At 47.9% G+C, this 113,288-nt stretch overlaps 1 protein-coding gene across 3 annotated transcripts; it reads left to right on the top strand.

Moving 5' to 3' along the window:
- Nucleotides 1-9,007: 9,007 nt before the first annotated feature.
- CRTC3 (CREB regulated transcription coactivator 3) lies at nt 9,008-100,416 on the top strand. Of its 3 annotated transcripts, none has more exons than XM_035024185.1 (14): nt 9,008-9,691; nt 59,483-59,602; nt 67,565-67,626; nt 69,595-69,657; nt 71,732-71,832; nt 78,115-78,150; nt 79,817-79,902; nt 81,557-81,606; nt 86,671-86,888; nt 89,858-90,156; nt 94,998-95,198; nt 95,286-95,366; nt 96,662-96,764; nt 97,064-100,416. In XM_035024185.1, the coding sequence occupies exons 1-14, from the start codon at nt 9,533-9,535 to the stop codon at nt 97,267-97,269; spliced, it is 1,785 nt and encodes a 594-aa protein (XP_034880076.1). In that variant the 5' UTR covers nt 9,008-9,532; the 3' UTR covers nt 97,270-100,416. The 3 variants fall into 3 exon arrangements, with proteins under 3 accessions (XP_034880076.1, XP_034880074.1, XP_034880077.1); XM_035024183.1 differs by having other exon boundaries at nt 97,061-100,416; XM_035024186.1 differs by lacking the exon at nt 94,998-95,198 and having other exon boundaries at nt 97,061-100,416.
- Nucleotides 100,417-113,288: the final 12,872 nt, after the last annotated feature.

Below are 113,288 nucleotides of genomic sequence, written 5' to 3'. Positions count from 1 at the left end.
GCCCGGCTCGCCGGCCTCCCGCGCAGCCCGCGGAGGCGGGAGGGTCGCGGGGCCCGGTGCGCGGGGAGCGGGAGGGGGCCGGGCGGGGCGCGGCGGGCGGCGGCGCGAGGGCGGCCTGAGGGGGAGGGCGAACGGAGCCCCGGGAGGAAATCACAAACAGCTCGGAGGCGGGCGGTGCGGCTTCTCGGGGCTCCGCACATCCTCCGCCGGCCGGCCCTCTGGACGGCGGGGCGAGGAGGGCCGCGGGGCCCGGGGTGGGGTGGGGGGAGTCCGGTGCACCGTGAGCCCGGGGCCCGCGCGGGCCGAGGGGGGCTGGGGGGGTGCCGGGAAGGCATTGCGTGCCGAGCGAGGCTTTCGTCTCTCCGCGGAGGTGCCTTCTCCGGCCGCTTTACTGTGCTCAGCCCGGAGATTTAACGAGCACTGGCAAGGTGCACAGCGTCGCTGGTGACGGAGGAGGGTCCAGGAGCAGTGAGTAAGGCGCGAGCCGGGACAAACACCCGGAGGTTGGGAAACTGTTGAGTGAGGCAGTGGAGGATGGAGAGCCAAGAGGAGTGTCCGCGCAGGGCTGCGGGGAGGAGAGTCAGCGGGAGCGGGCCAGGCCTTGAGGCTCCCTAATGCTGACCTTGAAGGACCGTCGCGGGCCCGGGGGAGGATGTGCAGATGCTGGGCAGGGGGCAGGCTTGGAAGGAAGGGGAGCTGAGAGCGGAGTTGCACGCTGCGGGTCCCCCTCACTTAGCTGCAGACACGGTATCTTTTTTGGCCAAGTACAGTGTTTGGGAGAACGTCTTGAATCTGTTGCCAGAACTTTTTAATTGGAAGATTTTCATATAAAACCTTTCCTCTCGCTCTCTTCCTTTCTTCTTTCCTTCCTCTCTCTGTCCCCCCTTTCCCTCTCCCTCTCTCTCTCCTCCCTTCTTCCCTCCCAGGTCTCTCCCCTCCTTTTCTTCTTTTCTTGTCTTTAGATATATATTTAAAATTGGGAGACCTGGTAGCAGTCATCCTGAATTCCCATATGACAGCTTTTGGCTGGAGCTGGGTGGTGGTCGCCCCCTCAGCTGGAGAGTGGATTCCCTAGTAGGCCACAGTTCACACCACACCCTGTCGTGAGCTCCCACACCAAAGCTAGGTGTCATTTGCCATTTATCATATTTTTGATGTCTTCTTTAAATGAAGTAAATGGGAAATGAAATCTTTCTTATACACTTATATTTTTATGCTAAGAAAAAATATAGAGAGATAAAGAAGGCTGAGGATTTCTTTTATTTATTTTTTTTAAGATTTTATTTATTTGAGAGAGAAAGAGGGAGAGCACAGAGGGAGAAGCAGACTCCCTGCTCAGCAGAGAGCCTGCATGGGGCTCAATCCCAGGACCCGGAGATCATGACCTGAGCCAAAGGCAGGTGCTTAACCCACTGAGCCATCCAGGCGCCCCAACGCTGAGGATTTCAATAAATTTTTTTCCTCATGCCCTGAATAGCTTCACTCATTTATTTATCTGCCTGATGTCCACAGGCATATACATGTGTGACCTTGCTTAGATTCAGGGATGAGCGTGATGAGCTCAAAGCATATTGAGAATGGTTGGGTGAAAGCTGAGAATTAATGCTGGGGCGTGGGTTGTTATATGTTGTTTAGATAAAGTGTATGTACAATACAGGCACTCTGTTTGTCCATATACCTAGAGTTAATCCAGTCTCACCCAATTCATAAACCGTCTTTAAAGCATCCCTGATAGATAAAGCCACGAGTAACGTATAGACTCTTTTAAGGCAAAATTTTTTCACAGATCCTTTGTGTTTATTTAAACGAGTTTGGTTATGTTACTTAAATATGCTCAAACATCCACTGTGCATGGAGTCCTTTGATCATAGCTGTGTTACAACCATAACTAAAAGACATGCACAAAATAAATTCACTCAACATTAAAAAATGCAATAAATTCAAATTCACATCATTAATTTGATGTGACATATGCTATTTTGCTGAACTCAGTTGAAACTCTCAGTATGGATATGATGCTAACCCCTCTAGTTCAGGTTTTCTCGAGTTTAGCAAGGCTGATCAGGTATGCCCCATGGGGTAACTCAATTCAGCCACCACTGTTCTGTGTTCTAATTACTACAAAATTATGACGTCACTTTGCCCTTCACCTGGTACAGGACATCATTTACGTGTTAATTCCTCCTGTGTTCTTTCTGTGCTACCAATTGCAGGTAAAGTAATACTACTTTGGTCCACTGTGTTTATATTTTTTAATGTATTTTTAATTTTGTTTTGAAAGTAATCTCTATGTCCACCTGGGTCTTGAACTCATGACCTCGAGATCAAGAGTTGCATGCTCTTCTGACTGAGCCGGCCGGGCGCCCCAGGGTCCAATGTATCTATAAACACAAAGGCAGATGAGAACACTGCATTTGCCGAGTTGTATTTGCTTACTTAAAAACTTTAAGGATTTGGGGCACCTGGGTGGCTCAGTCAGTTAAGCGGCTGCCTTCGGCTCAGGTCATGATCCCAGGTCCTGGGATTGAGCCCTGCATTGGGCTCCCCGCTCAGCGGGGAGCCTGCTTCTCCCTCTCCAACTCTCCCTACTTGTGTTCTCTCTCTCGCTGTCTCTCTGTCAAATAAATAAATAAAATCTTTTAAAAAAATTTTTTTAAGGATTATTTTCATAATGAAATTTACAAAACTGAACACTCCTCATAGAGAACTCTTAGATTCCCAGGCATATGTCTGTAAACCTCCAAGGGTCCAAAGATCCCAGATGGAGAAGGATCCGTCCAGCTCATTATATTTACTTATTTTATATTAATTAATTAATTATGAGAGCCAAGGGAGAGGGAGAGAGAGAATCCTAAAGAGGCTCTGTGCCCAGTGTGGAGTCAATCTCACAACCCTGAGATCATGACCTGAGTTGCAATCAAGAGTTGGATGCTTAACCACTGAGCCACCCAGGCACCTCCAACTAGTTCATTACTGGTCACTGGATGGCAGATATACTGACTTTCCATTATCAGCCCATGACAGACATCGATAATCAATCTAGATATTCTTTCTTCTCTGAGCCTGTGCTGGGCTCCAAGGCATTCTCTACATAATCAGAGCCAGTCCTTAGAGTTCGAGTTAAATCCTATTTGCCTAGTAGGTGGGATAGACCAGATTATGGGGAATTTTTCACTCTAGCTTCAGGGTTCAGCCTTATTAGGAAGCAGTGGGAATATTTTGAGAAGAGAATGCCAGCGGGGTTACTTAACCTGGGATGGTAAGAAGGGTTAAAAAGTAGAGGCAGGCGTGCCTGGAGAGAGGCTGTTCCTTTGTTCATTCATTAATTTGTCAGTACTGGAGTACCCACTGTGGTTAATGGGGTCTGGGGGGGGAGGGGGAGGTGAAGACGTGTCTTGCTTCAAAGGTCTTAGTAATTTGTTCATCAGATACTTACTGAGTCCCCAATGTGTGCCAGAGGTTTAGGATGGACATTGGGGATTATAACAGTGAGCAAGCAAAACACAGTCTCCTTGTAGATTTTAGGGTTTAATGGAGAAGATATTCTTTTGACAAGTAAGGACACATTTTAATGAATATTACAAAAGGGGAAGCAGATGTAGCTCTGGAAATGAATGGTAGGGAGTCCTCACCTCTTCTAGTGGCCTAAAGGATTAGTGGGGGTAGGGAAGTCATTTGAGGGTATGAGGTTCAGCAAAGGGATAAAGAGGGTGATTTGAGTTGAGGCGTTCACAGGGATCAGATTGTAGAGACAGGAGATTTGGGACTTGATCCTAAGGACAATGGAGAGTCATGAAGGGGTTGAAGTAGGGGAGATTTGCATTTTAAAAGGATGCCTGTAGGGGCGCCTGGGTGGCTCAGTCGTTGAGCGTCTGCCTTCGGCTCAGGTCATGATCCCAGGGTCCTCGGATCGAGCCCCGCATTGGGCTCCCTGCTCGGCGGGAAGCCTGCTTCTCCCTCTGCCACCCCCCTGCTTGTGTTCCCTCTCTCGCTGTGTCTCTCTCTTCAAATAAATAAATAAAATCTTTAAAAAAAAAAAAAAAAGGATGCCTGTAGCTCCAGAGTGGTGGATAGAGCTGAGGGGAAGGTGGCAGAGAAGCCGGAGGGAGGTCGAGATAGTGGTCCAGGAGATGTGATGATGGCCTTGACACTGGGGTGGTAGCAGATCAATACTTAGGAGCTAGAAATGACCAAACTTGGTGAATGCGTGATGCCCGGCTTTCAGACTTGAGCCATTTCAAGGTATCCTCCATTAAGAGGGGGAACACTGGTGGGAGCAGCGGGGGCAGCAGATGCCTCAGTGTCAGGAGACCGTGGGGCACTGAGGTAGAGATGGTCCAGCAGGCCATTGTTTATATGGCCCTGAAGCCATATACGGATCTCCAAATAAGGAGGCAAGTCTAGACTAGTGATAGAAATGTGGGAACCTTTGGTGTGTAGTTGCGCTGCCCAAGCAGAATTCCTAGAACACACCTTGCACATTGCTGACCTGGATTCTAATTTGGTCCTTGTGGGGGTGTAGGGGGTGTGTGTACCTGGATGCTTTTTTTTTTTTTAATTAGGACCAATGGTGAATATTGGGATTTTATATTAAAGTTTGGATTCTGGCTTCTTTTGAAAAATGAAATCATCTAACAACACTCACTACATTTCTGCATGACAGCAGTTGCCGGGAGCTCCCATAGTGGCTTCCCCATTGGAAAGTGCATGTATGTGTTCAGTTTGCCACAGTCCCCAGCGCTCCCTGTGGTGTTCCTCACAAGGATTCCAGCTACTTCACTTACTTCTCTTCCGCACTTGGCACCTGCAGACATTTGAGTTTGTGAGCCCTGCTATAGAGTGAAATGTGGAGAGGACCAAGAGAAGCCCAGGGAGCCCCACCATGTAAAGGGGAGGTAGAGGAAGGGAGCCAGCAAAAAAGACCAAAGAGCAACCAGAGAGGGAAAGGAGAGCATGTCAAGCAGCCAAGCCCAGTGCTGTTGACTCGGTCTGACATGATAAGGACGTGTCCTTTGGTTTAGTCAAGTGAGGCCATTGGTATTCTGGGTGAGAGCCCCTGTGTTCACAGTGAGGTGGTTGGGATGGAGGTTGTGAGGTATCCAGGACCAAATGGAAGGAAAGAGAGACTGGATTGGGAGCTTGTTCCAGAAGTTCAACCTTGAAGGACAACTTGTAGTTTTGAGAAACCACAGGGTAAACACGGCACATCAGCCTGGAGTGTTAATTTAGCTTGAATATTTGGGGAGAATCATTTTATATCATTTTATATTAAAACAAACAAATATTAGATGTGTTCTGTAGCAGTGAGGAGAGGAGAGAGGAGTGGGAGTGGGAGCGTCTGCCTTTGGCTCAGGTCATGATCTCGGGGTCCTGGGATCGAGTCCCACGTCGGGCTCCTTGTTCAGCTGGGAATCTGCTTCTCCCTCTGCGCCTCCCCCTGCTTGTGTGCTCTCTCTCTCTCTGACAAATAAATAAAGTCTTAAGAGAGAGAGAGGAGAAAAGACTAGACATACTGGATTTGGGCTAAATATTGAGTGCTATCTCTTTGCCAGATGCTGTGCTGACTCCTTTACATTCATTATCTCCTGTGGTTTTCACAGTGACCCTAGGGAATGTGTAGCTAGGTTATTCTTCATTTTGCAGATGAGCAAACTGACGCTTGAGAGGTATGGTTGCATGGCTGATGAGTAGCAGAGCTGGAGTGTGAATATGGCTGTACCACTGAATGTCTGTGTGCTCCACTGCCTTTATCCCCCTCCACCCCCCAAGGATATCTACTTATACCCGCAGCATCTGTTGAAAACACTTTCCTCATTGAATTGCTGTGGTACTTTTGTCAAAAATCAATTGGCCAGATATTGTGTGGGTCCGTTTTTGGACTCTCTCTTCTGTTCTATTGATCTGTACATCTCTCCGACAGTAGCACATGCTTGAATTACTGTAGCTTTATAGTAAGTCTGGAAACAAGGTAACAGCCTTCCAACTTTGCTCTTTTTATTTTATTTTATTTATTTATTTTTAAAGATTTTATTTATTTGACAGAGACACAGGGAACACAAGCAGGGGGAGTGGGAGAAGGAGAAGCAGGCTTCCCGCCGAGCAGGGAGCCCGATGCGGGGCTTGATCCCAAGACCCTGGGATCATGACCTGAGCCGAAGGCAGACACTTAACAACTGAGCCACCCAGACACCCCAACTTTGCTCTCTTTAAAAATTGCTTTGACTATTGTAGGTTAGTCTTTTGCAGAGCTGTAAATTTTAGGATTATGTTGTCAGTTTCTATAAAAAGGTCTGCTGAGATTTTTGTTTGGGATTGGCTGCTGTGAGACTTTTTAAAAAGGGAATTAGTGAGGCGTGGCTCTCATTTCACAGAGACGTTGAAGGACGGTCCCCTCAAGTGTGTGGCTGTAAGCTGGAGGTTGCTAACTTAAGTTTCAAGGTGGGGCATGTAGGGAAGAGGAGTGGATGAGCCAGGAATGAGTAAGTGGTAGCTGATCTCAGGCCATGGGGGAGGAGTAGTAGGGCGCAGTGAGGTCTTGGGCAAATGATGCCTCAAGCCCTGTGCAGGGGGACAGCTGCTTCTCCGTTCCACGCATTGTTGCCTTGCAAGAACGTACATTTGGTGTTGCTTGATCTTTCTGTCAAGAGAAGTTGGAAATCCAGGTTTTTATACAGTCTTCTGATTCAAAATGGAAGTGTAAAGCATTGAGTGGGTCAGTATCATGTGGGTCAAACAGAACTCTCTAAACATGGCCCCTGACCTGCCAACCTGTGACCTCTGCCTTTGGCTACTCATTCTTCGGTGCCCATTTTCATCCTCAGGAAGCATGACGGCGTTGAAGACAGTCTCTAAAGTTCTTTCTAGCTCATCGATTCTAGATTTCAAAAGAGGAATATATCAAAGTTACTCAGGGGTTTAGGAGGAAGCTGAGAATATCCACAATAATGATGATACTTTGAGAAGTTGTGCAGAGCTTTCCATTTTATACCCCACTGTCATATCTGTTCTCTCTTTTAATCCTTACGTTGTCTTTGTGAAGTAGACGGCAGAATAATTTCCCCAACCGCGTGGGAGCTTCAGGGCACACAGTCAGGTCTTCCGGTTCTGAATGCAGTCCTCTTTTCCCCATAACTCAGCAGCCTGTGAAGACTCTAGAACAGGCACTTTGGGAGGGAGAGCAGGTATGGGAGGTTGTGGGAGGGCGGGCCTTAGGCTCAGGTGAAGGCAGGTGTCTAGCTAGATTTAGAACTTAGCTTGGTTGAAGTGTCAAGGCTTTTGGGTACAAGTTGAAGCCTTTGTGGGAACTCTCTGAAGGCAGGAACCTTGGCATGTATTCATCTTAGCAAGACAGTGCCTGGCACAGTACCTAACGCACACAGTTAAAAGTTTCTGTATAAGTGAATAAATGGATGGATTGATGGAAGAAGGAATCAAAGGCTTGAGATCAAGGGGGCCAGGAATTTTGTCTAGAGAATTTCAAGGACGGAGAGTCAAATGCTTCTGGTAAATGCTTTGAGAATGTTAAGATCAAAAGCTGAGACTTTATTGTTATAATTCAGCTGATAGATGGAAAAGGCTAACTATGTCCTCCTCATATTTGACTCTTGGATCTGGGTTCTGATGAATAGATTATAGCTGCCTCCCAGTGCAGTGTGTTTGGGAAATCAAATACTGTGGGTACAAGGAAGTTAAGGCCGCCAGGGGGTTTTGTATGCCTTTAAAACTTCCAGCCAGATGTAGGCTCTTATCTTTTGGAGATGCATATTGAAATATGGAATGATACAATGTCTGGATTTCTTTCAGTGGGGTGCCATGGGTAGTCAGGGGGTAAAGCTGAGTCAAGACTGGACATAAGATCATCGTGGAAGCTGGAAGCTATTAGATGGGGTTTCATTGTATTCATCTTTATTTTGTATATATTTGAAATTTTTCATAATAAATATAAAGACTGAACAAAATCAGAGAGCTTCATAGGCCCAGCAATGCTTTTGATCAACCAAACTTCATTTTTCTCTGAGCTTGTAAATACTGTGATCATTGAGAGAGAAATGGGGGGGGGGTGCCTGGGTGGCTCATTCGGTTAAGCCTCTGCCTTTGGCTCAGGTCATGATCCTGGGGTCCTGGGATCGAGCCCCATGTTGGGCTCCCTGCTCATTGGGGGTCTGCTTCTCCCTCTCTCTCTGTCCCTCCTCCCTGCTTGTGTTCTTTCTCTCAAATAAATAAATAAATAAATCCTAAAAAAGAGAGAGAGAGAGAAATGGAGCAAAGAAAAGGACTACGGCAGATATAAGAATGTGTGTGTGTGTGTGTGTGTGTGTTTGTGTGTTTAAGAGAGGGAAGGGGTGGGGGGAGGGAGAGAGAGAGTCTTAAGCAGGCTCCATGCCCAGTGCGGAGATGATCTCACAACCCTGAGATTATAACCTGAGCCCAAATCAGGAGTCAAATACTTAACCAACTGAGGCCAGGTGCCCAAGAATGTGGGTTTTGAGGTGGCCATAGCTTGGCCTCCTCTAGCTGTGTGACCTCGGGCAAATGTTGAGCTTCCTTAAGTCTGGGTCTCTAGGTCTATAAAAGCAGGATGATATGGTGTCCCTTGGTGGTTGTGGAGAGGGTTAGAGATGAATTGGGTAAAGCACCTGAGGACAGCATCTCGCTCATCTTAGGGGCTTCTATCTGGTAGCTTTTTATTATTATTAGACAAAAGATCTAATAATGAAAGCCTTCAGGGTTCCCATTGCCTCTTTCTTCCCCACGTGAATTATAAGTGCCAAGGATTATGTAATCACAGAGGTAATTTATTGTTTTAGAAACAGAACTCTTAAAGACCAAATTGGACCACTTTGGGGTTTATAAGAACTGTAACCAGTTTACTGCGTTTTGAAAAATGAAGCAAGGAAGAACTTCCAGAAGAAAGGCATATGAAAGCAGTGGGATGCCATTTGATACCTGTTGAGTTGGCCTCCTCCTTTGCCCCAATTAAGGATGATATTCAGTGTTAGTGAGCTTTCTTGTGAAACTGTTTTCTCACACATACTTCATATACCCGCTGGGACGGCATTTTGACATTATGTGTTGAGAGCCGTCGAAAGACCCGGGCTCAGAGACTCAGGAATCACTCTTTGGAATGTGTTCTTAGCAAATATAACCATTAAAGATGATGAATATCCTAGGAAAGAGTTCAGATGTAAGCACGCGGGATCGTACCTGAGTTATGACTCCTGCCATGCTGGTATTACTGGACAGGAGAAGGGAGAACGGTTAATGTGTTAGAGGCCTGGAGAATGGCTTAGTTTTCCTTTAAGAGACTCTTTTTTTGCTGTTAGAAGTTGGGCCTGCCTACACACACACAAAGACCTTGCAAAGACCTCACTATCACTGCGCATGGGACATTTGGAACATGGGTAGATTCTTTCCAAAAATAGACTAGTCAAAAATCAAAAGGAACTGGAACCCTGAAGGTTTTAGGTAGAAAAGAAACCGAAACCAAGACTTTCACTCTTGAACCTTTCTGCTACAAAATACCCGTACTTCAATGCTTCCCTCAGATCTTTGCTGTCATCTCTCAACCGTCTTGAAATCTCTTTGTTTCCAGGTCCAATTTCAGAAGCTTCAGCAGCTGCGCCTCACTCAGTACCATGGCGGGTCCTTACCGAACGTGAGCCAGCTGCGGAGCAGCGCGGCGGAGTTCCAGGTACCTCCAGATACTTCCTTCCTCCAGTCTGAATCGGGTGTAAAAAGAAAGGCAGCGATTGTCCTTAGAAAGATTGGATCTTGAAGGATAAACTAGGCCGAGATACAGTTCAGTGTCTTCCGGGAAGCCCGTCATTCTTTTTCCTAGTTTCTGTAGCCTGCCGTAGCATTATCTCATGGGCTGGCTAAGGCAGCCCTGTCCAAGAGAAATATACCGTGAGCCACATACGTAATCCAGACTTCTCTAGTAGCCACGTCAAAGGCAAAGAAACAGGTGCAAATAATTTTATTATTATTTAAATAAATTATTATTTAACCCGGTAAATCCAAAATATTATCATTTCAACATATAATCAGTATAACAAACACAAATGAGATATTTCACATTCTTTTTAAAGTTTGGACTAAGTCTGAAATCTAGTGCATATTGAACGCATACAGCACGTCTCCGTTGAGACTAGCCATATTTTACTACCTTCATGTGGTTGGTTTCTACCATATTGGACAGTGCAGATCTAAGGCCCAGATAGGTGGTCTCTCGCATTTACATTAGTGCAGTGTCATACGGTGCCTCAATCATTCATATCATTGAAGAACTTTTTTTTTTTTAAGATTTTATTTATTTATTTGAGAGAGTGAGAGAGAGAGCCCAAGAGGAGGTAGGGTCAGAGGGAGAAGCAGACTCCCTGCTGAGCAGGGAGCCCGACGTGGGACTCGATCCCAGGACTCTGGGATCATGACCTGAGCCGAAGGCAGTCGCTTAGCCAACTGAGCCACCCAGGCGCCCCCATATCATTGAAGAACTTTGTTCAAAATAATGTGGAATCAGTATTTCAGACAATGATATAGGATACTGTTGTTAAGATCTGAAGTAGACATCCTAGTCTGAAAAATTAGGAGCCTGTCATAGTTCTAATTAAACAATTTAAGATTTGGTGTTGAAGTTGGGAACTTTAAGACAAGGTGTAAGTTAATTTATTTGGATGCCTGTCCATTTTAAAAGCACTGTCTTCTTTCTTTGCTGTAAAAGCTGGGTGTACTTGTTTGATGATGGTCCTATAAGGCAAAAGTAGTATTTAAAATAGAGACTTCCGTTTGAGAGTGCTAACAGGGGCTCTTAAATATAACGGTTATTAGAAAAAGCACAATGTGAACACACTTGTACCCTGTTATACTGGATGTTACATTTCCTACATTGACGTTGGAATCTCACTATGCTGCTGCCTGTATCAGAGGCCTGCCTCGGTAGACCAGATGATCTTCTGCGTTGGCCTCTTGGATCATTCGGTATCCAGATAAAGCAGGTCTCTGCTTTATGCTGGATTTCATGCTTCTGAAATCAGAGCACTGCCAAGGTGTGCTGTGTTTGAGATCCTGATTTTGTGGTACTTGATAGTCAACTTCAGAGGAATATAGATAGAACTTACTATCCTGCCCCTGTCCTGTTGCAGCAGGAGGTGGGATGAACTAACAGCCCTTGGCTTTCCCAGGATTCTTTCTTTGAGTATGTTTTTTTTTTTAATTTTTTTTAAAGATTTTATTTATTTATTTGAGAGAGAGAGAGCATCAACGGGAGGAGAGGAAGAGAGAGAGGGAGAAGCAGACTCCCCACTGAGCAGGGAGCTGGATGCAGAACTCAATCCCAGGACCCTGAGATCATGACCTGAGCCGAATGCAGATGCTTAACCGACTGAGCCACTCAGGCATCCCTGAATATTTTTTATTTTTATTTTTTTGCTTTGAAACAATCACAAACTTACAGAAAAGTTGGAAGTTCAGGATAAGTAACTTTTTTTTCTCCTTGAGAAAATAAGTTGCTAACCTAATGCTCTTTCAGCCCCAAACATTTCACTGTGTATTTTCCTACAAGCAAGGACATTGTCCCTTATAACCCAAACAGAGCCATCAAAATCATAAAATTAATAGTGGAATGTTATTACCATCTGATCCACGGGTCCCATTCATGTGTGGTTTCACCATGTGTCCCATTACTGTCCTCTGCAGCAAAAGGATCCAGTTCAGAATCACCTGTATTTATTGTCCTTAGTCTCCTTCAGTCTAGAACAGTTTTTCAGTCTTTTATTTTTATTTATTTATTTTTTTTTTTTTTAAGATTTTATTTATTTATTCATGAGAGACAGAGAGAGAGAGGCAGAGGGAGAAGCAGGCTCCCAAGGAGCAGGGAGCCCGATGCGGGACTCGATCCCAGGACCCTGAGATCATGACCCGAGCCGAAGGCAGACGCTTAACCATCTGAGCCACCCAGGCGCCCCAGTCTTTTATTTTTGACATTAAAGAAATTATTTCTGACTTTTATGACCTTAGCCACTTTTGTAGAGCACCAGTCGGGTATTTTGTAGAATATCCCTCAGTTGAGGTTTGTCTGATGCTTCTTCATGATTCGAGTCAGATTTGTGTCTTTGACAGGAATAGTAGAGAAATGATGCTGTTATTGTGTCCCCTTAAGTGGATGATTTTCTTTTGTCCTATTACTACTGGTGTTCACTTTTATCAGTTAAGGTGGTGTTTGTCAGGCCTCTTCATGTTAAAGTTTCTCTTCCCCTTTGTAGTTAACAAATATTTTGTGAGGAGATACTTCATCCTGATCCTCTTCAAACTTGCATACATCCGTTTATTTATTTCTGTATATCTGATTTTGTGGCTTCTTATTTTATTCAGTGGGTTATAATCCAGAACTATTATTTTGATTTTGATGCTCACATTATCTCTGATTAGGCCAGTGGGAGCCTTCTTCTTGGGATTCTTGACAAACTGAGAAAAAAAGGGAATCCCAGGAACATAGTTTTGTTTTTGTTTTTTTTTTAAGTAAACTTTTTTCAGGTGCAATTTACAATACAATCGACCTTTCTTTTTAAAGATTTACTTATTTATTTATTGAGAGGGGGAGAGAGACAGCGCGCGCGCGCATGTGCGAGCAGGGGGAGGGGTGGGGGGAGAGAGAATCTCCAGCAGAGACTCCCTGTGGAGCGTGGAGCCTGACACAGGGCTCGATCCCAGGACCCTGAGACCGTGACCTGAGCTGAAACCAAGAGTCGGATGCTTAACTGACTGAGCCACCCAGGTGCCCCTCAACTGACCTTCCTTAGGCGTATAATTCTGTGTTGTATACTCACCGCCATAGCCAAGATACAGAACAGTTCTGTCACCCCCCAGCCAGAAGTTCCTATAGGTCCCTTAGTGATCTGCCTCCACCCCCCACCTCCAGCCTCTGGAAACCACTGGTCTGCAGTTCTGCCTATTGCAGTGTGTCCTGTAAAGGGAATCAACGGTGTGTAGTCTTTGGAGTTCTTCTTTCACTTAGTATGTTGCATTAGAGATGCATCCGTGTTGGTGCACACGTTCGTTTCCTAGGGCTGCACTAACAAAGTACATAAGCTGGGTGCCCTCAAACAGCAGAAATTGAGCCTCTTGCAGTTCCAAGGCTGGAAGGCTGAGATCGAGGCGTCAGGAGGACCGTGCTGTCTGGAGGCTTTAGGGAAGAATACTTCCTTGCCAGGTGCCGGGTGGCTCAGTCGTTGAGCGTCTGCCTTCAGCTCAGGTCATGGTCCCAGGGTCCTGGAAATCAGGCCTCGCGTCGGGCTCCCTGCTCAGCGGGGAGTCTGCTTCTCCCTCTCCCACTCCCCCTGCTTGTGTTCCCTCTCTCGCTGTGTCTCTCACTGTCAAATAAATAAAATCTTTAAAAAAAAAAAAAAAAGAATCCTTCCTTGCCTCTTCCTAGCTTCTGTTGGTTGTTGCCAGTCCTTGGCGCCCCTGGGCTTATAGCTCCCTCCCTCCAGCCTCTGCCTCCATTCTGTAGGACCTTCTCCCCTGTGTGTGTGTGTGTGTTTGTGTGTCTAACACTCCTTCCCCCTTGTCTTTCAAAGCCACCACTCATTGGATCAAGGGCCCACTCTAATCCACTACGACCTCATCTTAAGTTAATTACCTCTGTCAAGATTCTGTTTCTTTATTTATTTGAGACAGAATGAGAGAGAGAGAGAGAGAGAGTACATGAGAGGGGGGAGGGTTAGAGGGAGAAGCAGGCTCCTCGCCGAGCAGGGAGCCCGATGCGGGACTCCAGGATCATGACCTGAGCCGAAGGCAGTCGCTTAACCAACTGAGCCACCCAGGCACCCAAGAATCTGTTTCTAAATAAGATCACATTCACAGGTACTGGGGGCTAGGATTTGAGCATATCTTTTCAGGGGAACATGATTCAACTCACTGCATTGCATTTGTCTGTAGTTCATTCTTTTTTATTGCTCAGTAATATTCCATTGTATGGGGGTACTGTAATTTCTCTGTCCATTCATCAGTTGATGGACTTTTGGATCATTTCCAGGCTTCGGCAATTGCGAATAAAGATACTCCCATATAGTTTTTTTTTTTTTTAAGATTTTATTTATTTATTTGAGAGACAGAGACACAGCGAGAGAGGGAACACAAGCAGGGGGAGTGGGAGAGGGAGAAGCAGGCTTCCCGAGGAGCAGGGAGCCTGATGTGGGGCTCGATCCCAGGACCCTGGGATCATGACCTGAGCTGAAGGCAGATGCTTTTTTTTTTTTTTTTTTTAAGATTTTATTTATTTACTTGAGATAGAGAAACAGAGAGCGAGAGAGGGAGGCAGAAGCAGGCTCCTCTCTGAGCAGGAAGTCCAACGCGGGGCTCGATCCCAGGACCCTGGGATCATGACCTGAGCCGAAGGCAGACGCTTAATGACTGAGTCTCCCAGGCGCCCACATACAGTTTTTATGTAAATACTGAGTAGAGAAATGGCTGGATCATATGGCAAGTGTATCTTCATAAGAAACTGCCAAGCTGTTTTACAATGTGTCTGTACTGTTTCACGTTCCCACCAGCAGTATAGAGAGTTGCAGTGATTCTACACTGCTCTCCAGTATTTCAGGGTGGTTTTTTCTTTTTTTTTTTTAATTTTGGCAAAAAACACAACATAATATTTACCATCTTAACCATTTTTTTTTTTAAGATTTATTTATTTGCGAGAGCGAGAATGAGAGAGAGTACATGAGAGGGGGGAGGGTCAGAGGGAGAAGCAGGCTCCCCACCGAGCAGGGAGCCCGATGTGGGACTCGATCCAGGGACTCCAGGATCATGACCTGCGCCGAAGGCAGTCGCTTAACCAACTGAGCCACCCAGGCGCCCCCATCTTAACCATTTTTAAGTGTATGGTTCAGTGCTGTTAAGTATATTCACATTGTGCAACTTTTTCATCTTACAAAACTGACACTCGGTACCCATTGGACAACAACCGATTCCCCCTTCCCCGTGGCCCCACGACCACAGTCGTACTTTCTGGCTCTATGGCTTTGACTGCTCTAGGCACTTCATGCAAGTGGAATCCTACAGGATTGTCTTCTTGTGACTGGCTCATTTCACTTAACATGGTGTCCTCAAGGCTCACCCATATTACGGAGTGTGGCAGGACTTCCTTTTTATTTAAGGCAGAGCGTATTCCATTATATATAGAGACCACATTTTGTTTGTCCTTTCACCTGTTATGGACACCCGGTCACTTCCACCTCCTGGCTATTGTGAATAATGCCGCTACGAACGTGGGTGTGAAGGTATCTCCTAGAGATCCAGCTCTCCGTTCTTTTGGGGTGTATGCTCAGAAGTGGCATTGCTGGGTCATACGGTAATTCTATTTTAAGTATTTCGAGTAACAGCCGTACTGTTTTCCGTTGCGTCTGCACCGATTTCCACCTCCCACCAGCCGGGCACGAGGACACCAGTGTGTCCACATCCTCTCCAGCACCTGTCACTTTCTGTGTGTCTCTGTTGGTTTGATAGTAGTCATCCTGACGGGTGTGAGGCGGTGCTATCTCAGTTTAAAAGATTTTTGTTATTCTAGTGCATGTGTAGTGCTATCTTATTATGTTTTAATTGGCATTTTCCTAGTGACTAATGATGTTGAACATCCTCTTGTGTGATTATTTGCCACCCTGATCTCTTCTTTGGTGAGATGTCTGTTCAGAGCTTTTGTCCAGTTTTTAAATGAGTTGTTCATTTTCCTGTTATGTTGTGAGAGTTCTTCATATTTTTTTGGATGCCATTTCTTTTTTCTTCTTCTTCTTCTTTTTTCTTAGAGAGTGAGCATGCATGTGCATGAGTGGCGCTGTGGTTGTGGGGGAGGGGCAGAGGGAGAAGGAGAGAGAATCTTCTGCAGGCTCCAGGACGGAGCCCGAGGCAGGGCTAGATCTCCTGACCCTGAGATCACGAAATCTGAGCTAAAATCAAGAGTCGGGCGCCCAGTGGACTGAGCCACCCAGGTGCCCCAGATGCCATTTCTTTATCAGATATGTATTTTGCAAGGTATTTTTTTTCCCTGTCTGTGGCTTATCTTCTCATTTTCTCAACAAAGTCTTGAAGAGCAGATGTTTTTACTTTCAATGAAGTTCATCAATTTTGTTGTTTTATGATTTGTGCCTTTCATGTCTTATTTAAGACTTATTTGCTTAACTCAAGGTCACAAAGATGTTTTTCCTGTGTGTTTTTTGGGAAGTTTTATAGTTTTAGGTTGTACACTTAGATAATTTCAAGTTACTTTTTTTTTTTTATGTAGTGCAACATATGGATTGAGGACCACTCTCTTTGCATATGGAAGTTGAATTGTGCCAGCACCATATGTCAGAAGACTTTACTTGCCTGTTGAATTGCCTTCTCACATTTGTTCAAAGTCATTTGACCATGTATGTGTGGGTCTGTTTCTGGATTCCATCTTCTGTTCCACTGATCTCCATGTGTCTCATTTTGTTAATACCACACTTTTTATCTATCTGCCTATTTATTTTTTACAGATTTTATTTTTGAGCAATCTCTGCACCCAACGCGGGGCTTGAACCCACAGCCCCGAGATCAAGAGTTGCATGCTCTTCTGACTGAGCCAGCCAGGTGCCCCTAATACCACACGTTTTTAAGAAGTATAATTGATGGGGCGCCTGGGTGGCTCAGTTGGTTGAGCGACTGCCTTCGGCTCAGGTCATGATCCTGGAGTCCCGGGATCGAGTCCCGCATCGGGCTCCCTGCTCGGCGGGGAGCCTGCTTCTCCCTCTGACCCTCCCCCCTCTCATGTGCTCTCTCTCTCTCTCTCATTCTCTCTCTCAAATAAATAAATAAAATCTTTAAAAAAAAAGTATAATTGACATATAACAGTATATTAGTTTCAGGCATGGAATATAATGATCCGATATTTGTATGTATTACAAAGTGATCACCACAATAAGACTAGTTAATGTCTGTCACCATACAGTTACCAAAAAATTTTTTTTCTTGTAATGAGAAATTTTTAAGATTTACTCTCTTAGCAACCTTCAAATAGGCAATACAGTGTATTAAGTATAGTCACCATGCTGTACATTATATTCTCATGACTTATTTATTTTATACCTAGAAATTTGTGCCTCTTAACCCCCAAACCCGTTTCATCTGCCCCCCCCTTTAAGATTCCATATGTAAGTGAGATCCTACTAATACCAAATTATCTTGAGTGTTGTACCTTTACAGGAAGGCTTGGAATCAGGTAGTGAGAGTCTTCCAGCTTTGTTCTTTTTTAAAGTTGTGTGGCTTACTTCAGTTGCTTTACTTATCCATACAATTGTAGAATCAGCTTGTTGATTTCTACGAAGAAAGCCTGCTGCGATTTTAGGTGGGGTTACGTGGAATCCGTAGATCAGGCTGGGGAGAATTGACATCTCGATGATAATGAGTCTCCCAATCCATAAACATGGTACAGAAGCACAGATTGTGATTCAAGTGAAGTTGCTTATGATTACTTATTTAAACACAGTCCTCTTCCTCTTATGTTTATAGATCACTTCGGAGTTTACCAAATGTTTTCACATCCTGTTATTTTACTGCTCTTTACTACAACATTAGTTTGGTAACCCCAGTACTGTTTGAATATTGGTTAAAGATCAATTTTCTGTCCTAATGGAGGATCTCAAAGCACATTCTTCTCCTCTCACCCATTGGGCACTTGTACAGAGAACAGAGACTTATCAGATGAGTAAGCCAAAGCAGGCTTTTCAGTCTGCCTTCTGCTAATCCTCAGTGAGGGGTGGGTCATCAGTCAGGGGTGGCTAGGGTTACAGCCCTCCAATCTCTAGGCAGGGCCCAGCATGTGTCCACTGAAGGCAGAGAGAGGAAATGGCATTATCTTCTTTGAAAGCTAGGGCTGTGTCTTGGGGGGTGGGGGGGACATGGGGGAGAGTTGACTGTTCTGCAGCGTGTCCCAGCCTGCCTGAGAGCTAAGGCACCTGTTTGTGGTGTGGCAGCTACAGAGAGAGGGACAGACGGCTTCTCTCTGTGAAGGGCTATTTGGGTGTAGTTAATAACCCTTCAGAGCCTCCATGCAACCTACCTTGTCCTTTTGAATTCTATCACTAAATCTAATCGCACTTTTTATATTTCTGATTACTGCATTTTAAAAAAATTGCATCATCTTGTTTATAACTGAGGGTTTATAAGTTCTAACTGATTTAGGGAACAGTCTGGTAGCTAAAGGGAGAAAGCTGTGTTGCACAGCAGTAAAAGTGGGGAGGGCCAGGTCCAGGCCAGTGATTTTCTTGAGGTCTGCTGCCAACGTGAGAGCGTATAATGAGGCCCAGAGTTTGCACAGTAAGTATGTGAGAAAACCAGAACTTAAAAATCAAGTCTGAAAAAAAAAAAAAATCAAGTCTGGCTCCTAGTTCAATTTTTATGGTTTTCTCTTCAAATTTTTATAAGATTCTTAAAAAAAAAAAAAGATTGGCAAAAGATATCTGAGTCAAATTCCAATAAATGGAAAACACTAGTAGTAATATTAATCTGAAAGTACTATGGATAATAGCTAGCATTTATTGAGCAGGTTTCACGATTTGTTTCTATGTCGCTTCAGCATATGAAACTTGAATCATGCCAGACAGTTGCCAAATCCACAGAAAACAGGTAACATCCCTGTTCACATTTTGGCTCTTTTCTTTCTCTTTTTTTTTTAAGAGTTTATCCATTTATTTGAGAGAGAGAGAGAGCACGAGCAGTGGGGAGGAGCAGAGGGAGAGGGAGAAGCAGACTCCCCACTGAGCAAGGAGCCCAGTCATGGGGCTGAGTCCCAGGACCCTGGAATCATGACCTGAGCCGAAGGCAGATGCGTAACCGACTGAGCCACCCAGGCTCCCTTTGGCTCTTTTCTTTCAATAGTTTTTGCTGGGACCATAAATATTTTTAACAAAATCAGCATCATATTTACTGCATGTATAATTTCATATCTTACTTTTTCACATCGTAAACATTTTTCCATATGTTTAAATGGTCTTCAAGAGCATAATTTCTGGTGACTTAACAATATTCTATCACACAGATGTCCCACAGTTTAACTGCCCCCTTATCATTGGACATTTGGGTTGTTTTCACTATTTATTCATAGGATGTATGTATGTGTGTATAAATTGATCGTGCACTAGGCCAAAGAAATTCTCAGTAAATTAAACAAGAGAAATTGATTTCAAACATAATCGAAAAAAATCGTAATCAATAATTAAAAAAAATCCAACCACTTGATCAAACATTTACATCTTTTAAAAAATTATTGCATATGTTGTCAATGGCAAGTTAGAATATATAGAGGGAAAAAAGATCACATTTGTAATAGCTTAACAATATATATGTATATGTGTATAAAACATTTGTTTTACTGAAAAAACTTGTTAAGAACTGTGTGAAAAAAATCTATAAAGCCTGAGAGAATATAAAGAGCTAAAAGTTTGTCTTCACTTTGAAAATCTGATGGAAGCTGTGAATCCTGCCTGAGAAAAATATATATACATGTACACATGCTCTCATTCACTTTCTTTTTTTTAAGATTTTATTTATTTTGTTTTTATTTATTTTTTTACAGATATATTTATTTATTTTTAGAGACAGAGAGTACAAGTGGGAGAGGGGCAAAGGGAGAGGGAAAGAGAATCTCAAGCAGACTCCCCACTGAGCATGGAGCCTTTCTCGGGGCTCCATCCCACAACCCTGAGATCATGACCTGAGCCGAAATCAGGTGTTGGCTGCTTAACCAACTGAGCCACCCAGGTGCCCCTCATTCGCTTTCTTAAACTTTTTATTAGGGAAAATTTCAAACATGTTAACACTCATATTTGCATGTATTTTGATCCCATGTGAAGAATTGTTGGCTTAAGATGATTACACTTATTTATAAGTTTGTATTAAATATTTAAAAAAATCACTTTCCTTATCTTCCTATGCCTGGTTTTCTGATTCTGTAAAATGCATCCAAAGAAAATTGTGGACAGTGTTTCAGTAACTTGGTACAAGGTTGGACGGGCAGAAAAAGGAGTTATTTAAAATCTTTGCTCCCTTAATCCTTAAGCGGCCTTTTAGCAGCTTTTGATCCTCCTCTGTCCTCAAGCAGAAAATCCAGTCCTGTACACATTTTTTTTTTAATTATTTATTTTAGAGAGAGAGAGAGAGAGAGAGAGAGAAAGAGTGTGCGGGGCAGGGGCGAGGGGGAGAAGGAGAGGGAGTGAGAATCTCAAGCAGACTCCCCATGAGCTTGAGCACGGAGCCTGATGTGGGGCTGGATCCTAGGAGATCCTGACCTGAGCCGAAAACAAGAGTCGGATGCTTAACCCACTGAGCCTCCCAGGCGCCCCCCTAGTCCTATACGTGTTATTTGAAAGCCAGATCTTGAGAGCTGCTTCTTTGAATTTCAAAGTAATATTGTAGGTAGTGTATAGGTATCAGCACGCATGATCTGAAACACCTTCACTTCCTGCAGCCAAAGCTCCCCTCTCAGAGCTCTGCCCAGCTCTTGTCCTCCGCATGGTAGGCTGTGAGCGCTTGAGAGGGGGCAGGGGAGCGATGGAGTGTTGAGATCTGCCCGCCCACCCCATGGTACAAGGAACACTCCCAACCTCAGGAGCTGAATTCCAAGTAGGTGAGAAGCTCTGCAATGAAACGAGAGAGAATGATTCTCAATGAATATCCTCACAGATTGCGGAGGGCGGAAGGACAGGATGAACAACACACCTGTTCACCTGGTAGTCCATTTTCCCGAAAGGAAGGGCTGAGGCTCCTCCCTGCTATCCGGACGGCTGTGGAGGGGCTGCAGACCACCCTTCCACTGAGTCCCCTTAGGCAAAGCACAGAATTCTCTGAACCTTATGATCATAATGAATCCTTGTTAAAAGGATTTAATGAATGCGGAATAAAAGCAGAAGGGCTTTGGAAACTGATGGCCAAAGCAACCATCGGTTATTAACACAAATACTGCTTAGAGACACTTTTGAAGTAGGAAGTTTGTATCTACTCATTTTTGTCTGTGCTCTTTTTTTTTTTAAGATTTTGTTTATTTATTTGTCAGAGAGAGAGCACAAGCAGGGGGAGCGGCAGGTGGAGGGAGAGAGAGAAGCAGACTCTGCTGAGCAGGGAGCCCGACGCGGGGCTTGATCCCAGGACCCTGGGATCATGACCTGAGCCGAAGGCAGATGCTTAACTGACTGAGCCACCCAGGCGCCCCATCTGCACTCTTTTTATTTCCTCTCCCTGCAACCCCATGACCTGTGCTCTCCAGGTATGGTAGTCACTAGCCATATGTGACTGTTTACATTTAAACGAATTAAGATGAAATGCAATTCAGAATTCAGTTTCCCTGTCACACAAGCCCCATTTCCTGTGCCCAGTAGCCACACATGGCTGGCAGCTACTGTCCTGGGCAGGGAGCATTCTCATGCCGAGCTCTGGGCCCCAGTCTCAGCCCCAACTTGCCCCCCAGGCTTCCCCTTCCCATCCTGGCTGGTGCTTGAAGACCATCTTCGCCTCCCTCCTTTTCTTCATCAGCCAGTCAGAGTCCTATGTCCTGGCTAAAGTGCTTATTTAGCTGATAAGAAGAGCATTCTGATTAAATTGCATACAAAAAATTTTTGCAGGGCGCCTGGGTGGCTCAGTCGGTTAAGTGTCTGCCTTCAGCTCAGGGCATGATCCCAGGGTCCTGGGATCGCGTCCCGCATCGGTCTCCTGCTCGGTGGGGAGTCTGCTACTCCCTCTGCCTCTGCCCCTCCCCCCTGCTCGTGCTCTGTCTCTCTGTCTCAAATAAATAAAATCTTAAAAAAGTTTTTTTGCCTCCTCTGTGGCACATGCGTTTTAAAAGAGGATGCTTGCAAAATCAGATCTCTAGTGGGCAGAATTTCTCACACTGAAAGGTGGCAGTTAACCTGAAAGTCTGTGTGGAAGGGCTCATCCTTAAACTATATTGCAAGTGCACACACACATACACACACACAAGTAGGTGTGCATGGAAATGAACAGACTGCCCGGGAGAGGGCTTTGTGTTCTCCTGCTCCCTCTTCTAAGAGAGGAGTTCACTACTCTTCTTTTTTACTTCTCATTAACTGGCCGATAGAGAAATCATAAATAAACTCAGTGCATATTTCTTAAGCACCTGCTCTCGTGGCAGAAATCTAACACTTCTGCATGAGGTGTGGGAAACAGAAGGCGATTAAGCCAGCCACTCCACAGAAGATGGCGGCCCAGTTCGTCCTCGTGAAATACCACCAGCTTTGTGTCCTGAGGTTTGGTGGCCTGCACCCAGCCACTGCCCCTCACCGAAGGAAGGCTGCCCTGCCTCAAGTCGTGAATGATCAAGGAGTCTTGGAGACTGTCCCCAAGTGGTTATGTCTTGAGTCACAGATGAGAGAGTCTCCACAGAGGCCTCAAAGCTGCCTCTCGTGCCTTCTGCTGTTCTTCAGACATTCTATCTCTACCTTCAGCCCCCAGCTCTTCCTATTTACTCACCGTCCCTCATCAGTTCTTTTGTCCCCTGGAGTTTTGGCTGCACTAGCCACAAGCCTCTGCTTCCACTGGGTGCTCCCCAGGGGGAGGCTCTGGTGTAAGGCGGGGTCTGGTGGGCGTCCAGAGGCCCGGGCGTGAGTCCTGGCTGCACCACTGTTTCGCTCTGTGAGCCTGGGCACCTCTTCAACCTCTTGCAGCCTGTTTGTTCATATGTAAAATAAGGGCAGTAATAATTACCCATAGGATAAGCGGAGGAAATGGGGGACATGGAGGCACTGACCAAGAGATGTGGGAGCCAGAGCAAGTTCAGGGAGCGAGGATGTAGAGATAACTGATTCCTTCCCAAGCCACTAACTAACCTCTGTTTATGTGTGCTCATTCGTCACAGCTCGTGGCTTCTGTGGTGTAGTCATCTGCTCAAAAGTTATAAGTGAGAGGGAATTTTGTTCCCAAGGTCATAAACCTTAGCCAGCCCTGCTCTTAGGTACAACATGCTCTCTGCCAGCCATGAAACCCTTTTATCCAAATACTAGTAGATATAATGAGACAGGGCAGTGACCTTCTGCATGAGATTTAGAAGACATTCACACGTTATCTTAGTGTGTTTTACGGAAAGATTTTCACTGATTACTAATAGCTATTTTATGTTATGTCTTAGTTTCTTTTTCAGAGAATGACATTTTTCTGACCTTGTCCCTAAATTCTGTTTAGGAGTCCGTACCTCCTAATCCACATGCACTTTGCAACTGAGATTTTTTTTTTCTTTCTTTTTTATTTTGTTTCTATCTCTGTGTTTGACTTGCTCACTAGTTTACCTTTGACTTTTGACTTCCAGCAGCATGTTCGCCTCTTCTGCTTGAGGAAATGGTGAGATGCATAGAAAGGGGCTTATTTAATAGATTTGGAATACGCATCTGTCCCAAAATAGGAACTGTGTGACCAAGAGTATGGCAGTTGTATTTTTTTTTTTTTTAAGTAGGCTCCACGCCCAGTGTGGAGCCCAACGCAGGGCCTGAACTCATGACCCTGAGATCGAGACCTGACCTGAGATCAAGAGTCCAGTGCTCAACTGACTGAGCCACTCAGGTGCCCCAGTAGTCGTATTTTTAATACAGATTTGGGTAGTACTTTTCCCCTTCCTTTTATCTAACGTGTTGAATAGAAGACTTAGGAAATAAAAGAGAAAAGTAGACAACTCATGAATCTCTAGCAGTCGGGAATAAAGGTCTTTGAAATCAAGGGGCAGGAAAACAGCGGCCCCACACACCGAATTAGGAACATCTGCATCCATGGGAACTCGAGCCTGGGGACTGGAATGATGCCACATTCATTCTGCCTTTCACGTGCTCCCAATTATTCATGCACTAGAGGGTCAGGGATAGCATGGGTACTCCAAATAGTGCTTTTGTAGCTGACTTGTATTCCGTTCATTTAAAGTTTCAATGCCAAGAAGGTTGTAAGAGATGGGAACTTCTGCGAAGTCCATCTTTTGGGTAAAACCAATGAAAAGAAGCACCGTGAGGACTAAAGCACCAACATAAGTTTTGTTTTAAAATTAAAGCTTTAGGGCAATACAGAGGCTGTGAGGTTCGCTGGCTGGAACGTCAGACTCTGAATTCAAGTCCAGCCTCTGCCACTTCCAGCTCTGTGACCTCTGGCCAATCACTTAACGTCTCCCATTGCCTCAGTTTGGGCATGGTAGTCCTGCTCAGATCAGAGTTTTGTTGTGAGGAGCAAACGAGTTAATGTATCTAACACTCTTAGAGCAGAGCCCGGCCCAGGGGGAGCTTGGTGGGGGAGTCTCCTCTCACTCTCAGGATTGTCGCCACCCCCACCCCCGCGGTAGTCCCCTCTGCAGCTGCTCCTGCGCCGCGGGCTTGAGGTCTGGCCCTGCCACTCACCAGCTGGGTGTCCTACTCAAGTCTGCAAGCCTCTAAGAAGGGGTGTGAATAAGGTAAAACAGATAGCACGTGGGAGGCGCCGAGCGGTGCCCCGAGCAGGCGGTGCCACCGTGTCCCTGTTGTGATTGCGGTGGCTCTCAGCAGGGGCGGCTCCCTCCTCTGCAAGTTGTGTCATAGGTTAATTTGTTCTTACTGACAGCTAAAACTTAACAGGTTGAATTTTAACAGGTAAAATGTATTTTTAAAAAGTCATGAGAGGGGGGCACCTGGGTGGCTCAGTTGGTTAAGTGACTGCCTTCAGCTCAGGTCATGATCCCGGGGTCCTGGGATCAAGTCCCGCATCGGGCTCCCTGCTCGGCGGGGAGTCTGCTTCGCCCTCTCCCATTCCTCCCTCTTGTGCTTTCTCTCTCAAATAAATAAATAAAATCTTTAAAAAAAAAAAAAGTCATGAGAGGGGCTTCTGAATGGCAGAGTCAGTTAAGCGTGGGACTCTTGGTTTTGGCTCAGGCGGTGATCTCAGGCAGGTGGATCCAGCTGGTAGTCGGCTTGCCTCAGAGGGCAGAACTTGGGATTCTCTCTCTCCCTCTCCTTCTCCTGTGGACCTATATGTGCATGCTCGCTCTCTCTCAAATAATTAAATTTATTTTTTTAAGATTTTATTTTGTTTATTTGACAGAGAGAGACACAGTGAAAGAGGGAACACAAAGCAGGGGGAGTGGGAGAGGGAGAAGCAGGCTTCCCGTGGAGCAGGGAGCCCGATGCGGGGCTCTATCCCAGGACCCTGAGATCATGACCCGAGCCGAAGGCAGACGCTTAACAACTGAGCCACCCAGGCACCCCATAATTAAATAAATCTTAAAAAAGAAAAAGCCAGAGCTAGGACAAGGTTATCCCCACCATGACATTATTGCTGTTCAGTCCTATTTTGGGAAGTGGAGAGCACCTGTAGAAAGCAGGCCTGCGCCCCCAGGGTTGGGCACACCCCGGGGACACCGGTTGGAACACGGGCCCAAAATTGGAATGTTCAGTGTCCCGTGTGGGGGCAGAAAACATGTTTGAGAATCTCTGGTGGTGGAGTGCTGTGCTTTCTCCCACAGAGGCCACGACGCACACTCCCACATCCATGCTCCTCCACGTGGCAAACCTTTGCCCCCCCACTGCTTGCCAGGTGGCAGCCCCCACACCGAGCCGTTCTTTCCTGCCACACAAGGAAGAGGCGTGTTTGACTGCTGAAGTCACTTTTCACCATAGTAAACAGCTACCGTAACTTGCCCTGACTTCTTATTCATTAACTAATATTGGTTGAGTGCCTGTTATGAATGAGATATTATTGGGCTTATGAGGATTATTGAGAAAATGTCCATTTAAGAAGCTTGTAACTAAGCTTGATGGACGACAGGTCATAGACACAAGAACTGCAGCTGAAAAACCTTTTGCTTCTTCAGCTTCCATTTTTAGACTTTCACATTCAGGAGAAGTAATTCATTGTATTTGTTTATAGCTTGTTCTGTAGTTCTTTGTTGTTCATTATAAAAGTAATACATGCTCATTGTATACAATTTGGAAAATATGTAAAAATTTAAAAGGAATAGAAAAAATTCTATTTCATCAACAAAAATTTCCACTTTAATGTGTTTTTTAAAATTTTCATGCATGGGGCGCCTGGGTGGCTCAGTCGTTAAGCGTCTGCCTTCGGCTCAGGTCATGATCCCAGGGTCCTGGGATCGAGCCCCGCATCGGGCTCCCTGCCCGGTGGGAAGCCTGCTTCTCCCTCTCCCACTCCCCCTGCTTGTGTTCCCTCTCTCGCTGTGTCTCTCTCTGTCAAATAAATAAAATCTTTTTAAAAAAAAACTGTTAAAAAAATAAATAAAATTTTCATGCAACTTGTATAAAGGTAATATCACTCTCCATATTTATGTTATGTCCTGTTGGTTTTGTTTTTCATTTCAGCCATTACATAATCATTATTTCCCTATGTTATTAAAATACTTTATAAGTAGAATTTCATTTTTTTAAAGTAAGTTTGTTTTTTTGAGAGAGAGAGGGAGAGAAATGGGGGAAAGGGGTGAGGGAGAGAGAGAATCTCAAGCAGACTCCACACTGAGCACAGAGCCCAATGTGGGGCTCGATCTCACAACCCTGAGATCATGACCCAAGCCGAGATCAAGAGTCGGACACTTAACAAACTGAGCCACCCAGGTGCCTCTGTAAGTATAATTTTAATAGCAAAATATTTCATATATGATTTATAACCACTCCCCCTTTATGTTGGACATTTTGGTTGATTCCAGTTTTTCTTCATTAAGAGCAATATAATAATAAACACCTTGGTGTATGAGTCATCTGTATTTCTGATCATAGATTTCTATAGGCAGAATTATCCAGCCAAAGAGTAGAAATATTTGTTGTTGTTTTCTAAGAGTAGAAATATTTGTAAGGTTATTAATACACGTGGCTTCATTGCTTTTCGGCACAGATACTTAACCTAACAGAATTGTTTTGTTTTGCTCTGAATATTTATTACCTGAAGTATAAGAGATCCAAAGCCTTTGCACATGTAGCATTCCAAGCGTTGACTATTCAAGAATGACTCCAAAGTTCATGACATAAAGTCGTTTGCATATTTACTGAAGCACAGAATTAATCACATGGGCCTCGCAGCTGCTGTGTGTACAGTCAGGTCCCCTGGTTGTGGGTGACGAGGGCTGCCGGGCCGCCTCTGGAGTGGCTCTCATACATGGCTGTCAAACTGTACTTATTTTTTTAATATGGAGAACTTCTATGAAAACTGAAATGGCTGTTAATGTATGGCGTACAAATATGCAGAGAATATCTGTGTCCGAGAAATGTGACCCCAGAGCAAACCAGGAGTTTGTACAGATGTTTACATATTAACAAGAGTGAAGATTTGCAAAAGTCTCCTGGTTTCTAATTGCTTGGTAGTCTGTGTGAACCTGTCATTTCTGGAAAATAAGTGCAATTTCATTTTTAGTGCCGACTGAAGAAATTCTTCTCTTTATAATAAATCATGAGATGGTTAATATGTATCCATATAAGAAAATAGGAAAATAAGTACACAGATGAAATCATCAGACAATGAGCTGCTAATAGATATTGTGCCCTTACTTGCTTTAATTTTAAAACAGAGTTCTCTGTATTTTGGTGGGAGTGTCTTGTCCTCCAGCTAGGAAAGAGAGTATTTCATCAGTGTCTAGGAGTCTGAGAATAAGCGTAGCAGAAGAGACCTCGCTTGGGCCAATCGCACGTTAATCTGCTTAACCTTGGGCTTCTGAGCAGAACAGCCATCCCACCCGCCCTCCACGCCACAGTCTTCGAGCAGCTCCCCCTCACCCCTTTGTCTGAGCTGTTGCTCCTTGAGGTTGCTTTCTGTCCTTTCAGTGACAGGGAAGTGGTGGTAGCTACAGATGCCTCCTGTCTGGCCCCCCGAAAACTAGCACCCCGACTCTTCTCCCCATGAGGATCTCGGACTCATGCAAAATGGGGCCTCCTCGTGGGGTGGGGTTTTTGCACACCTGGACCTCTCACAGAGTGACTGGCCTCGTGGCCTGCCCATGTTAAAGGCCTAGAATCAGTCTGTAATATACCAATGTCACCCGATGATGTGGCTGTGGGTGCGCGTGGAGTCCGTTCTGCCTGGTTTCTGGCTTCTGTGGTAGCCTTCTTTCCCAGACTCCGGGGCCACTTGGCCCCTGACTAGCCAGCCTATCACCCGTCTCTAGGACCCAGCTCTATCTGAGGCCGAGGGACTGAGGCCGCCTCAAACTCTGTAATTTGGCTTCAAGTCACTACGTTGGCCTTGTGCCTCAGCTCTGATAACTGGACTCTTGTCTGGCTCCTGGGTGCCAGAATCCCATGGTAACCTGCTCATATCCCAGTGCCTTGTTTTTTATCAGCTTCCCTCCCAGGAACTGAAGTCCTGCCCTGAAACACAGTGACCGATGCACTTTCCTGATTTTGCCTCTCTGACGGGATTCCAGAGTGCCCCAGATCTCTCATTGTTCTGCGGTGCCTGCAGTCAGGAAGCCTCTGTTCTGGACACTTATCTCAGCAAATGGCAACTCCATTCTTCAGTCAGTCAGGCCCAAACCGCGCCCCCCCCGCCGGCATACCCCGTCCCACATCTGAGCCTTCAGCACATTCTTGGTGCTACATTAAAAATCTATCCAGACTCTGAGTACCTCGGTCCAAGCCCCTGTCATCTCTGCCCCAGATTCTTGCAGAGAGCCTCCAGACCGCCCTCCTGGCTCCTGTCCTTGTCCCTTCCAGTTAGCCTCAACACTGCCATCTGAGTGACCTGTTTAAAATAGGAGCCAGACCATGTCACTTGTCTTTTCAGACTCTCCGATGGCTTCTTCTCTCACTTCTTGTAGAGCCAGAGTGCGAAGTGCAGTAATGCCCGGGAAGGGCCCGATTCCCTCTCCGCTCTTTCCCAGGACACATCTGTCTAGCTCCGGCCTCGCTTGCTCCACTCCAGCCACGCTCCCCGTTTTCTGTGCTCCTTGAGCCCTCCCTAGGATCTCTCTGCCAGGACAGCCTTTTCTGGCCATACTGTATGTTTCTTTTACTCTATCTTGTTTATATTCTGGGTCCTCATTACACTGCATTAGAACGCAAGCTCCCGGGCGCCTGGGTGGCTCAGTTGGTTAAGCGACTGCCTTCGGCTCAGGTCATGATCCTGGAGTCCTGGGATCGAGTCCCGCATCAAGCCTGCTTCTCCCTCTGACCCTCCCCCCTCTCATGTGCTCTCTCTCATTCTCTCTCTTTCAAATAAATAAATAAAATCTTTAAAAAAATAAAAATAAATAAATAAATAAAAGGACGGGCCTTGGGCACCTGGGTGGCTCAGTTGGTTAAGCGACTGCCTTCGGCTCAGGTCATGATCCTGGAGTCCCTGGATCGAGTCCCACATCGGGCTCCCTGCTCAGCAGGGAGTCTGCTTCTCCCTCTGACCCTCCCCCCTCTCATGCTCTCTCTATCTCATTCTCTCTCTCAAATAAATAAATAAAATCTTTAAAAAAAAAAAAAAAAGAACGCAAGCTCCCTGCGGGCAAAGGCACTTCGGTTCACTGCCTTGTTTTCCAAAGCCTGGAACGGCGCCTGGCCAGGGTCTGGGTTCATTGAATATCTGTTGGGTGCACGTGTCAGGTCATTGCAGATGTGCCACATGGCAGCCCTGTCCCCACGCGCTGTGTGCGCGTTATCTCATCCAACCCTCCCCATACCCTTGGGTGTTGGTCCTTCTGTGATTCCCATTTTGCCAGTGAGGAAACCAAGTCTTAGGTTAAGTGACTTGACTAACAGGATCCGAGTTGTGACACAAATATTCGGATAGGGCAGCATGTTGGAACAAACATAGACTTTGTTATTAGAGTTATTAGACTCTGTCAAGTATCATTTGAGTTAAAACCTCTTCAGGCTTAGGTTCGGTTATGAAATGTGGGCAGTGATTCTATCTCTTGGGTAGAAGGACTGTGTGAGATTGTGGCTATGTGATTTTCATATGTCTTTTCTTGATTGCGGGTCCAAGGTTGGTATTTTGTTCACGTATTTATTGGCCGTTCACATTTCTTCTTCTGGCAATTTCCTGACCATAAGCTTTGCCCACTTCTCTCTTCTCTCTCTCTCTCTCTCTTTTCTTTTCAATTTGCAGGAGTTCTTTGAATGTGTTAAACAGAGTTTCTCCCCCAGTAGCATTTGTCTTTTGAGAATGTTTTTGGAATCTTCCTTTATTCATATAGTTAGAAGTCCAGTGTTGGTGATTGGTCAAGTCAGTGAGAATACAGATTATTCATTCAACAAATATTTACTGAGTGCTAGAACTTTGTGGGATATTCTGTCAGTTGGGACAGCTCTAAATCCTGGCTTTTGGTCTACGTCACTGACGGCGGCTCTCTGCTCGGTTTTAGCAGATTCTTGAAAGAGAATGTGTTTTCTTAGAGTCAAGTAGACCCAAACATTTCCCAGACTTTGGCCACATAATCAGAAATTTCAAAAGAGTTCTGGAATTTATGGGCTTGGCTCCAAATGGTCAGGCATACGTTGTCTTCTCTGCGGGCAGTTTGCTTTCAGCTCACTCCACCCTCCCGGCAACTACCCAGCGTGAACAGGGCAGCTGATGAATACCTCAGACATCCCCTGTGGGGTGAACTGCACAGGCCGCCCCAGAAACCGGGTACACAACTCATGGTCAGAGCCCGAGAGGCTCTTCCACAGCACGTGACATAATGTCAGGCGCGGCCCTGCAGATCCTCACGGGACTGGGTGTCACAGCCGTGGGGAGCAGGCGCTGCAGCGCCCACAGGCTGCCCGCCCGCCACGCAGGTCCAGTTTGAGTCTGGAAGTCATGGAAGCACCTTGACATCACCTGTGTTTCGGTTTCAGTGTTAGTTTGTGGGGAAATCTCAGCCAAGAACTGTCCTGTCAGCCACTTGGGAGCTCAACCACACAGGTCCCTCACAGACCTTGGACACCACACCGGTCCTTGCTCTGAAAACACAGCTTCGGGAAATCTCTTCCATGAGTCTCTACGACCTGCCCCCCAGCGCGTCAAAGTAAACCCAGTTTTCATGCTGTGCTTCAGTGTTTCAGCATGGCGTCAGGAGTCACACCAGGGAACCTGTTTACCAGTCTCCGCACTAACCAGCATTGGGCCTTCGACACAATCCTTAACCTCTCCATGCCTCAGCCCACTCATCTGAGATGTGGTTGCTCCTTAGGACCTACTAGAAAGTTGGTGTGAGGCATAAATTAGTTAACGCATGTCTATCCTTAGAACCTCGCCCAGCACATAGTTATTGCTCAATAAATGCCGTAGAGCTCCTGCTACAGACTCTCCCCCTGTTGAGCAAAGTACTGGCAGCTGGACCTCCCGGCCTTCCAGCTTGACTCAACAGACGGCTGACACCACTGTCCTTTCTTTCTTTCTTTCTTTCCTTCTTCCCTTCTCTCTTTCTTTCTTTCTTTCTTTCTTTCTTTCTTTCTTTCTTTCTTTCTTTCTTTCTCTCTCTCTCTTTCTTTCCTTTTCTTTCTTACTTTTTTCCTTCTTTCTTTCTTTCTTTCTTTCTTTCTTTCTTTCTTTCTTTCTTTCTTTCCTTTTATTTATTTATTTGAGAGAGAGAGAGAGCATGCAGGGGGAGGGACAAAGGGAGAGGGAGAGAGAATCCCAAGCAGACTCCTTGCTAAGCACGGAGCCCAGTGTGGAGCTTGACCCCACAACCCCGAGATCACAACCCGAGTGGAAACTAAGAGTTGGCCACCCAACGGACTGTGCCCCCCAGGCGCCCCATCCTCTCTTTCATTGCAGTTACCCTCTCTAGGGCCAGAGACTGAAGCTTTAGCTATTTATATAAAAGCTTCTTCTATTCCAGATGGCTGGTTACATCCTACTCATTCTTCACTGACTAGATGAAAACACTTTGACTGAAAGTCTTCCTGAGCCTGTCCTGGGTCAGCCGGGCTGTGTGTCGATTGATGCCCTGATCCCGTGCAGCTTCTGGGAGACGCAGAGGGAAATGCCCAGAGGGAGGACAGGCCTGGGGGGCGGCAGAGCCAGCGCCAGGACCCAGCCCAGGTCCCCGGATTCCCTCGCCCTTTGATTTCCCGTGAAGTTCAAGTCATATTAATGTGAAGCTGAAGTTGAAGTCATATTAATGTGAAGCAGCCCTCCTCCCTCTCTTTCCCAGTCCATCCTTGGACTGCCAAGTCATAAAAGGGAGGGAGAAGCACTGTGTGGAGAGCTGTGGCCGTCTCTAACTGAACTTTCAAGTTCTCACATTTTTTTGGCCGTGGAACCCGCCAAAGTTTTGTCCCCATTCCCTGCAGTTTCACAATAGTTGGGAGTCAGAATCGGTCCCTCTGTTATGAAACAGCCAGTTTTCATACTTTAAACTTTAAAATGAAGCTTTTACTTGTTTATGATTACTTTGGACGTTTTCCAGGAGTCATGATAACATCTGTGGAAGATTCTACACAGGCCTTGATGCCAGATACCGAAGTGGTTTCCCTGTTCAAAGGCAACAGTCTGTGCCTCAAGGAACTCCCCGGGCATGGAAACTGGCTGCCTGGACAACAGCTCGCTAACGAACGCCTAGGCCCTTCTCCGTCTGTACCCCCAGCCTCTCGGGGATGTGACTGCAGAAAGCGCTATGCCCCCCGCCCTGGTTTCTCCTGCAGCCTCTTGGGGCGAGGAAGGGGGGGGTTGTCACTGTGGTAACCACCTGCTTTTACGCTGGTTTGCTGGGGTGCCGGGGAAAACCCCTCCCCATAGACAGTAATTAGGGAGAAGAGTACAGTCGGAGTCCCAGCCTCCTGTTGCCCTCACATCAGCCCTCCGACACAAGTATTGTTACCCCCCCCTTCACTGCTACTTTAACAGTCATGTGCCCGAGGTCACACAAAAGTTCAGTGACAGAGTCAGGATTCAAACCCAGGTTTATCTTTCCTAGGCTTTTGCTCGTATTTTGCCCATTAAACAAATAGACACACACAAAACCAACTCGTTGTCAGTTAGGAAGAGTGTCTTCTTCCTTTTTCTCAGCCTGGATAGATGCCTCTTTCTGGTCACCGGGGGCCCTCAGATGTGCAGTTCAGTGTGAACTTTGCTTGGCTCCTTTTAGATTATGCCATGCTCTGTTTGTTCACTCGCTCAGCCACCTGAGACGTCTTTTTGCTACTTTAATCCTACTTTCAGTCCATGCCTGACTATTGAGGAAATCTCTCCTTAGGTTAGTCTTACCCACCCCGCCCCCGAACTAGGATTTTCACCCTGGAACGTGGTCAGGAGAGGCCAGCCCTGTGACGCTAAAGCCAGGGTGGAGGAGGGGGATCGGTTAGCAAAGGAAGGAGCAGGCCAGTGGGGGTCCAAGAGGTTAGAGTCAGTGGGGGGCTGTCCACAAGAGCAGACATGGCCACACAGGCTGTGATTCGTCCTCCGCTCTTGAGACCGTGGTTGCCTGTGGCCTCAGGAGCTCGGGGACCTGACGTTGAATCAGAGATTGTGTTACGTCTGCTCGGTGTCTCTCGTCAGCCATCTTGTCATTGATGAAACTGCCCAAGAGATGCTTTCAACTAGTCTGTGCCTGTTCAGTCTCTAAGGAGTTTTGGGCGTTAATTTAGAATTAATTAAGTTAGGGCTATCGTTTAAAAGGTTTGAAGCAGCTTGTAAGTTAAAATGTAACTCAAAACAAAGCAGAGAGAATATTAAAGGGGAAACATTTATGGGAAGCAAAACAGCCTCGCTTGGGCTTCTGCCAATAATGGACAGCTCTAATTTGGAACAGAGCTCTTTCCAGGACTACTTGCCCTGGCAGATGAATCAGAATTCTTAGAACCAGAATAGACCCTGTAGCTCTTTTGATGTAATACTCTCACTTTATAGGTCAGAAAATTGAAAGCAAGAAAAATTAGGTAATTAGTTTAATGTTACTCAGCTAGCATAGTAAGTAGCTGGTGCTAGAATTAAAATCTGCTTACTTCGTGTGGAGATTTTCAACCGCTTCATACCATTTGACCAACACATTTGCACTTTGTTTCTGAATGCAGTGGAAAAGGAAATTTCCTCCCTCCCTCCCTCCCTCCCTCCCTTCCTTCCTTCCAGACAAGGTTACCACTCTTAGTATAAGTGCTACTGCTGCTTTTTCCACTCCCACTGTTGGTGGAAATGTCCTGAATCGGCACCAGGCACTATGGTTCAGTGCTTTGTACACATTATGTAATTTTCCTGGTGCTCCCAGAGGTAAGTAGTTACTGCCTCTATTTATGGGGGATACAATGGAGGCTAAGAAGGATTTAGCAACTTCCTTAGATCACACAACCAGGCTAGAACCAGATTTCAAGTCTGGGCTCTTTGATTCTGGAGTCCACGCTAGTAACTACTAGCTATCCTTCTGGCAGGTTTTTTTTTGGTTGTTTCTTTTGTTGAATTACTAAAACAGAACTATTTTCTCTGAATGCAGAAGTTGAAACCTGTTGAGGAAATTCAACCAGCGTATTTCTTGAAGAAAAAAGAAATCATTTCCTGATTTCTTCATTTGTTAGCCCCATGACATCATTAGGGCTGGTCCTAGCTGCTCTCACCCTTGAAGTGGGAATAGTTCTGTAGAAACTCCAGAAGCTGCTCACAGGATCAGGCGCCCGACCGTCCTCTTTGGTTCTGTCTGCTCTGCACCAGGCCTGTAAGCCTGGGGAGCTCACCATCCCAGCCACTGGGGAAAGACAGGCCGTGAAGTCCCCAAGACTTGTCTCTGCAGTTACTGTGGACGTTCTTCTCTTGATTCTGATCTGCTTTTACTATAAACCCTGTCTTGCTCATTGTCAGAACCCTGGCTCTGGAATGGCAGCTCTCAAGCTCTCTCTGAGCCTTTGGACTTGTTCGTATTTGCCATGGGTAGAAAAGTCAGGAACTGGGAAGTTCACCCAGCAATGAAATCTTTGGGAATCCGTTTGTTGTCGCTATAAGCCATGACACATGGACTACAACAATAATGAGACATCAGAGGCAAGAGTGGTTAGCTCTTGGTAGAGCTTGTAGCTCTTAGTGTTTGGGCACAGGATTTAGGCAGCTTGGATTCAAAGCCTCCTCCACCCTTCATGAGCTTCACACTCAGGAACATAAGATGAGGATAATAATGGTACCATTTCACAGGGCTGTTGCGACGCTTCCATGGGATGATGGGTATGAAGTGCCTGGTACTATACCTGGAACACTGTAGATGCCAACAAAGGTTAATTATTATCCAAGTGACAATTTAGCGTTTTGCTCATTAAATCAGGAAAAAATTTTTGAGTTAATACTCAGTGTTGGTGAAGGGGTGATGAAATTTGCTCTTGTATGCATTCTTTTTTTTTTTTTTTTTAAAGATTTTATTTATTTGACAGAGAGAGACACAGCGAGAGAGGGAACACAAGCAGGGGGAGTGGGAGAGGGAGAAGCAGGCTTCCCGCCGAGCAGGGAGCCCGATGCGGGCTCGATCCCAGGACCCTGGGATCATGACCTGAGCCGAAGGCAGATGCTTAACGACTGAGCCACCCAGGCGCCCTCTTGTATGCATTCTTACAGTTATTGTCAACTGGTGTACATCTTTCTGAAAGCAGTGTAGGGATGAAGAGTGAAGATATTTAGTGTGAAGAGTATTGAGATAGTTTTTTTTTTAAGATTTATTTGTTTATTTTAGAGCGAGCGTGCATGAATGGGCGGAGGGGCAGAGGGAGAGAGAGAATCCCAAGTAGGCTCCTCGCCCAGCATAGAGCCCGACTGGTTTGATCTTGTGACCCCGAGATCATGACCTGAGCTGAAATCAAGAGTGGGACGCTCAACCGACTGAGCCACCCAGGCACCCCTAAGGTATTCTTACTCTTTGATGAATTCTACTTATGGTACTGTATCCTGAGAAACTATTCCAGGGTATAAAAAGAAAACTTTAGGCCTGATAATGTTGCAGGATTATTTTTCATTGCAAATCATTGAAATATCATACATCTGCTTAGTACAGTGTAAAATTTTGAATGTAAAGGCTCTGCAGCTACCTGAGGAAGCGTTGAGCAAAAAACTTAAAAGGAGCTACAAATCTTATGCCCCGGCGATTACAGGAGCATATGAAGTTTCTACGTAGGTGCTAGAACGTAGCTGGTTTGTCTCCAGGGCCTTTCTGACAGGTGCCACTCTGTGACTACTTTTTCTTTCCGTGGAGCTTAAAAAAAAAAAAAGAAAAGAAAAAAGAGAAAGAAAACCTAACAATGAGCAAAACATAGAACCTAATCCCATGCCTGGGTCTCATCCGCCTTGCCAACCTCTAATCTTGGGCTGGGGGTAGTGAGGGATGAGGCAGGGCTCTGAGGATTCACTTTATCTTATGTGGCTTTCTCTTCCAACTCAACCTTCTCTGGGTAGACCCTCAGTAGGGAGGCAGGAAGGGATATGCGGGCATCAGTGTGATCTCTTACCCTCTCTCACCTCACCACTGTTAGGGGTGTCCTTAGTGAAATTCTTAACAATTTCTTCAGTAATACAAAGATTACATTAATGTTCTTTTTTTTTTTTTTTAAGATTTTATTTATTCATTTGAGACACAGAGATACGGAGAGAGAGCATGAGCAGGGGGGAGACAGAGGGAGAGGGAGAAGCAGGCTTCCCGCTGAGCAGGGAGCCCAATGCGGGGCTCGATCCCAGGACCCCGGGATCATGACCTGAGCCGAAGGCAGACGCCCAACCATCTGAGCCACCCAGGCGCCCCTACATTAATGTTCTGATACTTCTTTACAATGATAATTTTGGGGGTATAACAGTAAGTTTTAAAAATAAGCCACTAGGCTGTAAACTAATTACTAAGTACAAAGCGAAAGTCCTCAGGGGATGAGAGGTAGGTTAGTGGTGAGAAAGGGTCTGGGATGCCTGTGGTCTGCTGTACACATTACTTGATTATAAAAACAGTAATCTTTACTTCGGCTTATAAAAGCCTCATGTTTTGAAAGGGTGCAGCAAAATGTTCTCCAACCAAAATGACTGTGTCCCAAGGGCCTTGTCAAAATGTCTAGCTTGGGAATGCAGCTATGAGAAAACATGCCCAGGAACATAACTCTTGAGGGAACACTGTGGTTGTGTTTGGATGGAAGGATCCTAATTCCACCTTCCCCCTTCTGTGCTCCTCAGCTGTCTACGATGTGGTTTTATTTCTACAAGTCCAATCTGGCAAATAATTGCTGAATACCGTCTGTGTGTCAGACCCCGTCCTTGCTGCTGGGGATGGGACAGTGACCCATGACGGCATGGCCACTGTGTGGTTGAACTTCAGTGGGAGAGGCAGATGTGTTTACAAGCCACTGTGAGACCACGTGAAAGACGCAGGGTAGAGGAGTCCAGAGACTGGGTTGAATGCATCTTAGTGCTGCCTAACTGAGCCTGGGGGTGGCGGGGGCTTGGGGGGCGCACCAGGGAAGGCTTCCTGGAGGAAGAGACGTCTGAGCTGGGACCTGAGCAAAAGCAGCACTGTTTGGCAAAGTTGGGAGGCAAGAGAAAGTTTGTTCTGTTTGAGGAAGGGGAAGTTGGATGAGACTGGAACATAGCTGAGTGTGAGATGTGGTGGTGAGGGATGGGGCCGGAGGTTGAAGTAGGAACCACATCACGAAAGACCTTACTTTCTCATTTAGATTTTGTCCTAGGGGCAGTGTAAAGCTATTGGAAAATACTTATTTGCTTGCCCACTTGCTCACTTATTCTTCCAAATTAATTTCTTTTTTAAGATTTTTAAGTAATCTCAAAAAAAAAATATTTTTAAGTAGTCTCTACAGCCAGTGTGGCTCAAACCCACAATCCTGAGATCAAGATTCGCATTCTTGGGCGCCTGGGTGGCTCAGTCATTAAGCGTCTGCCTTTGGCTCAGGTCATGATCCCAGGGTCCTGGGATGAAGCCCCGCATCTGGCTCCTTGCTCAGCGGGAAGCCTGCTTCTCCCTCTCCCACTCCCCCTGCTTGTTCCTGCTCTCACTATGTCTCTCTCTGTCAAATAAATAAATAAAATCTTTAAAAAAGATTCGCATTCTCTTCCGATTGAGCCAGCCAGGCACCCCACCAAATTAATTTTTATATGAAAGTAATACACATTTGTTGCAAAAAACTCAAATAATATAGAAACATATAAAATTAAAAATATAAGTTTCCCTTTCCTTCACTTCCTCCCCCAATCCTAATCCCCAGAGGTACCTACTAAGTGTTTCTTTAGCACCCTTCCAGAAGTTTCCTGTGTAAATGCAAGCATATATCGTATACACATACTTACTCTTCACACAAGTGAAAGCATGCTGTACTAAATAATTTCTGCCTTAAAAGCAAAACTTAACATCTTGGACATTTTTTCCGATTAGCATATAAAGATATATATTCTTTTCAATGGCTGTATTGTATACCTTCATATTGCTCTCCCATTATTTACCTAACCAGTTTCTTATTGAGGGACATTTAGACTGTGTCTACCTTTTCACTGTTACGAAGCAACACCACAGTGAGCATTCTTGTTACATATATCTTTGAGTATTTCTAAAAGGGTATCTGTAGATATGTTCCTAGAAGTAGAACAACTGGGTAGGATTGTTTGCATATTTAAAATTAAGGTAGATATTGTAAAATTATTCACTATCGATAACATTTTTGGCTCCCACCAGTATCGTCAGAGTGTCTGTTCCTCACCCCAGAATATACCCATTTTAAAGATTTTATTTATTTATTTGCGAGAGAGAATGAGAGACAGCACGAGAGGGAGGAGAGTCAGAGGGAGAAGCAGACTCCCCGCCGAGCAGAGAGCCCGATGCGGGACTCGATCCCGGGACTCCAGGATCATGACCTGAGCCGAAGGCAGTCGCCTAACCGACTGAGCCACCCAGGCGCCCCAGAATATACCCATTTTAAACCTTGTAAGAAACATATAAAATTTATCATCTTCACCATTTTTCAATGTACAGTTCAGGAATGTTATGTACATTCACAGTGTTGTGCAGCCAACCTCCAGACATTTTCCTCTCGCAAAACAGAAACTCTGTACCCATTAAACAACAGCTCCCCATTTATCCTTCCTCACCCCCACAACCACCAGTCTATTTTTTTTTTTTTAAGATTTTATTTATTTATCTGACAGAGAGAGCAAGAGAGCACAAGCAGGGGGAACAGTAGAGGGAGAGGGAGAAGCAGGGTTCCTGCAGAGCAGGGAGCCCGATGCGGGGCTCGATCCCAGGACCCTGGGATCATGACCCGAGCCGAAGGCAGACGCTTAACGACTGAGCCACCCAGGTGTCCCCCACTAGTCTATTTTTTGTCTTTGAATTTGACTTCTCTATGTAACTCATATAAGTGGAATCATACAGTACTTGTCTTCTTGTGGCTGGCTCATTTCACCTAGCATGACGTCCTCCAGACTCATCCATGTTGAAGCATGTGACAGGATGTCCGTCCTTTTTAAAGCTGAATAGTATTCCATTGTATGTGTATGTCACATTTTGTTTATCTGTTCTTCCATCAGCGAACGTTTGAGTTGCTTTCATGTCTTGGTTATTATGAATAATGCTACTGTCGACATGGGCATGCACATATTTCTTTGAAATCCTGCTTTCAGCTCTTTTGGGCATATACCCAGAAGCAGGATTGCTGGATCATATGATAATTCTATTTTCCATTTTTTGAGGAGTGACCATACTGGTTTCCGTAGTAGCCGCACCACTTTATGTCCCTGCAAGCAGTGCAGAAGGGTTTTAATTTCTCCATATCCGCACCAATGCTCATTATTTGGTGGGGGCGGGTAGTAGCCATCCTAACGTGTGTAAGGTAATAAATACCTTGTTGTGGTTGATTTGCAGTACAGCATCACTGAGCGTCTTTCCATACGCTTACTGGCCATTTGTGTATCATCTTTAGAGAAATGTCTGTTGTCTGTTCAAGTTGACTATCCATCTTTTCCATCTCTGCCAGCCTAATGGGTAAAAAATTATACCTTGTTTTATTTGGCATTTCTTTAATTATGAGCGAAATGTATTCATTTATTCAGCAAATAATATCGAGTGGCCCCTGTGTGTCCGGCACTGCTCTAAGGACGTAACACAAAACCCAGATGGAACCTCTCTTTACGCTTCTCCGGCCATTTGTACTTCCTATTCTGTAGACTGTGTTCTTTTTTTTTTTTTTTTTTTTGGTAAAGATTTTATTTATTATTTATTTGACAGAGAGAGACACAGCGAGAGAGGGAACACAAGTAGGGGGAGCGGGAGAGGGAGAAGCAGGCTTCCCACTGAGCAGGGAGCCCAATGCGGGGCTCGATCCCAGGACCCTGGGATCATGACCTGAGCCGAAGGCAGACGCTTAACCGACTGAGCCACCCAGGTGCCCCTGTAGACTATGTTCTTAAGCCTTTTGCCTATTTATGTTTTATTTTATTTTATTTATTTATTTTTAAAGATTTTATTTATTTATTTGACAGAGAGAGAGAGCACAAGTAGGCAGAGTGGCAGGCAGAGGGAGAGGGAGAAGCAGGCTCTCCGCCGAGCAGGGAGCCGGACGTGGGGCTCGATCCCAGGACCCCAGGATCCTGACCTGAGCTGAAGGCAGCCGCTTAACCGACTGAGCCACCCAGGCGCCCCTTGCGTATTTTTTTTTTAAATCGTAGTGCTTTTTAAAAATTTTTTTTAAGATTTTTATTTATTGAGAGAGAGCACATACACACAGAGGGAGAGGAGAAGCAGACTCCCCATGGAGCAGGGAGCCTGATGCAGGACTTGATCCCAGGACCCTGGGATCATGACCTGAGCCGAAGGCAGATGCTTAACCGACTGAGCCACCCAGGCTCCCTTTTTGCCTCTTTTTCTATTGAGTACTTTATTTTTTATTGGCCTATAAGAAGTCTTTATTATATATTAGGGGAATTGTCTCTTTGTGTATTGGTTTCTATTGCTATGTAACAAATGACCACAAATAAAAATTACCTTTTATTATCTGACAGTTTCTGTAGGTCAGAAATCTGGCTATGGCTTATTTGGTCTGTCTACTTTAGGGTCCCCCCAGGCTGCAGTCCACATATTGACTGGGGCTGTGGTCTCCTCACAGACTGAGCTGGGAATATGCTTCTGAGCTCCTTCAGGTGGTTGGCAGAATTCATGTCCCTGTGGTTGCAGGACGAAAGCATCACTTTTTGCCAAAGACTCCCTTAGCTCCTATGGGCCCCCCAAACTTCCTTGCCACGTGGGCTTCTCCAACACGGCCTCTGACTTCATGGCAGCTGATTTCTTCCAGGCCAGTGAAGAAGAATCTCTTAGCACCACTGCTAACAAGACAGAGTCTTATAAATATCATAACATAATCATGGGAGCAATATTCCATCACTCTTGTGATATCCTGTTGATGAGAAGCAGGTGACACGTCCTACCCTCACTCACGGGCAGGGAATTACACCAGAATGTGAACACCAGGAGGTGGGGATCATCAGGTGACACCTTAGAATCTGTCCACCACAGTCTGCCATTTATATTCCAAATATTCTCTCCATTTAGTCATTTTTATTTGGGAGTTTTCTGCTCTAATTTTTATGAGACAAATGTATTGTTCTTTTTTGTGGCTTCTATGTTATAATTTGTAATATGTTTAGAATGGCCTTCATCACTCTAAGATTTCTTAAACTTCACTTTTTTCAACTCATATTTTGTTCTAATACGATTATTACTTTGGAATTTATGGGTTTTTTTAAAGATTTTATTTTTAAGTCATCTCTACACCCAACATGGGGCTCGAACTCACAATCCTGAGATCAAGAGTTGCATGCTCTACCAACGGAGACAGCCAGGCACCCCACTTTGGAATTTATTTTGATGTGAGATTTGAGACAGAGATCCCACTTCTTTTCCTCTATGACCAGTCCATTGTCTCAGTTCTTGAATAATTTAATTTTTATATGGTTCTTTCTGTTTTCTTGCTTTGTTCCATTGATTTGGCCATTTAGTCTCCTTTCCATTCCACATCAGTATAGTTACTGTGGCTTTATGCTATGTTTTTGATTTTAATGTTACTTGTTTTTTGAATGTATATATGTACATATACATTCAAATATATATATACACATATATATAAAAGTAGACATTCATCTATGATATTTGTTTTTTGGCTTTCTTTATGATGGATTCTTTTTCCATATATATATATGTTCATGCAGTTCAAGATTAAAGATAATCAGAAGAGTGTCCAGTGAAAAATACTCCTTCCATCTCTATTCTAGACACTCAGTTCACTCCCCAGAGGCAATCAGTATTGTCATGTCTGTTTATTCTTTCAGGGATATTTTGTGTAGATAATCAGCAAATGTGAATGTGTAATGCATTATGCTACCCTTTTACCCTGAAGATAGCTAACCATACACATTTCTGTACCTTGTTTTTTTCTACTTAATAGATCTTGGAGATCTTTCCATAACAGCTCACATATAACATCCTTATTCTTGGGTTTGTTTTTTTTTTTTTGAATACTCAGTAGTATTCTGTTTATGGATCTACCATAATTTATTCAACTAGTTCCTTAATTATGAACATTTATTTACATACTTCCAAAAAATACACACCTTATATACATATAATTTTATACACATGCAGATATATCTGCAAGAAGAAATTTCTAGAAGTGGAATCTCTGGGGCATTTATAGTTTTGGTAGATAGTGTCAGTTCTCCCTCCGTAGAAGTTATACCAATTTACATCCCTATCTGCCATGTATGAGAGTGCTGTTTGCCCACATCCTCCCCAGCTCAGGGCTTTATCAAACTTTTTGATCTTTGTCAGTCTTATAGATGAAAAGTCATGTTTCTGTGTAGTTTTAAATCGCATTTCTCTTATTATGAGTGAGATGCGTTTTTTCCATGTTTATGAATCATTTGCATTATCTCTACTGTAAGCAATCTGTATCTTTTGACCTTAATTTTTTTGGGTGGTTGATCTTTTTCCTATTGGTGTTTTTAGGAGCTCTCTATGTATTAGTAAAAGTAGACATTTATCTATGAAATTTGTCTTTTGGCTTTCTCTTTGATGGATTCTTTTTCCATGCAGACATCTACATCTTTTTATGCAGCAAAATTTAATGTTTTTAAATGGCTTCTAGGTTTTTTGTCATGCTGTATTCTCTGATTCTTGTAATACTTTATGCCTTCATTTTTAGATTTAAAAATCTTTGATCCATCAGGAGCTTATGCTAATGTAAGGCATGCAGTGCAGTTCTGACTTAATTTTTTTTCCAGTTCGCTTGCCAGTTGTCCCAACACTGTTTATGAATAATCATCTTTTCTCCACTAATTTAAAATGCCACTTTTATCATATACAAAATTCCCACGTATTTTGATTATATTTTGAGACTTCCTTTTCTCTTTTATTGATTTATGTGTCTATTCATACACCAGAATCTCATTGTTTTAACTGATTTTTGTAGCTTTATGTTATGTATTATAACTCTGGTAGGGTTAATTCACTCTCATGCTTTTTTTCAATGATTTTTCCAGGCTATTCTTGCTTGTTTATTTTTCCGGGTGAACTTTAAAATCGGCTTGCTAGGATCTTTTTTTAAAAATCCTGTTATTAATGGGTTTTATGCAGCTGAAAATGTGATCAGATTTGTATTTTAGGAAGATTACTCTGACTGCAGTGTGGAAACTGGGTTGGAGGAAACAAGATTAGAGACAAAAAAGACCAATTACAAGGTTGTTACTGTAATCCCGAGAAGAGTGGATAGACAGAGAATGGATGATAGTAGTGGGTTTGAGAGGTGTTTAGGAGGTCAGAGTGGCCAGACCCGGAGATGCCAGGGATGGAGAGATTTGGGGGAGGTAACACTCAAGGATGACCCCAAGTGTCCTGGGTTAGGCAACTGGGTGGTGCCATTCCCAGAGATTCAAAACAGATGGAATTGGGCTGGTTTTGGAGGAAGAGGACAAATTCACTTCCAAACATGTTGAGTTTGAAATGCCTGTGGGCTCTCCTAGAAGAGTGTCCATGGGGCTGTGGACTACACAGTTCTGAAGCATTGGAGAGAGATCTGGGCTGGAGAGACAGAGTTGAAGGACAGCCGTGAAGAGCCTCAGCATTCAGAGGATGGTCAAGAAGTCCAGGAGTATGCAGAGAAGACTGGAAAGAAACACCCAGGAGTCATAGGAAGCCCGAAGAACGTTTTTTAAAAAAAGTGAATTGTTACTAATTTCAGACGCCACTGAGAGGTCGAGTAACCTAAGCGCTGAAAAGTACTGTTGGATTTAGTAACAAGGAGAATCCACAGTTACCTTGGGAAGGGACATTTCAGCGGAGTAGAGAGGGGAGGAGGCCGCGGGAGGGACTGTGGGGGGGGGGGGGAAGGAAGTCCTGGCGGTAAGCCCTTCATCTTGAAGCTTGGCTGCAAAGAAGAGAGGGGACATGGATGGATGAGCCAATAGAGGGGCAGAGGGTTGGGATCCTCTTTGAGGACAAGGCAACACTGACATGTTATAAGGACTTAGAGAAATTGGCCAACGTGAATGGTCTAAAAGAGAGTGATCCCATTATGATGTTGGCGTATGTTCTCTGACAGTTTTGACTTTCAATTTTGTTGAGTTTTCTAAATTTTTGTTTGACTCTTCTTACATTTTTCAACTTCAGACAAAGAACCAAGAAATTGGAATCAGGTTTACAAACTTCATTGGCGATGAAGTTGAAAAGCAAAGTACAGAGAAGTCTACTAATATGCCACCATTTATGTAAAAAAAAGGAGGAGCAGAAGTAATAGATATTCTTATTTGCTGTGCATGCATAATCCATATTTGGAAGGACTTGCAAGAAACTAGCAATCAGGTTACCCATTGGGCATTGGGAACCGGACAGAAGGAAAACAACAGTGAGAGGTCGCCTCTTCACTGTCATCTTCATATCTTTTTATTTAAGAATGTAAACATATTACTTATTCAAATCATTTGATCTAAGCTGGTTGGTTATCTCTAAAAGCAATGGTTCTGGCAGAGCCTGAATTTTTTGTTAGTGATAGCCCTAATTGTCTGTGATTTATCTGTCCTCTGCATCCAAGAACCACTAAGAAGCACTCTTGCTTTATGCTCCAAGGTGTGGATCTTTGCCCTTTCTCTACTCTTCCCCACGGGACACCAGAACCCTTGGGGAAGTGGACAGTCCCGGATCTTGGGTCAGGGAGGAGGACTGTGGCCTGGCACTGCCTGGCCCTATTAGCCACAGCTTGACTGCGTGGGCGGTTAAGGGTTGCACACCCAATCCCACCATGGGCACCAGGGAGCAGTTCTCCTACAGTTCAGTCAGTTCTGATGCTATCTGGAGACAGGATCCGATCCTACAGATTAAGGGCTCCGTCCCACCTGACTGTTCCCCTCCTCCTCACATGCACACAACTTCAGGTCCCCAACTTACCTACAACTTCTGTCCAACTTGGCTACAAGTCAGAAGTTCTTATGACCTCCTTCCTCTTTGGATTCATTTAATTTGCTAGAGTGGCTCACAGAACTCAGGGAAATAGTACTTATGTTGACCAGTTTATTATAAAAGGATATGATAAAGGATGCAGATAAACATCCAGATGGAAGAGAGGCATAGGGCAAGGTATATCGGAAGGGGCACAGAGCTTATGCTTTCTCTACTCTCCCCAAAACTCCATGTGTTGAACCCCATCCTTTTGGGTTTGTACACAGGCTTCATTACTAGGTATGAGTGATTAAATCATTGGCCACTGGCGACTGAGTCAACCTCCAGTCCCTCTCCCCTCCGGGGAGATGTGAGGGGCCCTGAAAGTCCAGTCTCCAACCATGCGGTTGATTCTTCTGACAAGACATCTTTGTTGCTCTCATCACTTAGGAAATTACAAGGCTTTTAGGAGCTCTCTGCCAGAAACAGGGCTGAAAACCAAGTATTTGTTATAAATCACAGTATCAGTTATAAAGCTGGTTTATGGGGAAAGGAAAGGAGAAAGGAGATTAGTCCTTACCCTGATACAGGCAGAAGCTTCACCCTGGCTCTCCCCTTCCCAGCTGTGGCACATCCCAGTGACAGTCCTGTGACTTTCTGTCTCTCCATGATCATTATAAATTATTCCCAGGGAAATGAAAACAGGATTTTAACAAGATATCTGCACTCCCATGTTAATCGCAGCAGTATTCACAATAGCCAAGATATGGAAACAACCCAAATGCCCGTGAACAGATGGATGGATAAAAAAGATGTGGTCCATATGCACAATGGAATATTATTCAGGTACGAGAAAGGAGGATATCCTGCCATTTGCAACACCATAGATGGACCTTGAGCACATTATGCTAAGCGAGGTAGGCCAGGGAAAGACAAGTACTGTACAGTATCACTTATATGTGGAATCTAAAAAAATTAAACTTGTAAAAGAGTAAAACAGCAGTGACCAGGGCGTGAGGGGAGAAGAGTGATGGCGTTTAGGGGTACAAGCTTGTCACAAGTAGTAAATAAGCCATAGAGATGTAATGTACAGCATGATGAATGTAGACAGTATTCCACTGTAATTGTTAATGTGATAAATACCACCATATGTGCAATCATATTACAATATATAACGTATTAAAGTAACATGCTGTATACTTTAAACTTACACAATGTTAGGTATCAAATTTATTCAATAAAAAAAATAAGTGTAGAAATGGAAAAAATTATTGCCTGGAACTCCAAAAGTTTTAAGATCTCAAAATTTTTCCAAAGAACAAATAAGTAAAATACACTGAAAATGAAAGAAAAAACTATTAGCTTTGCTCAGTAGGTTTCATTGTGGTTTTAGAGCAAATATCTGAATTATTGCACTGGTTAAACATATTTTACTTTTAATCTCTAGTTTTATAGTCCACGCTGATCGCACACCCCACTGTGGAACATCAGATGAAATACAAAAAAAATCACCACAAAATGTTGAAATCCCACAGACGTAACCAAGTTCACTAGTGCTAGTTTTCCTTTTCCACTTTCTAGGGTACCAGGTACTGAGGGATGGGTGATGTTAGGGCTGTGTTCGTACCTAATCTGAGTCAGCTGAACTCTCACTCTTCTTGCAACTAAGGAAGCTGGTTGATGACCGTTTTCTTTTCTGGGCTGCAATGGTGAGGACCCAACACAGGATCAAATCATTAGCTTTATGAGCTTCATTCCTGGCCACTCAGTAGCTCCCCAGGCTCCACGGGGCTGGGCCCTGGGATGAAAATGGGACATCCGCACCGTCCCTTCCCTCCTCCCTCTTCCCAGAAATGAGGCCATCTGAGCCTGCATAGGCAGGGCCAACCTGGCTCATCCCTCTAGTTACAGGCCAGACCTGGAGAAAGGCCCATCTTGCTTGTAAGGGACAGACCCTGCCGATCCGTTGGGAACCAGATGCTGCCCCTGGTGTGGAGCTCAGTAGCCCATCCAAAGGAGGGAGAGCAGCTCACGTCCGTTTTCCCCCTGCCCTGTCTGTAGGCAGAGGTGGGCACTTGCAGATAAGAAAAAAAGGCTTCCTTTTATGAGTTCTGCCCATTTTTCTATTTGGTTGACAAAAGGAATGCCCAACCAACTGAACTCAGAGTCTCCAAACAAGCAACCGGACTCGCAGTTTTAACTCAAATTCAGTGAAGAACTCGGTCCCACCGACACATTCTTCCACTGATGTAGCTTGCTTGCTTCCTTCTGGAGAAGAACCCTCTGATGATGATGAATTTTTAGAAACCTCTCATCCGGGCAGATTCCCTCAAGAGATTTCTCCAGGGACGTGTCCCAGCCCCGTGTAAGGGAAAACATACCAGAAGCACGGCTGCATGAGAGAGGAGTGGCCGGCCTGGGAAAGTGGTGGGTCCCGTCTCTAGCACGGCTGCCGGGGGGCTGCACGGGCCTTCCCGACTTTCACGAGTGCGCGTGCGGCCAGCTGCACGCTGTGTGTGTCTCTCCGTGAGCGAGGACCCACACGAGGAGAAGTACCTGGGCTCTTGGAAATCGAAAACAGGATATATTTTTTTAACTCAGTATGCTCTATTTAGGATTGCTATTGTAGCTAACTAAATGTACCAGATTATTTTATTCCCCCCAAAAAACATTTTCTCATGATACTTTTCTAGCTCCTTTGGGAAATCATGCACTGATTTTGTCTTTTAAAAGTCATGTAAAAACAGTATTTTAGTCATAATTTTTGCTGGCTGTGTGGTAGAGAACCTCACCTTTTGCATGTCTTTGGAAGTTATTGGGGTAAAGCTTAAAAAGTGTTACAGTGCCACAATTTAATTTTTAAATAGTAAACTTTTGGGGGCGCCTGGGTGGCTCAGTGGGTTAAACGTCCAACTCTTGATTTCGGCTTAGGTCATGGTCTCGGGGTTGTGAGATAGAGCCCCCCGCCCCCCACGCACCACACATGCTCTCACCCACTCTCTCTCTCTCACATAAATAAATCTTTTAAAAAAATTAAACTTTCTTTTTTTAAGATTTTATTTATTTATTTGACAGAGAGAGACACAGCGAGAGAGGGAACACAAGGCGGAGTGGGAGAGGGAGAAGCAGGCTTCCCGTGGAGTACCGATGTGGGGCTTGATCCCAGGACCCAGGGATGACCTGAGCCGAAGGCAGACGCTTAACGCCTGAGCCACCCAGGCGCCCCCCAAAATTAAACTTTTTATTTGGAAATGTAAAATGTACCCAAAAGTAAGGAATAGAATAATGAATGCCCCCTTATACTCATCACCTATTTCAATATTTTTTCCAGTTTTATTGAGATACAGTTGACATGTAAATTGTATTAGTTCAAGGTGTACAACATAATGATTTGCTGTATGTATATGTTGTGAAGTGGTCCTCATAATAAGTTTAGTTAACATCCATTACTTAACAGTTACATTTTTTTTCTTGTGATGAGAACTTTTAAGATCTTCTCTCTCAGCAACTTTCCGATGTACAATATTGTTAACCACCACCATCGTGCTGTCCGTGACATTCCCAGAACTTACTTACCTTAACATGGAAGTTTGTACCTTTGGACCACCTTCACCACCACCTCCCATCCCCCAATATTTTTCAACATTTTGTCAGTTTCATTTATCCCCCCCTTGCTTTTTTTTTTTTAATTCCAAATTACAGATTTCTTCTAGACTCAGCAACATGTCTTAACACGTTTCATCACAGTGGTTTAGGCAGTGTGATTGGGAAGGCAGTGATTGTGATTGGGAAGGCAGTAATTGTGATTGGGAAGGCAGTGTGATTGGGAATGAGAGAGGGAAGGGAGCAGGGATAAAGGTGGTCAGCAGCGGTGGGGGGGGGTGTTCCTTAACTCCCGTCCCTACTGCAGGAGGAGGCCCGTGCTGGGATGCAGCTGGGCTCAGGCACCCTGACCCCCTTTCCTGCCTGATCTGAAGTACCCCCCCCCCCGATCTGTCTGGCTTCCGAGGACACCTATGGCCTCACTCTACTGGCCAGCTGCGGTCCTGTATAACCTTGTATAACCTGCCTCTGGACCGGCCTCCTTTGCCCTGTTACTGCTCAAGTTGTAGCTCGCGAAAACCAACTCTCTGCTTCCACAGCTCCTCATCATTGTCGTCATCGTAAGAGGCAAATCAGCTTCTTCTGGAGGAAATAACTGGGCAGGCCCAGTTTACCCAGAACTAATCTCTGGGGTCACGATCATAGCCGCAGAGTTAGAGGTCAGACTGCACTCAACAGAAGGCCTCCCTCTCTACCAAACACATCACGCCAGGCAGGAGAATGGGGCAGGAATGGGCAGCTTCAGACCTCTCCCTTTGTGGGGGCTCGTGTGGCATTTCTGGAAAGATAGTAAGATGCCTTGAGAGGCTTGGGGTCTGCTTTAGCCCTTACCGTGCCCACACTCATCCCGGAGGGGCTGAAGGGGAAACTCTTCATTTTATTATGGAAAACTTTAGCCATCCACAAAACAGAAAGAGAATAATAAACTCCCATATAGCTGTCACGAGTTTCAATAATTATCAGCATTTTGTCACTTAAACTTTCTGATCATGCACCCTCGCAGTAAAAAAGAGTTTTATATCCCCAATCTGGGTCTCTTTGTTTGTTTATAAATTATAGACACATACACTCTACTGTTACATCATGTACACAAAAAGTAGAAAACTGAGTGGAAACAGAGCTTCTGGTGTCTTCTTCACACCCCGTGCACATCTTGTACGCCCCCAGAGGGGCACACACTCTGCTTTGGAGCCCAGCTATTTGGAAACAGAACGAGAGAGCAAATGTGCATGGGAACCCACTGTGCTGAGAGGGAAGACTCTGGGGGCAGGATGACAGGTCTCACTACTTCCAGCCACTGCATCGCTGGGATGTCATCCCCACCTCTTCAGATAAGAAGGTGTGCAGCCCGGGGCGCCTGGGTGGCTCAGCTGGTTAAGCGACTGCCTTCGGCTCAGGTCATGATCCTGGAGTCCCGGGATCGAGTCCCAGGATCGAGTCCCGCATCGGGCTCCCTGCTCGGCAGGGAGTCTGCTTCTCCCTCTGACCCTCCCGACCCTCCCCCCTCTCATGCTCTCTCTCAAATAAATAAATAAAATCTTTAAAAAAATAAATAAATAAAAGGACGGGTCTTGGGCGCCTGGTGGCTCAGTTGGTTAAGCGACTGCCTTCGGCTCAGGTCATGATCCTGGAGTCCCGGGATCGAGTCCCACATCGGGCTCCCTGCTCAGAAGCAGGGAGTCTGCTTCTCCCTCTGACCCTTCTCCCTCTCATGCTGTCTCTCATTCTCTCTCGCAAATAAATAAAATCTTTAAAAAAAAAAAAAAAAAAAAAAAAGAAGGTGTGCAGCCCGGCCCAGGACGCTGACCCCTCTGCCCCTTCCTGAACAGGAGCCCCCAGTGAGCTCTGGGCCCCACACTCTGGGTGCGTTTTATGCTTTGCTGTTCTTTCTTTCTTTCTTTCTTTTAAGATTTTATTTATTTATTTGACACAGAGAGAGAGAGAGAGAGCACAAGCAGGGGGAGGGGCAGAGGGAGAAGCAGACTCCCCACTGAGCAGGGAACCTGACACAGGGCTTGATCCCCTGGATCATGACCTGAGTCATGATCTCATGACCTGCCTTATTTCCCACACGTGTTAAGTCTTCTAACCGACTGAGCCACCCAGGCACCCCGCTTTGCTGTTATTTCTTATTCTGACAGATTATTTCTCCTGGCCCTCTAAGGTCATTTTGATTGCTTTTGTGTGTGTGTGTGTGTGTGTGTTTGGACCTTTGCTGCCATAAGAAACAAACTTTTATCTCTGTCATTTTTTAGAGTAATCTTTTAGTTTATCTCATTAACTTTACTTCCCTTTTAGTTTTCATTTATAATAAGGAGGAGGAAGGGGCAACATAAGGGCCCCAGATGTGGTGATAGGGCAGGTCTCTAGCCTCAAGGTGGGGTGCCAGCACCCCTCCTCCGGCCTGCTCTGTTCTTTGTAACTTCTTTGCACCTTCATGGTAGGGCTCGTTTGGTCCTTTGGAGATCACACCCCAAATTCATTTGGTCAAAAAGGGTATAGTCTCCAGGTTAAAAAACACACAAACAAAAACCGAAACATCCCTGGGGTGATTCAGGGGCTCTAAGGACCAAATCACCCTGCCAGGCTGGAGTAAGACTGGCCCGCTGCTGAGAGAGAAGCCTCACCTCGTTCCCCGAAGTTAGGAGCTTTACAGTCTGGTGGACCCAAGACCTCACCCTCTGGCAGGCGCCAGCCCCGGCCTGGTCCTGACCCCACAGACAGCAGAGGAAGAGCCTGGGGCCTGCAGTGAGGGAGGAGGAGCAGGTCTGACTCTGGAGATTTGTAAAGGAGTTGGGTTTTTTTTGATTTTTTTGATTTTTTTGATGGTGGTCTAGAATAGAGTCTCTAATCCAGCCATGAAATCGTTTTTCTTCTGCACAGTTTATTAGGTAAAATTAAAATGGTCCGTGTAACCCCAAGGCAGTGAATTAATAGCCTCTTCTCTGTTGTGGGCAGGTCCTCACAACTCCCTCTCCTCATCATGAGAACCAAGGGAGATACAGGCTGTGGCTGGAATGATCCCCAGCTGGGTTCACAAGAGAGGCACAGTTGTCCCTTTGTTAGACTTGCCCTTTGACAAAGAGGGGGCCTGTAGCAGCTTCCATTAACTGGAGCCTGCATTAAAAAGCCCCTCAAGCTCAAGGAACCTGCCCTATTTCCCACACGTGTTAAATCTTCACTCTTCCCCACGAGAAGTTCCTTCAGTCCTAGAGGCCAATCTTTCGTAACTTCCCAAGAACTAAAGCAGTGAACTAAAGGACACCATCACGGGCGGGCCGGAAGTCCTGCAGAGCACAAGAGTGAGTGTAAGTGTGACCTTGAGGCCACGCGTGGGCTCGCCCTTTCCAGGTGAAACTTCCAGCCAGTCCGCTGTCCCACCCCGCCCTGCTGGGGAGGAGGGACAGCACAACAGAGGAATTTAGAATGATTGAAGAAGCATCTTAATTCTCTAGGAGGAAGCGTGGGATGGTCAGTAAATAGCCTTGGGACTTTCAGCTAACCTTTTATAAAATACGAGGTTCGACACCTGCAGTTGGCACTGCTGGGTCCAATAGCAAGTTGCAGGTGTGCCGTTCATGCTGCAGGACAGTCCGAGATCCCAGCAGGGCTGGTGTCCTTCCATCAAATCTTAGCTCTTCGGAAGATTTACGAGAATGTAATTTTATCTGGAAAATTTCCTACCTTTTTACTTTCTTTCCGTGGTGTGCCAGCAAAAATCCACTCACAGTCTCAGGAACAACTGATTTTATGTAGGCTCCTTAGCCACGGAGGCAAAACGGCGAGGTGAGCCCAACCCTGCAGGAGGCTCAGGGTCCTGAGTTCAAGCTTCTAGTTGTTACTAGCTGTGTCACCTTGAGAAAAGGCCCTCCTCATTCTGGATCCTGGTTTCTCATCTGGAGAAGGAAAGCATGGAGCTGGGGGGCTGGTGAGGTCAGCAGTCCCTTTGCTTTTACTTGTGAAGCTCACCCTAATGAGCCACCAGCCCCCGTTCCTTCCTCTTGCTCATCCCCATGAAAACGGGATGGCCCAGTTTGTTAGGCTCAGGTAAGACGTGATGGAAGACCTGAGGGGGCTCCCTTCTGAGTGCTCCCCTTGGGTGTTCTTTTTTTTTTCCTTTTTTTTTAAAAAGATTTTTATTTGAGAGAGAGAGAGAGAGCACAAGCAGGGGGAGCTGCGGAGGGAGAGAGAGAAGCAGACTCCCCACTGAGCAGGGAGCCCAATGCGGGGCTCAGTCCCGAGACTCCAGGACCATGACCTGAGCCAGAGGCAGACGCTCACCCGACTGAGCCACCCAGGCGCCCCACCCCTTGGGGGTTCTTAACTGATTCTGTTGCTTAGAGGCTTTCTTTGTTTCCTGGTTCGCTGCTGAGATGAGTGAGGTTGCTACCTAAGTCACCCCTAGTTTAGGCAAGTCCCCTGTCCTCACACCATAAGGTAACAGGGACGTCACACGGAGCACATCCTCTGTATTGTCGAAGCTGCCTGCCAGGATGTATTTCTAGTGTTGACAGTGGTATTCCAGGAGAACATATGCTTCTCTTACAGGAGTTTTATCTTTTTTTTCTTGATCTGTAGTCATCAGGCGTGCCAGTGGAGCTATTGAAAGTTGCCTTACGTAGAATTGTTTCTGTTTGAATGCCGTTTGGGCACCCCTTTGTAAAGACGCTGCAGTTAGGATATTCTGGATCAAGGCTTTTCAAAGAAACTGTTTGCATGCTTCATCCTGGTATTCTGCATGTTTTGTTTTTATTTTATTTCATTTTTATTTTTTTGAGAGAGAGCGCACACATGCATGTGAGCTGGGGTAGGGAGGGGCAGAGGGAGAGAGAGAATCTTAAGCAGATTCCACACTCAGGGCAGAGCCTGATGTGGGGCTTGATCTCACGACCCTGAGATCATGACCTGAGCCGAAATCAAGAGTGGGATGCTTAACCGACTGAGCCACCCAGGCATCCCATGTGCATGTTTTAAATACATTTTTATTTATCTTTTTAAATACATTTTTAAAAACTCACTAAAGCTTCTTACAATGTAAAAACATATTTAGTCATCCTATTAGCATTTAGAAATTCATTTTTCACGTGAGAAAATTTGCAAGTTATAGTTCTCCCTTTTTTTTTTTAAGATTTATTTATTTACTTATTCGACCGAGAGAGAGAGAGAGAAAGAGAGAGAGCACAAGCAGGGGGAGCTGCAGAGGGAGAGAGAGAAGCAGACTCCCCGCTGAGTGGGGAGCCCAACGCAGGGCTCTATCCCAGGACCCTGGGATCATGACCTGAGCCGAAGGCAGACACCCAACTGACTGAGCCACCCAGGCACTCCACTTCTCCCTCTTTTAATAACATCGTATAGAAATACCATCATAAGCTAGAATTGATCTTTGTAGCAAGAAAAAAGTGCTACTTGGTCCTTCACGGGCAAAGAATATACTGTAGCCAGCTGCTCAGTCGATTAAGCCTCTGCCTTCAGCTCAGGTCATAATCTCGGAGTCCTGGGATCAAGCTCTCACACTTGAGCTCATTTCATAACAAGGGCTTAGTAGGAATCTGCTTATGGCTTATTAGTCACGTGGAAAGGTCTGGGGTTTCTAATTAACCACAAACTTGATATGCCAACAATGTGGTACATCTGCTAAAAGGGTTAATGCAAATATAGGTCACGTTGATAGATCAGCAGTGCCTAATCAGAGGAAGTATTTTTCCCCCTAGGAAAGGTAAGGAAAGTCAGCTGCAACTTTTCAGCCATTCATGCCAGGCTGCAGCTCTCCGAGGTGATGTGAGGTGGGCAGCAGATGGGTGCCTACACACACAAAGATGCCTAAATGAGATCTTGGTCCCCTGGGGGAGTGCTCGGAGCGCTCGGTAGTCTATGCCATTGGCTCTGGACTTCTCCCCGGAAATGGACAACTCCGCTTCTTTGGAAGATTTAGACATCCTGTTTCATCTCAGAAAGAGTTCTCCATCAGTATTGGCCCTTTCACGCCACCCTCCCCCCAGCAGCCATCCTAATACCTGCACACCTGAGCCAGTTTGCCATCCACACGGAGATACTTGCAGAAACAATCATGAGCCCGAGACCAGGGCAGTGTGCACGTGGACATCCAGTTCTCAGCAGCGCCTTGAACTCGAGATATGCCTCCTTTCCCCCAAAGCCCAACCACAGAATTGGTGAGAATTGGCTGTAGCCAACTCAGGAGTCACTCTGCCCCCCTGCCCCCCACCCCGAACCCCGCTCATTGCTCTTCACTGTTGAGGTCTGTGGACCCTTGGTGTTCGGGCTGCGCTCCAACTGCAGTCTGCCTTCTCTCAGATTTGGTGACTGACGCCCAGAATCCACCTTTCCCCTGCCTCGGGTGACCACTCCGTCCTTTCTTCCCACACTCAGCCCCTGGCAGTTAGGTCACAATGTGAAGCAGAATTTGATAGCTTACCCCTTCGCTGCTAAGGTTCCTGGGTGAGCCTCCTGGTGCCAAACCTCATCGTCAGGCTGCCGACGCGGGCGACTCTGCATTATCTCGGCTGCCACTGAGAACATTGCCCCCCGGTTTGCCGCTCCCATCTGCTGTCTAGTGCCCAGGGGGCCGTGTGAAGACTTGTGTTGACTCAGGCCCTGCAGAGATTATTGGACCCCCCATCTGTGTATGTATTTCAGAATAAAAACCGTTAAACCATCCCAAGACAAAAAGGAAAGGAAATCCAGCTCAATTCTGATTTTTCCCACAATGATACTTTGAACGTTATTGGGCACCCTCTCAAGTAGATCCTTCCTCTTCTGCGTTGCCCTTGCCTTGCTGGTGTCCTAAGCATGTGCTTGGTCTGTCTGTGGGTGGTCCAGCACTGGCGCCCCGACATCAACGGGGAAGGAGCTCTTGGAGATGGAGGCACAGAAGCTTTCTTGTCTTCATTTGGTGTCTGGGTCCCGTGTTCCGAAACAGGATGGCGTTTGGCAGAGTCCGAGCCTGAGGCCATCCTCAAAACACGTAGGAACCAATTTGCAGGCTCTTTCGACTTGGCACCCCTCTTGGTGCTCTTCAAAAAATATAGGACTCTCTGTCTCACTGCGGCCTCTCTCTGCTGTCACTACGTATTAGTCAGCTTTGCTGTGGGAACAACCATTCCCCAAACTCTGGGACTTTGAGCACGCTTTTTTTTTTTTTTTTTAAACTCCTCCTCGCTGTTGTTGTGGCTCTCCTCCACGTCTCTTCTCCTTCAGAGGCCGAGGGAGCATCCCTATCTGGGCATGGAATTCTCATGGCAGCAGGAAAAGTGTACGAGAGGTTCTGTTTGGACAAACGCATATCAACGTCTGCTCATGAGCCATTGGCCGAAGCCAGTCACAGGGCCCTGCCAGTGTTCTTTCCAGCCATTCGTCCCAGGTGGCAGCTTTTAGAGGTGCCCTGGCATGGGCGGCAGATGGGTGCCTAACGAAGATCTAGGTCCCTTGGGGATACTTTGGGAGGCTCAGAATACTGAGTGAGCCCCTAACAGTGGTGCGGCTCTTGCAGTCCATAAAAGGACTCTGTAGGGTGGCCTCACCTTTAACAAGATGCTTCCCAGCATCCACCCACCTGGACATGCATCCTCTGCTCATGCCCAGTGGTCATAGTCGGCTTGGGCTGCCCTAACAGAATACCACAGACCTGATGGCTTAAACAACAGACATTTATTTTCTCACAATTCTGGAGGCTGGACGTCCAAAATCAAGGTGTCAGCAGAGTTGGTTTCTGGTGAGGCTTCTCTTCCTGTCCTCACACGGCCTTTTCTCTGTGTGTACGTGCTCCTGCTGTCTCTTCCTCTTCTTATAGGGATCCCAGTGCTATTAGATGAGAGCCTTATTACCTCATTTCACCTTCATTACCTTCCTGAAGGTTTTGGGTCCACAGACAGTCACACTGGGGGTTAGGGCTTCAGCCTGTCAATCAGGGTGGGGCTGGGAGGACACTTCAGCCGGTAGCGCCCAGTATCCCTGGGACAAGGCAGCTTTCACATGCATGATCTAATTTCGTTTTCTCAACAAGCCTGTGAGGAAGTTATCAGCAGCATCATTTCCACTTTACAGATAAGGTGAAGTGACTTGCTAGTTAGTAAGGGATTCTGGACTGGAATCGTTTGACTCCAAATCACATCTTCTTTGAACTGCAGCATGGAGGGTGGGCCTTAGAAGGTTAGAAGTGAAGTACTGAGCACCTCCTGAATTAGTAACTAGAAGGGCTACAGAGTATCCAGAAAACTGTTCACAAAATACTGTTGAGTACAGAATATAGACCATAAAAATAGATGTGCTTTGTGGGTACAAGCCTTGTAAAAGCTGAATAAAACTTGAAAAGGAACAGAAAGTATGATGTACTTGGCCTTCAGGGTGCCAGGGTTCTAGTTCTTTTTGTATTAAAGTTGACCTAAGAAATACATTTTTTTTTTTAAGATTGTATTTTATTTTAGAGAAAGAAAGAAAAAGAGTGAGCATGAGCAGGGGGAGAGGGAGAGGAAGAGTCCCAAGTAGACTCCGCACTGAGTACAGAGCCCGATGTAGGGCTCAGGCCCATGACCCTGAGATCATGACCTGAGCCGAAACCAAGAGTTGAAGGCTTAACCGACTGAGCCACCCAGGCGCCCCAGAGTACGTTTTTAAATAACAGAATCTTAGCTCTCAGCAAGGCTAACGCCATAGTGTTTCACGGGCTTCCTCACTCCAAGTCCACCTCAGCGCCCGGCTTCCCTGACTGAACACCAGCTTGAGCTCATTTCACAAACAAGGCAGGTCCCTGTGAGTCAAAAAGGCTCAGTAGTCCAGTGTCATTTGGAGGGAGATCAGCTACCACAGGGGCAGAGAGTTGTAGTCCACAGTGAGGAAGAGAAGGAAATTAAAATGTTAGCAGAGACCATCCCCCCTGCCCCCCAACTGAGTCCAAGTAGCAATACAGGATTCGGGTCCGTGGGGATGAATGCAGAAGAAGCGAGTGTAAATAGCACGTATGTGTATCATAGGAAGTCTGTAAGACGTTCCCAGAACTTTCTGCTTTTTCAGAACCCCTTCTAAAGACTCTCAGCCCCACCTCTGTAGGCTGGCCTCTGAGAGCCCAGTCTGGAGTATTTGTGCTCTGAGACTCCTCAGTGAAAACGTTGTGTTTTCAAGTACATTTAACATCGCTGTAGTGAATAGTGGTTGCATTACCAGAGAATCCTCCCTTTTATCCTGGAACAAAGCCATCTGTCCCTTCTGTCTACGTGTAAACAGGCTCTGAAAAAGTGTGGGTATGCATCCTCTTGATTTACAAAGGTATTTCGACTTGTCACTCCCTGGAAGAGTGTGCTGTATCGTCTGAGATCAACAGCCCGCTTACCCGTCATGATGGCTGTCTGTCTTCCAGGCCCTCAGAAGTTGTTGCTCCCCAAGATCTCTTTATTTTAGGAGTTAACAGATTCGGGTTGTAAAAATAGATTAGAACCGTTAGACTCAATTAGCCCAGACATTTTATCAGCCCGCTGAGGAGAAATAGGAGTCATCCCCAAATCCAGTGTGAGAAAATCCGTATGTTTAACAAAGAAAAATTAATGACCAATTCTTAGCTAAAAGAAGCTTCCCTGTAAAAACATATTCCATTATGTGATTCCCTTCAGAGTAAGCTAACTATTTACATATGATTCCATTTACATAAAAGAAAAGCTGTTTTCATATGTTTCACAAACACAGCCCTTAACACATCATATGTGTGATATGATGGTACAGCCTAGCGTTTGGTCTTCGACAACCAAAACCAACTTGCCTTCTATGGTGCCTGTCTCAAAAATGTTACAAATGTACCCCAAGCCTCCTTAACAAAGGACTTTGGCTTTATTGAGCATGGATTTACCCTGAATCTGTTTATATTTTCACTTGTGCCATGTGGGGGAATAATGAGTTGCACATTTTCAACTTGTGTTGAGGTAGTATTCTCTCTTTGCTTAATTCAGGGGCTACAAACTCAAATGTCTAACATAGTAAGTCAATCCAGGGGTCTGGTATAAGCATTCAAAGCCTGAGAATGGGTGTCCCACCCAGAGAAAGCAGCCACTCTCGATTTCTGCCCCTTCTGCTACATGGGAATGTGGGACTGGCGTGGCCAAGGGGTTCGGGTTTTTCACTGGAAGCCTCAAACCGGAATTTTTAAACATTGTCAATTCATAAAAAATTTAAAAAGACTCTCTGCAGAACAAATAGTCCATGATCTGTAGGTACCCAGCTTATCTCTATCTTAGATATGCTTCTTGTGCATTTCAGGTGTACTTCTGAGTGTCTGGGGTGTGATGTATGAACCCGTAGTCCCACCTCTGAATTACGACAGCTTTTAATATTATCATTTTTTCAGCTTTCACCTTAACACACAGAAGACTGTTTTAAATTGCTCTGTAACCCTATGGAAACAGCTCCACGTGCTACCTGATTTGATTTGCCTTGACTCGAGGCCCAGTCGTGAACACCTGTAGAAACCTGAAATCAGTCCTTTCATCTGCTGTTGTTACCTGTTGTTGTTCTTGAGGGTGAGTGGCAATTTCATGGTCACGGGCTGACTCCTGTCCCTTCTCTCTGCAGCCCTCCCTTCACCAGGCTGATAGCGTGCGGGGGACCCGCCACCACGGGCTGGTAGAGAGGCCATCCAGGACCCGCTTCCACCCTCTCCATCGAAGGTCCGGGGACAAGCCGGGACGACAAATATCCTTTCTCGTTGTCTGGGCGTGGAGTATGAGTTTTTGAAATGTTTGAAAGGTTTTCAGGACTTATCTTCCCCACGGTTCCCCTTTGGCCTCAAAGCCTTCATTTTATCTGATGAATGGAGGCAATAAAAATAAATGAGTTGGAAACTAGAAACATCTCTGCAGCTAAAAGTTGGAAAGATCATCGCGGGTATTTACTTGATGAAAACATTGATAGAGTTGAGTTAAGGGACATAACATAAACAGCCTGTAACTCAGCCCTGTTGCAAGGCCTCCTCAGCATTTTCTTCAGAAAGTAGCCAGGGTCAGAGCTAAACCTGACTTTGAACCAGGTTAGAGAGAGTTAGTCTGTCTAGCTAAAACAGACAGATAAGTGACTTATTTTTATTCCTGCTGACCTGGTGACCTGCCGTTAGAACTTACAGCAGAAATTTCATAGGATCTTCTATTTTTGGAGTTCCAAACTCAGCAAATGACACCTGAGATATAAAGCTGGTAGTTAGGAAAATTCTTACACTGTCCATCGGCCAAATCCTATGCTGTTAAGTAGGAATAAGGAGAAGGAGATTGCAAATTCCCCTGATAATTTCATTTATTGGGGGCCGGGGCTCGGGGGGTGGGGGGAGGTCACCGCTGGGCCACCAGCTCTGTGCTCAGGGCTTCAGGGACACAGAGCTGAGCTGGGTTTTGTGGAGGTTTTGTGGGAGCGGACAGAGAAGCAGTGTGCCAGGAGGGCGGGCGCTCTCCCTGCACGCTCCTCACGGGTGGAGGAGGGCACAGGAAGGCGGGGTGAGGGTTACTGCAGAGCCGAATTCCTGGCAGTGATGGTGGAGCTGGCTTCACGAGAAACCAGGAAGTGGGGGGAGGGCACGCATGTTTGCTGAGCACCTACCCATGCCAGGCACTGTGCTGGGCAATTGATGTGTCATGTAGTCCTCAAGACTCACTGAATAGTTCGTTTTTTTTAAACTCCCGTTTTCCAAGGAGGAAACTGAGCGTCAAAGTCACTTGTCCGAGATTCCACTGCTGAGGTTGGAAGGGCACAGATTCAGCCCCGGGGCAAGCTGAGCCCCTGCCTGGGCCTCTCCCCGCTCAGGGGACCACTCGGTGGGTCGGCCCGGGACCCCCCGTCAAGAGAGGCCCTGTGGGAGGAGCTGTGGGACCCACACAGGGAACCAGGACCTCTCCTGCCTCCCCCACCCCCATTTCTTGCTGTTTCCCATTTGGAGGCAGGGATAGTGACTGTGACCAAACTGTTTCCACGTTTGGTCCACGAGAGACGCTGACTTGTAGTCTTTGTGGATTTCGTGACCACTGTCAGGGATGGTGGGGATGACGGCTGAGTCCGCGGGTTTCCTTCTGGAATTGTCCTAACTTCCATAGAATCCAGCCGGTTCTTCCGCTAGTGCACATGTGTGGTTGGACTAAGTACATCAGACCGTTGTCTAGATGGCTGGGAGTTTTCAGGCAAAAGGCTTTGAGAGTTTCTTTGTTTGATTTAACAATATGTTTTTCTCCAATTTTCCATTCTTTTTTTCTCCTGTAGGTGTTCTCTCTAAATATGATAATATACACGTGCCATATTTATAAATACATATTTGTAGCTATCTCAGATCCTTTTTGCAGCAAGTGTGGTCTAGGTATATACATAATGTTCACTGCTTCTCTAACTGAAGGAATAACTTAGAAGACGAGGGGATCAAAGGAAAGTGTCAGAGGGGGATATTCATTCACTGAAAAATAATTTACGTATTCACAGTGTCAGGCCCCGTTTAGACACTGTAGGTGTAACGGCGAGCATGATATGCTCCCTGCCCTCACGGCGCTCACAGTGATCACAGCACAGTGTGGAGAGCTGTAGCTGAGACCACGCGGGCTGTGTGAGCTCGTAGGAGGGGTAGCCTGGACCAGTGTTGGGGGGCCAGAGAAGGCGTCCTGGAGGTAAATCTGAGGCTTGAGGAAGCAACAAGTAAGGGGATAATGCATTCATGTATTCAGCAAATAGCTACAGTGTCTCTTCTCCGTATAAGTACTGTTCTTTTTTTTTTAAGGTTTTATTTATTTATTTGAGAGAGAGCATGAGCAGGGGGAGAGGCAGAGGGAGAAGCAGGCTACGCGCTGAGCAGGGAGCCCGACACGGGGATTGATCCCAGGACCCTGGGATCACGACCTGAGCCGAAGGCAGACGCTTAACGACTGAGTCACCCAGGTGGCCCTGTACAAGTATTGTTCTAAGCACAGGAGACTCGGTGGTGAATAAGACATGTCCCTGCCTTCATGCGTGTACAGTCTGGGGGAGGGGACAGACAGCAAACAGTACAGCAATGATTAAGGCAAATGACCGCACATGGTGCTAAGTGGTACAGAGAGAGGAAGACAGCTGGAGAGGGAACATTCCAGGCAGAGGGAATGTCTTGTGCAGAGTCGTGGAAGGAGTGACTACACCGTATGTTCAGGGGACTCTGTCTCCTTCCAGTTACACCCTATTTATCATAGGGTGTAACTTGACCCCATGGACGAGTCACCTTGTGACAGCAACAGCAAAAAGCAGGTCACCTCCAAAGGGGAGGGGAAGCAAAAACTAAATATGCAGATAAATTAAAGTTCATCACACAGTACAGGTCTGAAACATCTCTCCATATGCTCTTCCTAAGCATCTGGCTGGGGCCCGGGGGCTGGACATCTGCTCGTTCAAAAAAGCTTAGGCCTGTCCCTAAATGGACAGGGGGTCTCTCCTGCAGAATCAAGGGACCATGAGTCCCATGAAATATAGGAGAGGGATGATTTTATGTCGAAGATGCTAATAGATTCAGGAGAACTTAGAGAAAGATTCCATCTTTCCTTTCATGGCCACATTCATTTGATTTAGAAATAATTTGCTTAAAATGGTGGCCTTTCACGTGTGTGTCTGTTACCTCCCTAACGCCTCTTACCCACTCTGTCCTTTGCAAGTGTTAACACTGGTTTGAACAGTTTGTTAGGACAAAGAGAAAAAATGTATTCAGACTTGTCTTCTTACAGCTGTTTCTTGGCTTGGAAGTTATTTTAGAAGGGGCAGACCAGCCTAGACAAGGGTTCAGTCCTATGATACATAAAATGAACATTGTTTCATAAATATTCTGGCTTCCGCCCAGAGCAGGCAGCTAGAGCAAAGCAGAGCTTGGGCTGGGGAGATTCCTTCTGCAGTGGGCGGCCATGGCGTCCGAGAAGGCGAGGGCCGTGGGCTTTGTTGCTGGCATGGGTGGCCGCCACAGGCAAAGATCAGGACGCTGTCCCTCTGGACTCTGGCCTGGGGCCACCCTCAGGGCACAGGAGAGGCCCTGCCTGGTCCCTGGCTGGGGCCTGAGCTTGAGAACTCAGAATACAGGCTCTTCTACCCTTTTGCAAGTGCTCATGCCTTCAGCAGCCCTCCTCACTCCTCGAGGGCATTAGACAAGGGTCCCAAACCCCATCTTGCTGAATTTCTGAACAATTAACATAAATATTATCCCCGTGGATAATAACAGTGAGAAAGAAGGGGACACACTGAAGAATAATAGAAAATGCCTTCCTCTAAATGTATTTTTAGAAAGCGAGAAAAAGAGTGAATGTCTGGGAAATTTCTGATTTATATTCCCAACAAGGTTCAAGAGTACATTGCATCTGAGAAACCAGCACGGACGGTCGTGAAGAGAGGCATTAAGACCGGCCAAAGTTAGGAATGGCTTCCCTCTTTGGAACAGGCTTTGCTTTGATTCTTTTCATACAATGAGATGAAAATTTTAGGGCGCTGGTTTATAGAACACTGTTTCTTTGACACGCAGGGTGTTGTTAGGTTTGAGGCAACGCTACTCTCCGTCCCCCCACCCTGAGCTTCACAGTTGAGGTTAGGGTTCCAAGAAGCCCTGCAGTTAAGAAACGGTCTCTTCACCCAGGACTGACAGAATTTATTGGATCACAACACCCAATTTTTACCTAATACCCATCAGTGATTTCCATTGTGAAGGACAAGGAAACGGCTGGGGTGTAGAGTTTTCAGGGGAACCGAGTCAGACTTCAGAATTCCCCATGCCACCTAGCTGTCACGCGTGTGCCTAGGGAAGCAGGAGGACGTTCTCATACACGCGAGGACTCCAGAGGGTCCCACTCCTACACGTCCCTCAACGTTTGATTTTAAGATGTATTCTAGCAGGACATAGTCGGAGGCAAAAAGGACAAGAGGAAGTAGCGTGATGGCAAAGACATGATTGAGAAATGAGGAAGGAACCCAACTGTGACCAGCTTTAGGTCTTCAATCTGACCCTGGAACTCGTCTTGGTGGGCGGGTTCTATTAAGCTGACTCGGAGTTCCCTCGCCCCGCCAGCTACACGGGAGGTCACAAGCCTGCCCCGCGAGCGCCGGCCCGGGAGGACCCAGAGTCCTCGAGGCTAGGAGACGATGTGGCCAGCGTCCAGGCTGCCTCCAGCAGGCCACTCCTGAGCCCTGCCCCAGGTGCACTTACTACAGGGGAACAGGAAGCCAAAAGAAGAAGCCTGGCTGTGCTCTCCAACCACGAGGCAGGGAGCGCAGAAAAGACACAGGGTGGAACTCTCTGGCGCTTCTGTGGCTCAGTGACTCCACCCATGGGTACGTGGGCCAACAGATGTCCTGTCTTATCAGCAGAAGAGCTACTCCCCTTCCTTTGGGGAAGAGTGAGTAAGAAGCTTCCCTCTGCAGCTGCCCATGGGGAGAAGGAGTTAGGGGCGCCCCTTTGTCACTGGGTTGAGGCAGGAACATGAGGAGGAGTTTCCTCTCCAGAGCTGTAGGCACTTGGGGAGCACCTCGGTCAGGGAAATACTGAAATACGGGCGGGCAGGCTAGAAAAGGGGCAGAGGCGCCAGGGAGGAGGAGGAGGAGGTTTTCAGGTGGAGTCTGAAGTACTTTTGTTGTGAAGCTGAAGGGGCAGCAGGAGACTCAGACTTGGGGTCCACACACTATTGGCAGCCGGGGGTCTGGGTTTGTGACTTGCTGCGCTCCCAGGGCCGCCTCGAGCCAGAGGCCGGGGTGGGGCTGACCCAGGCGAGCTTGGGGGGGGGGGGGCCGGCCCTGGGTCCTCGGCACACCGCCCCAAGTGTCTCCAGCCTCCAGGGCTGCCCCCGCTGCGGGGCACCCAGCAATTCTGCGGCCCTTCTCCCCGGCAGCTCCCTGGGGAGAGGCTGCGAGGCCCAGAACTCCGGGAGTGGCAGGATTGGAGGCAGAGGAGGAGGCCGCAAAGGAGCCGGGAAGGAGTGCATTGGGTGGGGCAGATACAGAGGTGCAGGTAGAAACCTCTTTATCGTAGGCTAACTGACTGGGGCGGGGGTGGGGGCGGGGGGGGTTGGCCGAGGAGCTGGTCTGGCTGGCTGAAAACCCTGTGTTTCTCTGGTTGCTGGCAGCTGGTAGGCATTCCAAAAATGTTTGTTGAATTAATGGTAAATTCAGGTTTACAAATAAGGCTATTTTCCCCATCCTAAGGTGGTTCTGTAGGACCTATCAGTGTGGTGGAGTAGTCAGAGCCACCTGAATGAACCTTTCGGAAATCTGCAGAAGAAGAAGTGAACCTTTTCTAGGTTTCCCTTTGGTTGACTTTTTTTTTTTTTAATATTTTATTTATTTATTTGATAGAGCGGGAGAGCACAAGCAGGGGGAGCAGCAGGGAGAGGGAGAGGGAGAAGCAGGCTCCTCCCCAAACGGGGAGCCCGATGTGGGACTCAGTCCCAGGACCCTGGGATCATGACCTGAGCTGAAGGCAGACGCTTCACGACGGAGCCACCCAGGCGCCCCACCCTTCGGTTGACTTTAACTGTCAGACGATAATAACATTAGTGGTTCTCTTGATGCCAACAGTTCTTGGTTTTTTTGTTTTTTTTTTTAAGATTTTATTTATTTATTTGAGAGAGAGAATGAGATAGAGAGAGAGCGCACATGAGAGGGGGGAGGGGCAGGGAGAAGCAGACTCCCTGCCAAGCAGGGAGCCCGATGCAGGACTCGATCCCGGGACTCCAGGATCATGACCTGAGCCGAAGGCAGTCGCCCAACCAACTGAGCCACCCAGGCGCCCCAGTTCTTGGGTTTTTTAATATTCAATAAATGAGACGTGACAGTGAGAATTAAGAATGCTCAGAGGTCACATCTTTTCACATTTGATGCCTCAGCCTGGTCGTATTAAAAATCCCAGCCAGGAATGGTGGCGCGCCCGGGCCCTGGCCCCTCGGGAGGCTGAGGGGGGCACAACTTGAGCTCGGGACTTTGGGGTGTAGTGCGCCATGCCGGTCAGGTGTCTGGGCTAAGTTCTGCACCAACACGGTGACCTGCAGGAGTGGGGGACCACCCGGTTACCTTAGGAGGGGCGAAGCTTCCCAGGGCAGGACAGAGCAGGTCAGCAGGGGGATGGCTCCTGTCAAGAGCTGCTGCGCTCCAGCCTGGGCAACATAGCCAGGCGCCCATAAAAAACAAATTTGAGGAAATCACTACATTTCATGTTGTTAATATACATCGGAAAGCTTAAAATGCAAACTGGAACCTTGACGTTGAAGTAATCGGTGTTTGACCATCATGTTCCTGTTCTATCCCTGCACACTGAGTTGTGTTAGCTTTTCTGGATGGAGATTCATCAAACTGCAGGAAAGGGAAAGATAGATAACCACAGGTAGTGGGAGTCAGCACCTCCTCGCTGATGGCTCTGTTGGCCAAGATGCTGGAGTGTTTCGTCTCAGGGGGAGGGGGAGCTGCTTATTTCATGACCACCTTCGCCTCTTCTGTCTCCTCCTGCACTATTCCAGTCTGCCCTTCGTCTACGTGAAGCCTAATAGTTAATGTTGAAGAAACGGTACTCTGTTGAAAATCCTCTCTTCTATTGTATTGACTTTGATTCAGATGAAGGAATAAGCTAACTGGATAGGACAAAATGAATACACAGAAAGTGAAACTTGGGATCATAACGCTTCTCCTCAGAGAGGACGCCGTTCACACCAAATCATTGGGAACCTATGAGCGACACCTCGTATGAGTGCCAGATTCTGGGACGCCCAGGCCAGACCTGCATGATAGGCCCCTCCCCTCCCTCCTGAGCCCAAGCAGATGACAGCTTCTATATAGAATCATTAAAGATTTTTTAGCAGGAGAATATTATGATTTAAAAAAAAATTTTTAAAGAAAGATTTATTTATAGAGAGAGAGAAAGAACGGGAAGGGGGGCAAAGGGAGAGGGAAACCCAAGCAGACTCCACACTGAGTGCGGAGCCTGACACGGGGCTCAGTCTCCCAACCCTGAGATCACAACCCTGAGCACACGACAAATCTAATGCAGCTCTCTTTTGGTTATAAGTAATGGGAATCCTCCGCTTGAGAAAAGGAAACTCACTGGCTTATGTCACTGGAAGCCCAAGGGCTAGATCCAGGGCTCATACAGTACCATCAAGACTGTATCTGTGAGCTGCCACGTCTGTGTTGACTTCCCGCAAGGACAGGCTTTCTCTTGCAGAGCTTTACAGGACTTCCAGGCTCACCACCCCAACCGAGGGCACTCCCTTGTCTCATCTGAGGCTCTCTTGGGCTTGTTTGTGTCATGAGCCCGTCCCTGAGCCAATCACTGTTTCCAGGGGTATAAGGTACCTTGACTGGAAATACTGAGCCTGGTACATCCCCCGGGACAGAGGGGCCCGCACCGAAGGACGTCCTCACCAGGTTTGGGGTGAAGGGTGAGGGCAGTTCTTGTAAACAAAAGATGCTATGCAGGCAAAAAAAAAAAAAAAAAAAAAGACCCCACATAAATCACAAAGAGGGCACTGGTGGGAAGAATAGGTTTTCCAGAGGAAGTTTATCAGAGAGAGCATGAAGAACTGTTGGTGTAGAGAGAGATAAGAACCAGAAACTTGGGTGTTTAACTCTCCACAGTTCTGGCTTCTTCATTCTGCTTCAACCTTCCATTAATTTTATTTTTCCTTTATTAAAAAATTTCACTTTGATGGTAGTACTTTCGGAGCCAGTTACTCCTCACAGCCCCTGGATGAGAGTTGGCCAAGGTAAGCAAGCTGTTTTAAAAGCTATGGTGGGCACGTGTTGTTTGTCGATTTCACTTTCTCTTATCTTTTTTTTTCTTTTTTTTATTCTTATGTTAATCCCCATACATTACATCATTAGTTTTAGATGAAGTGTTCCGTGATTCATTGTTTGTGCATAACACCCAGTGCTCCATGCAGAACGTGCCCTCCTTAATACCCACCACCAGGCTAACCCATCCTCCCACCCCCCTCCCCTCTAGAACCCTCAGTTTGTTTTTCAGAGTCCATCGTCTCTCATGGTTCGTCTACCCCTCCGATTTCCCCTGCTTCATTCTTCCCCTCCCGCTACCTTCTTCTTCTTCTTTTTTTTTTTTCTTAACATATATTGCATTATTTGTTTCAGAGGTACAGATCTGAGATTCAACAGTCTTGCACAATTCACAGCGCTTAGCAGAGCACACACCCTCCCCAGTGTCCATCACCCAGTCACCCCATCCCTCCCACCCCACCCCCCACTCCAACAACCCTCAGTTTGTTTCCTGCGATTAAGAATTCCTCATATCAGTGAGATCATATGATACATGTCTTTCTCTGTTTGACTTATTTCACTCAACATAATACCCTCCAGTTCCATCCACATCACTGCAAATGGCAAGATCTCATTCCTTTTGATGGCTGCATAATATTTGGAAATTTCTGATATAAATCATAGAATCTTATTTTCTCTTAGAAAACTTAGGTCTTTCAGGTAGACTCATAGGCTGATATGGAAGTCTAAGATGAAAAATCATTTTAAAAATCTAGATCTTCGTATTTAAAATCAAATGGAAAACACACTTGGACTACATCTACCCGTAGGATATCCTGATTTGGTATTCTTTTATTTGAGACATGGAAAAACAACTGTCTTTGCTCAGGGTGTCTTAGCCGTTGGAAGGAGTGAAAGATTTAATAAGCCTCTTAAAATGTAATTTGCACAGTGGATTTGATTTGGGTCTCTGAGTATTTTTGTATACAGAGGATATATGCCCCCCAAAATGGAGTATTTTTGAGTATAGAGGGTGACAGAACCTAAAACTAACTGCAAAGACTGGTGTATCCGTTGCTTGCGTGGTATCATTCTCAGATCACCAAGTCAGATTTAGGAGACATTGGAAGTGGACGTTTCACAAGAGAGACATTCAGCGTGCTCTCTGCGTTGAGGTTGACTCTCCTTCCGCTCTCTGGGCAAACCCTGACTGAGCACTTACGGTGAGCAATGTAGTCAGGACCTGGCAAGTCCATATGAGGATGAGTAACAGCAGGCTCCTGCCTCCACGCCGGTTTCAGCTGCCCTCAAGAATCCCGGGATCCAAGGTCGTGGGATAAATACGATAATCGTATTTTCGGTCATAAAAAGACATCTCCAGGCTGATATTTTGAAAATGTGTATCCAAGGAAAAAATGTCTGCAGCTGCCCAGAGCACCGGGAGTAGTGAGAGCAGTGTTTTCGTGAACTGGACCCCTGGGCCAGTTGCGTTCCTCCTCGTGGCTGTCTCCGGGAAGGCAGTTTTCACCTCCAGGATTGTCAGGGCTCCCCCTGCACGCACTCTTGGGGTGTGTGCCGAGCAGTGACTTTTTACACATCTGGACTGAGACCTCATATCCCCTAGAGAGGAGTCGGTCATGGATTTTGAACTATTGCAAAGATGCTTGTCGGCCCTTTTTAAGACAAAACAAAACCAAAGCCCCATATGTGCCCCGCTAGCTAATCCTGTTCTCATGGATTTGTGGTGGTTTTTAATCATGGTCAGGAATTATAGGAATCGGAGAGATCACTCAGTCTGACCTCATTTTAACAATGTTGAGCAAAATGAACGAGGCATGGAGTGTTTGAAGTGACTTTCCCCAGGTGAGTAGAAGAGCCAGTTCTCAAACTCAGGCCCGAGGCTCCCCTTTGCTCCTGTGAATTGAATGTCTTTACTTTTCCTGTCATTCTGGTTTTTAAAGGCAGCAACATCCTTGGAAAGAAGAAAAGCACCCTGGATTCAGGCTGACATCTGCTCTTAACAGGTACCCGGGTTGATTGCTAGTAGAAAGAAATTTAAAGAAGACCAATCGATTTGATTGTCCTGATGTTCTTTATATATTTTCCAGTTGCCAGAGGATATTCATGTCACATGTGTTTATAGGAAGTATTTTTTAGCCTAAGTCTCCCACCATTTATTGACTGTCTGCACAGATAGTACCGAATAGAGGGGGCCCCGGGGGGACTACAGGGTTGGCTCTTACTGTGTGACTTTGACTAAGTTATATAACTTCTCTGTGCCCCAGTTTACTCATCTGGAAAAGGTAGATAACCATACCTCTCTCAAGGGGTGGTTGTGAGGATCAGCTAAGATCTGTAAGAAACAGGGGGAAGCATTAGCACGCAGCCAACATTAGCTCGTGTCGTGATCGATCTGGGCTGGACTCCAGTGCTGAGTGTTCTGTGGAGGTCAGTCAGTCCTGACAGCATCCTTCAAGAATGAATATTATTTTCTGTTTTCAGAGATTAAATGACCTGTCCAAGGCAACATAGCTAACATGTGATGGAACTGGGTTTTTTTTTTTTAAACCGTTTATAGTGCAAAATATAAAACATACACAAAAGAGAAAAGCATTACCAGAAGGCCCCGTGCCCACGCTTCAGCTCTGGTCCTCATCCGAGTACTGCCATCTACCCCCACCCCTCTCCCACCCCCACCCCACCCCCGCTAGATAGACTATTGCACCTCTAAACGTCTCTAACAGGAGAGGTTGCTAAGAACTTCTTTTAAAGAAAACACAACCACAATGCCATTATCACACTTAACAAAACTAACAGCGATTCCTTAATATTAGCCAATACCCAGGCTGTATACAGATTTTCCCAGTTGTCTCTGTGCATTTGACTGATACTCTCTTGCGCCTCTTTGCATCTGTAAAGGAGCTGGAATCCAAACCCAGGGGTCTCTGATCCCCGGGCCCGTGCTCTTCCTGCTGCCTCACACGGCTTCCGAACCGTTCCCCCCTCCCTGTACCCTTGTCTGAACACAACACTGCCACGGTGCCCCGTCCGGCCACACGGCTTAATGGCCACCTGAGGCTGTCACCTGGAACAGACCACAGAGAAGCATGTTAGGCTAATTTGAAGTCTCTCACAAGTTCTTTTTATGGCAGATAGTTTGAGCCTTGGATGAGAAAAAGTAAGTAATCATCCCTTAGAGTTGAGGCTATGTAGAAATTGGAGCCATGTGGGGCAATTTCCACAATTTGCTATAGATCAGGGGTTCCCAGACTTTTTGCCTTAGGACTCCTCGACAGTCTTAAAAACCATTGAGGCCCTCAAAGAGTGTTTGCATACAAGGCTGTGGCTGATAGTTATCTATTGACATTGGAAATGAAATTGAGAGATTCATAAAGGATACTTGTTAATTTAAAAATTAAAAAATAGCAGTAATAAACTCTTTACACGTCAACATAAAAGGTACCTTTTTTTAGGAAGCGCAGTTATATTTTCTGAAACAAAGAAGAATTTATTGAGAAGAGTGGCATTGTTGTGCCTTTTACAAATGTCTTGAAGATAGCTGGCTTCTCTGTTTATGCGTTCTGTCCACGGTGACCTCACAACCTCACCGTTGGCAACTCTGCCGTGCTCGTAAGAGAATGAGAGCGGAAGGGCAAAGAACGTTTAGCATTATTTTCAAAGTTGTCTCGACCTTGCATGCTCCCTGAACCACTGCTGTCAGGGACCCTTCATACAGGAGGACTTACTCTCAGATGGAGAGAATCTGGTGCAGAGAACGCGCTGGTCCCAGCTGTCTTCTGGGTGGCAAGGGAGAATGGGAAGCTCCTTAGGGGAAGCTGTGAATCCACACTCTGCATTGTTGAAATAGATCATCATGCCCTTAGCTTCAAAGTGTGGCTATCCAGGTACAGATTAAAATCTTTTTGGGTGTGGGCGATCCTCAGAGGCTGTTATTGATGTGAGGGCCTTTCAGGTAGGTTCAGACTCCTCATCTTAACGGTGCTTGACTTCTCTCCTTTGGTAATTTTCAGCAAAGAATATTGCATTCTTACTAAGGAAAAATGGATTTTCAGTCAGACTCTCTCCTCCTCCCCTTAGGACCAATTCTGATTCCGCTCTTCACACGAGTGCTCTGAGCGCCAAGCCCCAGGACCCCTATGGAGGAGGGGGCCAGTCGGCCTGGCCTGCCCCATACATGGGTAAGACACACAGGCCCCCTGCTCACAGCGTCTGTGCTTTCTCATTCTGTTTGGAATGACTCGAGCTCCAGGATTTGGCCCTCAGTCACCTCTGTCGGCCCCGTGAACCACTCTTGATGTGTCTTCCTTTCCCTGTTTCTTCCTCTCTGATCTACCCCAGCCTACCTGACCAACACCCTTGGCTTTGTTGTCATTTCTGTGGGGCCATCCTTGACCTTCCTCCCTTTGCCAGCCCAGAACTACCCGTGTCCTTGTCACATGCCAGAGTTCCTCCGGGCTCAGGCCTATCTTGGCAGCTGTGCCACTCGACTGCCTTCTCTCCCCCTGCTCAGTGGGGATTTCTTGAAAAGTCAGCATCTTAATGGCCTTACCGCCAGCACGGTGCCCGGCACAGAGGAACCCTCAGTGATGGAGAAATTACCCAGTGGCTTGCAGGCACAGAGCCCCTGCTAGAACACGTGCTAGGTGCTGACATCTCACCTGCCAGGAACCGAACCTGGCTCGCTAAGACGCACTCCACGCCTGCCTTTCCTTCCGGGGTGATAATCTAGTAGGAACAATGGTCTTGAATTACCCGTTTCATAGGCAGATTGACTCTTGTCCACAACACTTAGGGCTAGGTGTTTGGTCTTAAACCGGGAATAAATAAATCTCGGTCAAGATAATCCAGCCTTTCTGGTTTTCTTTATTTTTCAGACCATTTGAACTTGAAATAGTCTCTGTCCAGAGAACGTTCAAGGTCTTATTCCTTGCACATAGTAGGGGTGGGATTTAGTAATAACTGTTGCTGTATCTGTTCCCTTGGGGCAATTCATAGATGATCGCCTTTGCCTAAAAATTCCCTTACGTTTCAAGTGTGAGATCTACACGAGAGTCGGTCTGGGCCATCTAGCCATGTTTCCCCCCATGGGAATGGGAGCGTCAAGCTGGCAGAATGTGGGAATGGGACAGGGAGCCTGCTGCTCACTGCTTAGAGGAGCGGGGTCTATGGGGAGAGGCTCTAGTTTAGCTCCAGGAGAGGCAGATACGGGAGCATATAAACAAAGGCCAGAAAGGCAGAGACTGTGATCACTGGGGGTGCCAGTAAGTACAGCGACATCCTGGTCTCCCTGGACTGGGAGGGAACCAGATGGACGGGTTTTGACCCTGGAGCCCCGGATACAGAGCTGCCTCTCTGCCTCTTCCATTCCTTCGTTTCTCTTGTCCTCTCTGCAAAGTTTATGCTTCTGCAGAAAGAGCCAGAAGCCTGGAGAGCAGAAGGCAACCATAGGTGATTTAGATAGCCTTTCGGGCCTGCACACAGAGAGAAAAAGCGCAGAAAGGGATTAACTGGGTGCAGTATTTATGCGAGGAGCCCTGTAGCCTTTGAGGGGAGAGGTGAGAGATGTCGGAAGGGGTGCGTGAGGAGGAATCAGGCAGAACTACGTTAGCGTTGCTCCTGGCAGACGGAGCGAGAAAGAAATCCGGGAGCCGAATTCCTGGGTTGACTTGAGCATCGAGGTGGTCCCTCCTTGTCAAGTCAGCGGCTGGAGGTCGTGGGTCCGCAGCATCTGACGCGCGTGGGGGGCGGGCGGGCCTCCTGCTCCAGCGTCCGAGCTGTGGGCCTGCTCATGCACACTTGCCATGCGAGTGCAGCACAACTCAGAAACACGGCCAAATATGGATGTGTTTACGTGGGAAAGCCAGCGTGTTTAAAATATTATTCAAGTCTCCAAGGATGGGGATTATTTCTGGAGAATTATATTTGTTGGTGGGAGCTATTTTAAATAGTTTCGTGTATTTTCCCCCTGTAATTCATTAAAAGTTTTTCATTTTCTTTCCTTTTGGATTTTAAAAATACCAGCTAACTTTGCAAAAAGGTATTTATTATAGAACCGACCAAATAAAGTAAAGATTTAAAAAGCAATGGGAAAATACAATTGAAGCCCAGGATTCGGGCTCTAGCAGAAGTAATAGTAATTGCTCTTTCCCTGGGAATCCTTCCTGAGCAGAATGATGCACCCTCTTTGTTCCCACTCTCTGTTTGTTTGTTTGCAAGCTGATGATAAGGGAGCATCTGCTCTTACTTAACCACATGAGTAATAAACTGGTACATCCATGAGCAGGAGTCTATGTCCCCAGAGAATAAAGCCATTAGTCTGTTCATGACAATTAGATGTCAGTGGTAAGTGGTCGATGTAAATGACAGGAATAAGCTTATACAACCAGACAAGATTTTTAGTTTCTTCTCATTTCATTATCCAGAATCTATGAAGAGAAGCGATGACCAGATTTCCCTGGCGACAGGTGTAGTTTGCCATTTCACACACACACTGCTGGGCAAGTGTAAGGGCTCCCTGTGGCCCTGGCTGTGTCCCATAGCCCAGAACTGTCCCCTAACTGCCCTCCGCTCCCACATGGTCATGGAGGTGGGGGCTGGGGTGGTCCCTGTCCTTTCTGGGAACAGTCTAGAGCTCAGGACTGAAGAGTGTGGGAGAATTGTCTTCTCTGCACCCACAGCTATAGATAGATAATGAGTTGTACCAGCTTTGGGAACCGTAGCCCCAAGCTCCTCCCCTGGGGAAGAGGCAGGTCTTGGACCTCCGTGACCTGTCAGCAGGCAAACGCTGTGACCTGCATGGTTAAGGAGAAGGTCTGAAATGCAAACAACCCCAAAGGAAGTGAGCCTGTTAATGACCCCTGATTGCACAGAGAGGACAGAGAGGGGGAGGGCACAAGCATCCCCGATCTAAAGAGGGGCAAAAAGCGTCACCCAGATGGCAAGAGTGACTGAATGGGGAGGCTGAAGCCCCAGACGCTTGTTGTGAGGGGACCCTGCTCTGCAAATCCAGCCAGTGCGAGGAGTTTAGAGCCATGAGGCATGGGAGTGGGCAGAGGGTACACGGTCTGTGTCGCGCTTGGGAGGTCAGCGATCAGCAGCTCTGAGGCCCCCAGGGTGCCCGGAACACAGATGCAGCCTTGGCCGCGGCCACCCCTTAGCCCTGTGGGACGGATGTGAGTGAGTTTCCTCTGTTTCCAGATGTCCAGTCACAAAGCGTTCCCTTTTTAGTTTTAATGCTTTATTTCTAGTTGTATCCTACAGTATTTTGTTATCCAGTAATAAAAATCCAGGCGTGGATATGTTGGTTCTGCGTTAGCTTGGCGTCCACATACCAGTTATTGCCACCACCATTGTTCTGCTTACCTGAACGCTAAACCTGGGAGCCAGTTGTCTGTAATCACCCTCATTCCCACAGCCCTCACACGGGTGAGCAGCCAAGTCCCGGCCCTCCTGTCCCTCAGTGAGTCTCCGAGCGGCCTCTTTCCTGTCCTCACGCCCGGCCTCCACTTCCTTCTTGCCTGGACCAGCCTCTCGGTTTCCCACATCGTCTCCCTGCCTTGGGGCCTTCTCCCCTCCATCCGTCTCGCACCCTGCCGCTAGAACACTCTCTGCAGAGCTCAGCTGTAATCCTGTCAGTCCTATTCCCTGCATCCTGCCAAGCTCCTGGCAGCCTGCTTCAGTCCAGCCCCATCCGCCATGCCTCCCGTCTCATGCTCCAGCCCGACACCGTTCTTGCTCCTGCCAGACACACTCGGCTTCCCCTTCCTCCCCTCCTCCTCCCGTCTCTGCACTGGGGCGTCCCCTTCTGCCTCACTGCCCAGTGTCCACATCCCTCCGGCCGTTGGACATTCTGGAGGCACACAGGCCAGAGCACGCACGGTGCGATCTTGGGGCTGCTGTGAGGACAACACAGACGGCCTCACAGTGCTGTGGAGCCTGACCCGTAGGACGGGAACCGTAATGCTGGCTCTTATCATTACCATCCTCGTCATTATCCTTCATGAAGGGCCTAATTCACGTACCACCTCCTCCATGAAGCCTTCCTTCTGTGCCCGTCTGAGGGAGAGCGGTGGCACTAACGGGAGAGCAGGTGGGGCTTCTGCTTGCCACTCAGTTTCGTCAGGTAGCCCTCAGCTGGGTCCTCGTGTTTCGGGGCCAGGTCGGCCTCACTGAGGGAGCCCAGGGTGGTTGGGGTCTTGATGATGAACAGATGTTGCAACATACCACACCAGCTTGCTGTTTATTATTTGTAATGGGATGGTCACTGTTTTGTGGTCAGAATGGTCAAGTTCCCAGCCCCTTCCCAAGATGAGGGCTCCAGGGAAGCCAAAAGATGAATCAGAAGTTTCTCTCTCCTCCTCCTGACCGTGCTGATTGTCGCGCTTCACCTTTTGTCTCTCTGCACCTCATTTTCTGATGTTCTGCTCACCTTGCTTTCTTTGTTTTTTGTTTTAAAATTTTATTTATTTATTTATTTATTTATGTTTAAAGACTTTATTTATTTGAGAGAGAATGAGAGAGAGCACATGAGAGGGGGGAGGGGCAGAGGGAGAAGCAGACTCCCTGCCGAGCAGGGAGCCCGATGCGGGACTCGATCCAGGGACCAGGATCATGACCTGAGCCGAAGGCAGTCGCTTAACCAACTGAGCCACCCAGGCGCCCAAGACCCATCCTTTTATTTATTTATTTTTTTAAAGATTTTATTTATTTATTTGAAAGAGAGAGAATGAGAGAGAGCACATGAGAGGGGGGAGGGTCAGAGGGAGAAGCAGACTCCCTGCCGAGCAGGGAGCCCGACGGCGGGACTCGATCCCGGGACTCCAGGATCATGACCTGAGCCGAAGGCAGTCGCTTAACCCACTGAGCCACCCAGGCGCCCTATTTTATTTATTTTTATTAAGTGGGCTCCACGCTGGGTGTGGAGCCCAACATGGGGCTTGAACTCATGACTCTGAGATCAAGACCTGAACTGAGATCAAGAGTGAAATGCTTAACCGACTGAGCCACCCAGGCGCCCCTTAAGATTTTAAAGTAATCTCTTTATCCAGTGTGGTGCTCAAACTCACAACCCCAAGATCAAAAGTTGTATGGTCTTCCCACTGAGCCAGCTGGGCAGCCCTCACCTTGCTTTCTTTGGATGTGTCAAATCGGGATTAAGCTCTAGCCTTGTCCAGGTCCCTCAGTAAGCAGGCCAAGGACGGTCTGCAGACAGTCCTCAGAGGTGATGGTTAAAAACAGATTCCAGGGCCCATTCTCACACCCTCTGAATCAGTCTTTGAGGCTTGGGCCCACGAAGCTGCATTTTAACAGGCTTACCCAAGTCTTTCCGTGCACTAAAATAAAGCCTTAAATTACTAACTTAGGTTCTGCTTCCATGGGCTGAGAGAAGTTCTGTCTTTATGAGTATGCTTAATTTATCAACCTCTTGGTGCTCCTGGGGATTTTCAGTGTTGCCCCTGCCCCTGGGCTCCACCAAAATCATCTGTCTTCTACCTGTTTTAGAGAATTTGCTTCTACGTTCCAACTTTTCGCCGACACTCTACCACCTGGGCATGCCTAGCACTCCCTCAGTGCAGGAACTTGATGAATGCATATTGAGTGAATGATCATTAGACATCGCGTGGAAGCTGTTAGGACTCATCAGGTTAAATGATAGACTGAGCGTCTCCAGAAACTTCACCTAAACTTTAAGCAAGCATTTGAGTATATTTAAAGGCTCAGAACTTAAAACTTTGGCCTGATTTTATACTGAAAACTCATTTAGTGTATTTGATTGTCTCCAAGGTGGATGGTCACACATCACATTCTTGGCATAATTCATGGGTTTTAGCTTAGAGCAATGGAAAATACTATGCTTTATCATCTGCAGTATGTTTTATGGATTAAAAATATTTGATTCAGTCAGAATTTATTCCAAGTCAAATGTTTAAAACTTTGTGAATAGCTATCATATACACTCTTTGAATTGACAGAGACTGCAGATAAACTTCTTTTAAAGATAATTTGATTATTTGCAAGCAATATATATAACATACAAATGGGACTTGCAGTCTGTCCCTCTAGACATGCATGGTCCATGTGAAACAGTCATGTAGACTTTTGGAGTTACCTGCCCTCCCCCCCCACCACAACTTGCAAGAGTTTCTATTTGTATTTCTTTATTTTGTGATTTGAATATAGAGGTTCTCAGACTTTGTATATTGTTCTTTCAGGACAGAGGCAGTTAAAAAAAATTAAGACCGAGATTTAAAGGAAAAGTAGAAAGGAGCCAACTTTAGACTCAGATAGGCCATACCTATTTTAATTTTATTAGAAACGCTAATGGACCTTGAATGAGCATCAGTGTACCAAAATCGCCTTGGAATTTTCACAATTCTATTTCAAATCAGAAAGAGTCACTAATTCTTGGATAAATAAAATTGAAAGCACCACATAAAAGTTTTTTTTTTCTTTCCCACCAGGTTTCTGTGATGGTGAGAACGATGTACATGGGGAAGGTATGAACTGCTTTCACCTCCCGGCACTGAGCGAGATGCTGACCGCAGTGTCTCTAGCCTCTCTTCACGCTCCTGAAACTCCTGTTTTCAGGACTTCCCCAAATGCCGATGGCAGCTGATTGGTTCACTTTTCTTGAGAGGCTGTATAAAATCCAGGCTGGCCACAATCAGGGGCACAAGAGAGGAACCATGTACTTAAGCTCCTTGTCATCCGAGTCCCCAGAGTCCCGTGGTCACAAGGTTGTGCAGGGAAGCTAAAGTTGTAACCACATGAAAATATGAATGAATCGGTCACTCAAACCATTAGTTATCCCAGGACCCTTTCCTTCTCAGCTGTCTGTCTCTTCCTACTTAGAAAGTTTTGCAAGTCAGTAATTGACAAACATAAGTAAACAATGCCAGAAAAAGGCAAATTGATTGCAAAACGGAATTGCAGAAATTGTAGGAGATACTGAGTTTCATAAAGCCAGTTGATGTTGGAGATCTACCGAGATGACACTGAAAGCCAGTGACAAATGAGTGACACAGTTCTTTTATTCATTCGGCACCAGGCACTGTTTTCTTTCTTTGAATCTTTATAACCTGAAATTTAACTTGGCCAAATAAGCTCTTCAGAAGAGAGTGGCTTGAATACCAGGATTAACAGAGACACCTGGGAACGCTGGGGCAGCCCAGAATATCCGAGCAGACATGACGGCCGTCTTTCTGGCGCTGAGTAAAGAGCATTGCATCTCAGAATCTGCTCTGCAACTTTGGTCTCTGTTTCAAGTGACTTCTTTCTGGGGTCTGTTATCCTTGGGTACGCAGACTGCCCCGTGTGGGGCTAAGACGGGGCAGCCGTGACCATCACCAAGACCTAACAGCATCTGTAGTTTTGAGCAGTCACCAGTGTCTCTCGTGATGCATCCTCTTCCTGACATCAGATGGCATGATCGCCGTTTCACCTGGCCAGACTGAGAACGATAATGCAGAAAACCCTGGAATGGTCCCTTGGTGCAGAGCTGGCCATCCTGCGGCTCTGCCTTTAAGCCCTCTGGGTTCTCTGTTCCTGTCCACCCCCCACTCCTAGCCCATCACCAAGCAGCCTCACGGCCGCCCTGTCTCCCCTATGATGTTCCTCTTCTCTTGACTCTCCTCATTTCTTCCCTCCTGGGCCGCTGTGGTCCCTCCCCATCCCATCGGCTTCCATACTCTCCTTGCCAAGCTTGTGGGGCCCGCCGATCTGGCCTTGACCTTCTAAACCTGATCTCCTGCCAGTCCTTTACTTAGGCCAAGCTCCACTGAGAAGAGCGGCTCGACTCCATAGTTGCCCTCTGTTTCCTCGCTTCTAGGCCTTTTTTTCTTATCTCTCCATTTCAGGAATGCCCTTTTCCTGTGCCGCCAAAGGCCTTCGCTCTGCCCAGCTGCAGAGGCCCGCACCGACTCTTCCCTGTCTACCCCACAGCAGCCCTGCACCCTTGGTTCTCACTGCTCCTTGCAGTCCTGGGCTGAATCCATGTCTTACTCCTCTATGGGGTCCCCACAGACATGCTCACAGCCCCTTCTCTAGTATGCGGTCAATGCATATGTATCATATCAGTCATTTTTTTGCCAAGATGATTTGGCCAGGGGTGGGATGGCTGCCTTCTAAATGCAGTGAATATGTGGTTTTTTTTCCCCCCTTTAGTGCTACCTTTCCCGGGCGCATTGAAAGAAGAGAATCTGTTAAACGTTCCCAAGCCACTGCCAAAACAACTGTGGGAGACCAAGGAGGTAGGGGAGCAGCCTGTGTTTGTTATTTGAATATTTACACTTGTGAGGTCATTGTAAAATCTTGCAGTAGGGGAAATAAGAAGAATTGAGAAAAAAGGAAGTGAGGATATCAGGGGACAGAGATGAACAATGTATTAGGGAATGATGGTTGAAATGAAACTGACCACAAGTTTGTTGATGAATTAGTACAGTGATCGCTTGACTTAAAATTTTCGTGTGAATTTTCTCATGCAGAAGAACCTATCCGTCCTTGACTCCTCATTCATGTTCCTAAAAGCTCTGAAGCCTGTGACCAGTCATAGGCAGATTTTTCTGTTTTAGAGCCAAACCTTCTCCCCGTCACCAGCTTCTGTGTGGAATTGCTGGTTTACCAGATACCCGTTTCTTCAATGAAGGGTATTTGACCTGAGTCCTCAGGGAGTCAGTAAGTCAGTCATCTGTTTTATGACTTCTCTGAGCCTCTGAGTATTTGCATGTACAGCTGTGCCAGCTGACCACCACCACAGCTCTCTGTGAACCTCACCCCCGGTGGAAGGAGTGTGGCCCCATGGTACTTGACTTGGCCTTTCTTCCCGTAGGAAAGCTGTGTTTCCTTTGAAAGAAAACAGGTCATCTGTTCCAGCCATTAGTGATGCTCTGTTGCAACTGTTTGTGCTGCCTTATGGTCGGATTCCAGTTTCTTCTGCCAGATCTATCAAAGTCATCATTAGCATTAAGGGTGGGCTTGAAAGGGCCTTTTTTTTTTTTGTAAAAGTAAGATGTATATGATGTTTCATCTTTTTGGGAGGGGAGGGGGAGATATAATTTTAAATGCACGTACTTCGGGGCGCCTGGCTGGCTCAGTCGGAAGAGCACTCGAGACTCTTGATCTCAGGGTCACGAGCTCAAGCCCCACGTCGGGTGTAGAGATGACTTAAATAAACTTAAAAAAAATTAACATACCAAACAGAGGAGAAACAGCCACACTGTCCTTGTGGCCGTGGGAGGCACAGGTGGTTTTGGAGGCTTTTATCGGAGAACGGCCCTATCTTCTCTGGCAGGAAGGGCGGCGGCACCCACTCTTCCCCAGGTGCCAGGGACTGCTCTCTGCGGAAGGAGGTGCTCACCCTACTTCTTAGGGATTTGCAGCACTCCATAAATCACTTCTGGGAGAAGAGTTGAGTCAGTGGTACATTCATTTTCCCCAGCATCTATTTATCGAGTCCCCGGCACCAGGTGCTCTAGCTGCAGGGATAGTACAGTGAACAACATCAAAAACCCTGCCCTGCTGAAGCTTATGTTCTAGTTGAAATATGTGTTTCCTTCTGACATTAATTTCCTTCTTCTTCACCCTGTTTTGTTTTTCTGTTTTCTTCTTTTCCTCTGAGGCCAATTGGAAAAGCAATGTTTATTTAGAAACTCTCTCTATAAAACATTGGCCTTTTTGAAGGAAATAATACTCATCTAGAAGATAAATTAACAAGGCAACAATTAAGAAAACTCATGAATGCCATGCCTCCCTTGTGCCAGGAGAAGTCTAGTCCGAACTGAAGTGGTTGTGTGTGCAGATGCTCTCACTTGCGCCGACTGGAGCCCCGAGACACAAAGACACTTGTAAAACAACTTGAATTTGACTTTGCAGTGAGTAAGGCCGGGTTTCTGTGTCTCTCCCCAGATTCAGTCCCTGTCGGGGCGCCCTCGATCCTGTGATGTTGGAGGCGGCAAGTAAGTAATGTTCTTCCTGTTCGAGGCTCAGAGACTGTCCCAAAGATTTTCCTGGAGGAAAGTCTTAGGACTTTGTCCCAAAACTCTGAGAAACTTCACTTGTTATATGTAACTTGGAAGTCAACCGGACGTTCACAAAAACAAGAGCTCCCTTTGGTACTCGTTTCTCATTCGTTTAAAGTAATTAAGTTATATAAGGGCCGTAAATACACTCGAGCATAGCACGGCCAGGCGTTGGTGAACACACAGCCGGGCCCTGGAAGCAGAGGCAGAAGCAGGGGCGCCCAGAGGAGCCACCAGCCTCGCGCCTGTGGCCGATTGACAGCGTGTCCGTGAACGTGCTTCATGCCACCGAACCGTACATGGACACGTGATAAACTTCCCATCAGGTGTATTTTACCGCAGTTCTTAAAAATCAGCAGAAGGTGAGTAAAGGAAAGGTTGCAAATATAGAAAGAGTGCTTACAAAGCCACTACTCAGCATATTTAGTAGCGTTCAGCTCTACTCCCTGGAAGATTGCAGACAGCTTGCAAAAGTAGGCATGGTACCCACATGAATGAAGAAGCATGTGAGGAGATTGGGACGAAGGACAGGTGGGCAGAGCTGAGGGCTAATGCAGCCCCCACGTCTGCCCTGGGGCATGGGTTTCGGGGTGCACAGCGGTGCTCGCCGGGGAGGAGCTGCTGCTCCTGGGCCATGGCTGCCTGGAAGAACTTTCTTTGGACAGGACGGACCCCTGGGGACCCGAGGGAACTGTGTGCCCAAGGCCGGTTACCACGGTGCGCTCAGGGCTCTGCCACCTCTTGAACTGAAACCAGCTCAGAAGCAGCAACTCCTTCAGGGGCCAGAATAATGTGGTTTGAAAATGGGACCCTTGCACGATCTCTCTGAGGACGAGCACACACTTCAGAAGTCTGTGGGTGCAATAAATCTCCTTCAGGCCATCCTTAAATGTTTCCCCAGCAAAGCATTCCATGAGTCTGACAGCAGTTCGTTCAGGGCATTCCCTACTTCTCTTTTTTTGGCTAAACATAAACTCCTGTGATGAAGAGTCCACTGAGCTGAGCTGAGGATTGACCTTCTCTTCAAAAAGTCCAAAGGCCTGCCAGGACGCTTACCTGGACAGAAGACCGCACACCTCGGGGTGCAGGGCGTCCCCGCAGAGAGGGCTAAGATTCTCCTCAAGAACCCTGACAATTGAGTGATTAGTGCTCTGAAGGCCTGCGTTCCAGAACGGGGCCACAATATTTGGCCACCCCTCTTCCCCAACCAGAGCTTTAAAGCAGGTGTTTCTCAGATACCGAGTGTTGTTTTCTTGCTCTTATGTTAGAGGGAGAGTTCCATTCAGTGACTCGTATTCATTCAGGTACTTATTGACCCCTAATTCCAGGTGCTGGGGTAGAGCCGTGAACAAAGCAGGTCAGATCCCTGCTTTCCAGGAGCTGATGCTCTATCGGAGAGAGATAGGCAGCAACAATTAGGCAAATATGTCATGTGTGGGTAAGCACAGTGAAGAGAAAGAAAGCACGGTAAGATAGGCAAGCCCTTTCTTGATAAGATGCTGTGTGACCAGAACGTGGGAGGAAGTGAAGGGGACAAGGGCTCCAGGCAGAGGGGACAGCAAGGGTAGAGACGCCGAGGTGGGGGTGCCTGGAGAGTAAGGAGGCTGTTGCCGCTTGCTCTGGATGTGAAGTAAGACGGACAGGTAGCACTACCTGTCTCCTGTCAGATTCAAGGGAGGACTCCGGCAGGTTGTAGGTATATTTGGAAAGTAACAATTTGTGTTTCTCTCATCTGGAGAGAAAACTGTTTTGAATGTCACCAATGACCTGGTTCCCACCGGCCCCGGGGACTTTCTCCATCCTTGCTCTGTATCAGTGGGCCCTGCCTTCCCTGCTTCCTCTCCCTGCCTTCATTCCCGTCTGCCACCCACCAGTCAGAGAGCCTGTCCGCTGTCAGGCTGAGCAGCTCTGGGTTCTCCAGGTCATTTTTCTAGTCTTTGACCTTTAACCCTATAACCGATCTCCTACGTGCAGCCAATCGGAAAGACAAGGTATCACATTCAGTTTTTGTACCACCAAAATCTTTCTTCCTCCTCCGTCAAATTGGACACCTTCCCTTCTTCCCCATGTTCCCCCAAGCCTGCACAGTTCTGCCAGGCCCCCTACCTGTACCAGGAAAAGGGAGGCAGGCTCAGCTTCTTCCTGCTCCGGATTCCCCTCGCCAATCTGTCTTCCTAGTCTCGAAGACACAGGTGTCCTCCTGGCCAAGGCTGACCGCCCGACTCACTCCCTGACCCTTGTCTGCACAGGCCTTTCTGAGGCCTCTCCCTCCTTCTGCCCCCCACCCCCACCCCGGGTGTTCGGCCTTGCCTGCCCTACTAGATTTTCTCTCTGCGTTTAAATGTACTTACTAAGGAGTCTGCACAGAAGAAGTCCTTCCTTAGCCCTGCATTCCCTTTTAGTTACTTCCTGCTCGTTTCCAGGATTTCTTAGCCACACTTTTGAAAGAGTATTTGCTCTGGAGTCTTCTTCCCTTACTGCTTGTCCACTCCGTGACCCACTGTGGCCTGGCCTCCACCCACACTGTTCCAAGGGGACTGTCCTCAAGAGACGTCCCTATTACGCGTCCTCTTGTCCTGTGGAAACTCAGTGTCTAAGGCAGAATTCGTTATCATCCCCATAGCACCCACCCGCATCCCCAGTCTGCTTATACACCTCAGTGTCCCTAGGCCAGGGTCCCCCTGCCGGAAGATCAGGAGTCCTTCTCCAGTACTGCCTTCAGTGTCTCTCGACTCCATCCCCATGCTCTCCTGTGTCTCCTTGGACTACTGAGCAGCAAAAGCCCCCACTCACCTCTGTGCCCCCAGGCTCTGCTCCTTGTGCCTGTCCTCCCTCCCCCATCTATTAGCCACATTGTCCTCAGGATTTTGTCTTCTCCTGCTTGCAACCTTCCACCGGCTCCTTGTCAGCCTGAGCCTCGTGTGCTCTCTACCTACCTGCCCAGGACCAGCCCCCTCACCACTGCTTCTCCTGAACTTGACCTTCCTGCCGTATTTCCTGCCGTGTCTAAATTCCTCGAGCGTGCTGTGTGGTTTCACACTTCTCTGCTTTGCCCATGCAGTGAACTCTGCCTGAAGTGGTTTTCCCACCTAGACCCTCTGGGTCTTCGAACTTAGCCCAGAGAGCCCCCCAGCCCGCTGGTTAGCCCCTCCACACCTCATGCCACCAGGCTCTGTCCCTGCATTACAGACTTGTACCATGTGGCTGCCTCCCTGCCTTGTCCGAGTCTCTTGAGGCCCTGATGCCCGCAGCTGGTCTCTGGGAGGTGCTTGTGGATGGCAGCGTCCTCGGCGGAATCCCCTCCCCTCACTGCTCCCTCCTGGGTCAGGCCTGGACCATCGCTGCCTCACTCTCTGCTCCGTTATGCCGTCCTCCACGCCGTGTCCACAGTGGCATTTCTGAAGTGTCATTCTCCAGCTTACACTGGGCTCCCTACCTCCCACAGTCCCTGATCTGGACTCTTCAGAACAACGCATCATCTTACCCTTGCTCACTTCACTCCCCTCCTACCTCATCTCCTGCTACCCACCCCTTCCTGGCTCTGCCCTGACACCCTGGCCATGCTAGGCTGCTACCCTGAAGCATGAGCACCCTGTCAGGTGCTTGGTAAAGTGTTACTTTCCCAGCCGAGCCTGACACTGACAACCCCTGCGTCTCTTGTCCCTAATGGTCATCCCACCCCCATCAGCCCTGGCCCTGCATGCTTCCTTCCACATTGCAAGTGCTTGCTTTACCACCGCTCTGTCTCTCCAGCTTGCCCATGAACTCCAAGAGCAGTGCCCTCAGACCTGGGCTAGGCGGCTCCTCCCAGAGCCCCACACTTTAGAGACCCCACTCCCGTGGAGTCTGGAGTCCAAGGGGCACCGGGGAACACACCGTCTGCCTGAGGGGCACCGGGCAGGGGGGATGTGGACTGTGGCCAGGGCTTGGCCTATAGGCTGGGATAGGGGGCCCTTGGGGGCCCTGTGGTGAGGAGCAGGCTGGGGTGGGAAGAGATGGAGGGCGGGCTGAGGACCACAGCCACCTCCCCTATGTCCCCGTGCAGAACTTCCAGGAGCCGGAGGATTCTTAATTTCAATCTGGCCTTCCAGGCTCTTATGGAGGTATAATTTGTCAGGACAGAAACATAGAACATAGTTCATTTAAGGGTTTGTTCACTTGATGCATAACTTTTAGAAGTTTAAACAGATGGTATGTGGGCCTCCATGCACGCTCTTCCTCCAGGCCTGCAGATGTCAGGGGTGGGCCTGACTGCGAACCCACATGCCCGGCTCCTTGGTCTTTGTACCACCAGCACTCAACCCAGTGCCTGGCACACAGCGGATAAGTGAATGCTAACATCTCTTTCTCACTTTAAAATTGATGAAAACTGTAACCAGATATATCTTGGAAGTATCTGCTTGATGCAGAGAGACTTTTTTTTTTTTTTTGGTGGGAAAGATACTTTTAAAATCTAGCAAAAAGGAGCATACAAATATAAAGCAGTGCCTCACATTTTATTTAGAGCTTTATAGTTTTCAAAGAACTTTTTTTTTTAAAGATTTTATTTATTTATTTGAGAGAGAGAGAGAATGAGAGAGAGCACATGAGAGAGGGGAGGGTCAGAGGGAGAAGCAGACTCCCCGCCGAGCAGGGAGCCCGATGCGGGACTCGATCCAGGGACTCCAGGATCATGACCTGAGCCGAAGGCAGTCGCTTAACCAACTGAGCCACCCAGGCGCCCCGGTTTTCAAAGAACTTTTACAACCATAGTCTGATCTGGTCTTGGAAGATATTTCTACAAAGTAGGCACAGCTGACATCCTTAGTCTGATTTGACAGGTAAGGCGGTTGCCCTTCAGAGAGGGTAAGCCAAGGATGCCGGGTCTCAGAACGAGGGAGAGTCCAAGCCTACGTAAGGACTTGCATGGTTGATACCCACTGCCTTTCTTTGACAAGTCTGTTCTATTCCCCAGCAGCCAAATGCACTTTAGAAAGTAACACTCCTCTTTCTTTTTTTCAGTGGTTTTCCACACAACGGTCAGAACATAGGCCTCTCACCCTTTCTGGGGACCCTGAACACCGGGGGGTCATTGCCAGATCTCACCAACCTCCACTACTCAACGCCCATGCCAGCCTCCCTGGACACCAGTGACCATGTCTTTGGTAGTATGAGTGTGGGGAATAGTGTGGGCAACCTGCCGGCTGCTATGACTCACCTGGGCATAAGAAGCTCTTCTGGTAAGTGTCCCCCACTCTGTGAGAACGTACCCACGTACGTACCCTGGTGGCTTAATCATAGGTGGTCCCCAGTGAATCGATGAATGAGAATGATTGCATCTGAGTTAGAGATAGCTACGTACCTATTCTTAGAGCTCTTGACCCTGCTGACATTTCACTTTGGTGGTCTGTTTCTGCTGGATTCCATGAGCTCTGGGACGCTCTGCTAGACCTCCTTCTTTATGGTCTTCACCAGCCCAGGTGCCCTGGGACTTGGAGAGTAAGATGCGAGAGTTAAGAAAAAAGCGTCCATTCCATTCTGTGTTCACTGAACAATGTTAGTGGCTCTTTTTTTTTTTTTTTTTAAGATTTTATTTATTTATTTGACAGAGAGACACAGTGAGAGAAGGAACATGAGCAGGGGGAGTGGGAGAGGGAGAAGCAGGCTTCCCGCGGAGCAGGGAGCCCGATGTGGGGCTCGATCCCAGGACCCTGGGATCATGACCTGAGCCAAAGGCAGACGCTTAACGACTGAGCCACCCAGGCGCCCCACAATGTTAGTGGCTCTTATCAACATGGGATGATGGTTTATCACTACAGCTCTCTCTCTAGATCCCTCTGCTTTCCCATTGGATTTCAGAAGAGAATATTTTGAATTTTAGAACATTTATACTGGATGTGATGAAAACATTTTATACTCCATAGATACGTATATTAAATAGAAATCTACCACAGTTTAAAATTACTGGTTCAAATTTCCAGAAGTGCTTAAAAGTCAGCATGTGGCTGTATGAACTTGCGGCCCATGATGTGACTTGGGCGTTACTGTACCAAGTTTGAGCGCCCGCAGCTCAGACCCCATGTTGAAACATGACTAAATTTGCTTGTGTCTTGACAGACGTTCTTGTCGATGTCTGAGGCAGGCATTGATCTCTTACTCCCAGTGCTGCGGTCCAGCCCTCAGCTGCCCCAGTCCAAAGAGCTGTGGTGTAGACCATTTCCTTGGGAAGGGGTCGCCAGTGATGGTCCATCGGTGGGGGACATGCCTGCTGGTTTCCACTCTGGGTCCAACAGGACTTGTCCACACAGATCAGAATCCACCACTCACAGGAGAGAGGTCCCCTTTACAGCTGTCATCTAGAAGGTTCTCTAAAGCTTGCAGTGGTGCTGCCATTGTCCCACATAATTTTAGGTTTGAAGAATTGATTTTAGAGATAACCTCTACTTACTCACTAAGGTCATTTTATTATCCTGCTGCTCTACCAAGTGTCCTGGTAAATTCTGTATGAACAAGGACATCCAAGATCACATAAGTAACACAGCATCAGCACTTAGCTCCTTGGGGTCTTGGGGAAGCCACCATTCTCCAGGGTGGCCTTTGACACTTCGCTTCAGCTGAAAATCCTATGTTTATCGCTGTGTGTTATTTTCCTCAAAAAAGCATCATTTTGTCCAGAACTAGTATCAAGGCTTTATAGTTTCTAGGCACTCCTTAAAATGCATGGTATACAAAGTCGTACAAACATGTTTGAGCTTTCCTTCTGAATGAGTGGCTTTCTTTCTTTCTTTTTTTTTTTTTTAAAGATTTTATTTATTTATTTATTTGACAGAGAGACACAGCAAGAAAGGGACACAAGCAGGGGGAGGGTCAGAGGGAGAAGCAGGCCTCCCGCGGAGCAGGGAGCCCCATGCAGGGCTCGATCCCAAGACCCTGGGACCATGACCTGAGCCGAAGGCAGACACTTAACGACTGAGCCACCCAGGCACCCCGTGGCTTTCTTAACTGAAGGTCACATCTTTAGCTCTGATTGTGACTCGAGCTAGCGGATCCATGGAGAGTTGTGCTGTGGGAGAGCTGCATAGGGTTTTATCCAGAGACATCTTTCCTGTGTTTAGAAAAATCATTTGCCAGCAAAAAATGCTTTATTTTGTCCTTGCTCCATTGTAGTAACTTTTTTTTTAAGATTTTATTTATTCATTTAGATACAGAGAGAGAGAGAGAGCGCAGGGAGAGAAGCAGGCTCCCTGCTGAGCAGAGAGCCCGATGCGGGGCTCGATCCCAGGACCCTGGGATCATGACCTGAGCCGAAGGCAGACGCTTAACCATCTGAGCCACCCAGGCGCCCCCACTGTAGCAACTTTTATCAAACACTTAGTTTTTTATGAATGTGAAAGAACACACAGTTGTACGCACCCCGGCTGCTGGTACCAGGATGACGGGCTGAACTGTGAAACACAGGCATTGCCTTCTGAGATACACAGAAGCATCATGAAGTCACAGAGCGAAGCCACTCTGTGCCAGGCCTCGTGCCAAGGCCCCGGCAGGACACAGGACACGGTCCCTGGCCTCACAGAGCAGGCTGTGTCTTGGAAAGTTTCCCAAACTCTCCGGCTCACGCCAAAATTCACAACCCCTTCCCCCAAATAAAACAGCACCAGCAAAAACTTCATTTTCCGTGAATTGGAATAGACTGTGATGAATAATTCTCAGGAGCCAGAAAAGCAGAGAGAAAGCAGGAGATGTGGGAGGGGGTCCCTTCCTGTGACTCTCTGGGGCGTTCAGGATATTTTCAGGGTGCCCCGAGGCGGCGCCCCAGAGCCAGGACTCTCAGAAGGCAGCAGAGGGTCCGGGCAGGGTGCCTGGGACAGAGGCGTTCGGGGGCTCTAAACAGAATGTGTGCACAGCCCTGGGGTCTTTTCGCTGGGTGGGGGCTGAGCCCTGGCCTCTGCTCACCTAGCCCTGCCACCCAGCGGCTGTGTACACGTGTCCTCGTGCGTCAGACTCAAGGTCACCGTCAGGGTGCACGCGCCTCCTCCCCGCCGCGGGTATCTCTGGTATGTGTGCAGCAGGAGAGCCGCCCGAGAGCTGCCCCCGCCCCAGAGTCATCGTCAGATCGGATAGGCGGAAGTCAGGTCTTCTTTAGTCTTTGGAAAAGGAAAGATTTGGCCTGCAGTCATGGCAAGGAACTTGTGCACTTGTTGTCTTGTAGGTCTCCAGGGTTCCCGGAGCAACCCCTCCATCCAGGCCACGCTCAATAAGACCGCACTCTCCTCCTCCCTGAACAGCCACCCGCAGACGTCCGCCCCCAGCGCCTCTGCTCTTCACCCTGCCCTCCGGCTCTTCTCCCTCAGCAACCCGTCTCTCTCCACCACAGCCCTGAGCGGCCCGTCCCGGAGGAGGCAGCCTCCCGTCAGCCCGCTCACGCTCTCTCCCGGCCCCGAAGCGCAGCAGGGTTTCAGCAGACAGCTCTCGGCCACCAGCCCCCTGAACCCCTATCCTGCGGCGCAGGTGACAGCAAACCCACAGTCCAACGGGGGGAGGCGCGTGGGGCCTGGGGTGGGCCCCCGTCAGCTGGTGTAGTCCCCGAGGTGTCCCGTGAGACCGGAGGGAGCAAGTGGGAATAACTCAGGAAGCCCACTCTTGTCCTCACAGCACGTTTGCGGTGATGATCGCTGTTGCACAAACAACACAATCTGTAGTCACTAACTCACAAACCTTGGCGTTGGGGGCCAGGGAGGGCATAGGGAACACAATCCAGACGCATCTAAGGTGGCCGGGGGAGACCAGGCTGGGGCTTTAAAACTGGTGTGGAAAATTATCAGTAACTGAGTCTGTAAGTATTTTAAGCCACTGGGGAAAGCCAAAGAAGACATTTAATACCTTCCTGAAGCTTTGGTATTGGATTAGACCTCTTCCCTAACTACGCCTACAGATTTGAGAAGCAGTACTTTTATTGCTCATGAAGTGATAGGTGTATAATAAGGATCAGGGTCCTCCATAAAAGGACCTAAATAAGTCTGTTTAGAAAGAGGCACATTTTGGGGCACCTGGCTGGCTCAGTGGGTAGAGCATGTGACTCTTGATCTTGGGGTCATGAGTTAAGCCCCATGATGGGTATAGAGATTAAAAAGTAAAATAAAACCAAGAATTAAAAAGAAAGAAAGAGGCACATTTTGAAGTCACAAGCCTGTTACAGAAATTCAGATGTCAAAACATCATATTTTGTCTTCTTGACTTTGTTTTGATTCTGAGCTCTTAGGGTGGCTCTTACCATAATCATCAATGAATATATTTTCAACCTATTGGTTCCTCCCTAGATACATTGTGACATCATTTACTCCCCACCTCGCCATAAATGAGTCATGATTTAGCAAGCAAGAGTTGACAGAACACAACGGAAGGAGTTAGCAGATCCAGTTATTACTCACTCTTAACATGAGTAATCCCTTTCGGGAGAGGGTGAGAGGGTATTTCATAATTGTTTTTTTAATGGTTCTTTTTATGTTATTGGATTGCCTTTAATTTTCTTTTGTAAGATTATTTTATAGGGAAGTCTTGAAATTTGGTGTGTCTTGGTGGGGGGGCACCACCACCTGCCCCTGGGGTCCTTTTTGGTTTTCTGAAAATCACTCATGGGACTGCCGTCCTTGCTGCTGGGGGCATATGCCCCAGCCCCTGCACCACCCCTGCTGCTGCCTGGGCAGGGGGAAGGGGGGGGCATGGTGCCTGTAATTATTAAACATGAATTCAATTAAAAAAAAAGATTATTTTATAGGATGTAAAAAATATTACTCTTGCTTTCTGGCTACATTTTAAGGAGAGCTGTAGGCATAGAGAGCATTCTTTTCCAGATGTTTCCATTTTTTTGTTTGCTTAATTACTAAGATTTAAAAAAAATCAATGTTATCCATGCACATAGTTTAATAAGTCAGATAGTTCTAAAGGGCTTGTTATGAAACAACATTGTCTTCCCCTCCCCGACTCACCATATTTCTCACTCCCTAGAGATGGCTCCTTTCAACCACTTTAATCTCTTTGGTATAACCATGTTATTTCATGCTTGTTTTGTTCTGGATTTTTAGTGTTAGGTATTATCTGATGACATCCTACCATGGAGGATTAGGATATGGTTCTCTTTCACCTCTCCCCAAACCCCACCCACCTACACACACGTTTCCTCCTCATTCACACTGTGCTTTGTTATAATTTTGATGAGAGCAATATTCAGTGTTTAGTGTTTTCCCAGTTACAATAGCCAGAGTTGAACCATTTAATATTCCATAAAATAACAAAATGAAAAATATTTTTCTCCTGGGAGTTAATGAATGTTTTGCTTTGTTAGTCTGGTTTTCTATGTGTGTATTGCTTATCCCATCCCCACCTCTTGGAGTTGGGTGGATCTCCTCTCAAGACATTTAAAAACAAGCCCTCTGGGGCACCTGGGTGGCTCAGCTGTTAGGCGTCTGCCTTCGGCTCAGGTCACAATCCCAGTGTCCTGGGATCGAGCCCCGCATCGGGCTCCCTGCTCGGCGGGAAGCCTGCTTCTCCCTCTCCCACTCCCCCTGCTTATGTTCCCTCTCTCGCTGTCTCTCTCTGTGTCAAAAAATAAATAAAAAATCTTAAAAAAAAAAAACAACAAGCCCTCCATGGGCGCCTGGGTGGCTCAGTCGGTTAAGCATCTGGCTTCAGCTCAGGTCATGATCCCAGGGTCGTGGGATCAAGCCCCGTGTAGCATTGGACTCCATGCTCAGCGGGGAGTCTGGTTCTCCCTCTCCATCTGCCCATGTGCTCTCTCTCTCTCAAATAAATAAATAGAATCTTTAAAACAAAACAAAACAAGGGGAAAAAAAAAAGCCCTCCAGTAGATTTCCAGCAAAGAGTGCGTGTGGCCTGGCATGACTCAACTCTGTCTTCCTTCTACCCATCATTTAACTCATAATTGGCCAGACACAGAATTCAAATCTGAAATAATTTTCTCTTAAAAATTTGAAGGTATTAATTCTTTGCCTTTTAGTTTCTAGAGTTGCTAGTGAGAAATCCAGTGCCATTCCAATTTTTAATACTTTGAACAAAATGTACTTTTTTCCCTCTGGAGGCTTGTAGGATCTTCTTTTTGTTCCCCAGAGTTCTGAAACTTCAGGATCACATGAGTCTGGATGTTTGGTGGGTTTCCTCAATCTGGAAACTCCTGTCATCCTTCATTTCTGGGAAATCTTCATTAATTATTTCCTGGATGGTTTCTTCCCTTTGATTTCTCTGTGCTCTCTTTCTGGAACTCCTATTGTGTGAATGTTGGACTGCCTGTACATTTCCTTTCATACCCTATTTTTTCCATTCTCCTCTTTTCTCTCCTCATCTTTTCACCCTGCTGTCTGGGAGAGCTTCTCACCTTTATCATCCTGCTGTTATGTCGAGCTTTCCTTTCTGCTCTCATACTTGTAAATTGCCAAGAATTCTCTTTTATCCTCCAAATGAGTGTTCCTTTTTATAGCTTTGTACTCATCCTATGGATGCAGTATCATTTTTTCATCTCTCTGAGGTTTTCAGTGGTAATTTTCATTCTGGTTTCTTCTTTTTATTTTTTGTAACAAAAATTTTCCAAGTTGCATAAAAGTAGAGAATATGATGGAATGAATCCTTCTATATCTGTCATCCAGCCTCAACAATTATCATCATTTTTTAAAAGATTTTATTTATTTATTTGAGAGAGAGAGCACGAGCAGGGTGAAGGGTAGAGGGAGAAGCAGACTCCTCGCTGAGCAGGGAGCCTGATGTGGGACTCGATCCCAGGACTCCAGGATCATGGCCTGAGCTGAAGGCAGACACTTAACCGACTGAGCCACCCAGGCACCCACAATTATCAATCATCATTTTTATAATCTTATTTCATCCACATCCCTACTTTTTGAAAAAATACGTATATAGAGATACACATCGCAAATATTTTATTATGTATTTTTAACAGATAAGGATTTGTTATAGACTAAATAGTATAATGATAATTTTGATTTTTTTTAAAGATTATTTATTTATTTATTTATTTATTTATTTTTGTGAGAGAGAGAGAGAAAGCATGAGTGGGGGGGGAGAAGCAGACTCCCCACTGAGCAGGGAGCCAGATGCAGGACTCGATCCCAGGACCCTGGGATCACAACCTAAGCTGAAAGCTTAACCGACTGAGCCACCCAGGAACCTGATAATTTTGTTTGTCATGACGACTTCTTCCTGCACAGACTTCTCCAGGTTTCTTTTCTTTGTACATCTGCCTTGGTCTCTGATTTCTATGCAGATGCTTTCCTCACAGTCTGGTGATCTTTGGCGCTCTGCTCATCTTTAAGAACAGGACACAGATACACTGTGTAGACAGGTGGGCTTATTGAGCCTGGTCTTCACTGTAGACTGATCCAGCTCGGCCATTTCCCTGGGGAGCCTCTGGTGCCCTGAGTTTCCAGATTGTCTCTCATGCTGGTCAGATCCCCAGAGGACAATGGCCCATACCTAGACTCCGGCCTCCTGAGAGTCAGGTTGGGAAAGAAAGGTGGAGGCCTCAAGATTCGGTGGGGAGCTCTGTTGAACCTGTGTTTCCAGTAAAGCGCCTCACCCACTGGGCTCTGCTGTGTCCTGCCTGCAGACCCTCAGCTCTGCCCTCCAGAGTGCCGCCCCCAGGCTCGCCATGAGCAAGGGCTGTGAAGCCTAACTGCACCTCCTCCTGGCTCTTCACCCCTGTCCTTGTCCGTCCCTGTGACGGAAGTCCGGTTGCCTCTTGGTTTATCCCACTGCCAGCCTCCTCTTGTCTTTCTCAGCTCTGCTGACCCAGCCACGGCTTGTCCGTTGCTTTTCATTTTCCAAATTGTGCTGCCACTTTCTTCCTTCCCATCATCTCTGTCCTTGTGCTGTTTATTATCATTTTAGTCTTACTTATTTTCAAAGTGTTGTTCATTAATATCTCTTGTTGTTTAATGTTGTTTTAGTTGTTTTTAATCGAGGTTTGGGAGACAGCAGAGCTAACTAAGTTCTTTTTTTTCCTTCAGTCTTCCATCTTAAACCAGAAGTATGGCTTTAAAAAAACAAACATGATTTTCACGGAGGACACTGGCTAAATTGACGGGTGTTTTTGTTTTGTTTTTTTAAAGACAATAGAAATTGTCATTGAATGGGAAATGTCTGGTGAGGAAGTGAGATTTAAGATCACTTTGAAAGAGCAGAAGAAGTAGGCTTTGGGGAGCATCGCACAGAGTACCCCGGGAAAGAAGGGCTCAGGCTTTCCCCTCACTTTGACACCTCCTAATCTTAAAGAACTTATCACTTAGAAACGCCAGTTGAAGCTGATTAGTGGCTTTGTTTTACAGATGGTGTCCTCAGATCGAAGCCCACTTTCCTTCCTGCCCACAGAAGCTCAAGCTCAAGTGTCCCCGCCACCCCCCTACCCCGCCCCCCAGAACCTCTCCCAGCCCCTCCTACAGCAGCCCCCTGCCCAGGAGCCTCCTGCTCAGCAGCCCCAGGCCGCCTCATCCCTGCCTCCATCCGGCTTCCCGCTCCTCACGGCCCAGGTGGGTCCTAGTGGGGACCCCGGTCACAAGGGAACACTTACTTGCCCCGAGTTCCGAGCTAAACGTTCCCTTCCTTATTCCCTGAAGGGTTCATCTTTGACCAGCTTCTTCCCAGATGTGAGCTTTGACCAGCAGTCCATGAGGCCAGGCCCAGCCTTCCCTCAACAGGTGAGCGAACATCCAGGCAGGCCTCTTCCTCGGGGCAGGACTTGCACTGTTCAGGCTGCTCAGGGCGTAGAACCCCCCACACCGAATAGACTAGGTGCCCATTGCCCAGATTTCAGGTGAGCTCAGCAGCTAAGGGAGCCTGCAGTCTCCCCTAGCCCTAAAGTGCCAGTGCTGGCTGCCTTATTGGGTGTCAGGCCTCTGCAGAGGAACTCTTTGAACAAGTGGTAGACATTTCTGATGACAGTCTAGTTCTAGAACTGTAGAATGGCTCAGAGGGAAGGGACCACCACAGTCCACTGGTCTGTCCTGCAGAGGAGACTGAGATGCAGGAGGGGCTCGGCCCACAGGCCTGGCTGCCAGAGCTGGCCCAGTGTGGCTTCCCAGGGGAGCTTGGTCCAGCCGGGGCCAGACGTCCCTCCCTCAGATACTTTCATTCAACCCCTTCCTTTGGCTTTTTAGGTTCTCCCTAACCTGGACCATTTAAAATATCTCTAGATGTTATAGTGTCCATTAAGTATGGATTGGGCTCTAGGATGGATTAAGGAGAGAAGGAAGGATTTTGAGCGTTTTACAGATCTTAATAATAATTACAACAGTACAAGAAATAAAGACAGATGTTTCCTGAGTAGGCCATGGTGAAGACTCATGGCATAAACCAGTAGTCCCTGCCTCTCATTTTCTGAAGAAGCCCGTTGAGTTTAGATGAGTCAGTATCTCCCTGAAAGATGATAGAAATGCCTACTTTTGAAAGATTAAAAAAAATAGTTTTGGAGTATTAATTTCTGGAAAGGCACCTAAGATAGGCCCCAGTTCTCACCAATCCTCCCAGAGACTGTCTCACGGAGAGGGGACTGCCTGAGGTTCCTCCCTCTGAGCGTAAGAAGGAAAGGGTCCCCCTGCCTCATTTTTCTAGAAACCAAAGGGCAAAAGGGCCCCCTGGTCATCACTTCCTTGGTTATAGAAGGAGCCTTTGGAGGGTTCCCACAGACGGTGTTTCCTAAGGCCTCGGTGTGGCTGGGAAGGAGGAGTGTGTGGGACCAGAGGGGCCACAGAGACCGTGACTGTTGGTGTCTCCTCAGATGGTTTAGTGGGCCAGGCTGTGTGTGAGCAGGGACGAGTCACCCACACTGTGGGCCTCAGGGAGCCCTCCTCCACCCCAGCACCTGCCTGCCTGAGAGGAATATTCTGTGTGGGATCCTAGAGACAAGGGACCCAAGACGGTTCCATGCATGTTGCATTCTTCTCTCCTCGGAAGCAGAGATCATTCCTTACAGTGTGACCTCTGATGCTTCCAGGTGCCTCTGGTGCAGCAAAGTCCCCGAGAACCGCAGGACTCGTTTCATTTGAGACCAAACCTGTATTCCAACTGCGGGGGTTTCCCCAACGCCATCCTGACAGGTGAGTGTGGGCCACCCCTCAGCTCTACTGTACTGTTTGTATTTTGCTGCGTTTTTACAGATGCCATTGTAAGAGAGTTTAAACATCATATAAAGCAAAGAAATGAAAGTCCCCCAGCTCAACTTCAGCTTTTCAAAAGGCAGGTGATCGCTGTCCTGGCCGGGACGCCGCGGGTGGGGGGCACGCGGGCCGTCTCTGTCCTGGCTGGAGGATGACAGTGCCGGCGTTTGCGGGACGTTGTCTGTTGTACATGCCTCCTAACCTGCACTGTTTTCCCCTCTTGCTGCTCCTTCCAGAAGACTCGAGTACCAGCCTGTTCAAAGACCTCAGCAGTGCGCTGGCGGGCATGCCCGAGGTCGGCCTGAACATGGACACTTCGTTTCCATTGGAAGAAGAGCTCCAGATTGAGCCCCTGAGCCTGGACGGACTCAACATGTTAAGTGACTCCAGCATGGGCCTGCTTGACCCCTCTGTGGAAGAGACGTTTCGAGCCGACCGACTGTGAGCAGACGGGAACGGGCCACGAGCATTTCCTGCTGCAGGAGCGGTGCGAGAACGACGTGGCTCGGAGCCAGCTGCCCCCCGGGGCTTGCGTGATCTCGGGCTCCGGACACGGAAGGAGCCAAGTCCGCGAGTCCCCGCGCTCCGACGACGCCCCGTCTCGCACCCCGCGGCTCACTGCACACCGCGGAGCCGTGCCCTGCCCCTCGGGCGAGCGGGCTGCTCGGAGCTTCCGATGACTCCCTCGTCACTGAGACCAGTACACCCTTTCCTTGGCCGTCCAGTCCGTCGATGTGTAAAAGCAGAGCAGAACCGTGGAGCAGGCCGCAGCAGCGTTGCGAGGCGCTCGGAACCACTGACCTTAGTCCACACTGAAGGGGGCCTGGCCTGCGAGGCACGGAGGGGCTGCGGGCCTCGGGGGTTGGCTCCGCTTCGAGCGACCGTAGCGCAGCACCGCGAGGCCTTCCCCGCTGCGCCGCTGACCACACGTGCCCGGATCACCCAGGTGCCTTAATGCCAATATGAAGAATCTTTACCACGACTTCAAGAACTGATTTGAGTTAAGCAAACTGAACGCTCATTTGTTTTCTCCAAGTATGTAATCTCCTTTCTGCTGCTTCAGTACACCTTTTCCTGTGGACAAGGGGAAAAGGAGGACTGTTTTATTCAGTCACTGAAAAAAAACCAATGCCCCGGTGATGGACGAGCGTGAAGAGAAAAGGGCTTCCTCTCGATGGGGGGCGGGAAGAGAGGAAGGCCGTCGGTTTCTCGCCGACCCACGATGTCTTCCAGATGCGCTCCAGACCAGCGCAGGCCTCCCTCTCCGCAGGCCGGCCGCAGGGATGCTGGGGTCCGAGTCAGGCCCTCCGGCCGCGGAGCAGTGGCAGGCGGGAGCTGTCTCTGTGCAGCAGGAGGGTTCGTGTAGCCCCGCTAGACCGGAAGCTCCTTGAGCGCAGGGACTGTGCCTTGTCGGCTACCAAACCCCGAGCACTTAACAAGTGCGGGCGCTGGGTAGGTGCTGTGTTACTGCGCCCTGAAGGCGTGAATGAGCAAACGGAGAAATGAATGAATGAATCTGCCCGGCTGCAAGGCAGTCTCATCTCTAGCTAGCCCCATTCCTTGCCAAATCTCAGAGCTTTAGCTTTTCTAACACTTGTGCCTGTGGTTAAGCTAGGCATGCACTTTAATATGCTTCTAACACTAGGTGACCAACTCCACGGCGAGACCGGGCCCCCGTCTCCTCAAGGGTATGCTCCAGAACAGGCGGGTGGAAACTGTCTTCTGAGTGCATCCAGAATGGCTGGGCGCACTGAGGCCTCGGGGCTCCCAGCCAGGCCCCACCTCAAAAGATCGTCCCTTTCAGATCTGTGTTTTGCTCTAAATTGCTTTTAAAAGAGATTCATTCTTTGAGATTGAAGAAAACATCTACAGTAAAATGAAGGCCTAATTCATGAAGCCATCATTAGTCATTATTAGTACCTTAGCGTAAAAGAGTATGACTGGATTTCCACCACTGCTTGCCTCCTCTGACTTAGCCCCTGACCAGACACCTGCCAGGTGGGTTCGAAGAGCACCTCTGGGGAGGGGTCTGGGCAGTGGGGCAGGATGTGGGCCCGGGAAGACAGGACGGGGAGGACAGGAGCGCTCAAGGAGAGATGGAAGATGCTGGAACTTTTGCCAGACAGCTACTGCCCTTCCAGAAGACACCAGGAGTGTGGCTGAAGGTCACTAGACTCCCCCGCCCAAAGAAGCAAGGCTCTACCGCGCAGGTCTGCATCGGACACATCGGCGCCCCACGGCAAGAAGAGTCTGGAACGGGATTCTGGGCTGTTAACCTCTCCAGACCTCATCCCATTCCTGTCTCCAGAGGGATCACTTTACCTCCAGTCTCGCAAAGAACCCCGATGGCACACCACTGCAGCTTCCCCTGGGGCCCAAGTCCTCAGCCTCACAGTAGCCCCGAATCTCTGCTGTGGAATACAGTGGGGTCCTCGCCTGAGCTCCAAGCCCTGGTCCCAGTGAAATTTTCGAATCCCTTTACCCTGAGGATCTCGGGAGGGCCGTGACTCGTTCAAGTACAAGCCCTTTCCCTGCGGTGGTACATAGCTCCCCGGTGCGCCGAAAGACGTCAGCTAGCTCCGTGCCGCCTTTCCTGGGTCGGAGGCCCCCCAAATCTGACCTGGCCTTTCACACGGGGAATGGTGCTGATGTTAGGAGTTTGGTTTTTTTTTTTAAGTGGTGGTCCCAGCATAACCCACTCGTTGCGCAGTGCCTTACCCGGGGTGGGGGTCCAGCTCTGTCTGCACAGCAGTCCTGCTTACGGCAGGGGAGCAGGGGGCCAGGGACCTACGCGATGAAGTACGCTGCCCCCCCGGGGCAATCTCCCGGTGACTCATGGAAATGGAGGCTCCCAGGAACAGTGACTTGTCCAGGGGGAATATAATGATGACAATAAGGTTTAGCACTGAATTAAGTCTGTCCTTTGGTCCACCAGTCCAGTCTTTTCCTGTGAAAAGGTTTTGGGCATTATCCAACCCACTTGGCTTACAGGGCGTCAAGGACACCCGTGGGCAGGTGTCACTCTGACCTCCAGCGGGTAGGTCTGCCTTCACGGCTACCTTTGCAACAAACCAGGCGTGGTCCTCGGCATCTGAAGCGGCTACGTGCGTCAGAATAAACGATCTTCCGCTATTTAGTCTTGTCACAAGAAATCGACAGCTGTACTACTCTCATTTACTAGCAGTTAAACGGTATAGAACTAAAAACCTATCTGTGTTCCATTTTTTCTTTCTGTACGGTTGTGGTTTTTAGGACACACGGTGTTAGGAGAACATTTTTCTGATCACGCCAAGACCACCATAAATTCTCCTCTGTCCTGTTTCATTTCTCCTCAGTCTACTGTATATTAGCCGAGCTGAACCCCCGTGTATTCCAGCCCACCCGCATACCTGAAGACGTTTCCAACTCGCTCTCCTTCGCTCTGCGGTGGGACCATCACAGCAACTAATCAGACTTCCCGCCAGTGTCCTAACTCCCAGGTCCCTTGTTAAAAAAGATATTTAAAGATCGGAATTTGTATAAAGTAGCTTCCAAGTTTTATAATACGTCGTTTTACATCTTTCGTAATTAAAAGCAGCACAATAAGGTTGTATCTGCACTTGGTGTTTTTCTTCAGCCTCCGGAGAGATGAACCGGTGGAAAGCTGTCCCTCTTCCCCCCCCCCCCCCGCCCCAGCGCAGCTCGGCCTGCAGGCAGGCCTCCTGGTCCTTGGCTTTGGCAGGTCCTGCCCCGGCCCACCTGTCAAGTGTTGTTAATACACGCGCTGTTGCGCCCGCGCCCAAGAGACTGGAGAAGGACATTGGGGCACAGGGTTCCTTCAAAGCCAGGGAGACCAAGGACAGAGGGCAGCCTGGCAGCGCCTCACTCCCTGCCACCCACTGGCAGCCCCCCTTCCAGACCCCTGCTCGGGCCCTCACCTCACACACCTCCCCTTTTGAGGTTCAGGCCACAGATGCGCCTTCCCCAGCGCTCTGCTCTTTTGTACTGACCTCCAGCCGTCCCCTCTTCACCAAGGGCTTTGGCTCTGTTTTCTGCCCCAGTCCTGCCCCCTGCACACTCCAGCAGGGTTCCCAGGCCTATCTCCCCCCGCCCCCCAACAGCCATGCTTCCTTCAGACCCACCAGCCACACCCAGGGTTGTCACAAAGGTGACTGTTCCAAAGTCTTACTCAGAAATCCCATCTTTGACCCCAACTTCCTGAGCCACCATGTCTACTCCGGTCCACACACACCCTGTTCTTTGACCCCGAGGAGAGTTCTATCCTGGTCCCTGCTCTCAGCCTCCTGTCCTCTCCTGGCTTCCTTCCCTGTCCTGGCCTAGTCCACTGGGCCGGTGGCCTCCACGAACGTGGTCACAGCCCTCCTGCTCTGACCCTCTGCCTTCCCCTGCTGGGAGCTGCGCAGGAGAAAACCAGCAACCCCACACTGTCTGCTGACCTGACCCTCTCCTGCCACGTGGGGTGCTCCAGACCTTTCCTCTCCAGAAGCCCTCATTTCTCTCCTCAGGCGCAGAAATTCCTCACTCACCATGGCTGTGACTGACCTGCTTTTCCTGTGAGGACGCCCTGCCTACCCCAGACCTCATCCCTCTCCGTGGTCTTCCCCGTCAGCCCACTCTCCGTGGTCTTCCCCGCCAGCCCACTCTCCGTGGTCTTCCCCGCCAGCCCACTCTCCGTGGTCTTCCCCGCCAGCCCACTCTCCGTGGTCTTCCCCGTCAGCCCACTCTCCGTGGTCTTCCCCGTCAGCCCACACATATGCCTTCTCGCCTCCTTGCTGAGAACAAACAGAAGGAAACAAGCCTTCCTCAACCCGGCTTCTTGGACCACAACCTTGTCTGCTTCCCCTCCTGAAAGAGTTGCTCATGTTCCACTCATTCCCTTCTCCTCACATCCACAGCCCCGGCTGCAAACCCCTCTGCCCAACACACCCCCCTGGGCCCCTCCAGTCCCTCTCCTCCTGGCCCTTCCTTGACCCTTCCCTGCCCCTCGAGCCCTGTGGCCACTCACTTTCCTCTCCTTGGCTCCAGTAAACCCCCTTCTTGTTCCCTCAGGTCACACGTCCATCTCCTCTGCGTATCCTCCTCCATTTTCTTCGGATCAACTGCCCAGTCCTCCAAGTTGACGACCCTCACCTTCATCCTCCTACCCCATCTGCCTGTTAGCTCAGGTTCACCCGCACTCCATCCCATGTCGCCTGCTGCCCTTGTCCTTTGTAGATCTCTGTGCACCAGCAAGCACTCAGAATCAGCCTTCGACACCCACCTTCCCCACGGGGCTCTAGCCCGCGAGGACAGGGGCCATGCCTGTGCACTTGAAGTCTCTATCTCCGAGCCTGGCATGTAGGCGCTCAGTAAATACGCTTAAACTGCCCACTCCTGCATGCTCCCTCTCAGACCACAGCCTCTACCCTGACACGAAAGCTGGACGTGAGCCATCCTGCACCCTCGTCCCCCTTCACTGCTCAGAGCCAGCCTGCGTCCCAGGGCTGTCTCAGCCCCCATTCCCTCTCCGCTCAGCCTGGCAGGGACTTCCCATCTGTCTGCCTCCTCATCTCCAGCTCCGTGACACGGCCTCTACCTGCCCCCAGAAATCTAAAGTGATGGATTTTACTTTTATCTGTGTGCCTCAGTGTTCCTATCTATAAAATGGGACAATAAGCACCCCCCCACCCCCCGCACACCACCATTTCATAGCGCTGTTGAGGGTATAATAAACTCACACAATTAAAGGACCTGGAATTGTGCCCAGCACATGGTAAACATTCAATAAATATCAATTATTGGGCGCCTGGGTGGCTCAGTTGGTTAAGCGACTGCCTTCGGCTCAGGTCATGATCCTGGAGTCCCGGGATCGAGTCCCGCATCGGGCTCCCTGCTCGGCAGGGAGTCTGCTTCTCCCTCTGACCCTCCTCCCTCTCATGCTCTCTGTCTCTCATTCTCTCTGTCTCAAATAAATAAATAAAATCTTTAAAATAAATAAATAAATAAATACCAATTATTATAAGTATTACTTGTTGCGTGAGTATGCTGTCCTTCCGAAGACAGGAGGCACAAATCTTTAGTAGTACTGAACCTGTATAATGCTTGCTTTGAAATACCAAATCTTAGTACAGAGAGGAATGTTTTAAACTGATCTTATGAACATCCTGTTTGCCCAATGAATGCGGTACCCTTTGCAAGTATGGAAATGAGGGTTTTACAATAAGCCTGTCACATGTGACCGTGTCCCAGTGTGGACACTAGATGGAGCTGAGACCATAAGAGTGGCTGTTCAGACCCAGAAACAGGGGAGAGAGCCACCTGACCCTCTTACATGGAGCCTTTAGACCGGGCTGGAGGCGGTGCTGGTTCAAACTGGATCCCCTGTTGGAAGAGTACACTTAAGAAGTCTGTCTAGTGGCCCCTCAGCCGCGGACGACAGACACTGCACATCACATGTCCCTCACGGCCACCTGAGAGTAAGGCAGGGCAAGGGTGACTTCCTGGGTTTACAGAGGAAGACGCAGCCCTGGAGAGGCCCAGCCACCTGCTCCGAGCCCAGGGCCCAGTGCCTCCCTGTGGCCGTGCACGTGGAGCTCCGGGAGTCGCGGGGACCTCGCCCTCCCGAGGGGACCTCGCAGCGGGGGTGGGGGGATGGGGGTGGGTGGTGGCCCCGCCCCCACCTGCCCCAGGGACAACTCCTACCCTCTCCATGGCAGGGAGCTCAGAGGGCATTCCCGCCCCCCAACCATGGCAGGATTGTCTCTTTTCCGGAAATGTGGTGGGTTTTTTTGTTTTTGTTTTTTTTTAAAGATTTTATTTATTTATTTGACAGAGAGAGACACAGCGAGAGAGGGAACACAAGCAGGGGGAGTGGGGGAGGGAGAAGCAGGCTTCCCACGGAGCAGGGAGCCCGATGCGGGGCTCGATCCCAGGACCCCGGGATCATGACCTGAGCTGAAGGCAGTCGTTTAACCAACTGAGCCACCCAGGCGCCCCGAAATGTGTTGTTTTTTAAGGCTTTGCTTGTATAACAGTCATGCCCGCTCATTATAAGAAACTCATGTAACACTGAAGAGTACAAACAGAAAATGTCCAAGTGTCTCTGAAAGCCAGCACCCCCAGAAACGCCAACGGAGACCCCCTTCCATGTCCATCTTCCGAGAGAAGGACAGGTAGATGGATGGAGAAAGCTGTCCAAGAAAAGGGCTCTCATACAATACATGCTCTTCTGGGGAAAGTACTTAAATTTCACAGAAGGAAAGGAAGCCTAGATGTAACCAAAGAAATTGCCGGGCTGCAAATAATTGTGCTTCTTATGTTTCTAAATTAATTCCCTAAAAGGAAAGAAAAATACCAAGAGGCTGGATTCCTTTCTTGAAGTATGTTTCCACGGTAGATGGCATCTCTTGACAGCCCGTGATTTAGGACGAGGAAATGAGCTCACCACTTCCCATCCCCTTCCCCCCACTCCCAGAAGCCGTGACTTCTTATTTTTACATTGTCAAGGTTTGTGCTGTGTGCATCCTGTCCTGTAACCATCCTTCCCACCATTGTCTGGCCCAGTTCCGTGTGCGCATGGGTCCTCCGCTCCCTGCCGGCCCTTTTCAAATGGCCTTCCCAGTCCCGCTCCTGAGTTCGCTTTATTTTGGTGGTGCTCCTGCTACCTTGACTTGGCCTTCAAGGAGTCCCTTCCCCGAGGGCTGTGTTGGTCCCAGCCTCAGGGTTGGAGCCTCTGGGCTGCAGGATTGGAGACCTGAACTCTGTAATGGGGGTAGGTGGACTATAACATTGGCTGATTTATGCTGGGTGAAATTGGCACAGTTCCCCAGCGTGGGGACAGCCACTACACTTTCCATTGTGACTCCTTGCCGAAAACCGAGTCTTGAACTTGATACGTAACTGAAGTTTCAGACTCTGGAAATGAGGGAAATGATTGGTGGGTGGGGGTGGGGAGAGTATTGTGTTCAAGGAAAGCACATGCCAGGTTTCTAGCCCAGGGGACCTCCATGACCACCCTTCCCATCGCTACCCCCACCCCCGTACTTTTCATACCTTTGTCAGCCGTGCGCTATCCTATCTTCACTTGGGAAAATCCAGCTTCTCCTTCAAGGCCTAGGTCAAATGACACCTCCTCTGTGAAGCCTTCTGTGAAGCTTGGATTATTATTTGGCAAGTACATACATCCTTCTGCTTCCACTGTGGGAGGAGTATACCTCCAGCCCCTTTGGCCAATGAGATGTTTGGAGACTGGGCTGGAGCAAAGCCTTGACATGGGCCTGGTGGCAGAGCATGCCCTCTACTTGGGCTGCTGTCATTGCTGTGGGCACAGTCTCTCCCTGCATTGCCCAGTGGGTCCAAAAGAATGAGACAAGGCAGACCTCAACCAAACCCCTGCCCAGGAGCCAATCTAGCTGCCCAGCTGAAGTTGGCAGGGCTACCCCAGTCCATCTGCAGACATGGGAGTCAGAAGTAAATGCTGCTAACGTAAGCCACTGAATGATGGGGTCATTTGTTACGGAGCATTGTTGTGGTGATAGCTGACCGATACTCCTTCTCTGTCCATTTCCTCTTTTGGGCTTGAGCTGTACTTTGTCCCACAGATTCACTTTGCTAGCCATAGGGCTGATTTTGTTGTAGAGTCTGCCTTCCCTCTTGTCTATGAGAAACTTGAGGCGAGGACTGTGTCTTAATCAGTTCTGACAACCCAGTGCCCAAATAAATGGCACCCAAGGTCATCATTTCCATCAGCACCCTCTGCAGGACAGCTCAGTGTGAGTGGAGAGTCCCAGGCCTCTGCCTCTAGGACACATCTGCAAATTTGGACAAGAAGAGTCAGAAGCCCCAAGCTTTGGTAGCCACTGTGGGGCGGGGCGGGGCCAGGGGAGGGACTCAGAGCACAGCTGCCCTTCCCGGGAGTATTAGGACCACACGGCTTCTTTCATAGCCAGGCTAAAGAAGGGAAACAGGGAGAAGATCTGGTAAGTCCATATTCGAGGGGTGGAGACATAGAGAATATAAACAAAGAGCCTTGGAGTCATAGAAATCGCGGAAGGCCATTTGCAAAGGTGCCCAAATATCCAGGGAGCAGTGATGGCCACCTCACTAACATAATGGAGGTCTGCCCCAGGAGAGTGAGCACAGGGGCCAGAGTTCTGGGCTAGTGAGGGGCAGCTACAGACCCGTTTTCCACGTTCTGCCCACCAGCATCTTGCTAGGATAATCTAGGTTCCAGCTAGCCTAGTTTCCTTAAAAGTTATCATCCAAACCAGGACACTTGGTGAGAGTGAAAGGAAGTGCTGTTAGGAATTGTGCCGGGACAAAGCCTTCACGCGGGCTTGGTGGCAGAGCATGCCCGCTCCTTGGGCATAAACAGGGCCTGGCACGCAGAGACATATGGTCAGCCTGGGCATGAGGAACAGGATCTACAGGTGGTATTGCTCCGGGGCCAAGTGCAGGGGCTCTGGAATCAGAGACCTGGGTTCACACGCGTCCCCACCCATCCTGGCTGTGAAGCCGGCCAAGGCGGTGGTCTCAGTCTCCTCAGCTGGAAAACGGGGATGGCGAGACCCACCTCACGGGCTTGTGCCCACGCTATCAAGTGCTTCCTGTTACCTGTCCTGTTGGCTGTAATTCTTTTTATTAAACCGATCCTTTCTTCCTAGACTCCAGAAACACAACAAAAGGATTTGTTGAGAAGACCAAGCTCACGCTCTGAAGGGGGCACCGCACAGAGCTTTCTCAGCACATGGAGGGGTCCTGGCTGGGCCTCCACCCTCTCTCCCTAAGGCGCTGGTGTGACTCGCCGGTCCGGCCAGGGTGCAGGGGCCACCCTCAGCTCTTCCCCCGTTCCGGAGCCCCAGCACTGACCTCAGAGGATGCTTAGTCTTCTTTTTTTTTATTTTTTAAGATTTTATTTACTTATTTGACAGAGAGAGACACAGAGAGAGAGGGAACACAAGCAGGGGGAGTGGGAAAGGGAGAAGCAGGCCTCCTGCCCGAGCAGGGAGCCCGATGCAGGTCTTGATCCCAGGACTCCGGGACCATGACCTGAGCCGAAGGCAGACGCCCAACCGACTGAGCCACCCAGGCGCCCCGAGGATGCTTAGTCTTAAGCCTGACCTGGTAGGTCCCGACTCTTCCTCAGCCGGCTTTCACGGGGCCTTCATTTCCACTCAACGAGCCCTGCTCCTTGCCAGGGCCGGCCTTACTGATCGCAGGGGAGCCTTGCAGGCTGGAGTCTGCTCAGACCCCCGCCTCCCGGAAGCCAGGCCAGGGCAGCCCCAGCCCCCTGGCGATGCTCGCTGGATCCACGGGGCCAATCAGATGTTCTCTCCAGGGAATTTGAGGCTTGAGGGGGGAGAGACAGAGAGTCTGGGTGTCACTGAAATCGAGCCACATTCATGGCAGTGCCCTGGAGGGAAGGTTCCACGAGGCCCCTGAGCAGCCAGCATCCCGCCTGGTTACTCAGCTGTTCTCCGAGTTGGCATGCGGCCCCACTCACCTCCTCCTGAGCGCCCTGGAGTGAAGAGTCCCAAAGACTGCCCTTCTTGAGGAGCAGCGTGGGGATCGCTGCAGCTCCGTCGGGTCCCCAGCCTGGGTGGCTGTCCTGCCACCTGGGCTCCCCCTGCCGTCCCTGCCTTCCCTTACCCTTGTGGGTCAGGCGGTGGCGGCGGGAGCCGGCTAGACGCGGCACTTCCTGCTCCAGGTTCTGGAGCTAGCTGTCCCTGGCCCGGCTCTGGGGAATTCCCAGTGTCACACTGCCGCACGCCTCTCGCCACCTCGCTGGAAGGCCTGGCACTCTCGGCCCTGCAGAACGCTGACGAGGGATGCACAGAGGAGTTTCCTGCAGGCCTGGCGCGGGGATGACGCGTCTCACGGAGGGGCTTCCCGGAGGTTGATTTCTGAAACATATCGGACCCCCAAGTCCTTTTTGGTTGGGACCACCTTTGAGGCTGATGTTCGGCGGAACACGCTGAGGAGGACATGGAAGCAGGAAGGGATGGGCGACAGCAGGGTGCAGGGGAGACTTCGAAAAGACGCGGAGAGGATGAACCAAACACCGAGAAGGAGGGGCGCCCGGGTGGCTCAGTCCGTTAAGCATCCAGCTCCTGATTTCGGCTCAGGTCACGATCTCGGGGTCCCGGGATCGAGCCCTGTGTGGGGCTCTGTGCCGGGTGAGGAGCCTGCTTGAGAGCCTCTCCCTCGCCCTCGGCCCCTCCCCCGGCCCCTCCCCCACGAGCGCTGTCACTGTCTGAAAAAAGCAAAACCAAACGAAGAAAGAGCACACGAGAAGGCACCCAGCGCTTCCGACACGCCTGTGGCCCAGGCTCCAGGAAGCCTGAGACGCGCCTCTGACCGATCGTATTATTATGACGCCCGTTGACGACCAGCGTTGGTGTAAGTACGTGCCTGGCCACGAAGCCGCACCTGAACTTGAACGCGAAGCGGAGATGGGGCTGCCGGCCGTCCAGCAGCGCCGGCGTCCTCCGGCTGCCCTCACACAGCCTCGCGGCCCGCCCGCCGCCCCGGGCGCAGCCCGCCAGCAGCCCCCGCCCCGAAGTTGATTTTTTTTTTTTTTTTTTTCCCCTCTTCTCCAATTCAAAACGGTCTGCGTGGTCATCTGGTTTGTGTGAACGTGTGTGGCTTATTAAGATGTTTTTTGGTAAAATGATTATTTCCAGCTGACATGAGTCTAAACCCGAAAACATTTAATATATATATATATATATATATATATATATTTTTTTTTTTTTTTTTTAGTACAGTTGACACGCAAGAGAAAAATCAAGCTGACCCCCGCCACACCCAGGACGAGAAGGACGTCGGAAGACGCCGGAAGCGGCGGCGGCGGCCGGACGGCGTCAAGATGGCGGCGCGAGCGCCGGCCCCGCCGCGGCGCTGCGGCGCGACCCTCTCGACGCGACTGAGAAGATCCGTATTTTTTAAAGATATGTTATCTATTTATTTGAGAGAGACAGAGAGAGTGCCAGAGAGAGCGAGAGAGAGCACAAGCAGGGAGAAGCGGGAGAAGCGGGCTCCCGGCTGAGAGGGACTCGAGCCCGGGGCCACGGCCTGAGCCGAAGGCAGACGCTTAACGGTCGGCGCCCCCCAGGCGCCCCGGGAGATGCGTATTTAAAGCCTCTGTCTGGGGACTGGAAGCTGCAGACCGATATCCTTCAGTATCAGAGATTATGAGAACTAAAGGATGCCGGAAAGTGAAAGGCAAACAGGTGGGATTGAGCTGAAGGTAAAAACCGTAAGTGTTCCGAAAAGGATGCCGGGAAGACAGGGGGCGGGGGTGGGGGGTCAGGTCCGGGGAGCTGACCAGGCGACAGGTGCCGTGCGGCGCGGACTGGCTCCTGCCCCATCGACTGCACCCCGCAGCCGGTTGCAGATGCCTTTCACGGACAGCAGAGAGATAAGGACGAACTGGGGGGACGCAGGGCTCGTTTCCTTGGTAAACAATGAGCCCTTTATCAGTAGGATAAAGGCCGACACCCAGCTGAAAAACTGGGACCCAGATAGGATCAGGCAGTTCACAGAGCATGAAATACAGAGAACGAATACCCGTATGAAAAGGTTCTGGACCTCACTCATAATTAAAGAGATGCTCATTAAAACAAGGAGATACCTGTGGTTCACCATTAGCAAAATTTGAAAAGACTGCAGGGCTCAGGGCTAGCGAGGGTGCGGGCACACAGGCTGACGCGATGGAAACCAGCACAACCTTTCCGGAGGACAATTTGACATTAGCTAGCAAACGGAATTTAAGGGACTGGAAGAAAATATGATAAAATATATTTTTTATATTCTTGGGGTGGGGAAAACCTTCCTAAAGCAAGACACAAAATCTAGAAACCTTAAAGGGGAAAATGGACAGATTCGGCCTCAAAAATTTAAAACATCTGTAGCGCTAGAGACCGTGTCAACGATAAAAGACAACAGGTGCAACATGCATAACGACCCTAAAATATAGAGAGGCCCTTCAAAGCAAACATAAAGCTTTATATTCCAATATATAAATGGTCGAAGGACAAGAACAGGCAACTCACAGGAGAATTCAAATGGCCGCTAGGTGAGAGGAACACGTAGGCTCGCTAGGGATCGGAGAAATGCAGATTTAAAAATTGATAATACCTAGTATTGGCCAGAGGAAAGGGGGTGCTCCTGTATGCTGAGGTCATTGTGTGCTGGTAGAGTCTTTTGATGGGCCATTGGGAGAACCTACCAACATGTAAAATGTGCAGATAATCTTCCAGGAATCTATTCTTTGGAAAGACCTGCTCACCTGCACAGGGCTATGCGAACAAATACGCTCATCACAGGACTGTTTGTATTCGAGAAACACTGGAGATGATCTAAAGAATCAGAGGGTGGGCAGAGAAAGGCAGGTTCACTTTTTATATTTTCATATCTGAACTTTTTCTATTTAATATTTTTTGAATTGATGTCCCAGTTGGGGGAAATGCTGTGTGTCTGATTTTCGGGAAATTATTATCATGAGCTGAAATTCCAGCACCTCCTATCCCTAAACCCATTCATGTGTCCTTGAAATCAACCCAAACAAGCTCTCAGGCACAGCCAGAACAGAGAGGGGAAGCATCACTCAGAATGTGGGATCCATATGACCCAGCCCCTCCAAATGGGAAGAGAGGAAGAAGCGGATTCCCTTCACATAACCCCTTATCCCACCTAGCTGGGGAGGCTGATGTGAGGTCAGGATGTGACCATAACTGCGTGGAGGCAGAAGGCAGCTCCTGGCACTGGCCTGTGCCTGGTGCCTGTAGCTGGGCTGAGCACTCTGCCCAGCCCAGGAGAAGGAACCAGAACAACAGCCCAATCATCCAGCATCAGGTTCAGAATTGCTTCGAGTAGAGCGAGGAAGAGAACTCTTATCACCCCAAGTCATGGGGGCATCTACAGTGAGGTCACATAGCTCGGGAGCCCAGGAGAACAATCCAGGTATAGGAAGAGCCAACACGCTAGTCAAGCCGGGCAGGTGGCAGGTCTTTGCTCTGCTCTCTCCCAAACAGCATGGGTGACTCAGCCCTCCCGACAGTGCCCCTTTCTCTCTGCTTCCACCATTTGGTCTCATCTCACTCATGACTCCCCTCTATGTGATGACTCCTACTCAAGGCTGATAATCCAAATACCTAACAGCTACGAAAGCATAGGCCCCCACCAGGCAAAAGAGACACCAGCTGCGAACAATGGAGAGAGGTAGCAAATTACCCCTAAACTCACTGGCCTAGAACAACAAACACTTATGATCTCACCCACTTATGGGTCAGGATTTGAAACTGCTTAGCTGGGTGGTTCTGACTCAGGCCCTTTCTGGAAGTTGTGGTCAAGATGTCAGTTGGAGCTGTAGTCATTTGAAGGCTTGACCGGGGCTGGAGCATCTGCTTCTGAGCTGTCTCACAGGACTGTGGGCAGGAGGCTTCAGGGCCCCACCGTGGACCTCTCCATAGGGCTGCTTGAGCATCCTTACAACAGGGTGGCTGGCTTCCCCCGAGGGAGCGATCTAAGCGAGCAAGGCAGAGTCACACTGTCTTTTATGACCTACCCTCGAAAGTCACACACTGCCCTTTCTGCAGTATCCTGGTGGGTGCACAGATCAGCCATACTCTGTGTGGAAGGGATTGCACAAGGCTGTAAATACCAGGAGGTGAGGATCGGTGGGGGGCATTCTGGAGCCTGCTCCCTCTCTGAAATCCGCTAATGGATTTCCACCATCCTTAGAACAAAACCTGAATGCTTGCCCGTGGCCTGTGAGGCCTGGCATGACCTGGTCCTTGCCTCCTTCCCAGGCTCATCGTGTCCTTGGCCCACTTGCATTAACCTCCAGACCCATCAACCTCCCCTCTGTCCCTCAACAACCCAAGCTCATCCTTCATATTTTACGCTCCCTCTGCCTAGAAGTCTCTTTACTAGATCTTTGCATGGTTGGTTCCTTCTTACCTTTCAGGTCTCAGTTCAATGGCACCTCCTCAGACAGGCTTCCCTGAGCACCTTATAAAAAATAACCCCACCCCTGGGGTGCCTGGGTGGCTCAGTCGTTAAGCGTCTGCCTTCGGCTCAGGTCATGATCCCAGGATCCTGGGATCGAGCCCCGCATCAGGCTCCCTGCTCGGTGGGAAGCCTGCTTCTCCCTCTCCCACTCCCCCTGCTTGTGTTCCTGCTCTCACTCTCTCTCTCTCTGTGAAATAAATAAATAAAATCTTTAAAAAAAAAAAAAAAAACCCACCCCTGCCTGGTTTTCTCTCGATCACCTTGAGTGGTTTTTTCCCCCACTATTACAAATTTGTAGATCCTGCATGAATGATGATACATAATTTTTGATTGGATGTATTTACAAATACAATCAGTACCGATGTCGTGCTGTCAATGTTGTCAGGCTATGTTTTTCCTTTGTTTCCGTTAGAAAAACCTGTTCACATCACCCTGTGCTCGCTTCTTCCCAGCACAGCACTGACTTCTATCTGAAATGATCTTGTGTATTGGATTATTGCCCTTCTCCCTTCACGTGCCGATGAGAACTCTTGCTTATAGGCCACGGACTTCTTCCTAGCTAATTTAATCTGAAGAGGAATTTGTTAAAGGATAGTAAGCACCTCAAAAACTGCCAGGAAGGGCAGATAGCCAGGCTTGGGGGTCATTTGCGTGGATCAGTCCTTCCATGAGCCACATGCACATACCGCTGTTGCCCAGGTGGGCACTTGAAGCTGGAGACCCCCGTTGGGCTGCCTGCCGCTGCCGCCTCTGGCAGCCAGATGGATCTGCTGTATTCTCCAGAGAAGGTTCCTTGGCACCTGCTTCTCAGTGACCCTTAGCCTCGTGCAGGTGCATCTCATTGGTGGCATTTTGTGTCACATGCTCTGCTCCATCTGCAGTCAAGACTGGGAACTTAACCTGATTTCCACCATGGGGAGCTGTGAGTTCATAAGGTGGGGAATTCTCAAAACCAAGAAAGAGTATTCCATGGTTTGGGGAGGCCAAAGTGAATTGATGACCTAGATCCTCCACAGTCTCCCTTCACCTCATCATCAACGCTTCTTTCCTATTTAAAACTTACAAACAACAACAAAACCCAATAGTGAGCCAAGAGCTGTTTCCCAAAAGGAAAATAGTTACTTGTGAAGAGTTCACGGCTTTGCTCGAAAACTTGAGGGCTTTCTGCCATTCTCTGACCATCTTGCTCATGTATTTATTGCTTGCCTCTGGGTAGGTGCTGTGAGAACAGGGACCCTGTTTCTCTCTGTATCCTCAGTACCCGGAATGGCGCCTGGCACCTCCTGGGAGCCCACAGATGTTAAGTTAATGAACTGTGTACACGATGTCCCCTCCCACGTTGAGTAAGGCTGACCTGCAGAGATGACAGTGCGTGACTTTCAAACCTCAGCTTCTTTGGCTAACCGCCTTATTCTTTGGCTGTGCCCAATTTCAGGTTCCAGAGAGGAGGAATCCGGTCATCTTGTCTATTTG

The sequence above is a fragment of the Mirounga leonina genome, unplaced genomic scaffold (assembly GCF_011800145.1).
Source record: "Mirounga leonina isolate KUSES-001 unplaced genomic scaffold, KU_Mleo_1.0 Mir_178, whole genome shotgun sequence".
NCBI classification, from domain to species: Eukaryota; Metazoa; Chordata; class Mammalia; order Carnivora; family Phocidae; genus Mirounga; species Mirounga leonina.
This window is presented reverse-complemented; position numbering and strand designations above follow the sequence as displayed.

Bases quoted from the DNA above. Each gene is read 5' to 3' on its own strand.
- CRTC3 (XM_035024183.1), top strand. From the start codon at position 9,533: ATGCTTCCCTCAGATCTTTGCTGTCATCTCTCAACCGTCTTGAAATCT. The intron at 95,199-95,285 runs GTGGGTCCTAGT...TATTCCCTGAAG, and splicing joins TCCCGCTCCTCACGGCCCAG to GGTTCATCTTTGACCAGCTT. The intron at 95,367-96,661 runs GTGAGCGAACAT...TGATGCTTCCAG, and splicing joins GCCCAGCCTTCCCTCAACAG to GTGCCTCTGGTGCAGCAAAG.